Below are 144,179 nucleotides of genomic sequence, written 5' to 3'. Positions count from 1 at the left end.
AATTTTGCACGACGAGTTTTGTTATGATATCCAACAACTGTGCCAAGTATGGTTCAAATCGGTTCATAACCTGATATAGCTGCCATATCAACCGATCTTGGGTCTTGACTTCTTGAGCCTTTAGAGTGCGCAATTCTTATCGGATTGAAATGAAATTTTGCACGACGTGTTTTGTTATTATATCCAACAACTGTGCCAAGTATGGTTCAAATCGGTCCATAACCTGATATAGCTGCCATATAAATTGATCTTGGGTCTTGACTTCTTGAGCCTCTAGAGGGCGCAATTCTTATCCGAATGGAATGGAATTTCGCACGACGTGTTTTGTTATGATACCCAACAACTATGCCAAGTATGGTTTAAATCGGTCCATAACCTGATATAGCTGCCATATAAACCGATCTTGGGTCTTGACTTCTTGAGCCTCTAGAGGGCACAATTCTTATCCGATTTGAATGAATTTTTGCACGACGTGTTTTGTTATTATATCCAACAACTGTGCCAAGTATGGTTCCAATCGGTCCATAACCTGATATAGCTGCCATATAAATTGATCTTGGGTCTTGACTTCTTGAGCCTCTAGAGGGCGCAATTCTTATCCGAATGGAATGGAATTTCGCACGACGTGTTTTGTTATGATATTCAACAACTGTGCCAAGTATGGTTGAAATCGGTCCATAACCTGATATAGCTGTCATATAAACAGATCTGGGGATTTGACTTCTTGAGCTTCTAGAGGGCGCAATTCCTATCCGATTTGGCTGAAATTTTGCACGACGTATTTTATTTTTACTTTCAACAACTGTGTCAAATAAGGTTCAAATCGGTTCATAACCTGATATAGCTGTCATATAAACCGATCTTGGGTCTTGACTTCTAGAGCCTCTAGAGGGCACAATTCTTATCCAATTTCCTGAAATTTTGTACGACGGATCCTCTCTTGACCATCAACATATGTGTCTATTATGGTCTGAATCGGTCTATAGCCCGATACAGATCCCATATAAATCGTTCTCTCTATTTTACTTCGTGAGCCCCAATGGGCGCAATTCTTATACGAATTGGCTGAAATTTTACACAGGTCTCCAACATATAATTTAATTGTGATCCGAACCGGACCATATCTTGATATCGTTTTAATAGCAGAGCAACTCTTCTCTTATCTCCTTTTTTGCCTAAGAAGAGATGCCGGGAAAAGAACTCGACAAATGCGATCCATGGTGGAGGGTATATAAGATTCGGCCCGGCCGAACTTAGCACGCTTTTACTTGTTATTTCTTGCTTCTATTTCAAAACAAAACAAAACCAAAAAAAAACTTTAAAGAGTCTCAACATTTGTGGTGTGTTAAATGTATCAAGGGGCGGGCTGCAATGATAGCGATTTCGGCCTTTGCCAGGGGCCTGACCACCGATTCCGTTGTCCGATTTTGATGAAATCTCTTTATATAAAAAAGACGCGTGATTGACTGACTGACTGATCAACGCCCAGCCCAAACGGCTAAAGCTAGAGTGATGAAATTTGGCACGAATGTGGGTCTTAGGTCGTAGGTTTGCGATAAGACGGGGTTTTGTGATATGCGTACGTTTAGGTACTAAGAAGTTCTAAATGCTGATATTTTACCCAGCGCAAATGGATGGGGCTAGAATTATAATTTTTGGGCTCAAATTAAAGAGCGCCTCGAATGAAATAACATTTGGTGACAAAAGTTTCCCAAAATAGTACCGTAAGTGGAAAAATGGTACGTTTAGTACCCCAATTGGTACATTGTTTGTTAATTAAGCTACAGCTTTAAATTTTGTAATTTAGGTACACTACAGCAACTTAAATTGGGATGCTAAACAGATTTTTGACAGAATATATGTTGGCTGACTAAGTAATTTTTAACAAATCATACATTTTGGTACCAAAAAGTACGAAATAGCTTATTTAATTTTACAGTGAACAGAGAGGGGTAAAATTGAAAAAATTGCTAAAAATCATCGATGTCAAATATACAATAAGTTGTACCAAATATGAATTGTTGAAATCGTACCAGGAGTGGAATAAAAAGTACTTAAGTGCTGTTATTGGTACTATTTAGTACTTTCTTTATAGATTGAGCTACAGATCTGAAATTTGAGACACAGGCTCTTCTTGGCAGTATGTACCGGACGGATAGAAGATTTTGGTACTAAAACATTCAATATGGCACCTTCTTTACGGACTGAGCTACAACCGTGAAATTAGGGATACATGTATATCTGGGCAGCATGCAACGTATAGCTAGATGATTGTTTTGAAATTTGTACATTTAGGTTCTAAAACGTAAAAAATTATAATTTATTTACGGATTGAGCTAAAGATCTTTAAATTGCGATACAGTTACTCCTTGACAGTATTTATCATCCCACTAGAAGTTTCTTTTTTAATTCGTACATTTTGGAACCAAAATTTTCAAAATGTTCTTTCATTATCCGTAAGGATAAGACTAAAACTATTAAAATTGCGATACAGTTACACCTTGCTATTGGGTGTACCATTGTGGGCTGCGAAGCGACCGGACGTATGCTAGTATATTCATAATTTAGAGAATTTATATTAACGTAGCAATTTTTTCAAATATTTTGCATTAAAAAATTTTTTGCAAAAAATATTTTTATTTCCTAAGCTCCTACAACAAAAAAATTATTTTTTTTTATATTTTATGACCATTTAGCGAAGAAAGCTGGATTTAATGATTTTAGCATAAAATTGAACTAGCTGTAAAAAGAAGTAGGATTATTGCCATAACATTATTTTTTTAGAAACCATCAAATGCAACAAGACATTAAAGCGGATTCCAGAAATCTCACTCCAAAGAATTTTTTTTTAATTTTTTTTCGTTTGATTTTTGGGATATAAAATATTGCCGATTTTCGACAAGCTAATTTTCCCTCAAAAGATGACGGGAAAAATTGTTGTAACTGGTTTCAGTCGTCTACTTTACGCCAAGCCAAATTTCATTCTTTGCTAACTCGAGCTAGAATTTTTTTAAGGCAGCTCTTATCTTGGGTATTTTTCGTCGTTAATGTGAACCTGGGCACACGTAGCAGCAGCAAAACCTTTGCTGTTGTCTAGCGTTCGAAGCCATTAATAAAACTTCCAAAAGATATTTGCACTATGTTGGCATCAGTTCTTCACTTTTCAAAATAGCACATGTAGCTTTTTTCCATTTGAGTGTGCTCTATTCCTTCCGACAAAAACATAAAGAAATCAGCTGTTTTTGTTGTCAGTTGAATGAAAGCAACGCCAAATTAAATTGTTTTCACAAATTTATGATTTAATCTGTTTTTGCTCAAATTTTGAGTTATAATATATGAAAATAACATTCTGGTGTGATACCAAAAATGATGAGTCGTATGTTAATTGACAATTTTAACAAACATTTTCAATTACATGTGAATACACAAAGTGATATGTCATAAGAGATCTACATGCCGTGTAATAGCGCCTTAATATTACGATTCATTTTTAGTACGTTTGTATATAAATTATCTTATATTGGTTGCCCATAAAGTAATTGCGGATTTTTTAAAAGAAAGTAAATGTATTTTTAATAAAACTTAGAATGAACTTTAATCAAATATACTTTTTTACACTTTTTTTCTAAAGCTAGCTAAAAGTAACAGCTGATAACTGACAGAAGAAAGAATGAAATTACAGAGTCACAAGCTGTGAAAAAATTTGTCAACGCCGACTATATGAAAAATCCGCAATTACTTTTAGGGCAACCCAATATATAAAACTAGCTGGACAGGGCCCGATCCGCTGCGCGTTCTTTCACTCTCTTATTTTATCTGAGCTCTATACGGTCACGTCAGGAAATAAATCCTGTTTGGGGGTGCTGGTACAGCCCTTCAGATATTTCACGCCAATGTAGATATTATATTGGTGCTCTTCTCCCAAATAGCTTTCTTTGGAGCCGTATATTGCTATGGTCGGTAAATATGTCCGGTAAGGGTGTGTATTTGACGGTGAGGCGGATCCCCATATATCAGATTCGTGATCTGGTCTCAAATACCTTTCATTTGAGTACCATATTGTCATTATTGGTTTATATTCCATTTGGCTGGTGGTTTTGGAGATGGGGCGGCCCCCTAGATATCCAACCCATCTCCGAGATCTGGCGTTTTTGGAAATAGGGTAAGCGGAGGGTCCGCCCATTAAAGTTTGGATGTTAGATCTACTTCATTCTCTTGGATTTGGTGGTGGATTGGAGTAGCCCAACTCTTTGCCCCAAAAGTGGATATCAGATTCATAATCCATTCTCGAAAATCACATTGGAGCTACATATTGCTATAGTCGGTATATATGTGAAACACTTGGCCTTCAAACAGATACAGATTTGCCCCCCTTTTTGTCATGTTCCACAAATATGTCCAGTTTGAGGGGTATGCAGGGTGGGGCGGCCACCCACGTACTTACAAACAAACAACAAATTTTGCCCATGAACATTCCACTAAGGAAAAGCGGCAAACTTCTCACATATCAATAAGTGCAGTCGGATTCAAGTTTTAAGATCAATGATAAGGGGCCTCCTTTTTATAGCCTAGTCCGAACGGCGTACCGCAGTGCGACACCTCTTTGGAGAAAAGTTTTACATGGCACAGTATTTCAACAAATGTTGCCAACATTAGCCGGTACTTAGCTCTGAAAAAAACATCAGCATCGTGCTCTACTCTTAAATTTCTTTAATTTGAGCCCCAATTGTCATTGGTTTAGGGGGAGTTTATAGGTTGGCACGACCCCCAAATATTTGGCCTCAAATTTGAATATCAAATTCGTTTTCAAATACCTATTATTTATCCCCATAGTAGGCAATCATGATCGGTATGAAGGAAGTTTAGAGGCGGACCCTGAAGTAATATCAGCAGCGTGCTAGAGTACGATTTTGTTGGAGCCCCATAATGTTAAGTATTTTGATTCCTCACTTGGGATACCTCATTCTTAAAGTTCCGCAGGTCCTCCTGTGTCCATCCCAATTCAAGGGTAAAAACACTACTCTACTACCAAATACCTTTATTTCTGTCCTATTCTATCCTGATCGGCCTTCATATATGATTTCATATTACTCATATATTATTTTTAAATCGTTGTTCTTGAGAAGGATAAGGGGAAGGGGATTGTCCTCTAACACGTCCTTTCATTTGAGTACAATATATTCAGGTTCATCCTACATGACAGTTTGGCGTTGCATTTATTGTGAGGAGAGCGTCGGTCCCCCCGACGCTAAGAACTAAACGACAATTAATTTGTGTCTTTTATTGTCTACTGTCCTGCGAAACGGTAGGACGTGACCCAGATACTTGATTATTTATACCAACATTAGATTCGAAATATACTGTCATAGACTTTTCTTTTAATTGAGATAATATCCCGATCGAACTACAGGTCCTATTGAAGGGTATTTAGTGGGTGGGCTCCCAGACTCCAGACTCTGTCCTTATTGTGCATACCAGAATCGTAGTCAACTCCCAAAGACCTTTCATTCGATACCCATTTGGTGATGTTGGTCATTTATGCCCGTTTTGGGGTTGGGGAGGCCCCGTAGGCCACCTTGGACCAAATTCCTATAACAAATTCCAAATATCTTTCGTATGATATCCATATTGTCTCAATTGGTAAATATGTCCTGTTGAAGGGTTTTGGGGGGTGGGGAGGCTCCTCAGACACCAAGCAATAAATTTTTATATCAGCATTGCACTCTTCCTTCAAATAGCTTTCATTTGATATCCATATTGTCCGAATCGGTAAATTTGGCCTGCTGGGGGGTTTTGGGGCGTAGGGAGGGCCCCCAGACACGAAAAAATAAATTTTTGTATCATATTTGCACTCTACTCTTAAATACCTTTCATTTGATACCCATATTGTCCCACTCGGTACACATGTCCATTTGGGTGGGTTTTGGGATGGGGCGTCCCCCAAAGTTATTCAACGCCAAAATTTTTTATTAATTTCGTGTTTTTGGGGTACTATAAAGACGAATACAAAATTTCGCTTAAATCGGTGCACGCATCTCCGAGATCTGGCGTTTTTGGAAAATTTGGGTATGGGGAAGTGTCCGCCTCCCTTCGGATATCAAAAATGTAGCACCGGGGCCTCGAACTCTACTATCTGTGAAAATTTCATGAAAATCGGTTCAGCCGTTTTTGAGTCTATACCGAACAGACAAACAAACTAACAAATAAACAAACAAAGCACAACAGTTTCATTTTTATACCCTCCACCATAGGAAGGGGGTATACTAATTCCGTCATTCTGTTTGTAACTCCTCGAAATATTCGTCTAAGACCCCATAAAGTGTATATATTCTTGATCGTCATGACATTTTCAAGCGAACGAACCGTCCGTTTGTCGAAAGCACGCTAATTTTCGGAGGAGTAAAGCTAGCCGCTTGGAATTTTGCGCGAATATTTCTTATAGGTGTAGGTAGCTGCCATATAAACCGATCTGGGATCTTGAGCCGCTAGAGAGCACAATTCTTATCCGATTTGGCTGAAATTTTGCATGAAGTGTTTTATTATGACTTCCAACAACTGTGCTGAGTATGGTTCAAATCGGTCCATAACCTGATGTAGCTTTCATATAAACCTACCGTGGAAAGAGCTCGACAAATGCGATCCATGGTGGAGGGTATATAAGATTCGGCCCGGCCGAACTTTGCACTCTTTTACTTTTTATATAATAGATTCAATTTGTGTTTGTTTGTCGGTTTGTTTGCTTGTTCCATATAGACTCTAAAACGGCTGAACCGATTACCTTGAAATTTTCACAGATTGTGTAGGTCGGTCTGGAAGGAAACATAAGCTATATAATTTTTTATATCGGAAGGGTGCATCGATCGGGACAATATGAAACTCAAATGAAATGTATTCAAAAGTAGAGTACGAATTTCATAATAAAAGTTGGGTCCAAGTACCCAGACCCAAAACCCCTTAAAATAGATTTATTTGACGATCATAACAATATGGGACTCAAATGAAAGCTATTCGGGAGTAGATTACGAATATGGTCAGGAAGTAGGAATAGGCTTAATAATTTATTGATAACGAAAGGGGGCGGACCCTCCACCGTTACCCCAAAAACACCACTCAAAATCAAAGTGGACCGATAAGGACAATATGTGTATCAAATAAAAAATCATTTCGAAGTATAGGGGGCCACCCAGCCCCCACAAAAAAGCCCAAAATGAACATATTAACCAATTACGGATATATGGGATTCGGTTTGCTTGTTCCCCATAGACTGAAAAACGGCATAACCGATATTCTCGAAATTTTCGCATATTGTGTAGGTTGGTCTGGAAGGACACATCTTATATATAAAAATCAATTTGTGTTTGTTTGTAGGTTTGTTTGTTTGTTTGTATTTTTGCGTGTTCCTTATAGTCTCAGCAACGGCTGAACCGATTTTCTTGAAATTTTCACAGATGGTGCATAATGACCCCGTGGTGAAAATAGGTTACTACATTTTTTGATATCTAACGGGGCGCGGACCCTCCCAGTTACCCTAATTTTCAGAAACGTCAGATCTCGGAGATGGGTGGTGCGATTTAAGCGAAAATTTGTGTGCTCTCATATAGTTTCCTAAAAATCCGAATTTCGGATGGGGTACCTAGGGGGGCTGCCCCACCCTAAAAATTACCTAACACATACTTAGACCAATTACGACAATATGGGACTCAAATAAAAGGTATTTAGGATAAGAAAACGTATATGATATCCAATTGTCGGACCAAGTGCTAGGGAGACCACCCCAAGCCCCAAAACGCTCCTAAATCGGACATATTTACCGACCATGGCAATATGGGACTCAAATGAAAGGTATTTGCGAGTAGAATACGAATCTGATATCAAAATGTGGGACCACGTTTCTAGGGGTCCACCCCTTTCCCAAAGCACCCCCCAAACAGGACTTATTTACTGACCATGGGAATATGGGGCTTAAATAAAAGGTATTTGAATGTAGAATACGAATCTGATATCCAAATGTGGGACCACGTTTCTGGGGGTCCACCCCTTTCCCAAAACACCCCCCCAAACAGGACTTAATTACTGACCATAGCAATATGGGGCTCAAATGAAAAGTCTTTGGGAGTAAAGCACGACTTTGAAATCAATATTCGGGAAAAGTGTCTATGGGGCCACTGCACCTCCACAACACCACCCAAATAGTAAATATTTGCTAACTATTGCAATATAAAGCTCAAATAAGAAGGTTTTTAAAGTGGAACACTAATCCGATATAAATATTTTCAAGGCCAACTCACTAAGTGGCCAAAAACACCCCCCAAGCCGGTCATGTTTGTCGACTATGGAAATATGGAGCTCAAATTAAAGGTATGTGGGAGTAGAACACGTATCTGATATCAACATTAGGGGCCAACTGTCTAGCAATCGTCCCACTACCATAACAACCCCCAAATAGGTCATATTTGCTCACCAAGACAATTTGGGTCTTGAAGAGAGTGGAACTAAATATTCATAGTTTTTAGGGCCAATACCCCAAACCGAACATATTTGCTGACTTTTGAAATAAGGAGTTTAAATGAAATTAGAAAACGAATTTGATACCCAAGTTTGAGGGCACCAATTTTCTGGGGTCTAGCCCCTTCCCAAAATTCCCCACAAACAGCAATTTTTTACTGACCATCGCAATATGGGACTCAAATAAAGGTATTTGGGAGTAGAATACGAATTTGATATCCAAATGTAGGACCATGTATTTGGGGCATCATCCCTTTCCCAAAACACCCCCAAAGGAAAATACTTTTTCGACCGTGCCAATATGTGGCTTAAATGAAAGGTATTTGAGATTAGAAATCGAATTTGACAACCTATTTTGAGGTCATGTGTTTGGGGGACGCCTCATCTTGTAAACTCCTCTTAAGCCAGTGGCAATATGGGGTTTAAATAACCCATTTGAGAGAAGAGCAGGATGCTGATACTTTTTCAGAGCCAAGTATCTGGGGGACCACCTATCCCCCGAAAACACTACTAAATCAGACATCATGAGAATATCGGGCTGAAATGAAGTATTTTAAAAATGGAGTATACCTTACATCCAAACTTAAATTCGTAGACCAATAAAGATCATGTGGGATTCAGATAAAGGCACTTATATTGTTAAACTGCTAGTCAAGTTAGCATGATATTTCACTAAAAGATCTTTAATTGTCGAGAAAAAATATTTCAATGAAACTTTTGTTTCATATAAAGTAAAAGAAGGCGCAGCGGAGCGGGCCCGGGTCAGCTAGTAGGTTATATAATTTGTCGGTATCGGATGGGGGACAAAAACACAACCCAAAATCAAAAGTGGACCGATCGGGACAATATAGGTATCAAATGAAAGGTATTGGAGAGTAGAATACGAATATGGTATCAATATTTGAGTCTAAGTACCCATCGGAACGCCCCAACCCCAAACTCCCCCAAACAGACATATTGGATGTTCATTTCAATATGGGTCACAAATGAAAGTTATTCGGGAGTAGATTTGGAATCTGGCATACAAAATCAGATCGAAGTATATGGGTTCACGCAACCTCTCAAAAACGCAATTTGACCCATTATGACTGTATGATACTTGGCTGAACCGATTTTCTTAAAATTTTCATAGATTGTGTACGTTTGTCTGGAAGGAAACATAGGCTATATAATTTTTAGATATCTGGTGAAGTCGGACCCTCCCCCTTACCCCAAAAACGCCACCCATATCCGAAAGTGGTCCGATGGGCACAATAAGGATATCAAATATTGGGTCCAAGTACCCAGCGGGCCCCCCTAACCACGAAACTCCTCTAAACAGATATATTCGAAGTTCATATGGGACTCAAATGAAAAGAATTAGGCAGTAGATTACAAATATGGTATAAAACATTAGGTCCAAGTAATGGGAGGTCCGCCACACCCAAATACCCCCAAATGGGCATATTAGCCGACCGTGGCTATATGGGACTCAAATGAAAGGTATTAGGGAGTAGATTACGAAAATGACATTAAAATTTGCGTTCAAGTCTAGGTGGGGCTTTCCTCCTCAAGATACGTCAAATGGGTTATTTGACACATTATGACAATATGGGACTCAAATGAAAGGAATTTGAGAGTAGAAAACAAATTTGATATCCAATTTGAAGCCAAGTGTTTTGGGCTTCATTTCCATTGGGAATAAAGAACGAATTTGATATCTATTTTCAGTGTAAAGTTCCGGTGGCCGCTCAGCCCCAAAACACCCTCCAAACGGTTCATATTTACCGGTTATGGCGATATGGGGCTCAAATTAAAGTTATTCGGAAGTGCAGCACGAATTTGATACCCATATTTGAGTCGAAGTGTCTGAGGGGCCATCCCTCCCATAATGAGAACATAACCCTAGGAAAAACATTACCACTAGGAACCGAGAAGGGGCAAATTCTCACACGTCAATGGGTGCTTTCCGATTCAAGTTTAAACGCAATGATAAGGGACCTTTTTTTATAGCCGAGTCTGAACGGCATCCCGCAGTGCTACCTCTTTGTGGAAAATTTTTTTAATGACCATGCATAACATTGTACCTTGCATATTTCGCCAACATTAAGAGGGGATAAACACAGCTTTGTCCGATATTCTCGCCAGGTTTCGAACGCGTTCAGCGTCATTGGCTACAAATCTGAACCGATCAGACCCAAATTAACGAAGGATGTCCAAGGGCCTAAGACAACTTACTGTCCCGAATTTCAGCAAAATCGGATTATAAATGTGGTTTTTATGGGCCTAAGACCATAAATCGGAAGATTGGTCTATATGACAGCTATTTTCAAATCTGGACCGCTCAGGGCCAAATCAAAGAAGGATCTTAAAGGGCCTAACACAACTCACTGTCCCAAATTTTGGTAAAATCGGATAATAAATGTGGCTTTTATGGGCCTAAGAGTTTTAGATACAAACTTCTCTTGTGTAAGTTTCAAGTCTATCTGAATCTTTATTTCAAATTTTCCTTAACGCTAGCTTAATAAATAAATGTTTACAATTAGCTGATGAATTCTTCATAGTATATGTTTTCATTATGGCTCGCTATGGGTGGTCAAATGATATTTGCATTGATCTCTGTTTCTCTGTGGCTGGTTGGGGTAAATGGATTTTGTATATACAAAATCCATTTGCGACAATTTCGTTGATCATGGATTTTTGCTAATGCTGCAAAAATCCATAGTCATAATGAATTAAAATTCTGCGGACAGCGTGGGTGGCCCTGTAACTCCCCCAACGCTTGTTTCGGGCTCCGTCCTCGGAGTCGATGATAGATTTAACTTAAATCTTTTTACACTTTGATATGAAATAAGTATAATTATAATTGATATTAACAAATACAGACATGTATAATGGTAATTTGACACTTTTTGATGTTTTTCAATTTTGTTTCTATTTTGGACATTTTTTGTGTCCAATATTTCCATAGTAAGTTCTTCTTTGGTTGTATTTGTAAATGGTATAGCTTTAATAAACTCAGGGTTTAAATAATGGTGTTTAATAGTGTTTTCGACATTTGTAAAAGATTGATTTTTAAGGTATAAAGTACAATTTTTGTATTTAATCCATTTTGTTCCTTCTACAAAAATATTATGACCACAAGTAGTTTTCATTTTGGTTTTATGAAATTTCTGTATTACAATAGAGCCTGGCGTTATAATTTTTATTGTTTCTTCTGCTTTTTTCTTAATTCTAATGCAATTTTTTATTATGGATTTTGTAAAAATATCGATAATACATTCATCATTTAATTTTACAAGATTGCTTGCTTTTTCCGATTTCTCATTAAATTCGTAAACAATACCGTCTTTTAACAATATTTCTTTGTGCTTAAAACTAATTGTTTCATTTTTATCATCCAAAATTTCAAAAAGACGATATTTTTCATATTTTTCTTTTCCGTATTTAGGAATTAATAGAGTAAATATAATAATATTATGCTTATATAGTAATGACACTAAATCAATATTTTTAAATTCTTCGTCAGATTCTATCAGTTTTGTTTCTTGGTCTGTCAAAATATTTCTTGTGAGGATACCTAATCGGCTGGTCAAAATAACGTCCTCTATTGTGTCGATAAAATGAAGTAAAGAATTAATGTCATTGTGTATTTGAAAACATACTTTCAAATAGTAATAATGTTCCCTAATCTGAGTATTTAATACAAGACTTTTTATTTGGCTGGAAATATATCTTTCAATATTCAAAATATTTTTGTTTAGAATTTCTATCTGTTCCTGTAATTCCTTGTTTATTTTAATTTGTTTGTTATTTTCATTAATAAGTTCGGTATTTTCTGTATCTAAATTATGTAATGCATTATAGATTGCTTTTTCATCCTCACTGTCCATGGTTCCTGCAATAACTTTTAATGTTTTCCCTAATAAGTCAATTAATCCTCTTTTATTTCTTATTTTTGGTGTTAAAGCTTTAAGTTTTGTATCCAGTTCCCTAAAATTCCTAAGCAACGTCCTATGTATATAGTCATTTTTTGTGTCACTTGGTAGCGTTTCATTTAACATCTTAATATTAACTTCTATTTGGTTTCTAGCAACTTCTAGTTCTGTTATATTAATTATGTGTAATACTTTCATATTATACTCAATAAGCCGCACTTCATCCACTTTGATTGGTAAATAACCATTGTTGTTGTCCAAATCGATTATTTCGATATTCTCCGCATGAATTCCATATATCAAAATTATTAGTACCAACAAAGTTGTCATTGTGATCTAATAGAATATAAGATCAAGGAAGACCAATTTAGACAATTATGATAATTATTTGTTATTTAGATATATATATATATATATATATGTATAAAATTAATGCAGTAATCTTTAAAATTCGATTTTATGCTCCTGTATTGTTGCTACTAATTATTTCGTTTAACAGCATTACCCCTTCTAGTGGTTTGTTGCACTGGGAATCTTACGTTCTGTGCGTTTTGGAATTTCTTTTTCTTTTTAACATGTGTTTTATAATAAATTTGTTTTGAATTTTGGTCTTTTAAATGAGAGTCGTCAATTTTCCTTCCTTCTATTTTCCTGAATTTCTGATAATTTTTGCCTCCTCTAGTCTCTTTGATATAATTGATGCCGTCTTCTAGAATTTTTTCTCCTATCCTTGATTCATTCAGTTTATTAATTACTTGTTCCTTTTTCTTTAGCATCCTATCATATATATCCGGGTATTGAGATTCATTAATCTTCCCTTGAATAAAATCAATTGGTTTTATATTTGTTGTACTATGTATAGTATGGTTGTAGAAACCATTTATTTGAATCATCTGTTCTTCTATAGAAATGTCAATTTTGCTTTGCTTGAGAATTCTTAAATGTTCATTGATAGTATTATGTAGCCTTTCAATATCGCTATTGCTATTATGATTTAAACTTGATGTAAAGTTAATTTCAATATTCTTTTCTTTTAAGAACTCCATCATTCCATGTGATTTCATTCCGAGTTCGTTATCTGTTACAATTTTTTCAATATTTCCATAAGAGCTTAAATATCTTAAGATGCATTTCCTAAATTCGGGGTCTGATCTATTGGTAACACGAGTTATAAGTGCTACTTTACTAAATTTGTCTATCATGGTAACAAATATACTTTTATTTATGGAATAAAATACATCCATATGGATAATTTCATGTGGTCTTCTAGGGGTTTCAGATATTTTATAAGGAACTAGATCTGGATTCCTTTCGTATTTTGACAGCATACAAACTTCACAATTGTTTATAAATTCCGATACTTTCTTATACAAATATGGGTAATAATATTTATCTTTAATTTCTTTGTAGTTTTCATTGCATCCTCTATGGTTATTTTTCAAATGTTCATTAGAGATTATCTCTTCTAAATACTCCTCGTCGAGGATATCAATTAATTTCTTGAGACATCTGACAATTTTTAGATTACTATAATCTTTAAATAAGATTGATTTTAATTTATTAAATATGTCATCATCTACAAATAGTGCGTTTGTTTTTTCGTGATCAAAATGATTTTCTATAATTGTTTTCAGGAAATCATCGTCAAATTCCTTTGCCTTTATTACTTTTCTTTTGTGGTTATGTATGACTGAGTTTCTAATTGATACAGCGCCTGATATTATTTTTTGAAATATAACTTGATTGTCATAAATATTTATTGGTTTTTGCAATTCCTTAATTGAATTTAGATTTTCATTATTGTTAAAATTTTGATTTGATGATATGGTATTATTAATTTCAATTCTACTAAGACAGTCTGCCACCTTATTTAGGTGTCCTTCTTTATAGTTTATTTCATAATCATACTCTCCTATTTGAAGTCTCCACCGCATTAATTTCGAATTTGGCTCTTTTAAGTTATTTAACCATATTAGTGGTTTGTGGTCAGTAAAAAGTTTAATTTTCCTGCCATAGACATATGGCCTAAATTGTTTTAAACACCATACAATTCCAAGACATTCTTTCTCAATGGTGGAATAGTTTATTTCGTGTTCATTCAAAGTTCGAGATACGTATGCAATCGGTTTATCGTTCTGCGATAGAACTCCTCCAATAGCAACATTGCTCGCATCCGTAGTAATTTCAAAAGGTAAACTGAAGTCGGGATAAACTAATATTGGAGCATGAACCAACTTTTCCTTCAAAATGTTAAATGCATCGATGTAATTTATATCTTTTATATCTAAAATCGAGTCCTTTTTCAAGTATTTAGTCATGGGTTTAGTAATGTGTGCATAATTTTTTATGAATCTTCTATAATAGCCCGTCATTCCCAAGAATCTTTTTATTTCCTTTTCAGTTCTAGGAATTTGTAATTTTCTTATAACTTCAATTTTAGCTTGGTTCGGGGACACGCCTTCTTCATTTACTGTATGACCCAAAAATTCGACTTCTTTCCTGAAAAATTCACATTTATCTAATTGAATTTTGAGCCTTGCATTTCTTAATTTGTTAAGCACTGATTTCAAATTTTTTACATGTTCTTCTAGTCCATTGGAAAATACAATAATATCATCCATATAAACCATACACTCCCTTTTCGAAACATTTTCCCTTAAAATATTATCTACCAATCGTTGAAAAGTGCTCGGTGCATTTTTCAACCCGAATGGCATTCTATTAAATTCATAATGGCCGTTATCTACTGAAAATGCAGTTTTTTGTCTGTCCTTTTCATGGACTTCGATTTGGTGAAAACCGCTTTTGAGGTCAAGAATAGAAAAATAATTCGATTTTCCTAACTTGTCTAATATATCTGTTATATTTGGAATCGGATAATTATCCTCAATGGTTTTATCATTTAATTTTCGATAGTCAATGACTAATCTAAATTTCTTCATGCCCGATGCATCTGATTTCTTTGGTACAACCCAAACAGGACTGTTGTATGGACTACTGCTCGGTGCAATAATTCCATTACTTAACATTTCCAAAATCTGTTTTTGGATTTCATCTTTGTATATATAAGGGTACCGATAAATTTTACTTCTTATTGGTATTTCATCAGTGGTATCTATAGTATGCTTAATTTCGTGGGTAAAAGTCAATTTTCCATTATCAGAAAGTAAAACCTTAAAATCCCTAATTAGTTTCTCCAATTCTAATCTCTCCTTAGAATTAAGGTGTTCGGTTCTAATTTTCTTTAGAACTGAATCAACATCTATAATTTCGCTATTGATTTTTCCACTAATATCATTAATATTATGAATTTCCGAAATTTCTTCATACGTCAAAATCACTCCTGTATCTAAAACAATAGGTTTATTTGATTTATTATTAATCTTTACACACACTTCTCCATTTTCACATTTATAAAGACCTTCATTGAGAATTATTCCATTACCCTGCATAATATTATTAATTAATACGTCTCCATTTTCTAAAGGAAGACATATTTTACAATCTTGCTCTCCCGGTGGAATAGTTATCTTTACTTTCGTCGTTATTTTCTCAGAAAGTAATGGCAGTTTTGAACCATTTAGAAGTAAATACATCCCTTCGTAATTTATAATCGCTTTATTTTTCAATAAAATGTCGTTGCCTATTAATCCTTCAAAATTATTATTAAAATTGTAAACATAAAATTCAAACATTTGATTTGGCAAATTAAATTCCCTGAAAGCCTTCACCACGGCTTTATGTGTAACTATATGTGAATTTTTTAAAGCTAACATTTCCTTTGGTCCTTTTAATTGTACTATTTTACTTTGATGAAAAACATTTGGATTCACTAAGGAGTTTGTGGCTCCTGTATCAATCAAAAATTTGCACTTGTTAATTACTATGTAGGTGAGTTCATTGGAGCTGTCTGACAAAAATTTCCAATATCCATTGGTGTTGGTCTATCACTATCATTTATTGGCTGATTAGTTGAATCACTGCTAACGGTGTTATTTTGAAACGGGTTGTTTCGATTATTACTATCATTCTGTCTCGGAATATAATTTTGATATTGATCCTGATATCTGGTATAATTTTGATTCTGATGTTGATTTTGTCTGTGTCTTTGATTTTGATATTTATAGTTTTGATTTTTATTAAAGTTCGTATTTTGATTCACGCTTTTATTTCTATTGTCATGAGTAGAATTTGTTTCGTTTTTATTTGGAATTGGATTAGGATTATAGAAAGCATAATTCGTATCGTAAAGTATTTTCATCGCATTCTCGATATTATTTGGATTTCTACAAATTATAATGGAACGCATTGGTTCAATTAATTTGTTTTTAAATACGTCCAATGCTACCCTTTTATTAGCTGCAATGAGAGCATTGTAGCCCGCTTCGTTTTGATGTAATGATCGAGTTTTCATGTTAAGTCTTCTGAGATAAGTTATTATCTCGTCATAAAAATTCTTTGCATTAGTTTTAAATTTAACTGATCTTAATTTATCATATAACTGTTCATCTGTTAATCTATCGCCAAAGTTGTTAATAAGGGTTTCTTTTAGCTCTGTCCATCTTGTAAGGTGATTGTTTATTTCGGAAATGTCCTTAGCCGGTCCACTTAGTTTTGACTTAATTATGTCTAAAAATATTCCCTTCGACAAGTCATCATAGGTTTCTAAAATTTGCGTAATTCTGTCAACTAAGTCAATAAAGGTGTAGAGTTCGCTAAAACTACCGTTATAAACCGGTAATTTTGATAAATACTTTATAGGGTCAACCGTGACTGCGTTAAGTGCCATTTTACTATTATTTAAATTTTTTTGTCTAAATTAAAACTTTTTTCTTTGCTGATTTTTTTTTTATCAGAAACAATTTTTTTTTAGCGTAAAATTTTCACAATTTTTTTTTCACAATTTCTTAATATTCACTATTATTTTCTTATTAGTTACCATAAATTAGAGTTATCAGAAACAATTTTTTTTTTAGCGTAAATTTTTCACAATTTTTTTTTTCACAATTTCTTAATATTCAATATTATTTTCTTATTAGTTACCATAAATTAGAGCTGGTATGTTTCTCCCTCTTTCTTCCTTTATCCGTCGTATGGTTTTTCCTGCTGCCCGGACAAAACCTTTTCCTGGATTCCGAAAGTAAATCCTTTTCGAGGATTTATGTTTTCATCCTTTTTCTTCCTTTATCCGTCGTATGGTTTTTCCTGTTGCCCGGACAAAACCTTTTCCTGGATTCCGAAAGTAAATCCTTTTCGAGGATTTATGTTTTCATCCTTTTCCTGGATGGTGTTGAGTCGTGGATACCTTGTAGGATCCTACCGACTGCGCCAGTTTTAGATACAAACTTCTCTTGTGTAAGTTTCAAGTCTATCTGAATCTTTATTTCAAATTTTCCTTAACGCTAGCTTAATAAATAAATGTTTACAATTAGCTGATGAATTCTTCATAGTATATGTTTTCATTATGGCTCGCTATGGGTGGTCAAATGATATTTGCATTGATCTCTGTTTCTCTGTGGCTGGTTGGGGTAAATGGATTTTGTATATACAAAATCCATTTGCGACAATTTCGTTGATCATGGATTTTTGCTAATGCTGCAAAAATCCATAGTCATAATGAATTAAAATTCTGCGGACAGCGTGGGTGGCCCTGTAACTCCTAAGACCCTAAATCGGAGGATCGGTCTATATGCAGCTATATCCAAATCTGAACCGATCAGGGCCAAATTAACGATGAATATCGAAGGGCCTAAGACAACTCACTGTCCCGAATTTCAGCAAAATCGGATTATAAATGTGGCTTTTATGGGCCTAAGACCCTAAATCGGAAGATGGGTCTATATGACAGTAATATCCAAATCTGGACCGATCAGGGCCAAATCAAAGAAGGATGTTAAAGAGCCAAACACAACTCACTGTCCCTAATTTTGGTAAAATCGGATAATAAATGTGGCTTTTATGGGCCTAAGACCCTAAATCGGAGGATCGGTCTATATGGCAGCTATATCGAAATCTTTACCGATCTGGGCCAAATTAACGATGGAAGTCGAAGGGCCTAACACAACTCACTGTCCCAAATTTCAGCAAAATCGGATAATAAATGTGGCTTTTATGGCCCTAAATCGGCGGATCGGTCTATATGAAGATATATTCCGATATAGGCCATCTTCGAACTTCACCTGCTTATGAGCAAAAAAAAAAGAATCTGTGCAAAGTTTCAGCTATATATATACTTTATAGGGTCGGAAATGGATATTTCGATGTGTTACAAACGGAATGACAAAATGAATATACCCCCATGCTTCGGTGGTGGGTATAAAAAGGTTTCATTCACCAACGTTAACCAACTTTACTATGAACTCGCGACAATGTGCGATATCGTCTAATCTTGAGCGAAACGAGTTGAGTTTTCTATACCAGCCGTTCCCGATTGGGTCATAGAAGCTATGCTTTTCGATTATTATTGTGCATCCGGAGAGTGACAGGGCAAGGAGGTGAGCCATTCGCCGTATCCGTGGTCTCCGAGCCGATGGACAGCCATCACAATTTACTGTGGGCGAAATTGCGAATGTCATCCGTGGCGCAAAATCATCTAAGGCGTTGGGCCCCCACGGAATCTTTACATTGATGTTGAAGAATCTGGATTCATCTGGAGTTGAGTAGCTTACTACTGTTCTCAAACTGTCTTTGAACACCCTTATAGTTCCCAATGTCTGGAAAATGGGCAGAGTAATCCCGTTACTGAAGCCTGGAAAGGACTCGAATTTGGGGGAGTCGTAGAGACCCATCTCTCTTCTCTCACCAGTATCTAAGACGGTTGAGGCATTACTCCATCCACATGGATTTCGAAGACTGCATAGCACAACAACTGCTTTGCATGTCATCACCGCACACATTTGCCGTGGCTTCAATCAGCCCAGGTCATGTGATAGTACGGTCCTCGTGACACTGGACCTATCGAAGCCATTCGACACGGTCAGCAATGCCATACATTTTGAGGACATGGCCAACACGTCCTTCCAGCCAGGCCTGAAACGCTGGGTCGCGAATTATCTGTGTGCTCGCCAGTCATTTGTGGGATAGCATAGGGATAAGAAGTCGAAGCACCGTAGAGTGAAACAGGGAGTTCCGCAAGGTGGTGTGATGTCTCTGGCACTGTTTAACCTCTACCTATCCTCCATTCCACCTCCTCCAGACGGCATAGAGATCGTATCATATGCGGACGATTGTACGATCATGGCATCAGGGCCCCACCCATTGTTGACATCTGCGATAGGTTAAACGTCTACCTCAACGAACTTGCCTCATATTTCGCTGCAAGAAATCTGAAGATACCTGCCACTACAAATACGCGTGAGGTGAATACTGAGCTGACTGACAGTTCTCATGTGGACCACCTCCATTACGAGACAAAGATCCTACCAGTGCGAAGCCATAACTATTGTACATGCCGTCTAAGCAATACCTTTTGAGCTGTTATCGCAGAGACCATCCAAATCATCATCTTGTGGATAGATATCCACCGCTCAAAACCCTTAAGGTAGATCTACATGATCTAGAGCGTGAGGTTCAGCGCTACAAGAAAGAACCTCTAGATCAAGGGGCATATCAAGCAGGTCTAAACAACATTCATGCAGACACGGTAGCAGATGCGGCAATTTGCTATCGGGTGAATGTAGTCCTTGGAGAACAACCGCCTCCCATTGCACCTGAAGAATATCGACCTCATCCGGCAAACCAGAGTAGTTCTGGCTCAATTACGTTCCGCCAGATGCAGCCGCCTCAACTCAAGGATTGATGCCGACGTGCAAGATGTATGTCAGGGACCGCACGGTACACGTCACCTATTTAACTGCCCGGCCAGACCCACTCCACTCAGACCCAGATCCCTGTGGACACACCCCATCTTGGTCGCAGAATTCCTGGGTCTTGACACTCAACAAAATCAAGCAGACGAAAGATAGAACACAACAAAAAGCTGAAACAACAACCACCGAATGAACGATTTTCGGAAAATTTTCCGGAAAAAGAACGTAGCATCAGCTTTATAATTGCATTAAAGCTATGTTTGGTATTACTGAAAAGAATGGATTTAATCATCTCTGTTACCAAATCTGCCAACGGAAGTTTATTTTAAACAACATTTTAAGTCAAAACTTGTAACTGAATTAAATTTATTCAATTATACTCAAATTCGTAAACTATTTTGAACGAATATTTATTCAAATTGAAGAATATCATGTTTATATTGGGTAAATAAAAACGTTGTTTGCTATAGGATTATTAAACTTGTTGAGAAAAAACTTGGTTAAGTAAAATGACTTCCCAAACTAGGAATACCAAATTTGACTTTCGACTAATCGATTAGTTGACATTTTGGGTAAAAAAGGTCGAAAAGTCGAAATCGACATTCAAGGCTTAAAAAGTCGAATAGTTGAAAAAAGCTGCATAGACATACACGTATGACCTTGCTAATGTTGCTGCTAGGTAAGAACTGTTTCCAATTTTACGATTCATTGCTCCTTGATTTACGCTTGCATATCCAAGCGTAATTTTGGGATTACGTCATTATAATAGTTTTATGTTATGGAAGCTAAATTTGGAATAGATGGACTCCGATTTGGGGTAGACGGTCTTTTTTCATGTTTAATGTGTTTAATGGTGACGACAACAACACAATTTGGAAATTTAAAATTTTTTTAAAAATGATCTTTGATAATGCGGGATACATTATATCGAAAACAAGTAAGAGCGTGCTAAGTTCGGCCGGGCCGAATATTATATACCCTCCACCATGGATCGCATTTGTCGAGTTCTATGCGCGGTATCTCTTTTTAGGCAAACAAAGAATATTAAATAAGAACTATAATGCTATTGGGGCTATATCAAGTTATAGTCCGATTCGGTCGATAAATGACTGCTGAACATTGTAGAAATCATTGTGTTATAATTCATTCGGATAAGAATTGCGCCTTGTAGGGGCTCAAGGAGCAAAATCGGGAGAACAGTCTATATGGGAGCTGTTTCAAGCTATTGATCGATTCAGACCATATAAGACACGTATGTTGAAAGTCATGAGAGAAGCCGTTGTACAAAATTTCTGCCAAATCGGATGAGAATTGCGCCCTCTAGAGGCGCAGGTTATGTACCGATTTGCGCCATACTTAGCACAGTTATTGGAGGTCATAACAAAACACCTCATACAAAATGTCAGTCAAATCGGATAGCAATTGTAAAGTCAAGACCCAAGATCGGTTTATATGACAGCTATATCAAAACATCGACTGATTTGAACCATTTCAGTCTAAGGTAGTTAAAGGTAGTGAAACACTAGTTGAAAGTCGGGAAGGATATACAGACCATTTCAAGCTTTAATTCGTAAACAAACAAGTAACAAGTAAAAGCGTGCTAAGTTCGGCCGAGCCGAATCTTATATACCCTCCACCATGGATCGCATTTGTCGAGTTCTTTTCCCGGCATCTCTTCTTAGGCAAAAAAGGATATAAGAGAAGATTTGCTCTGCTATTAGAGCGATATCAAGATATGGTCCGGTTTGGACCACAATTAAATTATATGTTGGAGACCTGTCAGCCAATTCGAATAAGAATTGTGCCCTTTGGGGGCTCAAAAAGTAAAATAGAGAGATCGATTTATATGGGAGATGTATCGGGCTATAGACCGATTCAGACCATAATAAACACGTATGTTGATGGTCATGAGAGAATCCGTCGTACAAAATTTCAGGCAAATCGGAAAATAATTGCGACCTCCAGGGGCTCAAGAAGTCAAAATCCCAGATCGGTTTATATGGCAGCTATATCAGGTTATGAACTGATTTGAACCATACTTGGCACAGTCGTTGGATATTATAACAAAACACGTCGTGCCAAAATTCATTCAAATCGGATAAGAATTGCGCCCTCTAGAGGCTCAAGAAGTCAAGACCCAAGATCGGTTTATATGACAGCTATATCAAAACATGGACCGATATGGCCCATTTACAATACCAACCGACCTACACCAATAAGAAGTATTTTTGCAAAATTTCAAGCGGCTAGCTTTACTCCATCGGAAGTTAGCGTGCTTTCGACAGACAGACGGACGGACGGACAGACGGACGGACATGGCAAGATCGACATAAAATGTCACGACGATCACGAATACATATACTTTATGGGGTCTCAGACGAATGTTTCGAGTAGTTACAAATAGAATGACGAAATTAGTATACCCCCAATCTTATGGTGGAGGATATAAAAAGGGGTTAAATTCGGCCGGGCCGAACTTTGGAAACCTCGGTGGGTATGGCTTCCATCATAATCCGGTGCAAAATGTATAATTTATGCCCCCACAGCAGCTATTTCGAAATATGATCCGATTTGGACCAAATTCGACACGGATATTGAGTGGTTGAATAAGTACAAGTCATTGTTCAATTTTGTAGAACAAAATATTGGTCTTTTTGGAAGCCACATCCAAATATAGACCGATCTGAACCATGTACGACACGAATGTCAAAGGGCCTAACACAACTCACTGTCCCAAATTTCGGTATATATGGCAGGTATATCCAAATCTGGACCGAACTGGGCCAAATTGAAGAAGGGCCTAACACAACTTACTGTCCACAATTTTTGGTAAAATTGGACAATAAATGCACTTTTTGTGAGCCCTAGACCTTAAATCGAGAGATTGGTCTATATGGCAGGTATATCCAAATCTGGACCGATCTGGGTCATATTGAAGAAAGATGTCGAGTGGCTTAACACAACTTACTGTCCCAAAATGTTGGCGACATCGGACAATAAATACGCCATTCATGGGTTCAAAACCTTAAATCGAGATATCGGTCTATATGGCAGCTATATCCAAATCTCAACCGATCTGGGCCATATTGAAGAAGGATGTCGAAGGGCCTAAAACAACTTACTGTCCAAAATTTTGCTAAAATTGGATAATAAATACGCCTTTCATGGGTTCAAAGCGTTTTACTTTATTTTATGCTCACCATTTTTCTCCCCCTTACTCGCGACCTTTCCAGGCCTCAGTAGCAGAAGCACTCTGCCCATCTTCCAGACATCGGGTACTATAAGAGTGTTCAAAGTCAAGTTAAGGCAGTTGTAAGATACTCGACTCCAGATAGATTCAAATTCTACAGCCTCAGTGCAAAGATTCCGTACTGGCCAAACGCCTTGGATGACATTCGTAGGAGACACGTCGAATTCGACGAATGGCGCTCCTCCTAGCCTTGTCACTTTCGGGATGCTCAACAAATTGACGGTGGAACAACCTGGCGCATCTCTTCGGGTCAGTCACAGTTGGCTGAGGTCCTGTCACTCCTTCTACGGGGGTTCGATAGTGACTTAACTGTAGACGATAGCTTGCCTAAACCGGTACCTACGATACATTGCTGCAAGTGTTCCAGCCGCACCCCGCTCAAGTGGGCAAGTTATTGAGAGGAAATACCGAGACCATCCATCACTCGTTGCTGTTGCTGGAGGGAAATGTTACGTAGTTACTATAAAAATAGTGCTTCCCCAAAGATATTCCAAACATCTGTTTTGAGTGTATCAACTTTACTATTCAATTCCCAACAACCCTCCTTCCACAATGAATTAATGCCATGATTTGTTTCTCTTTTTTTTTTTGGGTTTCTTTGAGTTCTTTGTTAGTGAACCCAATTTATTTTTATTTTGCTTCTTTCTTTAATATCTTTTGCTTATTTGTCTTTTCCCATTATTTTTGTTTTTGCTTTTTTTCAAATACATTTTCCAAATATTTATTAACATTTATGTTTAAATTTGTCATTTGTTTCTGTTGTATTTCTTCTGAGATTATCGTCATTGTTTTTAGATCTATATATTCGCTTGTTTTTTGTTGGTTTCAGTTTAAATAATTAATAATAGTATAATTAATGAATAATATTAATTAACCATTTGTAATTGTATGCGATCATCACTTATGCAATAATATCAATTATTTTCATTTATCGTTTTAATGTTGCTGTTGTTGTTGTTGTTGTTGTGGTGTAGTGTAGTTGGTTTGTATTACTTGTATTGTTACAATAATAATATATTGTTGTTATACATCACAATACATAGTAGTTAATGCATGAAAATTGATAATTAACACAAAAGGAAAACTAACTGTGACAGAGACATAAAAACAAGGAAAGGATATGAAAATGGAAATGGAAAGATTTTTGTGAGGAATTTTAAGTACATAAATTGTGAAGGGGAAATGAAAGTTTATAGTCGTAATAATAGCAAAACTAGCCATCTGGATTTTGATAACAAAATGGTATCGAAGTTTCAATAACCATTGTTTGAAATATTGGGTTGCCCAAAAAGTAATTGCGGATTTTTCATATTGTCGGCGTTGACAAATTTTTTCACACCTTGTGACTCTGTAATTGCATTCTTTCTTCTGTCAGTTATCAGCTGTTACTTTTAGCTTGCTTTAAAAAAAAGTGTAAAAAAAGTATATTTGATTAAAGTTCATTCTAAGTTTTATTAAAAATGCATTTACTTTCTTTTAAAAAATTCGCAATTACTTTTTGGGCAACCCAATAGGTACTTCTGTTTTACTTCACGGTAATAACGGAGGTGTTTTTCAGTTCTAGTTCAACACTAGTCAGATGTGCTGCATCGATTTTTAGCGAAAAGTTGTACTGGATAGTTATGGTTATCATGCGAAAACAGCCGATTTGCAATTTATAATATGGTACTGTAACACTTTGGACGCCACCGTAGCGCAGAGGTCAGCATGTCCGCCTATGACGCTGAATGCCTGGGTTCAAATCCTGGCGTGAACATCAGAAAAAATGTTCAGCGGTGATTATCCCCTCCTTCTTTTTTATAAAAATGTTGTCTTTAGAAACAATTTAATGAAAATATTGTCTGAAAAAAAATTCAAAATAAAAATAATTCCGAGGCGGGTCCGAGGGAGACTAAAGTTTTGTCTTTAGAGAATGTTACTCTAAAATGTTCTCTCAGTAAAATTTCATTAACATTTGTTTAAAATGTTATCGATTCATTTGAATATAAACTTATCGTAAATTTGAATATAAACTTATCGATATTTATATCAAACTATCGAAACATCTGAATTTTATTTTTTGACACGTTTTGCAATGTTGACATGTTTTAGTAAGCTTTTTAAAAATAACATAAATATTAATAACTGTTTTTGTTTTTTGGGAAAAATCCACGACCCGTTATTTCTAAGCCGAATACGCTACCTTACATTTTATCGTCTACCTCGATAATATTTTAAATTATCGTATTTTAAGACTTTTTAATAAAATCAGCATAGAGTGAAATTTGTTATCGCATAATGTTATTAATGGGTCGATTATGGATTGTAACTCAACCGCAGTTGCGTTTGCAGGAAAAAAAACCTTGATATTAAAATTAGCATAACGTTGGAAACGTTTTGCTACTAAGAAATTCGAAAAATGTATGCAATTCAATAAAAAAAAAATTTAATTTTTATTACAAATTTGACTGTTGGCTACGCAACTAAAGTTGGGTTGCTATCCTTAATCGAGCCCTAAATGTTACCGATATTTCAAAAGTCCAACTGTTAACTGGCTTATCGGCCATTTTGTCGGATACTTTAAGGCTCGATAACATTCGATAACTTGGAGTCGCTCAATCCACCAGTTTGGTGAGAGGAAGGTTGTGGCTCAGGATGTCTCCACGGCATTTGATAGGGTCTGGCACGGTGCACTACTATCAAAGCTTGTCGCATTTGGTGTCGGTAATGGCTTCATTCGATTTATTTCGAGCTTTCTCAGAGATCGCACTATTCGAGTCGTTATAGATGGGTTCTCATCCAATGAGCCTAAATTGACCGCAGGTGTACCCCAGGGCTCTGTTCTTTCTCCTTCTCTTTTTCTTATTTTCATCAACGATCTGTTGGGTCAGACATCGAATCTGATCTACTCATTTGCGGATGACAGCAATCTCTGTCATTCGCACTTATTCGACCATTGGCCGAGTCTTCGAGAGATTGAGGACAAGAGGCGGGTTATGGATAATACACTCTGCCAGGATTTGCTGTCCATTTCTGAGTGGGGTCGAATGAATCGAGTAGATTTTAATGCACGGAAGACTCACTGCTGCTTGTTGTCACACAAACGATTCGCTGATCCATTACGATCATCTTTGTCTATCAACGGTATAGATGTTGAGCAATCACAAACTCTTGATGTTCTGGGAGTACAACTCACATGTATGGGCTGAAGCTTCAAAATCATCCCTGGAGCTACTGGACCGTGTACAGAAGGGAGTGATGGCGTTGAATGAGGACAGTGGGGTATCCAACTCTATTGCCTCCCTTCATCATCATTGCAATGTGGGTTGTTTGGCGCTGTTCTATCGGTACATTCATGGTGCGTGTTAGTCTGATATTCGTCTTTTTATTCCTGGTGTAAGGAAGTATGTCAGGGCACAATGCATTGTAGAGAGAATTCGACTTCTGGCTAATGTTTTTCCCACCCACTTTGACATCCAAAGATTTAAGACAAATATCAAAGAGCACTACACCCTTTTCCCTCCCTGCAATTCCTAATTCCTCTCGCACTGCACGCAGGTGAAATCCCCCACCCCTGCGTGTTGTTTAAAAAAAAAAAAAAGTTATAGTCCGATTCGGACCATAAATGAATGCTGAACATCGTAGAAGTCATTGTGTAATATTTCAGTTCATTCGGATAAGAATTGCGCCTTGTAGGGGCTCAAGAAGCAAAATCGGGAGATTGGTTTATATGGGAGCTGTATCAAGCTATAGATCGATTCAGACCATATTAAACACGTATGTTGAAGGTCATGAAGGAAGCCGTTGTATAAAATTTCTTCCAAATCGGATGAGAATTGCGCCCTCTAGAGTCTCAAGAAGTTAAGATCCTAGATCGATTTATATGGCAGCTATATCAATAGCACAGTTATTGGAAGTCATAACAAAACACCTCGTGCGAAATTTCAGCCAAATCGGATGAGAATTGTACAACTCACATGTCTCAAGAAGCCAAGATCCAAGATCGGTTTATATGACAGCTATACCAAATTATGAACCGATTTGAATCATATTAAACACAGTTGTTTGGAAGTGACACCAAAACACTACGTGCAAAATTTTAGTGAAATCGGACGAGAATTGCACCCTCTAGAAGCTCAAGAAGTCAAGACCCAAGATCGGTTTATATGGCAGCTATATCAAAACATGGACCGATTTGGACCATTTACAATCCCAACCGACCTACACTAATAAAAAGTATTTTTGCAAAATTTCAAGCGGCTAGCTTTACTCCTTCGAAAGAAAGCTTGCTTTGGACATACAGACGGACAGACGGACATGGCTAAATCGACTTAAAATGACATGACGATCTAGTATATATATACTTTATGGGGTCTCAGGCGCATATTTCGAGGTTTTACAAACAGAATGACGAAATTAGTATACCCCCATCCTATGGTAAAGGGTATAAAAAAAAATTTCACGACTTTTAAAACTTTTTTAAGAAAATAAAATCTGCATGAGTACAAATCATTTGTTATCGGCTGTTATCGCATAATAGTTATTTAGTGCACTTTATCGGTTGGAATTTATAAAGTGCATCCGCTCTTCAAAGTTCTCCAGTTTTACCACTTTCAACATTTATTTAAAAATTTATCGATTAATTAAATAGTTTTTTTTTAATTTGGAAAATTTTCAAAGCACTCTTTTTCATGCCATCACGTTATCGAAATGAAATTGAATAATTTAGGAACTATAACGACGATATTTAAGACTTTTGAAAAAAAAATTTGTGTAATAATTTCTTGTTTTTTTTTCTTTTTTGGGAAAAAATTGGAATTGTTGGTTGTTATACAGTCAAACGTAAAAAATATTTAATTCACAATTTTATAAAAATGCAAAAAATTGTTTTTTTTAATTTTTATAAAAGAAATGCTTTGTTCTTGCCAAAAATTGTTTGATTTTAAACTTAACTATTTATGACAATACGTGTACTTCATTACATTATTTCGTTTTTGGAGATGTTAGATGCTGTTTGTTGTTCAGGGTCATTATATTGCTTGAGTTTTGTGTACGGCTGAGGGTTATGTGGTATGGGACTCTATTTGCTATACATATTAGCAAAGTTATTTTGGTGTTTTCTTTGGATTTTAATTGGGTTTTATTAACGCATCTCAGCTTTGTAGCTTCTTTACGGCAAAACAATTATTCTTCATGTTCCAAAATAAGCGTGCTGAGTTCGGGCCGGGCCGAATCTTATATAACCTCCACCATGTATCGCATTTGTCGAGTTCTTTCCTGATAATTGAATTGAATGTTGGAGACCACAGTAGAAGTCTATGTGTAAAATTTCAGCTCAAGATGTGAAATAGGGAGATCGGTTTATATGGGAGCTGTATCAGGCTAAAGACCGATTTAGACCATATTTGACACATATGTTTGAGGTCGTGGGTGGAGCCGTTGAGCAAAATTTCAGCTAAATCGGATAATAATTACGACCTCTTGAGGCTCAAGAAGTCAAAATCCCAGTTCGGTTTATATGGCAGCTGTATTTGGTTATGGACCGATTTAAACCATATTTGGCACAGTTGTTGGAAGTCATAACAAAACACCTCATGCGAAATTTCAGCCAAATAGGATAGGAATTGCGCCCTCTAGTCGGTCAAGAAGTCAAGATTCGAGATCGGTTTATATGGCAGCCCTACCAAAACGTTTACCGATATGGCCCATTTACAATCCCAACTGACCTACACTAATAAAAAGTATTTGTGCAAAATTTCAAGCGAATAGCTTTACTCCTTCGAAAGTTAGCCTGCTTTTGACAGACAGACGGACGGACGGACATGGCTAGACCGACTTAAAATGTCATGACGATCAAGAATATATGTACATTGTGGGGACTTAAACGAATATTTAGAGGAGTTACAAAGAGAATGACGAAATTAGTATACCCCCATCTTATGGTGGAGGGTATAAAAAGGGAATTTTATTAAAACAAAATTAAGAAGGAAAGGAAACCTTTGCTTTCAGTTCTTTTTAAGTTTTCTGCATTAACAAAATCCCTCTTCTTTACAATTTTTTTTATACCCTCCACCATAGGATGGGGGGGGTATACTAATTTCGTCATTCTGTAACTACTCGAAATATTCGTCTGAGACCCCATAAAGTATATATATTCTTGATCGTCGCGACATTTTATGTCGATCTAGACATGTCCGTCCGTCCGTCCGTCTGTCTGTCGAAAGCACGCTATCTTCCGAAGGAGTAAAGCTAGCCGCTTGAAATTTTGCACAAATACTTTTTATTAGTGTAGGTCGGTTGGGATTGTAAATGGGCCATATCGGTAAACGTTTTGGTATAGCTGCCATATAAACCGATCTTGGATCTTGACTTCTTAAGCCTCTAGAGTGCGCTATTCTTATCGACGTGTTTTGTTATGATATCCAACAACTTTGCCAAGTATGGTTCAAATCGGTTCATAACCTGATATAGCTGTCATATAAATAGATCTAGGGACTTGACTTCTTGAGCTTCTAGAGGGCGCAATTCCTACCCGATTTGGCTGAAATTTTGCATGACGTATTTTATTCTTACTTTCAATAACTGTGTCAAATAAGGTTCAAATCGGTTAATAACCTGATATAGCTGCCATATAAACCGATCTGGGATTTTGAATTCTTGAGCCTCTAGAGGCCGCAATTATTATCTGATTTGCCTGAAATTTTGTATGACGGATTCTCTCATGACCATCAACATACGTGTTTATTATGGTCTGAATCGGTCTCTAGCCCGATATAGCTCCCATACAAATCTATCTCTCTATTTTACTTCTTGAGCCCCCAAAGGGCGCAATTCTTATTCGAATTGGCTGACATTTTACACAGGTCTCCAACATATAATTTAATTGTGGTTCAAACCGGACCATATCTTGATATCGCTCTAATAGTACATCAAATCTTTTCTTATATCCTTTTTTGCTTAAGAAGAGATGTCGGGAAAAGAACTCGACAAATGCGATTCATGGTGGAGGGTATATAAGATTCCGCCCGGCCGAACTTAGCACGCTTTTACGTGTTTGTTCTCTAGTAATTGTCTTGACCTCTTCTAGACTTTGTCGACTTAAAAAATTATATACTCGTATAATTAAACAATAAATAACATAGTTTAAGTGTTTGGTGCTGCTATTTAAAAAGTGTTGCAAAACGTATTTTTTTATGGTTCCTGTAAGTCCTCTGTTTGTTAAAACAGTAAAAGAAAGGAGTTCAACGCAAGTTTGAACAGTGTCAGAGAAGAGAGGTTTAAGGAGAAGATGCAGGAAATAGGTTGACATATCGCTGAGTAAGTAGAAAAATACCTCAAAAATTCTTTAAAATCAGAAGTTTTAGTTAAAATTTTATTTTGAATTTTTTGTTTCATTGTTTTGCTTCAAATATCATGCGTTTAACAATTTTCATTTACTGTTCTTAACTACTGTAGCTTTTTGTTAAGTGGGATTTCGATTTTCTTATAGGAATTGAGGATGTATATATGGGACTCCTTCGGCTTCTAAGTACTTTCTATTATGTATACATTTTTTTCTTTAAGTAAAACTTATTTTTGTTTATATATTTATTCTTTTTTTTTTTTTTTTTGCTATCTTCGTTCGGCTTTGTAAAGTTTCACCGTTTCATAACTTAAATTCCAGATGCCATACATAAAACAAACATAATGGCAGCACTTAGTAACGCCGTTACGGGCACCGTAACTATCCAAGCATATGCTATATTTCTAAACAAATGCCAATCAACACTGCCATCGCCACCGCCACCTCCAGGTTTTGATTCTTTTGGCTCCACTGTTGTTTTGTAAATTTCCTGAGTACCATTCTCCAAAGCCTGCTGATGTCCATCTTTGGCAAGTTCATCGTGAATTTTTGGCTTTGATTCCGTTTTACTTGAACTTTTGCCCTTGGAGGCTATGTGTCCCACAAATACCACTGAGCCCACCTTGCAGTGTGTAGTGGAAATCGGTATGCCAACTTTGCTGGCCAGCAGTACAGTTATAGCGGCACCAATTTCGATAGTAAAACCCCTAGAAGAAAACAAATGCTCTTAGTAAGTTAGGAAAATAAATACAGACACAGAAATACAGACTGGACCCATTGGTATATATGTACATCATAGCTGCAAAAAGCAGAAACGGCATTAAATTCATTTTAAAGGGCAGTATGCACCTTTAGCGAAATGTTCGTTACCTTAAGGAATACATTGACATATCCTAGGCGAAATTAACGATACCGAACGATGCCGAAAATTTCGCTTGCACGTACGCAGCTCAAACCAGCAAGGAAGGGCAAAAGTTGAGCGGTGCCGACTGTATAATATCCTACACCTACCCTATAATTACATTGTGGGAGCTATATCCAATTGTCAACCAATATTGATCGACCTCGGCGGATGTTTTCAGATGGGTTATTTAACAATCCGTATCAAATGTTGAGCAAATATGTTCAAACTATAATAACTACGGTTGACAAATTACAACATTATTGAAAAGTACCCAAAATCTGACGAACATATATATGGCAGCTATATCTCATTCCGAACCGATTTCGAACAAACTTCTCAGATAATGTGGTAGGTGCCGAGTAAAGCGTTGTGCAAAATTTTGGCAATATTGGTCAATAAATGTGTTTGCAGTGATTCTAGAAGTGAAAATGTGGCCCAATACTATGGAATTCACCAGTAATGTGTAGAGTCATAAGAAAATCCTTCCCGTCAAATTTCGAGAGAATCGGTTAAACAATGAGCACCTTAGGGCAATATTTCTCAAAATCGGACGAACATATATATGGGAGCTATACCTAAATCTGAACGGATTTCGAGCAATCTTCTCAGATATTGTGGCAGTCGTCGAGGAAAGCGTTTTGCAAAATTTTGGCAAGATGGGTCAATAAAAGCACTTGCTGTGACTCTAGAAGTTAAAATCGGGCGATATATATATTAGAGTTATATCTAAATTTGAACCGATTTTCATGATATTCACAAGTAATGTCGAGAACCAAGGGAAAATCCTTCTTGCCAAATTTCGAGAGAATCGATTAGCAAATGACCATTTTATTGTAATATTACTGCAAATCGGATGAACATATATATGGGAGCTATATTTAAATGTGAACCGATTTGGAGCAAACGTTACTTCAGGAAGTCGTCACGTTGTACGAATTTTAGGGAAGATTGGTTGATAAATGCGCTTGCAGTGGTTCTAGGAGAGAAAATCGAGCGATATTTATATATGAGAGCTATATCTAAATCTGAACCGATTTCTATGAAATTCACCAGTAATGTCGAGAGTCATAAGAAAATTCTTCCTGCCAAATTTCGAGACAAATTACCATTCGATTGCATTATTACTGCAAATCGTACAAACATATATATGGGAGCTATATCCAAATCTGAGCCGATTTTTTCCAATTTCAAAAGGCTTCGTCTCTAGGCCGAGAAACAAGCCTGTACCAAATTTGAAGACGATCGGATTAAAACTGCGACCTGTACTTTGTACAGAAATTAACATGAATAGACAGACAGACGGACATAGCTAAATCGGTTCCGAAAGTGATTCTGAGTCGATCGGTATATTTATCAATGGGTCTATATCTCTATTCCTTCTGGGTGTTACAAACAAATGCACCAAGTTATAATACCCTGTACCACAGTAGTGGTGTAGGGAATAATGAAGCTTGACGTAGTGGGTATTGCAGTTTTTTTTTTCTCACAGTTACAAATGAAAGTATAAGTTTTGATAGGTCTGTAGCAAGTTATTCGCAACTAAAAAATTTCAAATACAGTACAGTGAAAATCGGGTACAATTATAATTCGATGTTAGTCGCCATCATGTGTCTACATAACTATTTTCTAGTGGAGACATAAATGTCTTGGCTGCAACCGAAAATTTTGGTTGAGATGCGTAATTCACTTAACCCTATAAGTTAACTGAACCCATGGGTATATATGCACATTATTGCTGTAAAAAGCAGAAACGGTTTCTCGATACTTTCTTTGGGAAATGAAATGCCTAACATAACGAGTAGTTTTGGGTGGTTTTCATCCTTAAAGCCTAGTGCTGACATCGACTTTTTGCCCGAAAAACTATCAGACAATATTATCAGCAAGTAAGGATAGGCTAAAGTCGGGCGAAGCCCAGACATGAACCAACATAGGGGAGTGGCATGGAGAACAATTAAGGGGATTTTGTAAGTAGCACGGAATTTCTATCCCGGCCGACACGGGATAACTACGAGCACCACTCAGGCTGGACTTTGAGCTCCGACTTGTGTCGGCTACCGGGGCGCGTCCACAAGTTACGGATGGTGGAAAGCTCTGTTTTAATGCGTAATAGCTGCAAATGCGGCCGCGGGGAGTCAGTGGCACTGGCTCTTAATTAAATACTGAGTGCCAATGATACTCGAGATGACAAGGCGAGTTACTGGCGCGTTCAAATAACCAATAAGGCGGCTGGAGGCGAGCGTCGGATCTTGGAGCAAGCGGCTCGCCACAACGAGGGATACATGTGCAATCCCACAAAAACTTATGCGGTTGGGGTGCTGGCCCAGTAACCCGCCCCCGGAAAACTGTGGGAAACAAAGGATTATACGCGCTGGCGGATGTATTAGAGAAGTACAAGGCAGATATTACCGCGTTACAGGAAGTGCGTTGAACTGGGAATGGCTTCACTACAACACTAAACGATGACGAACTATACATGAATTTGGCTGTGGATTTGTGGTTAGTCGGAGACTGAAGTACCTAATCTCCAGCTTTACTCTGGTGGATGAGAAGCTAGCCATAATCCCCATAAAAGCCAAATTCTTCAACATCAGCCTTATTTGCAACCATGCCCCGACGGAAGACAAGGACAAGCAAACCAAGGATATTTTCTACTAGCGCCTAGAGAGAGAATATGACAGCTGCCCCGCCCTTGATATTAAATACGAAGATATGGAAGGAAGACATATTTAGTCCAACAGTCCGAAAGTATAGCCTCCACGTGAAAACGTCCGGTAATGGGTTGAGGCTGATGGATTTTGCCGCGGCAAATACATGGTAGTTTGTAGCACCAGATTTCAACATAAAAGTATTCACAAAGCCACATGGCTGTCACCCGATCAAAACACAAAGAACCAAATTGATCACGTTGTGATAGATGGAAGGCATTCATCCAGCGTGTTAGATGAACGATCGATACGTGGAGCGAATATCGATTCGAATCATTACCTTGTTGCAGCGAAGGTTCGCACCCTTTTGATCATAGCGTAGGAAAGTACGATCTGACACTGCACGGAAGCACGACATTGAAAAGCTGCAAACACAACAGATGGCAGCGACATACTCCACTCAACTGCTTGATGAAAGCACTCTTTGTTTCGATGATATAATGGCGCAGTGGCAAACAATTGCCCACTCCATAGAAAATGCCGCGAAATTCGTACTTGGATACCGGAAGCCTCCCCCAAGAAACCCATGGTACGACCAAGAGTGTCGAGATGTTACTGAAGCCAAGAATGCGGCATACAGAGCAACCCTGCAATCAGTAGCAACGCGCCAGATGAAGGAGAAAGGTCTATTCCGCAGAAAGAAAAAGGAAATGAAAAGACGAGAGTGTGAGCGAATTGAGATGTACAGGAGTCAGAATGAAGTCCGGAAATTCTGGCATTGGTGCAGGCACATCCTCCTCCAGAGAAAAGGAAGGAAATCGGGTAACTTACACAGATAACATGCTGAGGGTATGGAAAGGATATTTTACCCAACTGCTAGTTTCCGCGGTTGGCGGCAAAGAGGATACCTCAGAACCAATCAATGATGATGGTATTGAATGTTTACCTCCTAGTCAGAATGAGGTCCAAGTAGCAGTGACCCGACTGAAGAACAACAAGGCAGCAGGAGCCGACGGGTTACTTGCTGAAATATTTAAGTTCGGAGGCGACACGCTGATAAGGCGTATGTATCAGCTTGTCTGCGCAATCTGCATACTATGTCTCGTACAACCTCAGCATACTATGTATCGTACACAAGAAAGAAGATAAAACGGAATGTGCCAACTACAGAGGAATAAGTTTCCTCCCCATCGCATACAAGATACTATCGAGCGTACTGTGTGAAAGATTAACTCTAGAATACTAAACATTTTTTTATGTTTAGTATTCCAGGGTTAAAACCAAAAGTCAATGAAATAATTGGGTCCTATCAATGCGGCTTTAGGTCGGTAAGTCCACCCTAGACCAGATACTGCGCCAAATCCTGGAAAAGACCCGAGAAGGACAAATCAACACCTACCATCACTTAGTTGACTACAAAGCGGCTTTCGGTACCCATTTACGATTAAAAGTATTTCAAGCCATGTCTGAGTTTGGTATCCTTGCAAAATTTATAAGACTCTGCAGGATGACACTTGCTGTTACGCGTTCCTCAGTAAGAATGGGAAACCATTTAATACCAAACGATGTTTCAGACAAGGAGACAGTCTATCGTGTGATCTCCTTAATATCCTGCTGGAGAAGATTATACGAGATGCAGATGTGAATAGATATGGCACACTAATCACAAGAGAACAACACATGCTACTCGCCTATGCCGACGACATCGACATCATAGGTCGATCACACGAAGTAGTAACTCCAGCCTTTGAAAGATTCGAAAGAGAGTCAGTCAAAATGGGTCTGGCAGTAAATGGAGATAAGACGAAATGGATGGTTTCGACTCCCAAAACGCCTTGTAAAACCGAGCAGATAAAGAAAATGGAGAAAGTTGGGAACCACAACTTTGACATAGTCGGTAACCTTATCTACCTCGGCACCGCCGTAACCGAAACGAATGACACCAGTTTTGAGATAAAGCGAAGAATAATACTGGCAAACAAATGCTACTTTGGACTAAGTAAGAAGTTTAGAAACAAGGCCACCTCTCGACAAACGAAGATTACACTATACAAGGCACTGATACTACCCGTGCTGTTATATAGTTCTAAGGCATGGGTACTTGTGAAAGCAGATGGGGCAGTGCTTGGAGTATTTGAGAGAAAGATTCTTCGTAAAATATATGGACCAGTTTGCGTTAATGGAGAATATAGGCGACGCATGAACCACGAGCTGTATGACGACGATAGCATAGTTGCACGCATCAAAATACAACAGCTGCGTTGGCTAGGTCATATTGTCAGAATGGATGAAGAAGCTCCAGCAAAGAAGTCTTTTGAAAACACGCAAACCGGGAAAACCAAAAGCCCGATGGAAAGATCAAGTGGTGGGAGACACCTCGAAACTTGGTGTCAGAGATTTTAGAATGAGCGCAGAAGATCGAGGCGCTTGGAAAATAGCGTTCCAAGTGCGTTCGAATAGTGGAACGAATGTTCTGTCCGTCGGATTTCCACGGAAACCACGCTTTGTGAGCAGTAGCCACACATAATGTACACAATAAATGTAATTTCTTTTGGTGGTGTATAACAAAAATATTACAATGTTCTGGGCGGTAAATTAGTTTGAACCCTACAAGTAATCTGGACTGCAAGATATGTTCCTGTTATGTTGTAGAGTGTCAGATCGTATGCTTTACAGCTTCCGGTGGTGATTTTTAGGAGCTGTGTTTTGCTGGACTTTGTACCTACTAACTCGCGTCTATTTTTGCGAGTTAACAGAGGTATTGAATGAGTCCTCCAGGTTCGTCAGTGCGATCTCTAAGGTGGACTGGGCAGTGAATTCATTTGAATCAAACAAGACAACATGACCTACAATGTATCAAAGAACAGGACCATTTCCCAAACGACTGCTTGGAGCGATTATTTAGCCGACTTGGTGGGAGCTTAAAATGATTTTCATCCCAAAGACGGGCAAACCGAACTCCCTTCCCTAGTATTACAGGCCAATCAGTCTCATATACCTCGTCTTGGAAAATTCTTGATACGTGTGTTAGAGACCGTCACCCGTTCACTGGTATGCGGTTATCAGCATGTTTATTAAGAGTCTAATGGATGGGTCCAAGCTGGATGGGTTCGCCGGAGAAGGGGTTTTTTTAAATGTCTAGGAATTAGGGAGTCACACAGACTTCTGGCGATCATCAGGGCCTTGGAGGTAATCCTAAGTCGGGAGCAGCAGCTCCCTCAGGCTATTACAATTTATGTGGACTGTCAGGCGGCGCTAAGGGCCCTGGCTACGGGTCATGTGAAGTCGAGGCATCTCGCGAAATGCAAGCTGCTACCAAATTGTGCAGGGCTCCGGTTCTGTAAGTGCGACGCCGGTGGTAAACGCCCTCTGTGTTGGCTGTTTGGGATGGTGGATATCTACGGCGAATGCGTAGACTTGGCTTGAGCTGGCGCTGGGGTCGTTCTCCGTAACTTCCTTAAGCTGGGGAAGGGCGACCTTGAATTGTTGGTGGGAGGTCAGACCGACCTTGGTAGAAAACCATACTCTGGGTTGGAGTTTTTCACCAAGAGGCGAAAGATGGGTGTGCTGTATAGAGTAGAGCTGCGGCTTCCCCGGACCCCAAGTATTTAGGCGTAATTCTTGATTAGAGACTATGCTGGAAAAGGAATAACGAGCAAAAGGTCAAATAAGTGACTGCGCTCTACTCCTGTCGCAACTCGAAAGGAAAGAGTTGGGGGCATAGGCAGGGAACAGTACACTGGATATTTACGGTGATTGTTGTTGTTGTTGTTGTTGTTGTTGTTGTTGTTGTTGTAGCAGTTTATTGTATTCTATCTCTCGTCTGCTTGATTCTGTTGAGTGTCAAGACTCAGGAACTCTGCGACTAAGATGGGGTGCGTCCAAAGGGATCTGAGTCTGAGTCGAGTGGGTCTGGCCGGGCAGTTAAATGGGTGACGTGACATATTGCACGTCGGCATCAATCCTAGCTCTGAAGGAATTGAGGCGGCTGCATCTGCCGGAACGTAATTGAGCCAGAACTACTCTGGTTTGCCGGGGGAGATCGATTTCTTCAGGTGCAATGGGTGGCGGTCGTTCTCCAAGGACAACATTCACCCGGTAGCCGTTTACCGCATCTGCTACCGTGTCTGCAAGAATGTTGTTTAGATGTGCTTGATATGTCGCTTGATCCAGAAGTTCTCTCTTGTAGCGCTGAACCTCACGCTCTAGATCAAGTAGATCTACCTAAAGGCTTCTGGGCGGTGGATATCTATCCACAAGATGATGACTTGGATGGACTCTGCGATAGCAGCTCAAAAGGTATTGCTTAGACAGCATGTAGTTATGTCTTCGCACTGGTACGATCTTTGTCTGCTGATGGAGGTGGTCCACATGAGAACTGAGGAGACAGCCCGTCGCAGTTCGGAGGGCGGTATTCTGACAGATCTGAATATTATTCCACTGCGTGTCACAAAATTGACGAGAACACACTGGCGCTGCATAACTTACCACAGATCGGTCAATTGCTTTGTACGTAGTCAACAAGGTTTCTTTGTCTGCACCCCAAGTGCTGCCAGCAAGTGACTTGAGGACCTTGTTTCTACTTTTGACTCTATCGCAAATTGCTGTGGCATGTGGGGAGAAAGTGTAAGAGCTGTCAAATGTGACGCCAAGTATTTTGGGACACTTGATGGTCGGAATCATTTCTTCATCGACCACAGTCAGCTCAGTATTCACCTCACGCGTATTTGTCGTGAACAGTGTGGCTGAAGATTTGGTGGCGGATATCTTCAGATTTCTTGCAGCGAAATATGAGGCAAGCTCGTTGAGGTAGACGTTCAACCTATCGCAGATGTCATCAATGGGTGGGGGGCCTGATGACATGATTGTACAATCGTCCGCATAGGATACGATCTCTATGCCGTCTGGAGGGGGTGGAATGGAGGATAGGTAGAGGTTAAACAGTGCCGGAGATATCACCCCACCTTGGGGAACTCCCTGTTTCACTCTACGGTGTTTCGACTTCTAATCCCTAAATTCCACAAATGACTGGCGACCACACAGATAATTCGCGACCCATCGTTTCAGGCCTGGCTGGAGGGACGTGTTGGCGATGTCCTCAAATAATTTTGCATGGCTGACCGTGTTGAATGCCTTCGATAGGTCCAGTGCCACGAGGACCGTCCTATCACAGGGCCTGGGCTGATTAAAGCCACGGCTAATGTGTGCCGTGATGGCATGTAAAGCTGTCGTTGTGCTATGTCTTTGAAATCCATGTTGATGTTCGGCGAATGGAAATTCTTCTACGAGGCTCGGGAGGAGTAATGCCTCAAGCGTCTTGCCACTGGTGAGAGAAGGGAGATCGGTCTGTACGACTCCCCCAAACTCGGGTCTTTTCCAGGCTTCAGTAGCGGGATCACTCTGTCCATTTTCCAGACATCGGGCACTATAAGAGTGTTCAAAGACAGGTTGAGAACAGTAGTAAGGTACTCAACTCCAGGTGAATCCAGATTCTTCAACATAAATGTAGAGATTTCGTCGGGGCCCAACGCCTTGGATGATTTGGCGCCACGGATGACATTCGTAATTTCGCCCACAATAAATTGTGATGGCTGTCCATCGGCTCGGAGACCACGAATACGGCGAATGGCTTACCTCCTTGCCCTGTCACTCTCCGGATGCACAATAAATTGACGGTTGAACAACTTGCCGCATCTCTTCGGATCAGTCTCGGTTTCTTCGCCAAAAGTGACTGAGGTCCTGTCATCCCGTCTACCGGGGTTCGAGAGTGACTTAACAGTAGACCTCAGCTCGCCTAAGCCGGTGCCTAAGTTACATTGCTCCAAATGTTCCAACCGCAAACATAGTCCGACGACAAGGACGCAGAAGGCGACGACGTCAACGCTTGTGACCCGCACAGCACCTTGCAACATATCCAGTTTGACTATACTCCCGTAGTGAAGTTAGGCCAGAGCAAGAACGGAAATGTACCCACTCCATGCACCGGTTACACCTCACCGACACCGACCGATGATGGAGGCGGTTCTGGCAAACCGAACAGAACCAGGTTCCGGGGTTCTTTTCAATCCCGGCACGGTCCAGAAGCGTACGGAGAAGGCACTCCGGGATGTATCTCTCCCATGACGAAAAAAGACGAACACGAACACTGAGGCGGCAGCCCTTGCCGAACAGGAGTTCCATCGCAAAGTCCATCAATCCGCAAAGTCCAAGTTTTCATAAAACGCTGCCTACGACAAATAATTGGAATTTTCTGGCCATACCGTATTTCAAATGAAGAATTGCAAATAAGAACACTTCCCCCGTCGATGTAGAAATCCGGAAGACAAAATTAACTTGGTTGAGTCATACGCAAGGACAGCGAGGGAGGGCACGCCCGAAAAACACATGGATCCGCTGTACGAAGAGAGAGAGAGAGAGAGAGAGTTGGAATCAACCCATATATCGTCGAATCAAGCCAAGGTTTTGGCCAACGATGGAGACAGCTTGTTGATGCTTTATGTTCACACTGAACAGTTTACAATCGGTCATATTTTATTGTTATATATTTAATATACTCCAATTGTAAATGAAGGACATATATAAATATACATAAACTTGGTAACTGGTGTACTCGCCCACTCCGTGCCTTTCGCCTGCATCTTATTTCGTAGAACGTTGTTAGGTAAAGTTCCAGAAAATGAAAAACTAATTTGGGTGATTAAACCAGTGAGTGGTCTGCGTAATATAATATGCTTGGAGTTTGTACTACGACTCTACTCTTTTTACCACGCATATTTTGAGTGATGCCATGCGGCCTACATAGCTCTTTTGTTTTGAGAGTGAAAGGAAGATTCTTATGCAGAAACCCCTCTAACAAATTCTTTATATATATCCGGCATTTTCGACGATTAATTACATCCAGTGTATCAGTATAGACGCTCTTTGAATTTGCACATAAAATACTTACGTGGATGAGGTAATCCTGGTTAGATCATTGCCAATGGTCTCAATTACTCGTCGACCCCAAAGCCATAAACCTATGGAGATGCCAATGCCACCATATATTAAAATGTAAATAGGACTTTCGGCCTTTTGCATCACAGAGCCTTCACGATAAATCATATACAGAGCAATCAGGGGACCGATGGCATTACTAAAAGCAAAAGAAAAAAACAAAACAAACAAACAAAAAATTTTATTTCGATTTGAAAAAAACTCCCTTCTATATATTTTCATCACTCACCTGACATCATTGCCACCATGGGCAAAACTACCAAAAGTAGCCGTTAGGATTTGTAGAAACGAAAATAACATGGAAATTTCTTCCGTTTCCTCGTCGTTGTGCTCCGTTGTGGGATTTTTAAATTCATTTATGGCCTCCTTACTTTCAATCAAAGGAACTTTACTCGAGTTGGGCGAGAGTGTGGTGGAAATCATCATCTCCAAACTGGTGCCACTTTCGACCACTGTCAGGTTCTTTGGCGTTTCACCAACCCTATCACATTCATCTTTCGACACCAAGGAACAGGCAGTATTTTCTTTAATGGGATTATTATTATTCGCAGTAGCTGCTACATTGGCGGTTATATTTGGAAGCTCATTCGTTGGGGATGTGACTGGCAACGTCTCGTTGTGGGGTGGCGGCTTAAAACAGTCCTCCAAAGAATTCAAATTGCCCTTAGCGTTCGATTTTTGAAGACCATTTAGGCCCACATGATGACCATTGCCGTTACCGTTGCCGTTGCCGTTTCCATTACCATGTTCATCGATAAAATTCAAACTGGTTATGGTCAAATCGGTATTGTCCAAGCTAGCCTTGCCCAAGAGATCTTCGGCCTTTTTGATGATTTCCGGATTTATCTTATAGCCATCGGGCGTGGTACCGTTGGCTTTGTTACCACTCAAATTGAAGGGAGCTAATTTAAAAGTTTTCGGCGAATTGTCTGTCAACGAGACCAGCTCGGTTATCTCAGCAATTGCAGGCAGTTGTTTGCCATCGCTCACCAAACTGAGAGGACGACGATTTTTCTTAGGACTACCGGACGGTGATGATTCTGAAAAAGAAGACAGCATGAACAAAATTGTTTTCCTAGTCCAAAGGTTTCGGTATTTTGTCTACTTACCCACAGAATCCTCAAATTGAAACTTGACAGGATTCTTGGCTCTTAGCTGTTTGGCGATTTTACGTTTCTGCACAGGCACCAATATTAATTGAGTCAAAATGGCCACCAATAGACCCAAACCTAAACTTACAGTCACAGCCAACCAGGTGGGTATATTATCCATATAAAGCACTAGTTTTAAAGTAAACGATTTGAATGAGATCGTGAATAGTTGCTTTGTTTTGAATTTAGCAACTTTGTACTTACACTTCGGTCCATCCAACATAACACTGATCACATTGATGAAAAATGTGACGCCATAGAATATGGGCAACGAACGAAATCCGGCTTTAAGCGGTTCAGGTGATCTTATAATAAATTTTCTGATGGCCAGAAAGAGCAGAATGCTCACTAAACCACTTAAGACCGGCGATATAAACCACGAACCAACTATAGTACCCATGGTTGACCATTTCAAACCCTGGGTACCCCTGGCCACTAAAGAGAAGCCAATAGTTGAGCCCACTATACTATGCGTACCGGAGATTGGTAGCTTCAAAAATGTTGCCACCAACAGCCATATCGCACTGCTGGCCAATGCTGCCAAACAACCGAGCATAAGTTCATCTTCGTAGCCTTGATAGAGTTCAACTTCCAGTATGCCTTTGCGCATCGTATCCGATACCTTGTAGCCTAAAGGATGAATATAAAAAGAAAAGGGAATGCATAAAAAATAAATGCACATAGGTTACGTGAATCTGCTAACAGGAGTGATTTTTAAGGACAGTGATTACGACTGGGACCTTTACCCAGAGTAAAGTCACATACACAGAAAAAAATCGCAAAAAAGTTTTCAATTGGAAATAAAATCGGTTTCAATTAAAAAATCATTTGATTCAATCATTTTTCAAACGAATCTTGAATTTTTTTTTCTATAAAAGATGTAATTGAAACTTTTGTCTCATTTGTATAAAAAACAAGTAAAAGCGTGCTAAGTTCGGCCGGGCCGAATCTTATATACCCTCCACCATGGATCGCATTTGTCGAGTTCTTTTCCCGGCATCTCTTCTTAGGCAAAAAAAAGGGATATAAGAAAAGATTTGCTCTGCTATTAGAGCGATATTAAGATATGGTCCGTTTTGGACCACAATTAAATTATATTTATGTTGGAGACCTGTGTAAAATGTCAGCCAATTCGAATAAGAATTGCGCTCTTTGTGGGCTCAAGAAGTAAAATAGAGAGATCGATTTATATGGGAGCTGTATCGGGCTATAGACCGATTCAGACCATAATAAACACGTATGTTAATGGTCATGAGAGAATCCGTCGTACAAAATTTCAGGCAAATCGGATAAGAATTGCGACCTCTAGAGGCTCAAGAAGTCAAGATCCCAGATCGGTTTATATGGCAGCTAAATCAGGTTATGAACCGACTTGTACTTTATTTGACATAGTTGTTTAAAGTAACAATAAAAAACGTCTTGCGAAATTTCAGCCAAATCGGATAGGAATTGCGCCCTTTAGAAGCTCAAGAAGTCAAGTCCCCAGATCTGTTTATATGACAGCTATATAAGGTTATGAACCGATTTGAACCATACTTCGCACAGTTGTTGGATATCATAACAAAACACGTCGTGCAAAATTTCATTCCAATCGGATAAGAATTGCGCACTCTAGAGGCTCAAGAAGTCAAGACCCCAGATCGGTTTATATGGCAGCTATATCAGGTTATACACCGATTTGAACCATACTTGGCACAATTGTTGGATATAATAACGAAACACGTCGTGCAAAATTTCATGCCAATCGGATAAGAATTGCGCACTCTAGAGGCTTAAGAAGTCAAGACCCAAGATCGGTTTATATGGCAGCTATATCAAAACATGGACCGATATGGCCCATTTACAATACCAACCGACCTACACTAATAAGAAGTATTTGTGCAAAATTTCAAGCGGCTAGCTTTACTCCTTCGGAAGTTAGCATGCTTTCGACAGACAGACGGACGGACGGACAGACGGACGGACATGGCTAGATCGACATAAAATTTCACGACGATCAAGAATATATATACTTTATAGGGTCTCAGACGAATATTTCGAGTAGTTACAATCAGAATGACGAAATTAGTATACCCCCCATCTTATGGTGGAGGGTATAAAAAAGAATTTCTTCAATCTTTATTTTAGTTGAAAAGAAAATTTGTAATTACGAATTGGTCTTAGACCCCTAACGCCTTCTTTTATTATTTCCGTGTTTTATTTTAGGTCTTTTTAGTGCAAATAACGTTTAACCGGTTGTTATTATCTGCATGTTGTCAATAACTGCAAATTTTGCGCATAACCATTCCACTAAGGAACAGGAGCTAACTTCTCACATATCAATGAGCGCAGTCCGATTCTAGTTTAAGCTCAATGATAAATTATCTCCTTTTTATAGCAGATTCCGAACGGCGGGCCGCATTGCGACTTCTCTTTAGAGAGAAGTTTTTACATGGCATAGGACCTCATAAATGTTGCCAGCTGTAGGAGGGGAAAAGCACCGCTGAAAAATTTTTCTAATGGTCATCAAGTTCCGAGGTGTCTCGCACCACTTGATCTTTCCATGGGGCTTTTGATCTTCCCGGTGGGCGTGTACCACCGTGTTTGCCTTCAAAGGACTTCTTTGCTGGAGCTTCTTCATCCATTCTGACAATATCACCTAGCCAACGCCGCCGTTGTAGTTTGATGCGTCTAACTATGCTATCGTCCTCATACAGCTCGTGGTTCATACGACACCTATATTGTCCATTAACGCAAACTGGTCCATATATTGGGTTGCCCAAAAAGTAATTGTCGGTAATATAGTAGTAATATAGTCGGCGTTGACAAATTTTTTCAACGGCTTGTAACTCTGTAATTGCATTCTTTCTTCTGTCAGTTATCAGCTGTTACTTTTAGCTTGCTTTAGAAAAAAAAAGTGCGCGAAATTTTGTTTACATTTGTTTGTTTGGCGTCAATTTTAATATGGCTACCACATGTATTGAAAGAAATTCATTTAACAAACCGAATCAACGCTTGTGATATGCACCTTGAACGCAATGAATTCGATCCGTTTTTAAAACGAATCATAACTGGAGATGAAAAATGGATTGTTTACAACAACGTTAGTCGAAAACGATCATGGTCCAAGCATGGTGAACCAGCTCAAACCACTTCAAAGGCTGATATCCACCAAAAGAAGGTTATGCTGTCTGTTTGGTGGGATTGGAAGGGTGTGGTATATTTTGAGCTGCTTCCAAGGAACCAAACGATTAATTCGGATGTTTACTGTCAACAATTGGACAAATTGAATACAGCCATCAAGGAGAAGCGACCAGAATTGGTCAATCGTAAAGGTGTCATATTCCATCAGGACAACGCTAGACCGCACACATCTTTGGTCACTCGCCAAAAACTGAGTGAGCTTGGCTGGGAACTTTTGATGCATCCACCATATAGCCCTGACCTTGCCCCATCAGACTACCATTTATTTCGATCTTTGCAGAACTCCTTAAATGGTAAAACTTTCGGCAATGATGAGGCTATAAAATCGCACTTGGTTCAGTTTTTTGCAGATAAAGGCCAGAAGTTCTATGAGCGTGGAATACTAAATTTGCCAGGACGAGGGCAAAAGGTTATCGAACAAAGTGGCAATTATATATTTGATTAAAGTTCATTCTAAGTTTTATTAAAAATGCATTTACTTTCTTTTAAAAAATCCGCAATTACTTTTTAGGCAACCCAATATATTGCAAATTTTGACCACGAACATTCCACTAAGGAACAGGGGCAAACTTCTCACATATCAATGAGTGCAGTCCGATTGAAGGTTTTTTTTTAAGGCTCAATGATACGGGGCCTCCTTTTTATAGCCGAGACCGAACGGCGTGCCGTAATGTGACACCTCTTTGGGGAGAATCTGAACCGATTTCGAGCAAACTTCTCGAGTCGTCGAGGAAAGCGTTTTACAAAAGGTTGAGAAGATTGGTCAATAAAGAGTCACAGCAAACTCTAGAAGTTAAAATCGGGCGATGTATATATTGGGTTGCCCAAAAAGTAATTGCGGATTTTTTAAAAGAAAGTAAATGCATTTTTAATAAAACTTAGAATGAACTTTAATCAAATTTACGTTTTTTACACTTTTTTTCTAAAGCAAGCTAAAAGTAACAGCTGATAACTGACAGAAGAAAGAATGCAATTACAGAGTCACAAGCTCTGAAAAAATTTGTCAACGCCGACTACATGAAAAATCCGCAATTACTTTTTGGGCAACCCAATATATATATGGGAGCTAAATTTGAACCGATTTCTATGATATCCACCAGTATGTTGAAAGTGAAGAGAAAATCCATCCTACCAAATTTCGAGAGAATCGGTTAACATATGACCATTTGATTGCATATTTACTGCAAAGCGGGCATATTAAATACCAAATATGATCGAAATTTGGAGCAGTCTGTTTGTTTGTTTTGAACCCATAGAACGTTTGAGATATTTTTACAAGAAACAAATACTTGTATTGCGACAAATCAAACGATAGTCAAAAACGTAGCATTATTGAATGTAACTAATTTTGTTTATTATTGTAGATCCTTTAGCAACGTCGCCTACGGTAAAAGTACGTTTCTTTTGTTGTAAAACCAAAAACTCTTTAATGACAAAAGTGTTTCGACAGCCGCAAACGATTATTCGTTTACCGGACCAATAACTATTTTCTTGTTCCTCTCCAACTAGAGAAGGGGAGAGGGCGAGTATTTAAACGCATAGAACAGTGATGGATGGATGGTAAACTCGGGAATTGACAATTTTTTTAATTTTACCATAGGTTCGTCCAATGACAAAACTCATTAGAGCAACATGGAAGACCTTTAATATAATTGTGTAGTGTATCATAACATCGAAATAAATTCAATTATACTTTGGAATAGTTTATATTACCAACTTAGATCGGCTTATAACTGGTACAAATTTGAGCAGGAATTATGGCGCGCAACATTAAATGGAACTTGCCAACCTTGTCGATAAGCACAATCTAATTTAACATTAAAAAGAATGTACATATGCATAAGCATGACCTTAAATTCATGTATTAGTAAAGAAAAACTATCGAATAACACATTATATACCAAGAAGAAAATGTATTATCAGTGTAAAAAACCCCTATATTTTTGTCACAAATTCTTGCATGAATTTATCGCATAAGCCATGTACTTTTATCGTAAACAAAATTCAACGTTTTTCAGAAAAGAAGTTTACTTGGCGAAAATTGCCTCTATGTGAAACGAATTATTTTTTTGCGTGTAGTTTTGATCGCACGAATGTTTTTCATTTACTTACCAATTAAAACAGCTCCGGAAATTTCACAAACTGTTGCCAGAATACATGCTTGTCGTATGGTCAAAACGCCTGAGCCAACGCTGGTACCAAATGAGTTTGCCACATCATTGGCGCCAATGCCAAATGCCAACACAAATGCGATAATAAAACCGACAATAACAATCCAAAGGACTTCCGGTGAAAAGGGTTCCATTTTCAAAATAAGCCTTCCGGTCTTTTCAAATGCCGAATATGTTTGTTACACTAACAACAACAACAATAAACAAAGGAACCGAAGAAAGGGAAAAACTTACAGGAAAACTGCTAATCTAGAAAAGCTTGGCTTTTTCTAAAAGAGACAGAGAGCGAGAGAGAGGATGATTGCCAATAAAAAGAGTTTCAGAAACTTTGCGAGCTTTCTTTTGAATTTTTTGAATTTTGAACTTGAAAAAATTTATTTAGGTATTTTCTTTTTTTTTTTTTCTTTAAGATGCTACGAAAATGTTTCGAAAAAGAATTGAAACAAAATGAATCCTTGATAATTTGTTATTTTGTTTGGTTGGATTGAAATGTGTATTTGTGTATGTGGAGATGGTGATGGTGGTGGTGGTGGTGGCGAGAGGTGTTTTGTTGGGGTGGGGGTTTTGTATAAATATTTGTTTTCAAATATTTAAACAACCAAATTTGCGTTTAAATTTCATTTTTGCAATTCTCATGTTTGTTGGGAAAGAATTTCAAAAGAAATTAATGCCACTACATCAATACTTGAGGAATACTTGTTCCAAAGAAGAAAATATCTCGGGAGTGTTAGGACTTGTTAAGGATAAAGTGAAATATCTACCACCTTAGCTTTTTAGCAAAAAGAAGTAAATATTTTTGAAAATATAGCCTCTTTTTTGGTTGGGCGATGCAGTTGGGAATATATGTGAAAAAAATGCGCCTATACTTAGAGATGAGATGTGGGGAAAATAAATAATGATTTGCTTAGCTATACAAACAAGGATTAACAACTAATATTGGTTTTTTTTGTGGTTTTTGTTGTTTTAAATAACTAAATACACTGAACTGAAAACTCTACGCTAAAATATTATCTCAAAAGCTGACTTTTTAAGATTCTAGTTTTCCTGTTTCAACGTCGTTCGTTTTCAATTTCAACAATGATTCTTTGTTATGTTGAATAAAACGTTGTTAGGTTGTTATTTAGCTGTTGAATAAAGACACATACGATGATAAATTAGGGAGTAATTCATTCGAATTGGCTATTTAACATACCTGGCGTTTAGGAAAGCATAACTGTCCCAATGAGCTCATAAAAAGCAGTATCATGTCTGTAAAGAGATTAAAACAAATAAAAACCAATCGTTAATTGTTTGATTTTGCATACAAAAAAAAAACAGGTGTCACAAATGATAGACATTGACATATTCATTTCTATTCGGTGGTTTTTCGCAATGAGATGAGACTGTGGGGTTATTGTTTGTAAATTTAGTTGTTAAAAGCGGAAAATTTCTGTTTGTATCTGAAAATTCCCAGTCCAACTAGTTAGAACACCTTTTTAATTGTCAATCGAAAAAAATTGCACCTATTGTCATAGCACAAAATAATGAGACAATATAACAAAATTTGCTACACTCAGAAAAATAGTGCGCATAAAATAAAGTATAACACTTACTCTTATTCCAAATAAGTTAGCAAATTCTAATCTCATTTGGTTAAGTTTTGATTAAAACGAGGAAAAATTTAATGTAATTTAGTAAGTTTTACTCATCTGTAATTATTGGGAAATGGGGTGAGTTTATGGACGCAACAACCGTACGGATACGCGAGATTTTTTCTCTGTCCTTGAGCCTCTCCCTCTTGCTTACTCAGACATTGTGGTTGCTGGGGACTTTAACGTTTTACAGGACACGGGCTTGACGTTTGATATGTCTTCCTTGGGGCTTTTGCCTGTCAATTCAACAATTCCCACGCATTTTTCCGCATCCTCCAGCACGCTTCTCGATCTGTGCTTTGCTAGTGACACTTCTAAAGTCCTCCTATACGACCAACTGTCGGCCTCATTAACCATGACTTGATCTTTTTGTGTTATGAATTTGAGCTCACCAGGAGCTCGAGTGCTGTGCTTATCGACTGGGACTGATATTTCTTATGGAAACTACCGATAAACAAACTAACTTTCTACAGAGGAATATCCGTGACCTACAGGAACTTACGGTTGCACTCAAGGCCAGAGAAGTGTCCTCCAGAACGAAACCGTAGAACTTTCTCCCGGGATATTCGTTCGGCTATTCACGAGAGCGCACGTGGAGACGTTTAAACTACTCACTAAGGTAGTTCTGCCCACGAACGACTCGGTAGATTCAGCCACCTAAACTCCCCTTGGCAAGGGAAAACGCCAACATCTACCAGGCCACTCTGGAAGCATCTCATTTAAGCCAACGATTGTTGGATGACGACGGAAAGCTGTTATCACAACTCAGGCATATCGTGACAAGTTGTAGGCCATAATTGTGCTCTATTAAAATACAAAAAGTAAAACTAACATTACAAAAGCAACACTAAAAATGTTTGTAAACTTTTCTAACAACATTTATAACGTTTTTTGCTTATTTTCCCATTTTATGTTCTTTTTTCCAAAAAATAATTGTTAAATGTGTATTCAAAATAAATCAGATGAATCAAAACAGCCGTTTTCGAAAATTCGAAATTCCCTCTCCCAGATGTTTTCTCTCCCCATTCAATCAGAATAGGAGGATTTTATTCGAGGGAGAAATTAATACAGAATTGGGCTGATTAAGTTGAGTTCAATGCTTCCTATAAACCTATATTCTTCAATTTGAATAAAAACTCGTTCAAAATAGTTAACGAATTTTTTAAAATTTGAGTATAATTGAATAAATTTATTTCAATCACAAGTTTTGACTTAAAATTTTGTTAAAATAAACTTAGGTTGGCAGATTTGGTAACAGAGATGATTAAATCCATTCTTCTCAGTGATACCAAACATAGCTTTAATGCAATTTTAAAGGCGTTATTTAAACACATTGTTTGTCAGTCATACATTAATCACATGATTAAAAACTTAGAATATCGTAATACAAGAAAGTTTGATTTGTGACTTCACTTTGTATAGGATAAATAGATCCATGTTAGAGACCCCTTAATAAAATGCCCTTAGAAACCTTTATTTCTACTGACACAAATTCTTATTTAAAAAGGAAAATCCGCCTTCAACATTTTCCTATAATTACCTGGGCTGTGTTGTTAAGCATCATTCGCATGTGCCGCCAAAAAAAAATGCGTCATCAACACACACACACATACAAGCAACAGCTAAAAACCATGCAAACCATTCCCGTGACGCGCATGTTCCGCCGATAAAAAGGCATCAGAAAAACACCTACAGGTAGCAAGCAAACCATTCCCGTGACGCACAAACACATGGCGATGCTCAGTCGGATGTATGCAAACCCCAAAAGTACTACCCAAAAATAAAAGTGTAGCGATCGGGACAATATGAGATTCAAATGAAAGGTATTCAAAAGTAAAGTACGACCCAGACCCCGAAAAATAGGTTTATTTGACGATCATGACAATATGGGACTCAAATGAAAGGTATTCGGGAGTAGATTACGAATATGGTCAGGAAGTAGGAATAGGCTTTAAAATTTATTGATAACGGAAGGGGCGGACCCTCCACCGTTACCCCAAAAACATCACCCAAAATCAAAAGTGGACCGATATGAACAATATGTGTATTAAATGAAAAGTATGCGGGAGAAGATAACGAATCTGCCATACAAATTCATGTCGAAGTATAGGGGGCCACCCACCCTCACAAAAACGCCCAAAATGGGGATATTAGCCAATCCCGGATATATGGCACTCGGTTTGTTTAACCGATTTTCTCGAAATTTTCGCATATTGTGTATGTTGGTCTGGAAGGAAACATAGGTTATTTTCGGTATCGGATGGGGGACAGACCCTCCCCCTTATGCCAGAAACACAACCCAAAATCAAAAGCGGACCGATCGGGACAATATAGGTATCAAATGAAAGGTATTGGAGAGTAGAATACGAATATGGTATCAACATTTGAGTCTAAGTACCCATCGTGACGCCCCAACCCCGAAACTCCCCCATTTCAATATGGTGACGTTCATTCAATATGGGGCTCAAATGAAAGTTGTTCGGGAGTAGATTTCGAATCTGGCATACAAAATCAGATCGAAATATAGGGGGTCACGCAACCCCTCAAAAACGCCATTAGACCCATTATGACTATATGATACTTGGCTGAACCGATTTTCTTAAAATTTTCATAGATTGTGTACGTTTGTCCGGAAAGAAGCATAGGCTATATAATTTTTAGATATCGGGTGGAGGCCGATGGGCACAATAAGGGTATCAAATGAAAGGCATTGGAGACCAGAAAACGAATATGGTATTAAAATTTGTGTCTAAGTACCCAGCGGGCCCCCCAACCCCAAAACTCCTCCAAGCAGATATATTCGAAGTTCACGTCAATATGGGACTCAAATGAAAAGTATTAGGCAGTAGATTACAAATATCGCATAAAACATTAGGTCCAAATAATGGGAGGTCGGCCACCCCCAAATACCCCCAAATTGGCATATTAGTCGACCATGGCTATATGGGACTCAAATGAAACGTATTAGGGAGTAGATTACGAATATGACATTAAAATTTGCATTCAAGTCTAGGTGGGGCTTATCCTCCTAAATATTCGAAAATTTGCTAAATAATGGATCTCAATACATAGGTGATTTAGTTCATGATAATTCTATTGTACGTTCCCAACTATCCAATTTCAGTATTAATTTAAATATTGCACACTTTAATGCCCAAAGTTTCAACATATTGCCAGCGTCTACTAAACTGACAGAAATAAGAAACATTGTTCAAGATAGTTTTATTGACATTTTTGGTGTAAGCGAAACATGACTTAAAAATCATAACTCTAATGCAGTTAATATGTCTGGCTACTCTACATTTTGAAATGATCGTCCTCTTCGCAAAAGTGGTGGTGGTGTTTCGCTATTTATCTCGAAGAAACTTTCTGCTGAGGTTGTATATTCAGCTCTAAACTACGGTGTTGTGGAATGTCTGTTTGTAGAAGTGTTGGTCCGATCGACAGAAAATATTAATTTGTGTAGTCTATTTTCCAAACGGAGATTTCGAGTCCTTCGAAATCTACTACTCAAATATTGTAATCATGGGCTACTTCAATAATAATTTATTTGATGCTTCCAAGTCTTATAATGTTAGACCGGTATTCATGCGTATGGGTAAATCATCAGTGTGTAATTCTCTACCGACGCACTATGATGCATTTCATCATTCGTCTTCTGTTATAGACTATTTCCTTATATCCTGTGCTGAACGTAAACGTATTGAAGATCAATTCATTTCTCCTGAAATTTCGAAACATGCTTTCATTTATATTTCTATGAATTTTTCAGTACGGCGATATCAAGATTATTATGATTACTACGTCTACCTGAATTATGATGAGGATTTGTTGTGCGATACTATTTCCTCTGTGAATGTTTCTAACATGTATTCACTAGCAGATATTGATGTACAGTTGCGGGATTGCAACTATCCATACTGTTTTCCCTAGGAAGAGAACAAGGTTGTATAGATATGATGTAGCCTATAAAGCAGAGCTGGCAAACTATCAATTTTCGCAACATTCGATATTTTCGGTTTACATTTCAGTGTCAAGTTCTTAGTTTTTGCAAAATAAAACAAGAAAAGAAAGAGTTCGAAGGAATTTAGACAAGTTGATTGATAAAGCGTTGAGCAAGCGCCCTTAGAAAAGTTCTAAGTGAGCCGTCTGCCTGAAGGAACTCAGAGGCAAATCAGACTTTACCAGACACAAGTTCATACATACATTTGATTCTGCGGCAAATTATATTACCAGGAGGTTAACCTAAAGAACCACATTACATCGGCCCAAAAGAGGATCAATGAGTTTGCTGCAAAGAGTGTCCAAAATCCTTGCCCTCATGGAAAGTTAGTTAAGTCGGTTGCGCATGCAAGTCCACACGAGTCCGCAGTGATATATTAATGCCTATTGCAATTGCAGTTGAACCAGCATATGATAAGCCACCATCAGGACGCCTCCAAGCGTTCAAATGTGAGAAATGATCAAAATATTCTACAAAAATGTTCACCATAAAATTATACTATGGGTCTCTATTTATATCTAAACCCGAAACTTCTAAACGCCAGTAATCACTAAAATTGTAAAGTATATTTTAGGGTTAAAGTAATACTTTTTGAAAATGAATGCCAAAAACCAATAAAACTTCATTTTAGGAGGATGATGTCAAAAATGTTTCCTACCAAATTGGACTATAAGTTACTGAATAACAAAAATCCATATATATATGAAACATATCATGAAAACTTCGTTAACAATTTCGGCAAAAAATACAAAATTTTATTAAACTTTTTTTCTTGAATTTCTTCGCAATGAATTTCGAAGCAAGAAATAGTCTCCATCAAATTTCACTAGAAGTTTTAAAATAGATCATACATGTAGATAAAAACTTTTTAAGGAAATTAAAGTATAAATTTGCAAATTTCATGCAAAAATTATTTGCTGCTATTTTAGCATATGTTCGAATTTAACCAAAATCTCCTACAATATTCTCTTTAAGGGACATACTGTCAAAGGAAGAAATATCCCACATCAAATTTAACTGCGAGTCTCTATGAGAATTGAAATCTGTAAAAATTCACATAACTACCACCAATAATGTATGCATAAAAACAAGTATCTGAAATTTTGGTAAATTTCATATTTTTCTGAACTCATTGCATAGTGTCCCCAAAATCTTCACTTAAAGTGGATGATCTCAATGAAAGAAATGTTCCAAATCGACTTTCACTAGAGGTTCCCCAAGAAACGAAGTTTGTAGGTATTACATAAATTAGTAAAATATCGAACAGAGTATGGTGGTATTTACACATGCATCATTATTTTTAGTTTTTTGATACTTTTTAAAGTTTTTTAAATTTTATTAAAAAACTAATTCCCTATTGGCTCCCCAATGTCCAATGTGGTTTCAGGAGTCAGAGGAGAACATCTATGCTACAGTTGGGATTAACTAACTCCATTCGAGAAAATTTTTCTCATAATAAAAAATGACTTCTGCTAGCGTTGGATTTGGAAAAGGCTTTCGATCGCGTTGACCATTTCGTCTTGGTCAGAAAACTTCACCGGTTTTTTGGGCTCAGTCTAGATGCCTGTAAATTGTTTTGTGCATACCTTTTTGGCAGATCACAATATTTATTGTGTTTGTTTAATATTTGCCAGTTATAAGCATAGTCCCTCAGGTCTCCATTCTTAGCCCACTTCTTTTCATAATTTTTATAAATGACCTCTTTGAGTGCTTTGACAAATTTTGTTTGCTCTAACCTTATGCCGATGATGTGCAGTTGCTGTTCCGGGGCGATATTCATAACATTGATGTTTTACAGGCCAAGATTGATTTCGTAACAAGCTCGTTACATAATTGGATGTGTTCTAACAGCTTATCTGTTAATGCTTCTAAGACGTAGGCTTTACTTTTCTCTACTCATCCCGGCATTCAACTGAATTTGACTTATAATAGTGAGGACATTGACTTTGTACATAAACTGAAATGCTTGGGTGTCACCATTGATGACAAACTCTCATTTGATGTGCATATTGATAACGTAGTTTGTCAAACTAATGTTGGACTTTGCCAGCTATTAAACTGTGATCTAATGTTCCCACTTTCTTCAAAGGAGACCCTTGTACATGCTTTAAACCTTAGAGGACTTAAACTTGCAGTAAATCGGGTAGTCCATTATCTGTATTCAGTTCGTCGCTATACCCATATTTCTCCTTATGTTGAGCGATTTTTGGGATGTTCCTTCCTAAAGTTTATTGATTTCAGATGTCTGATATTTTTCCACAAAATATTCAAAACGCAATCACCCCTTTTCCTTGTAGACTCGTTTAGTTTTTGGTCGTACGCGACGAAATCAGATTATCATTCCTATGGCCAAAGGTTATGTGAACAAATCATTTCAAGTTAGAATTGCCAGATTATACAACTGTCTTCCTAATAACTTAAAAGATTTCTCGATACCAGATAACACCTATCGAAAGAGATTACTCCGTTATTTGGCAACACCTACATAACGGTAATCCTTTTTTTTAGTACTTTGGCTGTGTTAATAATTTCACTTAAGTGAATTACATATAGATAAAAACATTTACATACATTCAAATATGTTAACGTTTTTTTTTTTTTTCTTCTTTCCCGTCCTCTTTTTTATTATCTAGTTGGGAACTATAATATTTTGTCATATTACAATTTTTTTTTATTTTGTCAAATCACTTAATTTCTTCTTTTATTAAGAACCTTTTCAAATAATGATATTAAATACTTTTTGATTGTATTCAAATATAATGAGTCGTTAATTTTTGCGATCTTAGAATTTAAGTCATTGCTCTAATATATTTTGTATATCACAGAAAAAAATTTCGTCAGATTTTATTCAACAAATTTTGTTGTTAATAATTTTAAATTGTTTCAACAACAATATTTTCTGATTCAACAACAAGGTAGTTCATGTGACAAAAATACGTTATAATTTGCAACAATTTGTCGTAGTTGAAAAAATTAGCATTCAAATGAGAAATTGTTGATTTTCTTAAATTTAACAACAAAAATTTTTTAATCAACTGACACCACCATCGTTGATATGATATGAAAATTGACATGAAAAATTGCCAATTTTTTTTCCACCATTTCATTCAACTACAGTTTACGTTAAAAACCGAAAGATATTTGGGAATCATGTGAAATCAACTGCAATAATTGTTGATCCCACAATACCGATTATTAAAAAAAAAAACATAACGGTGTCCCATTTCGCAATGCGTAATATTTCAATGCATACACTCAAATACATGTATGCTTCTTTATTTGTGGTTGTTTTCAAAAATTAAGTGCATTGAAAAAACCAACAACAGCCATAGGTGATTCAACAACGACAATAGTTGAACCAACAACGGCGATAGTTGACTCGGCCACACCGATTGTTAAAAAAATAAAAAGCAACTGGTGGATGAAAACTAAGCAAAACCAAACCAGAGTTAAGAAACTATGAAAAATATGCCGTTAGCATTTGTTTTGTATTGAAGGCAAAACTGGTTTAGTTTTAATTTCTCTCCGGACATTGCAACGACAGGTCGTGTAGTGAAGTTAAAGTTTTTTTAAGCAAGTTGAAGTTGAATTTATAAATTTATATATAAAGATGGTAAGTTTTTATCAATTGTTGTGCCCAAAAAAGTATTTTAGTCATTTAAGAGTATGTCGTTCACTAGACAAGAAAGAAAGGTTTTAGTGTTCTTTTAAAACATATTATCAAAAGTTTAATCCAAAAGAGAGCTTTAGAAAGCCTTTTTATAAACATTTTGAATTAAATAGTGAGGCAACAACTACAACAATAGTCAACACTCCATGCAAAATTTCAGCCAAATCGGACAAAAATTGCGGCTTGTAAGGGCTCAAGAAGTCAAATCAGGCGATCGGTTTATATGGGAGCTATACCAGGTTATAGACCGATGTGGACCGTACTTGACACGGATGTTGGAGGTCATAACAAAACACTAAATGCAAAATTTCAGCCAAATCGGAGAAAAATTGCAGCTTCTAGGGGCTCAAGAAATCAAATCGGGAGATCGGTGTATATGGGAGCTATATCAGGTTATAGACTGATTCGAACCATAGTTGACACAGTCTTTTGAAGTCATAACAGAACACTACGTGCAAAATTTCAGCCAAATTGGACAAAAATTGCGGCTTCCATATGCTCAAGAAGTCAAATCGGGAGATCGGTTTATATGGGAACTATATCAGGTTATGGTCTGACTTCGACCGTACTTGACACTACATGCATAATTTCAGCCAAATTGCGGCTTATAAAGGCTCAGGAAATCAAATCGGGTGATCGGTTTATATGGAAGCTATACCAGGTTATAGGCTGATTTAGACCGTACTTGGCACAGTTATTGGAAGTCATAACACAACATCAATTATAAAATTTTACCCAAATCGGACAAAAATTGCGGCTTTCAGGGGCTTAAGAAATTAAACCCGGAAATGAGTTCAAATGGGAGCTATGCCAGGTTATAGACTGATTCGAACCGTAGTTGGTACAGTCGTTTGAAGTCATAACAGAACACTACGTGCAAAATTTCAGCCAAGTTGGGCAAAAATTGCGGCTTCCAGATGCTCAAGAAGTCAAATCTGGAGATCGGTTAATATGGGAGCCAGGGACGTAGCCAGAATTTTATTTTTGGGGGGTTAAGATACCTCAATTTTTTTAAATTGTGGTCGGTGATACTTGGTCATAAAGTCAGAACCGATTTATGTACCGATTGCCAACACACTATTTATAGGCCAATTGTCTTTGCGAATATCCTAGTTTTATAGTGTGTTAAGTTTCGCCGAATCAGTTTCAGTATTTTGATGACATGTTTTCATTTACGCTCAGGTTATTGTTTGTGTCGGTCTATTGGTTTTAAATGACTTTTAAATCCATAAAATTTTATGTTAAATATTGCAAAAATAAATTTTGACTAATTTTTACAAAGAACCATCTACATTCTACATAAATGATGTCGCTAATTTCCTCTTCGAACTGTATTAAAATCGATCAAAAATCCGTTTTTGATGGAAAAGATGTCCGGTAAAAATTGCATCCAACTATTGTCGAATAGGCTTACAATTTCCATCATGTCTTTATAAGTCATAAAGTTCTCCTAATTTATTGGAAATAAAATAAGAACTAGTGGTAGAACTAAAGATCAGAAACACGAATAGATTTTTACGTAATTGCAGTTGTAAACTTTTTTCGTTCTTTGCCTACTAATTGATGTTAAATGACCTAGTGGCAAACGTAAGTTTAATATAAAACTTGCTCTCATAGTAAAAGAGTCTGCTGACTAATATTATTTTAACACATTTCCTCAATTAAGTTGGATATTAAGTTCGTGTTTCATAGTGAAAATTAATATTTTTACAATTGCTTTTTTTTGATCATAGATTTTGTAGCAAAAATACTTTCCGATTTCATTCATTATTTATGATAATGTTTTAATAAAAGTGTTACGTAATGAGTAATATTTTAAAAAGTAATCGTGAAAAACTGTGAAACACGACCTTAATACCTACCTTTTTGTAAACATGCAATTTGACTCGTCGAATTTCATTAAAGATTTTCGTACATAACACATAAAAAAAAATCATAATTTGCAAAACCTTTTCATTGTACAATAAAAAGATTTTCGGTCAAACCCAACAGAACTAAAAAAGTTCTACTTGAATTTCCATCCCTTTTTATCAATTGCCTTAAAATTCTGTATTGTGAATTATGGAATTCGAAGGAAAAAAACGAAATGAATATTTTTTTTGTTTCTCTTCGGAGATTTGCTTTGGGACGCGTTTCGTAATTTGGTTGCAGTTACACATCATCCATATTAGGTGTGAAGGCTTCAAGGGCCGTACGTTGGTATGTTGTACTTATACCGAATTTATTGCGCAAACAAATCAATGATATATAAATACCACATTAACCATGCTCAATAACCCTGTCAATTAGCTGTACTTTCCACAATGCATGCGTTTTTGTGTAATGGCAGATTTTTTGCTTACACAATTACACTACTCCCATGGTATTCACATGATTCTGTGCATCTGTTAGAAGTTGTATTGAAGTTCAAACGCTAGACAACGGCAACCGCTCTTGCTGTTGCACTGGTTCAAATCCCCACCTGGCTCAACCGATTTTTTTCTTTTGAAGTTTTTTTTTGCCTGTTAGGTCGAAGATCATTAAATTTTACAATTTTTGTTTGTTTCTCCTTGAAAAAATTCGAATTGTGTTTCCGAGTCCATAAAATTTTTCATTTCATTGCTGATGTAATAATTATAATTTATAATTAAATATTTTTAATTATTTTTTGAAAAAAAAAAATCAGACTAACAAGCAATATTTTTTTTACGGATAAAATTTCAATTAAAATAATAAAACGAGAATTAAGAGAAAATTCATATAGAATTATGACTTAGAAAAATTTTTGGTAAATGTTTGTCTTTCGGAACAATTTTTATAAAAAAATTTTTGGCAAGAAAATTGTATGAAGATTTTGGCTTAAAGAGACTTTTAATAACTTTTCGTTTGAAACAATCAAAAATTAATCAAATTTATCTTTTAAAAAAATTACATCGCGATTCGGTCTTTAAATTTTATGATAATATAAAACTTTATCAAAATTGGACAACAGAATCGAGGGTCAGGCGTAATGGGTTAAACAAACATTTATTGGGGCTCGGGGCCGAAGGCCCCCCCTTAGCTACGTCCCTGATGGGAGATATACCTAAATCTGAACCGATATGGCCCATTTGCACCCAACGATCTACATCGATATTAAGTATCTGTGCAAAATTTCAAGCGGATAGCTTTACGCGTTCGACCTCTATCGTGATTTCGACAGATGGACGGACGAACATGGCTAGATCGATTCAGAGGGACGAGACGAACAAGAATATATATACTTTATGGGGTCTTAGACGAATATTTCAAAGTGTTACAAACGGAATGACTAGATTAGTATACCCCCATCCTATGGTGGTAGGTATAAAAAATCTGTAAACCGTTTAGGGGTGGAAATTTCATCAAAAATAAATGAAATATGCAACAATATTTCAAACACATTTCAATATTCCTGTTCCAATTAAGCTTGAAAAGTGTATGAATAAAATTAGTTTTATTTCCGCTCCCGAAACTTTTGAAAGCAAAAGTTTTCTTTCTGATATTCTAAATCATATGGAATCGATTAAGAATCGTAAAAATATGAAAAATTTTATTCAAGGTATGGGCCCAAAAGTCAAGAATGTACCCCCCAAAAAACTTTAATTCCCTTTTTTCTGTATGTGGACGACTTTGGAATTAAAAACCCTATTGGATCTAAAGCGAAAAAACAGAGCATTGGTAATGTCTGCTACAGTTTCCCCTACAATCCGGGAAAGTCGTCCATATGAAATACGGTATTCTTGGCTTGTTCTTTAAAGTCGAGCAATATAAAAATAAATACGGAATAAATAATAGTTTCGAACCCTTAGTAAATATTTTACGAAAATTAGAGTTCGAAGGTATTCAAATAGAAACCGAATCCAATTTTGAAACTGTGCATTTCGTTATGGGATTGATATTGGGCGATAATTTAGGCCTCAATACAATTTTAAACTTTTCGAAATCCTTTTCGACATTTTATTACTGTAGGTTTTGCTTAGTAAAAAAAAAGATGAAGCCCAAAAATGTCGTACCGAAAATAAACTGCTATTAAAAAACAGGCTAAATTATTGAGAAGCACCTAACGCAATGTCATTACCAAATAAGGGAATTTCGGCAAATTGCGTATTCAATAAAATCCCCACTTGTAGTTATGTAGGGAGTTTCAGATAATATTCAAAGAAAATTCATCTTCAAAATTCCATATTCTTACCCACTACTACCACTGTATTATAAAAAAATGTGGGCCAGTAAGAAATGTGTGGCTATTCAAATACGAAGCGAAGCATAAAAGAGTTTTAGACATACGCTCGTGTAATAACGTCTAGAAAAATATTCCAAAATCATTTTGTTTTAAACAGCAAATGCGTTTTGCAAACTTTCTCTGGAACCGCGCTTGCAAACAATATTATTTTTAAAAAACCAATTGTCGATTGCAAAGCAAAATCCTAGAAATTAATTATAGTAATGTGGCTGCTTTATATCTATCAATAAGTAAGATCTAAATATAATACGCATTATTTAGCTTTTGAAATACAACATGTAGCTTACTTGTATGATATAGTATCTTTAGACTATGTTCTAGATCCTCCAGTTGATTAAGTGATTACTAAATTGGGCAGACAATTTGCAAAGTTAAAAGTATTTTATCACAGTTATGTCTTTTCTAACGGATGTCTCATTTGATTTATCTGCTGATGAAGTCAATCTATATGATCTGCTGGATGGAAATTACAAAATTTATTTCAACAATTTCGTGGCAATGTTCTTCATTTTCTAGTTTGCAGAACTAATTAAACGCAATTTCAATTATTTTTCAGAACTAAACATTACATTAGATATTTTACAGATATTAAAAGAGAATCATATAAACAAATTATTCAACGGGTTTACTGTCGGCCAACAAGCTGTATTCGAACACAAATTACAAGCATGGAAGGGTGTAAATGATGTAAGTAAAGGAAAAGAATAGGAAAAGGTATTTGCTATAAAATGTATTAAATTGCATTACTTTTAATAAATTATCTTAAATCTAGAGCCCGAACAAGATGCCGATACGTCAATTGGACTTTTGCGAAGCACACACATAACTAGAGGGGAGTTTGACGTTTATTGGAGAAAATCTTATAATTACAGAACAAACGAAATTAAAACAATGAAATCTACTTCCGAGATCTTAAAAAAAATGGCCAGAATACGGAATGCCATCCGGCAGCGAATTGGTATGTTTTACTCTTAAGAACAATCGTTAAGTAATTCTGAATATTCATTTGATTCACAGATTTCTATTGACTTCTCCATGAAATATCCATTTTGTACTGATTTGCACATCAAATGGTCTGACAACGGCGAACAAATTTGGAATTTATTGAAATGTAAAATACCAAATCCGACAGTTTCTGCCGCATCGCAGAAGTTTAATAGTATTTCGGTAGGTAAGGCAGATTTTTTTGGCTGAATTTATATTTTTTTATACCCTCCACCATAAGATGGGGGGTATACTAATTTCGTCATTCTGTTTGTAACTACTCGAAATATTCGTCTGAGACCCCATAAAGTATATATATTCTTGATCGTCGTGAAATTTTATGTCGATCTAGCCATGTCCGTCCGTCTGTCTGTCGAAAGCACGCTAACTTCCGAAGGAGTAAAGCTAGCCGCTTGAAATTTTGCACAAATACTTCTTATTAGTGTAGGTCGGTTGGTATTGTAAATGGGCCATATCGGTCCATGTTTTGATATAGCTGCCATATAAACCGATCTTGGGTCTTGACTTCTTGAGCCTCTAGAGTGCGCAATTCTTATCCGATTGGAATGAAATTTTGCACGACGTGTTTTGTTATGATATCCAACAACTGTGCCAAGTACAGTTCAAATCGGTTCATAACCTGATATAGCTGCCATATAAACCGATCTTGGGTCTTGACTTCTTGAGCCTCTAGCGTGCGCAATTCTTATCCGATTTGAATGAATTTTTGCACGAAGTATTTCGTTATGATATTCAACAACTGTGCCAAGTATGGTTCAAATCGGTTCATAACCTGATATAGCTGCCATATAAACCGATCTTGGGTCTTGACTTCTTGAGCTTCTAGAGGGCGCAATTCCTATCCGATTTGGCTGAAATTTTGCATGACGTATTTTATTTTTACTTTCAACAACTGTGTCAAATAAGGTTCAAATCGGTTCACAACCTGATATAGCTGCCATATAAACCGATCTGGGACCTTGACTTCTTGACCCCTAGAGGTCGCAATTATTATCCGATATGCCTGAAATTTTGTACGACGGATCCTCTCATGACCATCAACAAACGTGTTTATTATGGTCTGAATCGGTCTATAGCCCGATACAGATCCCATATAAATCGTTCTCTCTATTTTATTTCGTGAGCCCCAATGGGCGCAATTCTTATACGAATTGGCTGACATTTTACCGGACCATATCTTGATATCGTTTTAATACCAGAGCAACTCTTTTCTTATATCCTTTTTTGCCTAAGAAGAGATGCCGGGAAAAGAACTCGACAAATTCGATCCATGGTGGAGGGTATATAAGATTCGGCCCGGCCGAACTTAGCACGCTTTTACTTGTTTTTATTACAGAAAGCAACATTTCCGCAGTTTTTTTTTTTGGCATCTTCAAAAACTTTTTCCACCACCATTTAGCTGTTTTAACTGAACCGAACGGCTCTAAACAAAGAAAGAAGTTTTCTATAGCTGATTCCCAGGTATATTTGGTATTAATTGGAAAAACTAAAGGCGAAGTTGACGCTTAGCTGAATGTGCTGAAATTCCAGTGTCGAAACATACAGCCATTACTTTTGGCAACTTGTTTAAACTATATTTCGTGTTTAATATCGAGTTTCCAAAACAATCTCAAATGTTCTACTCATCTATTCAAACTTTTTTCTATGAAATACCAACATCTAAAAAACTTTTTAAAGTAGAAACAATAATTGCTGAATTGTAAACTGTATATATCGAATAATTTTTGGAGAAAAGTTAACAACTGACAAGATGTAGAATACTTTTAGTTGATTTTTACATATAAAAAAAAATATATAAAATAATAATTTTAAATATTTATTTTTCTATTTTTACGAAAAAGAAAGTTATATAATTGCAACAATATAATAAACTATTTTTGTTTCCGACTCTTCGATGTAATGTTATCTACATTATAAGACACAACAAATTTACTTCTTTTGTTTATTGTTTATTCGGCTCGAGGTCATGAAAACAATTGTTAAAAAACGGATGTTATTGTTTTTGAAAATTGTTTTATTATTGAAAAATCCAATATTTCGAAAATCACCGGTTGTCTTCCTCAGGAAATTTCACTGAAATTTTTATACGTTTATATTGTACATTAATATACAAAACAAATATTTATTTTTCTCTTTTTTTTCAATAATTACAATATTCTTAACAATTTCAAACGACTTTCTTCTAACAATGTAAAACTTACACTAAAGCTCTCTCACTCTCTATTGTCTGTACTTATGTATCCAACTCCTATAAATCTGTACACAGTGGTCTGTGTCCGCCTTAAAGTTTATCCCTTTGTCAGAAGGAGTGTTATATGTAACATTTCTAACATGTATCTACGTTTGTAATTGTTTTATTGTGTCAACATTTCTACGTCCTTAAGGATTGGAATGTGTCCTGTCAAGCTGCAATGAGCGGCAAGTGCCGTCTTTTGTTCTATGAGTTTGTGAGACAGTTTTTGGTCCGATTTGTGGGCCGAAATTCGAGTTTTTAGTTTTGTACTTGTGGTGCCTACATATGCCATTGGGCATGAGTTACCCTCATTTCCATTGCATTGTTCATTGCATCTTATAAACTACACTAGGCTTATCTTCTTTATCTATTTTAGTCTTTGTCCTGCTAAAAAGATTACCTACGGTGTTGTTGCTTTTAAATGCTAATCATCATAAAAAATAATATTTTCAACAAATTTTGCTACTGGGATGGGCAAAAGAATCAACAATCAGCGTTGTTGATATGATATTTTTTTGATAGCTCAGAAAAAAAATTCAACAATTGTGATTGTTATATCAACAAACACAATTGTTATTTTTATACCCTCCACCATAAGATGGGGGGTATACTAATTTCGTCATTCTGTTTGTAACTACTCGAAATATTCGTCTGAGACCCCATAAAGTATATATATTCTTGATCGTCGTGAAATTTTAAGTCGATATAGCCATGTCCGTCCGTCTGTCCGTCCGTCCGTCCGTCCGTCCGTCCGTCCGTCTGTCTGTCGAAAGCACGCTAACTTTCGAAGGAGTAGAGCTAGCCGCTTGAAATTTTGCACAAATACTTCTTATAAGTGTAGGTCGGTTGGTATTGTAAATGGGCCATATCGGTCCATGTTTTGATATAGCTGCCATATAAACCGATCTTGGGTCTTGACTTCTTGAGCCTGTAGAGTGCGCAATTCTTACCCGATTGGAATGAAATTTTGCATGACGTGTTTTCCTATGATATCCAACAACTGTGCCAAGTATGGTTCAAATCGGTCCATAACCTGATATAGCTGCCATATAAACCGATCTTGGGTCTTGACTTCTTGAGCCTCTAGCGTGCGCAATTCTTATCCGATTGGAATGAAATCTAGCACGAAGTGTTTTGTTATGATATCCAACAACCGTGCCAAGTATGGTTCAAATCGGTCCATAACCTGATATAGCTACCATATAAACCGATCTTGGGTCTTGACTTCTTGACCCCCTAGAGGGCCCAATTCTTATCCGATTTGAATGAATTTTTGCACGAAGTATTTCGTTATGATATCCAACAACTGTGCCAAGTATGGTTCAAATCGGTTCATAACCTGATATAGCTACCATATAAACCGATCTTGGGTCTTGATTTCTTGAGCCTGTAGAGTGCGCAATTCTTATCCGATTGGAATGAAATTTTGCATGACGTGTTTTCCTATGATATTCAACAACAGTGCCAAGTATGGTTCAAATCGGTCCATAACCTGATATAGCTACCATATAAACCGATCTTGGGTTTTGACTTCTTGACCCTCTAGAGGGCGCAATTCTTATCTGATTGGAATGGAATTTCGCACGACGTGTTTTGTTATGATATCCAACAACTGTGCCAAGTATGGTTCAAATCGGTCCATAACCTGATATAGCTACCATATAAACCGATCTTGGGTCTTGACTTCTTGACCCTCTAGAGGGCACAATTCTTATCCGATTTGAACGAATTTTTGCACGAAGTATTTCGTTATGATATCCAACAACTGTGCCAAGTATAGTTCAAATCGGTTCATAACCTGATATAGCTGTCATATAAACAGATCTGGGGATTTGATTTCTTGAGCTTCTGGAGGGCGCAATTCCTATCCGATTTGGCTGAAATTTTGCATGACGTATTTTATTTTTACTTTCAACAACTGTGTCAAATAAGGTTCAAATCGGTTCATAAACTGATATAGCTGCCATATAAACCGATCTGGGATCTTGACTTCTTGACCCCTAGAGGTCGCAATTATTATCCGATATGCCTGAAATTTTGTACGATGGATCCTCTCGTGACCATCAACAAACGTGTTTATTATGGTCTGAATCGGTCTATAGCCCGATACAGATCCCATATAAATCGTTCTCTCTATTTTACTTCGTGAGTCCCAATGGGCGCAATTCTTATACGAATTGGCTGAAATTTTACACAGGTCTCCAACATATAATTTAATTGTGGTCCGAACCGGACCATATCTTGATATCGCTCCAATAGCAGAGCAAATCTTTTATTATATCCTTTTTGCCTAAGAAGAGATGCCGGGAAAAGAACTCGACAAATGCGATCCATGGTGGAGGGTATATAAGATTCGGCCCGGCCGAACTTAGCACGCTTTTACTTGTTTTTATTTTAGTTTGTTGATTCAACGACATCCATCGTTGAAAAGATCTGTATTTTTTTAACAAATCGTACTGTTATATGAACAATTGTCATGGTTAATACGTATCAAAAAAAAATCAAAAATTGAACTGGCAGAATCCACAATTTGTGTTGTTTAAAAAAATATTGTTTTGATTGTTGTATTGCCAATTCCGTTGTTGGAAGAATTCAATTAAAAAATTAATTGTATTGACATTCTTGTCATTGTTGGTTTTTGAATGAAAATATTAAAATTTAACATAAGGTGTGGTTCATTGTAACTTGTTTAAATTGGCCACTCTGTGGCTACAAGTTGCATTATATGAATAAAATGAAAAAAAAAATTAAATATTTTGCTTGTTAGTCTGAAAAACTTTTCCAAAGAATAATTAGTAATTATTAATTATTTGAATTACATCAGCAATGCAATGACAAATTTAAGGACTCGGAAACACAATTGTAAAACCCAAAAATTATCACTCAGATTAATTTCGTTGTTTTTTTTTTCTTGGAATTCCATAATTCGCAATAGATTTAGAGTATTTAAGGCAATAAAATAATTATTTCACATAAAACGATTTCGTTTTTTTTTTTTTCTTGGAATTCCATAATTCACAATAGAGTATTTAAGGCAATTGATACGGAACTCATAGTGATTAAGGGACGAAAACTCTAGTAGAAATTTATTAGGTCTGTTGGCTTTGACCATATTTGAGCACTGTGAAATATTATTTAAACAATTTAAAATGTACTTTTTGAATTTTTGTTTTTATCGAAGAAAATCTTTTTACAATGAAAAGATTTTGCGAATAATGATTTCCTTATGTGTAATGTACGAAAATCTTTAATGAAATTCGACGAGTCAAATTGAAAGTTTACAAAAAGCTGGGTTTTAATTTTTCACGATTACTTTTTTGAAAAACTATAAAAAATCACTGAAAACGAAGCACTTTCAATAAAATTTTATCATAAATAATGGAAACGCCCTAATGAATGAAATCAGAAAGTATTTTTGCTCCAAAATCGATTAGCTACAAAAGTCGCCATCTAGAGTCTTAAGAAGTCAAATCTGTTTATATGGCAGCTGTATCGGTGATATGGCAGCTGTATCGGTTTATATGGCAGCTGTATCGGCTTACAAATCAATTTTAGCTATTCTTAGCACATTTGTTATAATTGACTTATAGCAAAACACCTCATGCAAAATTTTAACCAAATGAGATAAGATTTGCACCCTCTAGGGGCTCATGAATTCAAGATCGGATACCGATGTATATCCCAGCTATTTAAAAACATGGACCGATATGGCCCATTTACAATCCCAAACGACCTACATTTAAGGAATGCTTAACTCCTTCGAAAGTTAGCGTGCTTTCCTTAATTGGTCTCTATTCCTCGCTCTTAACTCGGTTCAATTCTGATACTGTGTCCCCATCTAAGAGCCATGTCTGTTAGCCGTAAAAACCGGGCAACGACATAGGAAAAGCTCCAACGTCTCAACATATTCCCTACATGCCCTACACATGCTATCACTTGTCGCACTTATTTTGCATACTAGAGCTCGCAGTCCTTTGTGTCCCGTGATGATACCGAAAGCTACACTGATATCCTTCTTACATAATTTCAGTAATGGGCTCGTCTTCTCACGATCCGGATCTCCCCATAATATTTTCGTTGTCCTAACGACCGTTTCGCTGTTCAACAGTGTTACATGCGTTCGTCGGCCACGCCCTTAATTCAGACTCCGTCGCCCCGAAAATCTTCGGCTTAACCAAGTTTATTGATGGCAGTCCTCTGGCCTTCACTACCAAATCGTCTGCTTTTTCTTTCACCCTTACTCTGCTATGACCCGGAACCCAAACGATGCGGATTGTGCCAATTCTCCTTCTCACACTCTTAGACTGTTCTTGACCTTACTGCCCTGGCTGTTATTGCCCTGATGTCCAGTTTACTGTCCTCATAGTTATTCACACAGATTTCAGTCCCTGTGTTCTCAACGTGGACCCCCAGGCCCACCCTGTCTTCTAGTTGTGATTCATCCATGTAGTATGAACTTCCAGATGGCACTACCAGAGTTTCGTCGAACCAAGACTGTGGCGTTGGCAACAGTGCCTCGCAGTGCGATCAGAAACCTCTTCCATTTCATTTCCAGGTTTCCTATCGTCGCCTCGATTATTCCGCAATGGTGTGACTTGCTCCTATCCTTAATCCATTCTCCCATCGCCTTGGGTCTTATAGCCACAGTAGCTGCCTCACACGTTATCTGTACATCTATGGGTCGTATATATGCTAAAACAGTCTTCAGTGCTCTAATGGGCGCCCCGCCTATGACAAGGCAACATGTTCTCTGAACTTTTTGTATCATACTTTCGTTTCACTTTTCTACGTGGCAGTCCACCAAGCTCCTGAGGCGTAAGTGAGTATTGGTGCAATCACGCTCCTGGCTATGCTCCCGAATATAGACCTTTCAGTCCAGTTTCCTGTCCAAGATCACTCCCAACTATTTGATCTTGTTGGATAACGAAAGCGTTCTGTTGAGGAAACGTGATGCCTCAAATTAGATCACCTTCGTCTTCCTCGTAAACAGGCAGATATCAGACTTCTTTGGGTTAACATTCAGATCTCTAGGTCTAGCCCAACCGTATGCTATCTGCCAGACGCTTTCGGTTGGCGTCGTTGTAGCAGTGTATTGAACACTGAGGCGGCAGCCCTTGCCGATGAGGGACTCCATCGGTAAATCCGGTACGTACGCCATGGGGTCTAGATCTCTTCGGCCTTTCTGCATAGCAGATTCGGATCCTTACCCCCTAAAAGTATTATAATATCATCTGCGGGTTCAAATCCCTCCTCAGTCAGCATAATAGATTTAATGCCTTGAGACTAAGTCCGTAATACTTTATTTATGTTGGAGGAGTGACGATAAAATACCATCCTGCGACGTGTTTGTGCCATTTTCTCCCTCATCTTTATGTCATGGGACCCACAATTTGTCCACTAACGTTTCCCTTACAAATTACATTTTGACAAAATTTCCACAGAGAATGAAATTTTGACAAAATTTCCCCAGAGAATGAAATTTTGACAACATTTTTCAGAGAATTTAAATTTCCTAAAGAAATGAATTTTGACAAAATTTCAAATAGACTCAAAACGGCTGAATCGATTTTCTTGAACATTTCACAGAGGGTGCGAATGGTTCCGTGATGAAAAAAAGGTACTTCAAATTTGATATCTGAAGGGCCATATCTCGGACATGGATGCCGCGGTTCAAGAGAAATTTTCTTTGCATTCTTATAGTAACCACTAAAAATAAAAATTTGATATCCACATTTGGAGTGGGTGGCTAAGAGGAAAAAAGAACCAAAGAAACCCAAATGAAACCTTAAATCTGAGGCTCAAATGAAAATTCAAAACTTATTTAGGAGGGCAAAGGCCTGTCTACCCCAATCCAAAACCAAACCGGACATATTTACCGACCATGTCAATATGTGGCGCAAATGAAAGATACTTGGAAGTAGAGAACAAATTTTATATCCACATTCGAGGCGAAAAGTTTGCGAAGTCAAAATCGCCATGAGAATATTTCGCTTAAATAGAGGATTTTAACCCTTAAAAGTCATCCTTATTTTGTTAGCAATAATAAAAGCCGTCGCACGTCGTCGTTTTAACGAAGGATGACTGTCTAGGGTTAAGAATGGAGCATCTTACATCCGAACTAAAATGGCCGAAAACCTTCCAAGCTATATCATAGACCAACGAAGATCATATGCGTATGATTCAAATAAAAACATATAAATGTAACATCCTCTTAGTCGAGCGATATAGTGCATATACCACTTTCGGGGCATATTGTAAAAGAAGGCGCAGCGGAGCCGGCCCGGTTCAGCCAATTTCCTATAAAAATTAAATTTTGAGAAAACTTCCTATTACAATAAAATATTGACAAAGCGCAGTGGCGCGGACAGAGGAAATAAGTGGCAACAAGTAAAAGCGTGCTAAGTTCGGCCCGGCCGAATCTTATATACCCTCCACCATGGATCGCATTTGCCGAGTTCTTTTCACGGCATCTCTTCTTAGGCAAAAAGGATATAAGAAAAGATTTGCTCTGCTATTAGAGCGATATCAAGATATGGTCCGGTTTGGACGACAATTAAATTATATGTTGGAGACCTGTGTAAAATGTCAGCCAATTCGAATAAGAATTGCGCCATTTGGGGGCTCAAGAAGTTAAATAGAGAGAACGATTTATATGGGAGCTGTATCAGGCTATAGACCGACCATAATAAACACGTATGTTGATGGTCATGAGGGAATCCGTCGTACAAAATTTAAGGCAAATCGGGTAATAATTGCGACCTCTAGAGGCTCACCTACAATAATAAGAAGTATGTGTGCAAAATTTCAAGCGGCTAGCTTTACTCCTTCGAAAGTTAGCGTGCTTTCGACAGACAGACGGATGGACATGGCTAGATCGACATAAAATGTCACGACGAGCAAGAATGTATATACTGAATGGGATCTCAGACGAATATTTCGAGTAGTTACAAACAGAATGACGAAATTAGTATATTAGTATGAAAGGTATTGGAGACTAGTAAACGAATATGGTATGAAAATTTGGGTCCAAGTACCCAGCGGGTCTCCCCAACCCAGTGGGAGGTCGCTCACCTCCAAATGGGCATATTAGCCGACCATGGCTATATGGGATTCAAATGAAAAATATTTGGGAGTAGATTACGAATATGACATTAAAATTTGCGTTTAAGTCTAGTTGGTGCTTTTCTCCCTAAAGATACGTCAAATGGGTTATTTGACACATTATGACAATATGGGTCTAAAATGAAAAGTATTTGAGAGTAGAAAACGAATGTGATAGCCAATTTTGGAGCCAAGTGAACTTCATTTCCGTTGGGAATAAAGAACGAATTTGATATCTATTTTCAGTGCAAAGTGCCGGTGGCCGTCTCAGCCCTAAAACACCCTCAAATTAAAGGGATTTGCAAGTGTAGCACGAATTTGATATCCATATTTGAGTGGAACTGTCTGAGGTGTCATCCCTTCCCTTAAGAGCACTTCTCATTACCCCAATTTTTAAAAACACCAGGAACCGAGCGGGGATAACCACTGCTTTGTCCGATGTTATCGCCATGATTCAAACTCGTTCGCCGTCATAGGCTACAATGGCACGAATTAACAAAAGGGTGATTTTTTAAGAGCTATAAGAATTTTTTTTTAAAAAAAAGTACATAAAATTCAGAAGAATGCATGAAATCTTAATTTGAATCGATAGTACGGTCCATATAATTTAATGTTTGAAGATTATATCATGCAAATGTTGACCGTGACTGCGCCTCAAATGGTCCATCCGCTTAGTACAATTTTGGCATACTATTTGTGTCGGCCGGAATCTCACGAATAATGTTGTCTTCCAATGCGTCAATTGAAGCTGGCTTGTCTGTTTAGATATGAGCTTTAACATAGCCACACACAAAATATACTAAAAGCATTAAATCGCACGATCTAGGCGGCCAATTGACCTGTCCCGAACGTGAAATAAAATGTTCACCGAACTCACCTCTCAATAAGTCCATTGTTACGCGTGCTGTGTGGCATGTGGCACCGTCTTGTTGAAACCACATGTCATGCTAGTCAAGCTCTGGCATTGTGGGCAAAAAAAGTTGGATATCATCTCACCATTCACAGTTAGCATCATCTTTGAAGAAGTACGATCCAATGATGCTACCAACCCATAAACCGCACCAAACAGTGACTTTTTCTGGATGTATTGTTAGCTTTTGCAATGTGTTTGGCTGTTCTTCACTTCAAAATCGACAATTCTGCTTATTTACGTACCAAAAATGAGCATCAATGGAAGAAGTGAGCGATGAATTTTTTTAACAGAGCACGCATTTTGAAAATAAAATTCAATAATTTGACGATTCATGGTTAAATTATAGACCAAACTGAAGATTTTTGAGAGTGAAACAAAGCACGAAACATGCGTGATCTGTTGCCAAAAAGATAATAGCTAAAAATGCACCCTTTTTGAGGGTTACTGAACGATTCAAGGGAATGAGCTGAAAAAGAACCCTACCACGTTATAGAAAAACCTGTTATCTGAGAAGACATAAAAATCAACCACATTGTTACATTGTCATAATTATTTCTAATGTGCAATTGTTTGCTATTACTAAGTGAATCAAATAAGCTTCTATCCACTGAGCAAAGAACATTTATTAAAAATACAAGAGTTTTACGAACACGTGCTTAGTGTTTTACAACAACTAGATAGTAATTACAAACTTTTCCAATAAAAAAAGGTAAACTGATTATCTAGTTTATCAGAGCTTAGTCATAAGAAGAAAAAAACACAAATAAAAAGGGCGCCACAAATAGAATAAAACATGATACACCAACAGAGAATGGCTGAATTGCACAGGTCATAAATCAATTGCAAATCTTTCTCTCCTGTCAAGCACCTCACGAGCAACAAAAATCAAATACTTAATAAAAATTAAAGCACAAGACGCCAACAACAAAATGATATATCATACAACGTTTTTGGCCATATTTCTAAAGGCAAAAATATTTTGAAATTATATTTTTTTTTTGGCTTGCCTTCGCCTTCTACGAAATGGAAATGCAAAAGTCAAGAACAAATAGGCATTAATAATTTAAAATTTTTCTTTTATTTTCGTTTTGTGGTTTTTTATTGATTTCCGAGAATAAGGCATTGGCTATGGGTATTCCGCTTTCCAACATATTTTGCTGTTTTTATAAGTTGATTTTTTTTATTTTTTTTTTTTTTGTATTATTATTGTACATTGTTCTTAGCGGTTTGGCTTCGGCTCTCTGGAAAATTTATTGACGCATCATCAAATTCGAAACACACAGTACAAATCAATCAACACGTTTTTGCCCTATTGAAAAGGCAATCAGACTTTGAGTAATTCAACCACAGACCACATTGACTGAAATGTTTTGCAAAGTACTTGATTTTTATACATTTTTTTGCTTGACTCAAATGTCTTAAAATGGAAGAGATTTGAAAACAAGTAAAAGCGTGCTAAGTTCGGCCGGGCCGAATCTTATATACCCTCCACCATGGATCGCATTTGTCGAGTTCTTTTCCCGGCATCTCTTCTTAGGCAAAAAAGGATATAAATAAAGAGTTGCTCTGCTAATAAAACGATATCAAGATATGGTCCGGTTCGGACCACAATTAAGTTATATGTTGGAGACCTGTGTAAAATTTCAGCCAATTCGTATAAGAATTGCGCCCATTGGGGCTCACGAAGTAAAATAGAGAGAACGATTTATATGGGATCTGTATCGGGCTATAGACCGATTCAGACCATAATAAACACGTTTGTTGATGGTCATGAGAGGATCCGTCGTACAAAATTTCAGGCATATCGGATAATAATTGCGTCCTCTAGGGGTCAAGAAGTCAAGATCCCAGATCGGTTTATATGGCAGCTATATCAGGTTATGAACCGATTTGAACCTTATTTGACACAGTTGTTGAAAGTAAAAATAAAATACGTCATGCAAAATTTCAGCCAAATCGAATGGGAATTGCGCCCTCTAGAAGCTCAAGAAGTCAAGACCCAAGATCGGTTTATATGGCAGCAATATCAGGTTATGGACCGATTTGAATCATACTTCGCACAGTTGTTGGAAGTGCTACCAAAACACTACGTGCAAAATTTAAGCCAAATCGGACGAGAATTACGCCCTCTAGAGGCTCAAGAAGTCAAGACCCAAGATCGGTTTATATGGCAGCTATACCAGATTATGAACCGAATTTAATTATACTTAGCACAGTTGTTGGAAATGATACCAAAACATAGACCGATTTGAACCACACTTAGCACAGTTATTGGGAGTGATACCAAAACACCACGTGCAAAATTTAAGTCAAATCGGAGGAGAATTGCGCCTTTTAGAGGCTCCACCTGCAAAATTTCAGTCAAATCGGATGAGAATTGCGTCCTCTAGAGGCTCAAGTAGTCAAGACTCAAGATCGGTTTATATGGCAGCTATATCAAAACATGGACCGATTTGGCCTATTTACAATCCCAACTGACCTACAATAGCAAAAAGTATTTGTGCAAAATTTCAAGCGCCTAGCTTTACTCCTTCGAAAGTTAGCATGCTTTCGACAGACAGACGGACGGACTTAAAGTGACATGACGATCAAGAATATATATACTTTATGGGGTCTCAGACGCATATTTCGAGGTATTACAAATAGAATCACGAAATTAGTATACCCCCTCCTATGTTCGAGTGTATAACAAATAAGGAAAGGCAAAAGTCAGGCGGTGCCGACTACGCTACACCTACCCTATAAGTGGAAATTGGGAGCTGTATTTTATTCTGAACCGAATTTATTGTATTTGACTTTTTTGGAGGTTTCCAGATGGATCATAAAAAAATCCATACAAAATGTAGAGCAAATATGTCCAAAATTTTAATAAAACTACGGTTCTATATGTGCAAATAGGGCATTATGTATATGTATACGGAAATTATATCTAAATCTGAATCGAATGCTATGAAATTCATCAGTAATATCGAGATTCATAAGAAAATCCTTCGGGCCAAGTTTTGAGAGAATTGGCTAACAAATAACCACATTATTGTAGTATTGTTCAAAATCGGACGAACATATATATGAGAGCCATATTTAAATCTGAACTGATTTCGACCAAACTTCTTAGACGTGGAGGTAGTTGTCGAGGAAAGCGTTGTGAAAAATTTTGGGAAGATAGGTAAATGAATGCGCTTGTAGTGGCTCTAAACATGAAATTCGTGCGATTTATATATGGGCGCTATATCCAAATCTGAAGCGATTTCTTTAAAATCGAAAATATAATAAAGTCATAAGAAAATCCTTCCTGGCAAATTTCGATAGAATCGGTTAACAAATGACCACATTATTGCAATATTAGTCCAAATCGGACAAACATATATATGGGAGCTATATCCAAATCTGAACCAATTTTTCTAATTTCATTAGGCTTCGTATTTTGGCTAAAAAAATACCTGAGCCAAATTTGATGAAAATTGAGACCTGTACTTTGTTCACAAATTAACATGGACAGACCGATCTGAGTCGATCGGTATACTTATCAATGGGTCTAGCTCTCTTCCTTCTGGGTGTTACAAGCAAATGCACAAAGTTACAGGGTATTGTACAACAGTAGTGGTGTAGGGTATACAAAACGACAGACGGACTATCAGCATTTCTGAGTCCTACTACAAATTTTATCACAGTAGTGGTAAAAGGTACAGTTTCTGACTTCGTAACAAATTCCATATATATGTATACTTAGTTTACCAATTTCATGCTAGGACCTTAAATACTCAACTAGATTCCTTAGAAAGCACTGCCTCCAACTTTGGACGCCGTGGCGGCCGATCGCCATTATATTTCGCGTTTTGCTTATTTGCATCAAAAGGATAATAATGAAAGGTATGCGTTTCTCTTTTTGCAAAAAAAACTCCTTTATAGCATGGGACGTTCTAATGTACATCATAAAGATGATGATGATTTAACAGCAAAAAAATCCGTTGCTCTCATTTTCAAGGTTGTAAGGGTTTATTGACCCACATCTCAATCTCACCTCATCTCATCTCTAAGGTCTATAGTAACCTAGAATCTATTGCAAACTGATACGGCGAAAAATCTCCCTTACATCTAGGTTTGTCATCAACAGTTCCACTCAAATCTTTGTTCTTAACAGCTGCGATTCGCAATTCAATTTGTATTCATCTACAAATGATTAGACATTGTAAATATTCTTGAGATTCCTCCACCAATATAGAAAGGCATGATAATTTATTACAAAGTTGACCCTTATTTGAACCCCCCCCCCCCCTTCGTTTTGCTCTGTATGTGTTAGTTAAACTGTAAACGAGTGTTAATTATTTTCAATAAATATCCCGTGATAGACAGTTTGCCGTTGAATAGAATTGCACAAAAACAAATATTAGTTTTTCTTTCACTTGTTTCCGTTTTTGTGCAGCAACAAATTGTCTATAATTAATTACATCACAAAAACAAACCATTTTTGCATTGCAACAGTCAAGAGAGGCGAAGTACAATATTTGCGGGGCTCGGGTGAAATGAAAAGTGTTCGTTATTGGTGTGATTCAAAATAAACATTGCGAAGACTACAAACGCCATCAGATGAAATTCAGTTTGATGTTTATTTTGCATGTTTTTCAAAGAAAAGTTTCGTTTCGTAAATTTACCGGGAAAATGTAACGAAATTCCATGACACTTGAATGGATGGATGGATTTGTGACAGATGATAGCTAGGGTCTGGGGTGAAGGTGATAGAAGTAAAACGTAGTAGAACATGCAAACGAATGTAATTTAAAAAACAAACCCAGAGGAGCATCATCACTGTACTCTACGACAAAAAACAAAACCAAAAACAACAGTAATACTCGTACATACAAGGCGACAAAATCAATATTAATCTGTTTTGGAACGATGCAACGACGATGATGATGATGCAAAAGCTTATACCGTTGCTGAAATTGCACAGCACCACCTGCAGTGCCTCCCAACCTGGGGGGGGGGGTGTCTATGAATGAATGTTGTATGGTGGTGGGAATTGTTTTCATAAAGTATATGGTTGGGTGCATCGTCCACATACCAACTAGCTGGGTGGTAGTCAATCTGTCTGCCTGGCTAACTTAGGCAGCCAGTGCCTGCCTGTCAAGTTGCCTGACTAGTGTACGTGCGCAATGTCAAGGTCATTGTTACCCAATGTTGCGCCAAAAAAACCCCAAACACCAAACTTTAATATTCAAAAAAAAGTTGTTAAATTAACAAGGAAAACAAACACAAATATTGAATAGTCCGTCAATAGTCAATGTCAATACTAGCAGTTCCGAAACCCTTGCATAGTGGGATGAAAACTAAGGAAAAACTAACACATCGTGTGTACCTTTATTTTCCAAACAAAAAAAAAAAAGATCTCTTCGTAATGACATAAGCACTAATTAGCAAGTGAATAATAAATGAAGTATCCTGCTTCTATGCAAGGAACACATACACAAGCTAAACTTTCATACGAATGAATCAAAGTCGACCAATGCAATAAGTGGTGGTACACTGATAGAAAAAAGAATACCAAATGGTATTAATTCAATACCAGAAGAAGAAGAAGACTATTTGGAATAGTCTTGTGATTGCGGTAAAAGTTTTGTTTATCTTCGTCGCCATTATAAGTTTTTTTTTTTTTCAATTTGATAAAATATGTTTTTTTTTTTTGCGTAGAGGTGTGTTTTTACAGAAAATGTAGGAATTTATGCATCATTTATGTATTAGCGTAAGAGTGCGCTCACAAATTAAACTCAAAGTTTTGAAGTTTACTTTAAGTCGGCTGTCGTTTACGCCGCAAAAGCCGAATATTGACACAGGAAAAGTGCAAATAAAGTGAAATAAAATAAAATAAAATGAAACGAAATGACATAATATAAAATTAATTACAAAAAAAAATAAAATTAAATTAAAAATTAAAAAAAAAAAATACTGGGACGATTTGATGCAGCCTTCTTTAACACTTCTGATGTCGATGATTTGGGTGCTCGTATCACCTTACTCTTTGATTATCTTTTTGCGTTCGTGCCTGTTGTAAGAAAAAAGATTCATAATGATGGCGGTGATTGGATGAAGTGCAGGAAGATTTTGGCGGCTCAGTATCTTAGAGATTTAACCTATAGTGCATATCAAGAGCATCGTGCTCCTGAGAATTGGAGGACTTTTATTATTTATTAGGTAGTTTACATTCCAAGGGCTTTTGGCGTGTTCTTAAGGGTTCTGGTTGCTTAGGCGATGACAGTCAAGTGTATGATGGTGATGTTGATACGGTTAAAAATATGTTTGGTTCCGGTGTTCGAGCTAACCGACCTATTAATATTGATTTTGAATCATTTCCCGATATTAGAGATTCAGTTTCCTTTCGCTATGTAAATATTGATGATGTTTTGGTAGCTTAAGGAAATATTAAGGCTAAGTCCATTGGTGTTGCTGGTATTCCTATCAAGTTTCTCAAATTTTTATTTCCCTATACTTCTGGTTGGATTTTGCATTTTTTTAATTCCATTTTGACTTTTTCTGTATTCCTGATGTATGGAAAATTTCGCGTGTAGTACCAATTCCTAAGTCTTCTATTGTTAGTGGTCCTGATGATCTAAGACCTATTTCAATTATTCCAGTACTTTCCAAAGTTTTCGAACATATTCTTAAAGACCAGATAATGTTGGGTGCTGGGCATAAAATTGTTGATTTCCGATATACGTTTCGATCAGGTCACATCACGACATCTATGCTGCTTCATCTTACTGAGTGAATATGGAATGGCTTGAATAATGGGAAAGATTGTGTCCTTTTGTCTCTTGACTTGACTAAGGCATTTAATCCTATTTGCTTTGGTACTATGGGTGAGACATTAAGAGATAACTTTAACTTTTCTAGATCTGCTTGCTTGTGTGTGCGGTAGATCACAATTTGTTGATTTTAATGGTGTGCCGCAGGGATCGGTTTTAGGACCACTTCTGTTTATACTCTACATTAATGATTTTCTAAATTCCTTGGACCCAACTTGTGTGAAACCTTTCTTTTTGCAGACGATATATATCTTCTTTTTAGTGTGGATCGTGGTTTTAGCTATAGTTTGGAGACGAATATGAATGCTTCTATAGGACGAATCTTGTTATGGTCTAGTCTGAACTCGCTTTCAAAAATTAAGGCATTACAGTTTGGATCCCAAACGCATCCTGGATGTGATATTTTTGTGGATAATTCTGGAGTTAATTTTGTTGATAGGATTAAATGTTTGCGGATAGTGATTGGTAAAGACCTTAATTTCGGTTGTCATATTGACTCTTTCCATTCTCGTGTTTATGGTATTTTGCGTCGGTTATATTCGGCAGTGAAAATCAAACTTGATCACGCTCTGTTAACGCCTCAACTTTTATACGGCTTGCAGATAACGTCAGGTACGTTTGACCACATTTCAGGACATGTCAAAACCTTTTTGGGAACTTCTTTTGACCGTTTTATTAATCTACGAAATATTGTATTCTTTTACAGGGTTATAAAAAGTGTAACACCGGTAGCACTGCGTAGATACTTCAATTTTTCTCGCTCGAGTAGGAGTACTCAGATAAAATTGCCCCGTATATTTAGGTCTGTTTTCGAAAGATCATTCTGTATTCGTGTGACCAGGTGATTTAAACCCCCAATTGTCCTCCGTCCTGCATGTGTAGAGGGCAAGAGTTGCCTTGTTCGTTTTCTTATTCAATTTGATTTTCAGCAAAAATTCCAGATATTTTGCGATTTCATTCATTCATTCATCCATTCATTCTCTTTTCCCAAGGAAGCAGGTGCCACTATGGGTATCTTTCATTACCTGCTGAAAAAAAAAACTTCTTCTGTTTTAGGCGCATTTACGTTTAGACCAATTTTATACCCAATTGAGCTGAAATTTAGCACATATTCTTTTTTTTCCATAAGCAAGTTAAGCTCGATGATGGGCTATATCGGACTATATCTTGATATAGCCCCCATATAGGCCGATCTGCCGATTAAGGGTCTTAGGCCCATAAAAGCCACATTAATTATCCGATTTTGCTGAAATCTGGGACAGTGAGTTGCGTTAGGCCCTTCGACATCCTTTTTCTATTTAGTCCAGATCGGTCCTGATTTGGATATAGCTGCCATATAGACCGATCCGCCGATTTAAGGTTTTGAGCCCATAAAAAGCGCATTTATTGTCTGATGTCGCCGAAATTTGGAACATTGTGTTGTATTAGGTCCATCGACATTCTTCTTCAATATGGCTCCGATCGGTCCAGATTTGGATATAGCTGCCATAAAGACCGATCTCTTGATTTAAGGTTTTGGGCCATAAAAGGCGCATTTATTGTCCGATTTCGCCAAAATCTAGGACATTGAGTTATGTTAGGCTCCTCGACATTTTTCCGAAACTTGGCCGAAATCGGCCCAGATTTGGATGTAGCTGCCATATAGACCGATATCTCGATTTAAAGTCTTGGCCCCATAAAAGGCGCATGTATAATCCGATCCGGGACTTAAGATATGCACTTTTCACCGGATTTTGACGAAATGTGGTTTACATATATGCCGGAGGTGGTGGGTATCCAAAGTTTGGCCCGGCCGAACTTAACGCCTTTTTACTTGTTGTTATAGCAGTTCGCTGTCGTACGTAGAGCTTCTTAGGAGTATACTTGCCTATCTGATTGCCAGTACTCTCTGTCCTTACACCGATCTAAGTCATCTTACAAACCTATCTCTGAGAGATTTTCTCAAATAAATCAGCAGAACGGAACGTTTCAACCATAAGATCCTCCTGTCGGATATTTGTGAGTAGATGCGCAGCATTACTAGTTAGCACGCATACGTAGGGAGTGGCTATGGATTATTGCTCACTCGAGAGATTCTGGGTTGTGGACGTATTGCATATGCGTTTGATCCATTCCTATTCTTTCGCTCTTTATTCTCAAAGTCTGATGTGCCGATCCACCGTAGCGCTGAGGTAAGCATATCCGCCTATGACGCTAAACGGCTGGGTTTGAATCCTGAAGAGAACATCAGAAAAGTTTTCTGCGGCGGTTATCCTCTCCTTGCAACATTTGTGAGGTACTATGCCATGTAATAGCACGCCGTTCGAATCGGACACTCGTTGATATGTGAGAAGTCCCCTTATGAAATGTCCATGGGCAAATTTGCATTGCATTTGCAGAGCATCGAAAATCTTACAGGAACCGAATTTACTGAACAACCCAAAAGAGGACCAAAAGCGCGGATGTGATGATATGGTGGGAATCCATACATGGCTGCCGGACTGCCGAGACTCTCTGACCTGACACAGAACTTAAAATCACTGTTGATGATTTTAATTTCTGTGGCAGTGAACTCTAATAGATGTCACAACCGGTCAATACGCAAGAGGAGTTATGGCTCTTTAGGTGCCGGGAATCTTCTGCAATATGTGCAACAACGTATTTCAAACGAAGAATTGCAAATAAGAACAAACACTTGACGTCGATGTAGAAATCCGGAAGAGAAATTGGACTTGGCTGATCATATCTTACGCCGACCGCGCGATGATTTAGCGAGAAATGTCCTGAACTGGAACACGTAAGGAGAGCGAGGGAGAAGAAGCCCGAAAAACACATGGATCCGCTGTACGAAAAGAGAGATGGAATCAACCTTAAACAAATCAGCAGAAATTGTGAAATCAATCAAAATCGTTGGCCCACGATAGAGCTCGATGGAGAGAGCTTGTCGATGCCCTATATTCACACTGAACAGTTTAATTTTGGTCACAGTTTATGTAATATATTTAATATACTCCAACTGGAAATAAAGGAACTCTTGAACGCTGTAGTTCAATCGATCCAAAGCTGGTCGCGCCTTCTACGTCTTCAAGTTAGTTATTGATACCTTTTGTCGGTAATATTTCACTTCCTTTACTACCAACTATGTAAAAGTTAAAACACCGTCCCACAGTGGGAGAAAATCAAAAAAAAAATATTAAACAATATGCAGTGTGAGAACGGTTGGGGATATCTTTTTGAAATGGTTAGATGAGGTGTAAGCGAGATCGTGTGCAAAACGCCGGACGCCTTTTGGCAGGCTCCTAAAGTTTGTCGCTTCGGTAATTCAAGGTATTTCGGGTCGCCAAATCTTCATTTGTGATCCGATTCTTTTTTTCGTATTTGCTGGATAGTGCACAAATATACACACAATAAGTCCGCTTGTGGCGTATAGTATCTCCACTGTTTTTGGGGATATACGAGTTTTAATATTTGGTTCGATTTTCATTTTTATGCATGATTTGGATACGTGGCAAAATTTCAAAGAGATATCTCTACCCGTTCTCACACGGCACATTTTTTACTAGTTTCTTTAGATTTTTTCCCACTGTGCATCCTTTGGAGTTTCCTGGGAAATGCGATTACAGGTATTGTATCACTAGACATTGTCCATAAATTTTCCGACTTTTAAACATGTAGATCGTCATCACGATTGTTATGTTGCAACCTCGTTTCCCTGAATCATATTTGGGTGAGTTTTTATTTAAGATTAGATAAAATCTTATATATAAGGTGATTCGATAAAGAAAAATTTTTATTTCAGCATTGTGGGCAATTTTTATACCCTCCACCATAGGATGGGGGGTATACTAATTTCGTCATTCTGATTGTAACTACTCGAAATATTCGTCTGAGACCTCATAAAGTATATATATTCTTGATCGTCGTGAAATTTTATGTCGATCTAGCCATGTCCGTCCGTCTGTCTGTCGAAAGCACGCTAACTTCCGAAGGAGTAAAGCTAGCCGCTTGAAATTTTGCACAAATACTTCTTATTAGTGTAGGTCGGTTGGTATTGTAAATGGGCCATATCGGTCCATAACCTGATATAGCTGCCATATAAACCGGTCTTGGGTCTTGACTTCTTGAGCCTCTAGAGTGCGCAATTCTTATCCGATTGGAATGAAATTTTGCACGACGTGTTTTATTATGATATCCAACAACTGTGCCAAGTATGATTCAAATCGGTTGATAACCTGATATAGCTGCCATATAAACCGATCTTGGGTCTTGACTTCTTGAGCCTCTAGAGTGCGCAATTTTTATCCGATTGGAATGAAATTTTGCACTACGTGTTTTGTTATGATATCCAACAACTGTGCCAAGTATGGTTCAAATCGGTCCATAACCTGATATAGCTGCCATATAAACCGATCTTGGGTCTTGACTTCTTGAGCCTCTAGAGTGAACAATTCTTATCCGATTGGAATGAAATTTTACACGACGTGTTTTATTATGATATCCAACAACTGTGCCAAGTATGGTTCAAATCGGTCCATAACCGGATATAGCTGCCATATAAACCGATCTTGGGTCTTGACTTCTTGAGCCTCTGGAGGGCGCAATTCTTATCCAATTTGAATGAATTTTGGCACGTAGTATTTTGTTATGATATCTAACAACTGTGCCAAGTATGGTTCAAATCGGTTCAAAATCTGATATAGCTGTCATATAAACAGATCTGGGGACTTGACTTCTTGAGCTTCTAGAGGGCGCAATTCCTATCCGATTTGGCTGAAATTTTGCAAGACGTTTTTTTTTTGTTACTTTCAACAACTATGTCAAATAAGGTACAAGTCGGTTCATAACCTGATATGGCTGCCATATAAACCGATCTGGGATCTTGACTTCTTGAGCCTCTAGAGGTCGCAATTCTTATCCGATTTGCCTGAAATTTTGTACGACGTATTCTCTCATGACCATTAATATATGTGTTTATTATGGTCTGAATCGGTCTATAGCCCGATACAGCTCCCATACAAATCCATCTCTCTATTTTACTTCTTGAGGCCACAAAGGGCGCAATTCTTATTCGAATTGGCTGACATTTTACACAGGTCTCCAACATATAATTAATTTGTGGTCCAAACCGGACTATATCATGATATCGCTCTAATAGTAGAGCAAATCTACCTAAAAAGAGATGCCGGGAAAAGAACTCGACAAATGCGATCTATGGTGGAGGGTATATAAGATTCGGCCCGGCCGAACTTAGCACGCTTTTACTTGTTTATACTCACTGTAAACCGTTACTTATTTGAACACAAGCTTTAGAGCAACATACGTCGTATATGCAATATTACATAGGATCATCAAACACACAGGAAGATAAATATTCACGTTGTCACTCCTCTCAGTGAAGCGACGGAAGACACGAAAGTGAGGTGGAAGAGAAACTTCATGTCGTCTTTCCAGTCCCTAGTTTGCTTAATCTCAGTTTTACCATTCTGACGAAAGAAGTATGCTATGTATGGTGATTAAATCGACCCAAAGAGCTAATCGTCCATGACAACGCATAGAACGTGATCCTGCACATGGTGCTGACAACTGATGAACTTGAGTGTGGGATGACTTTTCTCATCGAACACTTGCTCCAGTCTAACTACAATGCCTGTCTTTTTGCGGGTATTCACGCTTGTTGAATCGGCAACATTCATTACAATTGATGCCCACAGGTTGAACTCATCTAGCACATTTTGCAGTCCTTCTGCGATTCTGCTCTCAAGGAATTAGCCGTCAAAGTGCATGCTCCACTTCTCCGTGCTTGCCAAGTAATCATTCACCCAAGTAGCTTTCTTTTAGATAGCCTTGTGGATTCTTGATTGACATGGGGTTGGGATTTAAAGCTGATGGTACACCGTTGCTGACCATTGAAACGACAGCTTTGAGCTTGTTTCATTGCATTTTCCGTTGCATCTTCAAGGAAATGGTGATCCATTCTTTGAGTAGTCTTATTTTTAAGAACCACAGCATACCCCATACCCATTATGTTGCCTCCATCAGCATCTATGACCGCACTTTCCCTGGTGCGGAGAGTTATTAAACGGGGTTATTTGGGCTAAGCCACATGTTCGACTGACTGAGTGTAAAGCTAGGCATTAGGAGAAAAGAACAATTTAAACATGTTTTTATACATTTGTTTAAATTCCACCCCACTGTGCAATGTCACGTCACCTATAACCTTATGTTAAACTATAGCAAATACTAATTTTCATTACCCAAGAAGGTTAAAAAAAAAAAAAAAAACAAAAAAAAGAGAGCAGAGGTAGAGGCAAAAGGGGCCGTAACTGAATAAAATCACACCGGGAAACATTCCGTTGTTCTACGAACATTCAACCACAAAACATTGTTCAATTTGGATCGCATGTCATTATAACAACAGCTATTAGCCTTCTCTTTTGTTGTATTGTTTGTTACGTACACATGGAATATAGGAAAACTATTTTGTTTAATTTAATATTGCGTTACATTTCCTTTTATTAGAACAAATGGTAGTTTTTCAAAAGAAATGGCAGCGGCAAATCCCCACGGAACGGAAATAACGATTCCATTGACAATGAACTTTTTTTTTGCAAATTTTATTTTTTCCCAAATGTGGTTTTGTTCTGGCTGGAAGGCAAATCACAAGAATGAGGTAATAATGATAACTCAAGCAATCATAAATTTTAAAATATTATTAAATTTTAAAATATTATTATACCAACTTCAACTTCCCAACAGGGCATTTAGCGAGGTTGTGATTAGTTGACATAGACAGTGATTAATGAACAATTTACGGCAAAGGTCAAATCTAAGCAGTTTATTTCATACGATCCTCCGACCCCTAGAACTATAAAAGGGATGTCACAAGCCAAGATGAATTTCAAAGGAAAAAAAGCTAGGCTTTAGGGTGAGTCAGTTTTTAAGGACCTTTGTTTTTTTCTACGGGAACAAAGTCGCTTCTGATAGAATCGCAGTAAAAACTTAGTAAGCGCATATCATTACCCTCAGCATTACCTATGACTTAAAAATAATGGCTTATTTATAGCAATACCTCCGGCATTATCAGTAATACAAGAAGGTAGACGGAATTTTTTAATGTTTTTGTGTTTGACCCATCAAATTGACCCGATGGAGTCTTTAATCGACAAGCGCTGACGCCTCAGTGCACGTGATTGAAAAGAACCCCGGACTCTAGTTCTGTTCGGTTTGGCAGAACCGCCCCCATCGTCGGTTGGTGTCAGTGAGGCATTTCCGATCTTGCTCTGGCCTTACGCCGCTACGGGAGTATAGTCGCACTGAATATGTTGCAAGGTATTGTGCGAACATAGACAGCAGTGCGGCACAAGCGTCGTTGTCGTCGCCTTCGGCGTCCTCGTCGTCGAAATATGTGACCCCTCCGAACTCTCTCGTGCTCTATAGGCAAAAGCACCATCCCAGCCCCAACATTGCCAAGACAGTGCCGGGAAGTGTATCAGTCTCCAAGGCAACATCGACGAGATAGTAGATTACATGAGTCGGAAGAACATATTGGTTGCAGCGATCCAGGTGACAGAGCAGACCAACACCTGCAGTTGTAGCGGATACAATGCATTGCAACATAAGGATCGGTTAAGGGGTGGAGGTGGGGGATTGACCTTCGTGATACACCATTCCTTGCGTATAGACTCATCTCGCCTGTGCCTGGCTCCAGTAAAGTCCGATGCTGTCGAGGAAGAGTTTATCAACGTGTACATACAGCCGGTTGGTTATTGTGTCTCAGATAATGATCAAGTTGACAGGCTACACGTTTTGCACGATGAATGACGATGCCCACACTAGGAGCAGCCCACTAGGGCTGACTGTAAGGTCGATGGTGAAATGATTCCGACTATCAAGTGTCCCAAAATACTTGGCGTCACATTTGACAACTCAACAATTTGCAATAAAGACAAAAGTAGAAACAAGGTCCTCAAGTCACTTACCGGCAGCACTTGGTTACAGACAAGGAAACATTGTTGACCACGTACAAAGCAATTGGCCAGTCTGTGGTAAGTTATGCAGCGCCAGTGTGGTCTCGTCAGCTCTGTGACACGCGGTGGAATAATATTCAGATCTGTCACAAAACCGCCCTCCTAAGTGCGACGAGCTATCTCCTCTGCTCTCAAGTGGACCACCTCCATCAGGAGGCATAGATCCTACCAGTGCGAAGACATAACTACATGCTGTCTAAGCAATACCTTTTGGGCTGTTATCACAGATACCATCCAAATCATCATCTTGTGGATAGATATCTACATGATCTAGAGCGTGAGGTTCAGCGCTACAAGAGATCAAGATCAAGCGGCATATCAAGCGGGTCTAAACAATATTCATGCAGACACGGTTAATAGCTACCGGGTGAATGTATTCCTTGGAGAACGACAGCCTCCCTTTGCGCCTGAAGAAATTGACGTCCCCCGCAAACCAGAGTAAATCTGGCTTAATTACGTTCCGGCAGATGCAGAGCAAGGATTGTATGTCCCGACCAGACCCACTCTACTCAGACCCATATCCCTCTGGCCGCACCCCATCTTAGTCGCAGAGTTACTGAATCTTGACACTCAAGAAAATCAAGCAGACGAAAAATAGAACATAACAAACTGCTACAACAACAATTGCCGGACGAGTGTCTGGTCTTTCAAGCGAAGTTCTGTGACCTACTAGACGGAAGGGAGTTTAATATGGGAAGGCAGTCATAAATGAGAAGGGGGGTAGTCATAAATGGCACTCACACGAAGCAGCCACTCGGGTTGGTGCTGATATTTGCTCCCTCGGGGGATATATATACGTAAGGCAGATATCACAATCGTAATCTACGACAAATTATACGACAGTCACAAACAGGCTGTGCATGATATCAAGGTTGGCAGACGTAACGGTTTTACGTAATTTTTACGATTTTTTGTCCAAAATTTTTCACGTTGACGCTTGACCATTTTCGATTCGAATCGCTTTATAAGTTGACAATTCTTTTTCGGGATTTATTTGTACTGAAATTGACCTCAAATTAGAGAATAAAAAATAAAAAAGAATAAAAAGAATTATCGTTTACCACCGACTTTGTACGACAAATTCGCATTATTGCCCTCTTTTAATGTAAAGGGCGGTTTAATTCAAGGGCCAATGTTGTGTTGCTCATTTGTGAATCTCTCTACCATTAAAATTGAGTTAGTCTGAAATTGATAAATGTCACGATCACGCACGCACGATCAAGTGATTGGATTTGGATCTCACTCATGAATCACGTGATTCACGCGTGGCACAACAACTCATGACTCACAATTAGGTTGATTTAGACTAATTTAAGAGAGTAACGTTTTGTGACGATTTTGTTTTCAATTTTGACGTTTTTTTGCGAAAAACACCTGGCAGCACTGATGATAAGCGCTAGGCCGTCGCGCATGGCAATCCCTGATAATTACTGTAGAAGTTGGCTAGATAAGTATGAGACGACTTTGTGCTCATGTTCAGGTCTATTGGGAAACAGGCCCTCCATCTTGGGAAGCAGTTTTTCTCCAATCTAGGTCGCCTTGCAAAATTATCTCTGAGACGAATAGTCAAATGCATCGACTAGATGGAATGGCACGACAGGATCCTCCACTTGTACATTTGCATGAGTTCTGAAAGTGCGAAGGTGATGGTAAATTGGTAATCTATTCGTGGCTGCCGGATTTTCAGGACTTTCTGATCTGTTATCGAACGGAAAAAGACGGATAAACTGCTTGGTTTCAAAAAACGAGAACTCCAACAGAAATCACAACTGGGGAAGCTGTTCCTCTCAGGTCTAGCTCATCTTCCACATGTATCTTTGAGAGGTTTCCTCAACGTATCTCTGAGAGGTTTCCTCGCTCGATAAGATCCTCCACTCTGGCATTCAGTGTGGACGCGCAGAATTACTGGTAGGCACTCACACGGGGTGGACCCTTATTTGGGTCAAGATCATTGAATCTCCGGAGATGCTCATACATGAGGGCGTACTCGTATTGGATATGTGTTCGCTCTTTTCCTATTCTCCTTCTTCATAAATAGATCTGATCTGGAGATCGCATATTTCTTTCTTTCAAAACCCACCACCGAAGGTTCTGGTATTATCAATAAAATAAGCAAATTTTGCTGAAAATAATGAAATTTTTTAAATTCTGGAGGACTTAAACTTTTCTAGGGGGTGCTTAGCCCACCCCCAGAAGCCGTTCTAGGCTTATGGCTGTCACATATACCCATCTCCCGATTAAAGGCGGATTTATTACCCGATTTCGCTGAATTTGGACCGTACCCTTTATGGTCCAGGTTGGTTTATATTTCGATGTAGCTGTCATAGATACCGATATTCCGATCCGTCCATGGACCCATAAAAGGCGCATTTAATAACAGATTTTACTGAAATTTAGCAAAGTGAGCTGAGTTAGGCTCTTCAACATCCGTGCACTATATGTTCCAGATCAGTCTACATTTGCATATAGCTGTATACCCATCTCCCGATTTAAAGTCTAGGAGTCATTGAAAGCAGATTTATTACCCAATATCGCTGAATTGGTTTATAATGAGTTGTATTAGACCCCTACGCATCCTGAATATGGCGTAGATAGGAGTATATTTGGATATAGATAGCCACCATATAGATCAATCTCCAGTTTTGTGGTCAAGTACAGTGAATTGTTGTTAGACCCCTCGTAGTCCCTGGCGAGTTTGGCCCAGATCGAATCATATTTGGATATAGCCGCTAAGGTTTCATAAATGGTGCATTTTTCACCGGAATTGATGTATATAGGGTCTCACACCTTTAAGGGTTTATACCCATTATACCTAACACAGAATTACTATAGCGCTACACAGACTGGAACTTTGGGCTTCTATCTGTGTGGTGTTTACCATAGCCGAGAGAAGCTCCAGCTCTTTGCACCTTTGGACCGGAACAAGATAGCTCGTCTATTGAGCTGAACGAGGATCGCTACCTTCACATACAAATGTGGTTAAAACAACATATCCATTATTTTTCTATTTCTCCTTTTTTAATACTGTGGTTAAAACTGTAAACTACGGAAAATATACTACACTTAATATTGGTCCAAGCCGATTACTGGCTTACTTGTATTTCCATTCTGGCATGGGGCGGATTAATATCTGCACCCTCTTTTCAACCTAATATTGGTCCAAAAACAAAAGTTTGTTGTTAAAAGCCAGAAGCTCAATTTTCATTTTAGACCCCTGGTTTGTTGGGTTAAACTTCTTAGAATCTCGTTTCAAGATCTGAAATGTGGACTCGCTATGCTCGTGGGCAAAGGAAAAACATATAGCAGCACACGGTGTAAACAACCTCGTGTGGCTTCGTTTGGCTGCCTCTATTTCAAATTGTGTTCCTCCGTATGAGTTGCGAAACACTCTTCTTGAATATTATTGGGCAATCCATTGCGTGTGCGGAAGTTTTGGCGACTCTTTGCGACGACTGTTACGAAACTCATTGCGTTATAATCGCCCAGAAGATTTGTTTATAAATCGCTTGAGGTAACTTTTCGCGATTGCTATTATTTTCACACGTGTTGCGTTTAGGACTTGTATTGAATTATGTTATTCGATGTTTTGTTTTCAGTGGACAACTTTCACATCACCAAACACAATTCTACCTTGGCTTATATGACGATTGCTAAGTACCAATCGTCATATAAGCCAAGTGACGAATATCTTATATATAAAAATCAATTTGTGTTTGTTTGTTTGTTTGTGTGTTCCTTATAGACTCAGAAACGGCTGAACCGATTTTCTTGAAATTTTCACAGATGGTGCATAATGATCCCGTGGTGAAAATAGGGTACTACATTTTTGATATCTGAAGGGGGGGCGGACCCTCCCCCTTACCCTAATTTTCAGAAACGCCAGATCTCGGAGATGGATGGTGCGATTTAAGCGAAATTTTGTGTGCTGTCATATTTATTTTTTTTTTTATTTATTTCATTTCATGCAATGCGAAGCCATCAGACCTATAAATAATCACATTATGCATAAGACGTACTTTTTCTAACATAAGTTAAAAAAATACTCAATTAGTACCCTAAAAATAAAAATTTGGTGTCCAAATTTCGGATAGGGTACCTAGGGGGGCCGCCCCACCCTAAAACCTACCAAACATATATTTACACCAATCACGGCAATATGGGACTCAAATGAAAGGTATTTAGGATAAGAAAACGTATCTGATATCCATTTGTGGAACCACGTGCTAGAGAGACCACCCCAAGCCCCAAAACACCCCTAAATCGGACATATTTACCGACTATGGCAATATTGGACTCAAATGAAAGGTATTTGCGAGTAGAATACGAATCTGATATCCAAATGTGGGACCACGTTTCTGGGGGTCCACCCTTTCCCCAAAACACCCCCAAACAGGACTTATTTACTGACCATGGGAAAATGGGGCTTAAATAAAAGGTATTTGAGTGCAGAATTAGAATCTGATATCCAAATATGAGACCAAGTGTTTGGGGGGCCGCCTCTCCCCAAAAACCTCTCCCAAAGGGGACACATTTACGACCATAGCCACATAGGGCTCAAATGAAAGGTATTTGGGAGTAAAGCACAAATCTGATATCAATATTCGGGAAAAGTGTCCCCATAGACTCTTTTCCCCACCACACCCCAAAACACCCCTAAATCGGACATATACCGACTATGGCAGTATGGGACTCAAATGAAAGGTATTTACGAGTAGAATACGATATCCAAATGTGGGACCACGTTTCTGGGGGTCCACCCCTTCCCCAAAACACCCCCCAAACAGGACTTATTTAGTGCCCATGGGAATATGGGTCTTAAATATTGGGTTGCCCAAAAGGTAATTGCGGATTTTTTAAAAGAAAGTAAATGCATTTTTAATAAAACTTAGAATGAACTTTAATCAAATATATAATTGCCATTTTGTTCGATAACCTTTTGCCCTCGTCCTGGCAAATTTAGTATTCCACGCTCATAGAACTTCTGGCCTTTATCTGCAAAAAACTGAACCAAGTGCGATTTTATAGCCTCATCATTTCCGAAAGTTTTACCATTTAAGAAGTTCTGCAAAGATCGAAATAAATGGTAGTCTGATGGTGCAAGGTCAGGGCTATATGGTGGATACATCAAAAGTTCCCAGCCAAGCTCACTCAGTTTTTGGCGAGTGACCAAAGATGTGTGCGGTCTAGCGTTGTCCTGGTGGAATATGACACCTTTACGATTGACCAATTCTGGTCGCTTCTCCTTGATGGCTGTATTCAATTTGTCCAATTGTTGACAGTAAACATCCGAATTAATCGTTTGGTTCCTTGGAAGCAGCTCAAAATATACCACACCCTTCCAATCCCACCAAACAGACAGCATAACTTTCTTTTGGTGGATATCAGCCTTTGAAGTGGTTTGAGCTGGTTCACCATGCTTGGACCATGATCGTTTTCGACTAACGTTGTTGTAAACAATCCATTTTTCCATCCATCTCCAGTTATGATTCGTTTTAAAAACGGATCGAATTCATTGCGTTTAAGGTGCATATCACAAGCGTTGATTCGGTTTGTTAAATGAATTTCTTTCAATACATGTGGTACCCAAATATCAAGCTTTTTCACCAGTCCAAGACTTTTTATGTGATAATGAACGGTTGATTTTGGTATATTTAACTTCTCTCCTATCTCACGCTCAGTTACATGACGATCCAATTCGATTAATGCTTTGATTTGGTCATCATCAACTTCATTTGGCCGACCTGAACGTGGCTCATCTTTAAGTGAAAAATCTTCAGAACGGAATTTGCGAAACCAATTTTGATACTGTCTTCCTTTAAGGCTTCATCACCATACACATCTCGTAACTTTTTAGCAACCTGCTCCGCGTTTTTTCCTTTACGGAAATAATAAAGTAAAATATGACGAAAATACACCTTTGCGGGCTCCATATTAAAATTGACGCCAAACAAACAAATGTAAACAAAATTTCGCGCACTTTTTTTCTAAAGCAAGGTAACAGTAACAGCTGATAACTGACAGAAGAAAGAATGCAATTACAGAGTCACAAGCCGGTGGACGTCCCACCACCATAACAACCCCCAAATAGGACTTATTTGTTCACCAAGACAATTTGGGTCTTCAAGACAGTGGAACTAAATATTCATAGTTTTGAGGGCCAATACTCCAAACCGGACATATTTAGTGACTATTGCAATAAAAAGTTTGAATGAGATTAGAAAACGAATTTGATATCCAATTTTGAGGGCAATGGCAATATGGGGTTCAAATAAATGATATATATTGTAGATATATAAGAATAGAGCACGTTGCTGATATATTTACCGGGTTTAGTGTTTGGGGGACCAACCCAATCCCCAAAACACCCCTAAATCGGGCATATTTACCGACCATGTCAATGTGGAGCTTAAATGAAAGCAATTGGGTGGTAGAGCAAGAATTGATACCCATTTTCGGGACCAATTTTCTGGGGGTCTACCCCTTTCCCAAAATACCCCACAAACAGCAATTTTTTACTGACCATCGCAATATGAGGCTCAAATAATGGTATTTGGGAGTAGAATACGAATTTGATATCCAAATGTAGGACTATGTATTTAGGGCATCACCGCTTTCCCAAAACACCCCCAAAGGGAAAAAATTTTTCAACCATGCCAATATGTGGCTCAAATGAAAGGTATTTGAGATTAGAAAACGAATTTGATAACCTATTTTGTGGTCATGTGTTTGGGGGACGCCTCATCCTGTAAACTCCTCTTAAGCCAATGGCAATGTAGGGTTTAGATAAATGGTATTTGAGAGAAGAGCACGATGCTGATATTTTTTCAAGGACAAGTATCTGGGGGACCACCTCTCCCCCGAAAACACCACTAAATCAGAAATCATGAGAATATCGGGCTGAAATGAAGTATTTTAAGAATGGAGTACACCTTACATCCAAACTTAAATTCGTAGACCAATAAAGAACATGTGGGATTCAGATAAAGGCACTTATATTATTAAACTGTTAGTCAAGTTTGCATGGTATTTCATTAAAAGATCTTTAATTGTCGAAAATAAATATTCCAAGGAAACTTGTGTTCCATATAAAGTAAAAGAAGGCGCAGCGCAGCGGGGCCGGGTCAGCTAGAATTTAATAAATATTAAAAAAAAACACGTATATGTTACTCGTCCAGGCGATTAGAGCTCAACTCTTCTAGAAGAGTATTATATTTATCTTCCGAAACAGTCATATGTTTCTCGTCCACACGATTTTTGCGCAATTCTTAGATCTTCTAAGACTCTTCTGACTTACTCGTTAGCAACTCATATAGAAGATTCCCCGTAAACTCTTCCAGAACATTCATCATCAGGACACAGCTCTTCACGGCGGGAGAATCGTCTACGACTCTTAGACGAGCTCGTCCACGATCATAACTTTCATCATAAAGATTCACGGAAGGTTAGATTATTTGGCGACCAAACATTTTTGAAGGGTTTCCAATTTTCCTTTTTAAATATCTCGGTTAAAACAGTGAACTACGGAAAAAATACCACACTCAATTAAAATCAAAACCCCATTAACTGCGTTTTCTCTATAGTAGTAATGTCCTTGAATTTAACGAATATAATTGACAATGTTAACAACATAAAATCTCAAATTAGCTGATTGCTGTACAAATGCCACACATTAAGCAACTGGAAGAGGGCAGATGTTTTGCAAGGGGTTGCTAATGTTGGCGTGAGCAACACAACAATTCTTCAACATTTCCTTTTGTTAAGAGTTTCTTTGGGTCCTTTTGCCATGCTTTCCACTCAAGTATACTACATAGTACGTACACGCATACATATGCACGTATGTCCCTGCAAACATATTTGGCCGCCAAATAATCTTCCGCTAATCTTCTAGATGAAGGTTACGATTCCCCCCTCTAGAGCACTTGTGTCCTCAAGACAACGCTTCTGGAAGAGTGATCCGCGAATCTTGTATATGAGTTGGTAATGAAAAAGAGTTTGGGAAGTTCAATGAATCGCGCAAGAATCGTGTGGACGAGTAATAAATTAGTGTTTTCGAAGATTGATACTACTCGCCTGGACGAGTAACAAATAAGTGTTTTGTAATATATGTATATTAAATATTATTCTGTAAGAATTGCACGTTATTCGCTAGGAAGATCTAAAAATGCATTAGTTCATTCGTCATCAACTTCGAAAAAACTTTAAAAAATGTTAGGTTAACTTGTCATATTCGTCATACTAAGTACCAATCGTCATATAAGCCAAGTGAGAATTCTGTTTGATGTTGTGAAAGTTGTCCACTCAAAACAAAACATCGGATCACATAATTCAATACAAGTTCTAAACGCATTACGTGTGAAAATAAAATCAATCGCGAAAGGTTCACTCAGATGATTTATAAACAAATCTTCCGGACGATTAAAATGAAATGAGTTGTAAGAGAATCGTCGCGAAGAGTTGCTTTAACTTCCGCACACGCAATGGATTGTCCAATGATATCCCAGAAGAATGTTTCGAGTGTGGTTTTATTTATCGCGGGGACGAACGTTCTTCCAAAATTATGAAAAATGTTTGCAAGGGTGTATTCAGTGACACCGAATGTAGTGGCACCTTTAGTTTTTGGTGCCTATTGTCTTATTTTTTCTAATTTTATTAATGAACAACCGGTGTGATTGAACACGAGCATTTCAATGTTTTACGTATTTGTAAGATATAGACCGACAACAACACAATGATGAATGAAGAACGAAAGAGCATATGAGACCGGTAAATAAACATTAACGCAGCGGTCAGTTAGCTGTCCATCGTTGGTGGAGGTGGGAAAAAGGAAGCCAGCCAACGTGCGAAAGCGCGCTAAAAACGTCGCCGCAAAATGAAAATGATTTAATTTGAAAAGATAGAAACCACAATTTTTATACCCTCCACCATAGGATGGGGGGTATACTAATTTCGTCATTCTGTTTGTAACTACTCGAAATATTCGTCTGAGACCCCATAAAGTATATATATATTCTTGATCGTCGCGACATTTTATGTCGATCTAGCCATGTCCGTCCGTCTGTCTGTCGAAAGCACGCTAACTTCCGAAGGAGTAAAGCTAGCCGCTTGAAATTTTGCACAATTACTTCTTATAAGTGTAGGTCGGTTGGTATTGTAAATGGGCCAATTGGGTCCATGTTTTGATATATCTGCCATATAAACCGATCTTGGGTCTTGTCTTCTTGAGCCTCTAGAGTGCGCAATTCTTATCCGATTTGAATGAAATTTTGCACGACGTGTTCTGTTATGATATCCAACAACTTTGCCAAGTATGGTTCAAATCGGCTCATAATCCGATATAGCTGTCATATAAACAGATCTGGGGATTTGACTTCTTGAGCTTCTAGAGGGCGCAATTCCTATCCGTTCGCTGAAATTTTGCATGACGTATTTTATTTTTACTTCATAACCTGATATAGCTGCCATATAGATCTTGATTTCTTGAGCCTCTTGAGGTCGCAATTATTATCCGATTTGCCTGAAATTTTGTACGACGGCTTCTCTCATGACCATCAACATGCGTATTTATTATGGTCTAAATCGGTCTATAGCCCAATCCAGCTCCCATATAAATCGATCTCTCTATTTTACTTCTTGAGCCCCCAAAGGGCGCAATTCTTATTCGAATTGGCTGACATTTTACACAGGTCTCCAACATATAATTTAATTGTGATCCAAGCCGGACCATATCTTGATATCGCTTTAATAGCAGAGCAAATCTTTTCTTACAGCGGTCAAAAAAAGTATTCATCATTAGCAAAATTGATAATAAATTCACTTATTTTGGGTAATTGAAGAAAATTTAAAGTAAACAAATAATGCAGTTTTATGCAATAGTTTATTTTTCGTAATATGTTTTAAAATAAATTCAAAAAATAAATTTAATTAGCGCAAAAAATGCAATTTTATATAATAACACCAAAAACAGAACAAAAAATGTATTCATCATTGATGTGCTATCATCAAAGTCAAATTCAAATATTATTTGGGAATCCCCCTTTTCTGTTTTATTTAGTAAAGGAGGCTTTGCCCTTGACAGCAAATATTTAATTTAATTGAAAATATAGTTTTTGTCAAAATGGGTCGTAAGCAAAACGAGGTTTCTGATGAGGTAAAAGTTTTGATAATAAAACACCACAGGAATGGTTTAACTCAAAAAACTATCAGTGAAATATTAAATAGACCACGATCTACTATACAATCCATCATCAGAAAGTGGACAGAAACGAAAACTGTTGACAATAAACCAAGATCTGGTCGACCAAAAGCACTTTCAGTTGGAGATGTGCGTTGGCTAGTGCGGCAAGTTCAGAAAACTCCGAAGACAAATGCGACCATTCTTCGTAAAAACACTATGGAATATTTAGGGAAGGAAGTTACTACACAAACAATTCGAAATACACTCAAAAGGCATAGTTACAGAGGAAGAACTGCACGTAAGAAGCCCTTTATAAATAAAATAAACCGAGTGAAAAGGCTAAACTTCGCAAAAATGTATGTAAAACAGCCCGAATCATTTTGGAAAACAGTCATTTTTGCAGACGAGAGCAAGTTTAATCTTTTTGGGTGCGATGGAAAGGTCATAGTGTACAGAAAACCAAATACAGAGCTTGAAGAACGAAACACAGTTGCTACTGTAAAACATGGTGGAGGTGGTTTAATGGTTTGGGGGTGTATGGCGGCTTCAGGAGCGGGAAATCTTGAAATTATTAATGGAGTAATGGATCATAAGTATTACATTGACATTTTAAAGAGGAATTTAAAAGATAGTGCTGTAAAACTTGGGCTTGGTAATAACTTTCAATATTATCAAGATAATGACCCCAAACATTCTGCTTTAAATACCAAGATGTGGATGCTGTATAACTGCCCCAAAGTCATTAAAACTCCTCCTCAAAGTCCCGACTTGAACCCAATTGAACATCTTTGGGAACATCTCGAACGCAAATTGAGAACGCGCAATTTTTCGAGCAAGAGTCAAATGCAACAGGTGATAATGGAGGAATGGACTAATATAGACCAAAATATAACCGCTAAATTAGTCCAATCGATGTCAAACCGTTTAAAAGAAGTTATAAGACGCGGTGGTCGAATAACAAAGTATTAATTTTTTTAAATTATGTTATTTATTTTTTTGTTTTTTTGCAATGATGAATACTTTTTTTGTTTAATTTTTTGTGTTCAGCTGTAAAATGGCCCTTTTTGTTCCAATAAATACTATTTTTTTCTTTAAAAACAATGAAATTGTGTACATATGTATCACACAAGCACTACTGCATCATTAGTTTAATATGTTTTTATTCCAATTGTCTTTTGTAGACTTATTAAAAAAACATTGAATGATGAATACTTTTTTTGACCGCTGTATATCCTTTTTTGCCTAAGAAGAGATGCCGGGAAAAGAACTCGACAAATGCGATCCATGGTGGAGGGTAAATTAGATTCGGCCCAGCCGAACTTAGCACACTTTTACTTGTTTCTCCTGTTATTGTTGTTAGATATTTGCTATTTAAAACATATGCTGTTCACATTATTCATTAGTCCAGTCAGACAGACTAATGTGTTATCATCGGACGCACTGTGTGTCAGAGATGGGATATTTGAGTTTGAAAGAGATCCGAAACAACATAGCTAAACAAAGTGCGAGAATTCTCGTACCAGATGAACGACAATTAGTTGAACCGGTCGTCCCCAGCTTGCTAGAGTACGGAACATTTGTAGGAATCAGATTCCCATAGACATTTTCGTCCATTGTGATACCATAGGAAAAGGAGATAAAAAATGCCTGTCATTCTAGTTCCTACCGTTGATTTAAAAAGCATCCAGATTGATTTAAAAAGCATATTCACATCCGCAAATTCAGATATGTCCTAAAAGAAATGTGAACCTAAAGTGGAACTCCTTCTGCTTGCCTGTGCAAGAGACACACATAACAGATTTTCTTTAGTCTTCCCTTCCTCCGCATCCTTGTAGCTTCTGCAGAAGTCGTTACTTGCAACCTTCAGTCTGTTAGCATGTTTTCCGATAAGACAGTGACCTGTCATGACGGACATAATGACTTAGACGTGTGTTCCAGACAACAACAGCATAGCGCAACACCTCTTCAAGTCTAGATTCGGCCACATATTTTTGGAGTTTTTAACTGCTCAGCCATCTCGTTGAGAGATCTGTCACAGTCGAGGGCGGTTTTTGAATTCAGAAATATGTTCCCCAGAAATTAAATGGATGGCTGGCTGAGAAGATATCTATGCCAATCGTCGTTATGAAACTATATCTTAGTCATTCCACCACTTCTTTAATTGCAAGGATCTCCGCTTGATACACACTACAGTGGTCGGTTAACCTTATCGATATGACCAGTCCTTATTCTTCATAGCCCACACGGTCGTCTAGTTTGGAACTATTCGCATAAAAGTCTATGTAACTTCTATTGTAGGGATCACAAGTTGGGAAGAAAAGTCGACTTTTAGACTTTCCGACTTTTACCAAAATAGCAAAAGTCGATTCTCCGACTTATTGTTGCAAAAAAATCCACTTTTCGACTTTTGCAAAAAGTAGACGTTTCGACTTTTTGTCAAAAATCCCAAAGTTTTCTAAATAATTTTCCATTTCCTATAAGTCCTCGTAGACTTTTGCCTGTGCAAAAACCTCTATTTGTACGATTCGTCCATGGACTGGAATATAATTTTACCATTCCAAAAAAAAATCGATTTCAAAATTATAGACTAACATCTCTGTGCAGCTTTTTTTCTCTGTTCAGATTTTTTTTTTCTCTGTGCAACTTTTTTTCTCTGTACAGCTTTCTTTTCGACTATTCGAATTCGAAATCGATTATTCGACTTTTTCATTATTAAAAGTCAACTTCGACTTTTTCACACAAAAACTCGACTAATCGATATTGTAGTTCCAATCGGTTCTATCAAGAATAGTGGTATAGTTCTTTCTATTAAAAAACGCTTTTTACATTTCTAGTTATTGCTTTTTACCTTTTTTGTAAAATTCAGATTTTTGATGTTGCTTTTTGTACTGCTTTGAAATACATTTACATAAATTTTCCCACAAACATTCTATTAAGGAAAAGGAGATATTGTCTGTAGCTGCCGCATGGCCAAAAAGAAAGCTCCCTTAGTCACATAGCAGTGGTTGCAACAATTTGTCTAACCACAATGTCCAGAGGCATTAGGTGTAGCACTAAATGTAGTGCATCAGATGTCGTCGGTGCGGCTGTAAAGCACAAACAAGCCGTCCTTTGGATTCGGCTAAGTATTATTTCGAAGCGCCGTCCACCAGACCACAACACCATTAGCATTATATGTCTGACAACTGCAGTATATACCCAGTGCAGGATACGCCGCTTAAAATGTTTGAGAAGTTCAATTTCCTGTATTTTGCGCTTTCAGCAAATGGACAATTTTCTCCTCCCAAGGAAACAGTTGCTAATTTTCAGCGAAATCGGGGACTAAATTTGCCTTATACCTTAATTCGGAAGATCGGTCTACAGGAGGGCTATATTAAGATATAGACTGATCTGAACGATATACGGCACAGATACGGATCTTTACACATAGGGTTGTGCCAAATTTGAGCGATATCGGGTAATAAATACGGCTTTTATATGCCTAAAGCCCTAAATCGGTAGATCGGTATAAATTTGAACGTTGAAGATCCTTAAGTTACAATTAGAGGAAAACGGATTTAAAGGGCACGTTTACATACAGAAAAGTACTTCAAAACCTAACCGTTAACTTATTAAAGATTCTAAACTTATCTAGTTTGCCTCGCTCATATTGCATAAACAATACATATTTCAGAAATGCACTCAAAATTCGTTTCTTTACACCAAATTATGCCTAAATACAAATTTTAATCAAAATCGGCTCATAAACAACAAGTAAAAAGGCGCTAATTTCGGCCGGGCTGAACTTTGGATAGCCACCACCTCGGGTCTATATGTAAACCACCTTTCATCAAAATCCGGTAAAAATTGCATACCTTATGTCCCATAGCAGTTATATCGAAATATGTTCCGATTTGGACCAAATACTAATAAGAACAAGTCATTGTTCAATTGTGTATAACAAAATATTGGTCTCTTTAGTAGATATATCTAAAAATAAACCGATCTGAACCATATACAACATGGATGTCGAAAAGCCTAACATAAGTCAATGTGTCAAATTTCAGTTAAATCTGATTATAAATGCGCCTTTTTTGGGGCCAAGACTTTAAATCGAGATATCGGTCTATATGGCAGCTATATGCAAATCTATCTACATATATGTGAAGGGGCTTAACTTAACTCTCTGAACCAAAATTAAGCAACATTGGAAAATAAATGCGCCTTTTATGGGCCCAAAACATTAAATCGAGAGATCGGTCTATATGGCAGCTATATCCAAATCTGGACCGATCTGAGCCAAATTGACGGAGGATGTCGAAGGGCCTAACACAACTCACTGTCCTAAATTGCGGCGACATCGGACAATAAATGCGCTTTTTATGGGCCCAAAACCTAAAACCGAGAGATCGGTCTATATGGCAACTATATCCAAATCTGGACCGATCTGTGCTATAATGCAGAAGTATGTCAAGGGGCTTAACTTAACTCACTGTCCCAAATTTCGGCGACATTGGACAATAAATGCGCCTTTTATGGGCTTAAGACCCTAAATCGGAGGATCGGTCTATATGACAGCTATATCCAAATCTGGACCGATTGACGAAGGATGTCAAAGAGCCTAACGCAACTTATTGTCCCAAATTTCAGCAAAATCGGATAGTAAATGTGGCTTTTATGTGCATAAGACCCTAAATCGGAGGATCGGTCTACATGGGAGCTATATCCAAATCTGGACCGATCTGAGCCAAATTGGCGAAGGATGTCGAAGGACCTAACACAACTCACTGTCCCAAATTTCAGCAAAATTGGATAATAAATATGGCTTTAATGGCCTAAGACCCTAAATCGGCGGATCGGTCTATATGGGGGCTATATCAAGATATAGTCCGATATAGCCCATCTTCGAACTTAACCTGCTTATGGACAAAAAAGAATCTGTGCAAAGTTTTAGCTCAATACCTCTATTTTTGAAGACTGTAGCGTGATTTCAACAGACAGACGGACAGACGGACGGACATATCTAGATCGTCTTAGATTTTTACGCTGATCAAGAATATATATATACTTTATAGGGTCGGAAATGGATATTTCGATGTGTTGCAAACGGAATGACAAAATTAAAAAGCCCCCTCAATGTCAAGTAATGCTTTCGTTGACAGTGAGAAAACCCTATATGTAGGCGACTAGGTCGTGAAATGCTGTTTCTGTAGACTTGGCGATCTCCAGAATTCTTTGCCTAAAGGATGACAGACTAATTGGACGAAAATCTTTTGCCTTCGTGTGGTACGGTTTCCCTGCTTTCGGAATGACCAAGCAAAGTATATCTCCCCAAGCCAAAGAGCCAAGCTATCGGACACAGCTTGTAATTCAACCGGTGATTCGACTTAAAGGAGTCGAAACTTTTTATCGTGCAAAAGCTTTCAGACTCGGGCACAATTTCCCCAATAACCTCTGACGAATGCATACCAGTGACAACCTCTTTTTGCGCCACGTTGTCCGTTGGAGAGGTTCCCGCGAAATGTGTATCAACAAGTAACAGGTTTCGAGGATCTTCTTAGCTCAGAAGCCTCAAGGAGCTGCAGAATTCACCAAGGATTTGTTATGAGACTTTCTCAGATCGCCTTGAGGTTTTCGCCCTGTTGAAAAGTCTTTTGCAGCCCAACTGGTTCTCGAGTGGCGGTCGCTGTTTTCAACTTGGCTTGGTTCTAGGACACGTTGACAAATGCGAGTCATTCAGGACCTTCGTGATGCGCTTGACCATTATGTCTATGTCCTCCACACTTTCCACTCCCTTATCTGGTATTGAAGGCATAGTCGTGCAAAATGTGTGCCGAAATTTATCCCAATCTGCCTTTTATGCTGTTTAGCCGAGGGACCACTTCTGCAGTATTTTCTCCAAGGCTGAAACTTATATAACGATGATAAGAGAAGCTGGTCTTCCAACACTTCCCAGTCGCATATCCGCTATCGCTTATATCCTCCGATACAAAGGCAACATCTAGTGCCTGCTGCCTGTTTCTGGTAATAAAGGCAGGTCAATTTCCTCTATACAAATCATCAGATTGACACTTATAATATATTCGATAAGTAGTTCAGATCAGTATTTTGAGATGTTACTAACGGAATGATGAGGTTATAATCCTATGGTTGAAGGTGTAATTGTTTATACCCACCACTAAAGGATGTGTCATTTCGTTTGTAAAGCCTGGAAATATTGATATGTGACCCAAAAATATATATATTTTTTATCGTCTTAATATTCTAAAGGCCAAAACAGAATGAGCGAGTTGAGCTTTGGTTTTGAGCGTCGCGTTACAAAAATGCAACTCTGTCCACAAATTCCACAAAAGCAAAACGAAAAAGTTAAAAATTTTTCAACTTTGGCGCATGAAAGCGAGTGTAATTCTGTGTTGCCACACGGGAAGCAGTGTTTTTGGTCGTCAAAGTTAAAAAATGTTTTTATATTTGCGAGTGGCTTTTTAACATTTGTTTGCAGAGTTGCATTTTTCAACACGACGCTCCTCAACGCGCTCATTCTGTTTAGGCCTTAAGTCTAATAAGTCTAACATGTGTGTCCGACTGCGGAAATCACGTTGGTGGTCGAACGAACAAAAATATCCCCTAGAAATTTTTATACAGATTTTTCTTATTGATGAAGGTTGTTGGAGATTGCAATTTAAATACTTTTCACATATAGTGTGTTCCTTGGATTTGATAATTTTTGAGCCTCTAGAAACCTCAACTTTAGCTGATGGGCTGAATTTTTGTATGTAAAGCCTAGTGCTGACTTCGACTTTTCGCCCGAATGACTGTCAAAATGCATTATAAACAAAAATGGTGACGAAGAAAATGCGAACACATTCCGTAGAAGTGGCACTGAGTCCTATGCGTAAAATAGTAGCGACGTTTCGCTGCGTTACTATAAATTTCGCTTCAATTAATTGGTAATGTAATTAAATGCTCACGAAATGGGCACCAATCAACTCTGCTTCAATGGTGTTGTCTTTTTATGTGTTGCTGTTTGACTTTTGTTTGTGTTCTGGCAAAAAGTAAAGTCGTCGGATTTCGCAATAATTTAATTGGCATTTTCGCTTCAAATGAAGAATGAACAAAAATTAACTAGGCTTAAAATTAAAATACATACACTTAACCAAATTTGTAATTCAAAACAGCAAAAATGTTTGCTAAAACAGCAGCTTTTGTCTGCTGAAAATGGAAAAGATGACATTACTGCTGCTGTTTCAGCAAACATAGGGCTGCTGTATTTGCAAACATTTCTTAATGCTTTTCAACTAACAAAATCTGCAGTTTTGAATATACAAGTCTGCTGAAAAAAATTGTATGATATTGTACTTATTATGAGTGCCTGTTACTTAATTTGATTACTTTAGGCATTTTTTTTTTACTTTTTTAGAAATTCTTTTGGAAGAGATCGTTTTAATTTGTGGAATTTTATTATAAAGAAGCTACCTGATCCATCCATTGGTATACATTTCGAAATGTGGCTGAGCTAGCTCACATATTTTGTTATTCATCTACTAATGTGCACATGACTGCCATGGCCTTTAGTATCAAAATTCAAAGAAAAAAGGTTATGGAAAGTAATCATCCAACCAAATTTGTTATTCAAAATAGCAGAAATGTTTGCTAAAACAGCAGTTTTTATCTGCTGAAAATGGGATAGCAGACGTTACTGCTGTTTCAGCAAACATAGAGCTACTGTATTAGCAAACATTTCTTACTGCTACTTTGAATACAACAAGTCTGCTGAAAAATATTTTTATGCTACTTTTTATGGTTGCCTGTTATTTGTTTTGATTACTTTTGGGGATTTTTTGGAATTTTTTGAGAAACTTTGTTGAAAGAGATCATTTTAATTTGTGGAATATTACTTTAAAGAAGCTACCCGCTACCCTATCTATCCATTGGTCTATGTGGTTGTGTGTTGTATCTAAATTTAAAAAAAAAAAGATTATGCAAAGTATACTTTCAGTGGTCATTATATACATCCATTGAGAAACAAATTTACATGTGTTTTATTTTTTCTGCTAACATCCCATTCATAATTAAGCAGCAGTCATTTTCAGCAAACAACAGACTTTTCAGCGGTAAGCCTGCTGCTCTGAAATTGCAGTACTACTTCTATAATAGCAGAACTACTGCCACAATAGCAGCAAAATTAACTACTAAAATTCAGCAGACAATGTTAGCTTTTTCAGCAAACGTTTTGCTATGAGTGCACATTCAGTGGTGATTATAAACATCCACTAAGACACACATTTACATATGTGTTCTATTTTTATACTAATTTCGTCATTCTGTTTGTAACACCTCGAAATGTGCGTCTGAGACCCCATAAAGTATATATATTCTTGATTGTCGTGACATTTTAAGTCGATCTAGGCATGTCCGTCCGTCTTTCTGTCGAAAGTACGCTAACTTTCGAAGGAGTAAAGCTGGCTATTAGTGCAGGTCGGTTGGAATTGTAAATGGGCCAAATTGGTCCATGTTTTGATATAGCTGCCATATAAACCTATCTTGGGTCTTGACTTCTTGAGCCTTCTCATCCGATTTGACTGAAATTTTGCACCAAGTGCTTTGGTATCACTTCCAACAACTGTGTTAAGTATGATTCAAATCGGTTCATAATCTGGTATAGCTGTCATACAATCCGATCTAGGATCTTGACTTCTACAGCCAATGGCAGCGCGCAATTCTCATCCGATTTGACTGAAATTTTGCATGTGGTGTTTGGTTATGTCTTCCAATAACCGTGCTTAGTATCGCGTAAATCGGAAGATAACCTGATATAGCTGCCATATAAACCGATCTGAGATCTTGACTTCTTAAGCCTTTAGAGGGCGCAATTCTCATCCAATTTAGCAGAAATTTCGTACAACGGCTTCTCTCATGACCTTCAACATACGTGTCTAATATGGTCTGAATATATCAATAGCTTGATACAGCTCCCATATAAACCTATCTCCCGATTTTGCTTCTTGAGCCCCTACAAGGCGCAATTCTTATCCAAATGAACTATAACACAATGACTTCTACAATGTTCAGCAGTCATTTATCGACCGAATCGGACTATAACTTGATATAGCTCCAATAGTATAACAGTTCTTATTCAATATTATTTGTTTGCCTAAAAAGAGATACCGCGCATAGAACTCGACAAATGCGATCCATGGTGGAGGGTATACAATATAAGATTCGGCCGGTCCGAACTTACCACGCTCTTACTTGTTTCTCCTAGCATCCCCTTCATAATTGAGCAGCAGTCATTTTCAGCATGCAACAGACTTTAAGCCTGCTACTCTGAAACTACAGTACTACTGCTGTAGAACTACTGCTACAATGCTGAATATTAGCAAAATTAACTGCTCATATTCAACAGGCGGTATTTGCATTTTTAATAAACTTTTTTCTATGAGTATATACATAAATACTTATTAACCGGAGTTCTTAAATTTCCAGATGCCTTAATTTTTATGCGATTTAGTTGATTTAGTTTATTTTCTTACCAACAAACAAAATGACGTAAAAGGCCTCATAAACATAGATGAAAACGTAAACAAAGAATGTGTGCGAAGAGATCAAGTTGACATCCTAAATGGCAAGTAGTGTCAAAAATCAAGTATCGGCTCATTGCTTTCCACAACCTTTTTAAGTGAATTCAGTCGGTATATGTATAAAGTCCCCATAAGAGTTGGCCCTCCTTTAGGTATAGACCCTCCTTTAAGAGTTGACCCTCCTTCAAGAAAAATCATTACATGATTTGATTTCTTCAAGCTAATCCACACATAAGCTGAGTTAATATGCGAATTTTTTTGCAGAATCAATGATGATGATTTAACATGCTTTTTAAGGTCCGTTGCTAGGGCCAAAGGGTTTCGATATTTCCCATTTATCAAAAATTCTTTTTTCTCTCACACCTTAACAAAAGAAGCAAAAATATACAGCTCCTTTTAAAAAATATATCCCTTTGTCTTATTTCCGCAATCTTTACATTTTGTGCAAACTATAGTAATTAACACTTTCCGTCTCCGTCACATCGTCATCATCACCGCACCTAACAAAATCCCATTTCTCGCCCTGTCACACACTTTGTCTCTCATTCCGCTCTCGTCTTCTCGTGATACTATCTCTTACACAGGGCTGCCGGATTTGCTGATTTTTCGGCATTTTGTCGATTTTTTGGTTCAAAAAAACCTAGGTGCCAATTTTTGCCCTTCAAAATTCCAATTTTTCAACAAAGGGAAAAACTGATATTTTTCGTTTTAATATTTAAACTTCCATTTGTCAATATATCGAAATATCGGTTATTGTTGTTGCGGCAGCAGTGCAAACGTCGTAAAACTCGAAGACAACATAATCAAGTCTTTCCGTCTGCCTGTTAAAATCATGTTACAATATTTAAAAATAAAGATATTGAGCTGAAACTTAGATACAGAGAGTTATAGTAAAACCGTCTAGAGTTTTTAAACTAATATATGGCATATTTTTTGCCCGATTTCGCCTAACTTTGAAAGATCGGATTGTATTAAATCCCCCCTACATCCGTGTCGCAGACCGACCTTCCAATTGAAGGTCGCAGAAGGCGTATTTTGTATTGTATTGGCGAAAATGCAGCTTTATTTCTTCAAAACGTTAAGTAACCTGGCAGCCCTGCTCTTACTTCAGGCTGGCCCATTCACATTTGGCAATGAAAACAATAACAACAACAACAACAACAACAAAGTTCAACTGGAAAGAAATATAACTTGGAATCAGGCGATAAACTCGTGCTTCGAAATAATGTCGGGGGTAGAACGAACACACATGTGCGTCGCTGGCTTTGTGCTCTAAATGGGTTGCTCATAATAAGTTATAAAAGTTTGCATTTGTTATTTATACGATATGATGTAGGTATTAAGCTTCGACAACGGTCGTCATCGTCGATATATACATGTGCTATTAAAAAAGACGCTGACGAAGCACTTTCTTTAATAGACTGGCACGTTTTTGGTTAGTATTTAAAATTAGCAACAACACGTTTCCCCACAGCCACCGACAAGACAGGGCTCTGCGGCATCAGCGTCGCTGTTATCGACAACAGAAATATTTTTTACTAGCAGCTGACAGACACAAAACAAAATACCCGATTTTCAATGAATGAATCAAATAAGGCAGCTAGCTACAGCATGTATGACGCTGAGCATGTTTAAAAACTACTGTAGGTACAGTTATCGTATGAAATTAAAACGATATCGAAATATTTGCAGATAATCGAATATAAGGGCTTGCCATTTTGCACATCGCTGTAAACACAAATTCCAGCTGCGATGCCATATATTTGAGCTGCATTGTTGGCACAAGTTGCAAACTATACAAGCGTCAATAGATATTTGGCACACTTCAAAAGTTGACACCAGCACTCTTTCAGGGTGCAGAGAGGGGGTATGTGTAACTCTGTTTATTATCTATTTCAATGCTAATGATCATTTTTCATACCAATAACACAGATAAGTACTTATATTTTGGTAATTAATTTATTTTCTTTGTATTTTTTTTTATAAATACATCGTTATCAGCCCTAGCTTCCTTCCTAGCGCAATGACAATCAATCAATGATTTGTTATTGTATTATTCTTTTTAAATAATTCCATATGCTTGAAATGTTGAGAAATATTACACTCGTGTATTCTCCCCCTTTGTGTTATGCCAAACTAAGACTAGGGTTAGTCCGCACCCTTTTTTTCAATTACATCGATATGAGTCAATGGCAGTCACACTGCCCATTCATTGTGCAAACTGTACCTAAGCTAGAAAGAAGTTCGATAAGAAATGTTCTTGTGGGCAAATAATGATACCCTTGTAACAATTTTATTCAATTCTATAACACAAATGGAAAGGGAAGCATTTACAGAGAAATGAAGTGGCCTTTAGTTAGTTTTAAAGGGATGGAGATAACTAGTAAAATGGGAAACTTTGGGAATGCACCAAGGATTTCGCTAAAAATTAAGACAAATAAGTTCAGTTTATGTGTGAATAATTTTAAAGTAACCAAATCAGTCAGCGAAAGACTGGCCCAGGAAAACTATAAGCCCCACACGGGTTGGAACTTTGAGCTCCGCAAACAGCGACCGCCATGGTAGACCCCAGAACTGGTTCGTCTAAGGAAGGGCTGCAGAAGACTCTTGAACAGGACGAAAGCCACAAGGGCACCGCACGACTGAGACGTCTATAAAGCTGAACTAGAAAAATGCAAGGGCGAACTAAGAAAGGCTCAGAATAAGACGTGGAGGGAATTCTGCAGCTCCATGGAGTACACGTCTGAGGCCTCTAGGCAAAGGAAGATCCTATCCTCAAAACCTATTACAGTACGATATATTCAAAAGTCAGAGAATGTATGGACAATGTCTGTTAATACACATTTCCAGGAAAACTCTCCAACGGACAACGTGGCGCCAGAGGACGTTGTCACTAACATGCATTCGTCTGAGGTTGCTGGGGAAATTATGTTTTGACTTCTTTAAATCGTCAGACCTTGATGATATATCACCGGTGAAATTACAAGCTGTGTCCGATAGACTAGCTTGGGAGACAAACTCTGCTTGTATCAGCATGTCGTATATACCTGTTCAATGGAAAGACACAAAGGTCGTTTCCATTCCGAAAGCAGGAATACCGTACCATACGGGGGAGAGAGATTTTCGTCTTATTTGTTTATCATCGCTTATGCTGAAGACATTAGAGAGGTTGATAGAAACATATCTTATGGCAGGTTGCATGCACTGGGTATATACTGCAGTTTTCGGACCTATAATACTGTATGGTGTTGTAGTCTGGTGGACAGCGCTTCAAAAGTTTACCTACCGTTCAATACTCAGCCGGATTCAAAGGATGACTTGTTGTCCATTATAGCCATACTAGGTTCCAAACTAGACAACCAAGTGGGCATTGAGGTGGACTCTCAAGAACTAGGACTGGTTATATCAAGAAGGTTACCCGACCACTGTAGTGTGTAACAAGCGGAGATCCTTGCAATTAAAGCAGTGGTGGAATAACTAAGATATAATGTCATAACGACGATTGACATAAATATCTTCTCAGGCAGCCATTTATTCTGGGGAACATATTTCTGTATTCAAAAACTTCCCTCGAATGTAACAGATCTCTCAACGAGATGGCTAGACAGTTCAAAATTCACCTGTTCTGGGATTCCAGCCACAGAGATATCCCAGGGAATTGAAGAGCAGGCGAGTTTGTGCGACTAGGAATTACCTTGCCCATTCCAGGCGAACTGGAATCTATGGGAATGTCTCTAACGATATGTAAGCTACGTCTTCAGGATCAGGATAGATCGGCACCGAATGACAGTGTAACAAAGTGCGAGTTGGGAACACTCCAAATTCATGTACTACAATCTTGACTTGAAGAGGTCTGCCGCTTTGCTTTCGCTGACTAACACCGACGTCTCGGACATTGTGTTCGTCATGCCAAGTCACTGTCTGATTGGAAAACTTGCTAACAGACTGAATGCTGCAAGTAACGAAAAAGAAGAGAAATAGGAAACTATAGACCATCTGCTGTGAGTGTGTCCCTCTACTCTGGCTTCTCATTTCTATGATTGGTTTTTTAAAGCGATCTGTATGGTCCCACAGTAGTTATGGTATCACAATAGGCGAAAACGTCTAAGTGAGTCTGATGGTAGACTGTCACATAAATCTAACCTAACCTTACATGAATCGCTATGCTGAGAGCCTTGTCCCAAAGCTTTGAACAATAAGCACACGATGGTGAGCAGGCAGCGAACAAACTGGTAGGAGCATTGTTGAATAGCTATAAAGGGCTATGAAATGGCCTTTTTCTGCCCCGAAAAATGCGAGAACTTTTCATACATTTTTTGGCAGAGAGTACAAACTAAATTGCTATAATTTACGATGAAGAAAAATAGTTAAACACAAATAAATACTTAATTATTCATTGTTGGTATGTTTGTAATTTGTTTCAGCTATATTTTTACAATAACATCACATTAGTGACAAATTAAATCAATTTTAACAAAACATCACAAATTTCGTCAACGTTTGAGTGCTGATTTTTGTTTAGTATTTAGGGGTGGGTTTCAAACAACTCGTATGCCGGACTTTAAGAAAGCAAATTAACAATTTTCATCCAAAATAAAAGAAATAAGAGTTTATGGCTTGTTACTCAGAAAAACCCAGCCTTAAACCCCGTTTACACTGCTCTTTAAACCCGGATTTAATGGCTCGATCATCTGTTTTCCTTTTATAAAATCAGCTGACGAGAGCCTTAAATCCGGATTTAATGAGCAGTGTAAACGGGGTTTTAAAAGAATATTTAAAGGTTGATTTATTCAAAATAAGATATGGAAATATTGCTCTGCAAAGTGCACTTTAATCTCATGTCAGCCAATAAAGCGTTCGCCGTTACTGATTTGTTGTGCAGAAGCACCGTCATCGAAAAATTAAGTGTTAATACATTATTTTTTTATGGTTTCTATTTGTCCAAAGCAAACAACAACAACAAATAGTATAAATTATAAAAAAGAATCAACAATTTTAGCGGCGCGAAACTATGGCAGCGTCGTACGCGTTGTCTATGTGTGCGCGACATTGAACAAAGCTCTCCAAAAAATCATAATCTCTCAATAATCAAAAAAAAAACATGTTTTAATTTTTCGAAGGGGAATTCGAAAATTTGCTTTTCCCCACTTTCGCAGAACACCTAATTAGTGTGGGTCGTTTGGCCATATAAACCGACCTTGGATCTTGATTTCTTGTGCCTTTAGAGGGCGCAATTCTTATACGATTTGGCTGAAATTTTGCATTAAGTGTTCGAATCTTTACTTCTTGAGCCTCTATAGGGCGCAATTCGGCTGAAATTTAGCATGAAGTGTTTTCTTTTGACTTCCAGCAAGTATGCTAAGTATGGCCCAAATCAGTTCATAACGTAATACATAGTTGACACATAAAGCAATCTTTATACTTGAATTCTTGAGCCACTAGAGGGCGCAATTACCACCCGATTTGGCTAACTCTTCGCATCAGCCTTAATACAACCTTGCCTCATTCTATCATAAATTGGTATCGGTGCCAGGCAGTATTAACCCCTCTTCAGTCTTCCCTGAGCATCTACATACATGTATGTATATTCAAAACGGAAGTCTATTCGTATTTGTCCTTCTTCAACAGGTTAGCATGTCTGCCTATGACGCTGAACGCTTGGGTTCGAATCCTGGCAAGACCATCAGAAAAAAATTTCAACGGTGGTTTTCCCCTCCCAATGCTGGCGACATTTGTGAGGTACTATGCCATGTAAAACTTCTCTCCACAGAGGTGTCGCACTGCGGCTCGCCGTTCGGACTCGGCTATAAAAAGGAGGTCCCTTATCATTGAGCTTAAACTTGAATCGGACTGCACTCATTGATATGTGAGAAGTTTGCCCCTGTTCCTTAGTGGAATGTTCATGGGCAAAATTTGCAATTTTACAACATACATTGACAGTTCTATTTTAAGAATCTCATATACCTACTCTGCTTTTAAGAATCACATCTACTAGAGCCATAGATGCTAGGTTATAATATTACTTCATCCATTCTGAAAAATCTCTGAAGGCTGTATTATAATATTAACCTCCAAAAACTTTCAATTGTTCGCGGCTGTACAACTTCAAGCGATTTTTCTTTGAGCTGCTCTGCCCAAGGTATTGTGCCATAAATGTGTATTTATTCTCCAATTTCGCATTGTTATGAATGACCAATAAAAGGGAAATGCCGATAAAACGTTTAAACCTAAAGCTTCAAGATGTCAATGAAAAAACAAAAACATTGTGTTTGTATATGTCACGGAGGTCCTTCTTATGGTGACACCAATACACAAGACGAATGTGGTTTTGCGCAAAACGTGGGTAATACAGGGTGCCACAGAGAAACATACTTATATGTAAAAACTCCCGAGCGGTGAGTTGGGCAGGGAGATGGTCAGTTTATGCGCAATGGTGGTCGCCATTAACCCGATGTAATTTCCATGACTGCATGAAGAACAAGTATTGTACAATCGTGCTAAGTTCGGCCGGCCCGAATCTTATATGCCCTTCATGACGATCACGAATATATATGCTTTATGGGGTCTTAGACGCATATTTTCTTGTACAAACAGAATGACGAAATTAGTATACCCCATTATATGGTGGAGGGTATAAAAAATGACACATTGTATTCTCAAATAAAAATAAGTAAGTTTCATTGGCGAACCCTGTATTTCAATAGGAATGCCTCGTTTCGCCGCTACCGTACGAAACAATAAGAAACAACAAACACACAAAAACAAATAGCATAAAGGGTATGTCAAAATAACGATATTGCAGAGTAGAGGCGAAGTAGCAGAGAGCAAATGTATATGAACCCTTAACTGGGCAAAGAGAGAGAGAGACAAATTTGAGAGCGGTTATTTCAAAAAGAGCTGAGTTCAGTTCAAAACAAACAGGACAAGGAAATTAAAACAAATGTTTGCTGGTATGTGATATGCAGCATAGTGTTTAAACGACAACGTAAATACGGCTATGGTGAAATACCTACATTTATTTCCAAATTGATTCAATATTGAGTCAGCTAAACTATGATGACTCTTTATTCTACCATGATTATTGCCACAAACAGTGAGTGTTAAGAGGTAAGAGTGTACAAAAAAATAATTTAGTAGTAGTAGTAGTAGTATTCTTTATTAATTTCATTAATGTTTTCATATAAATATAGCAATATAAACATAGCATTCTAAAAGAATAAATTGAGTATATATTTTCTTGGCATTGACCTTCGGTCGTCTGTCCATTATTAAAATATAGTGTATATACTAGAGATTTACGAGTTTGTTTTTCCTTTCTTTTATATATTAAATTCAGACAATAACTGGTTTCTATATAACATACAAGTTTTTAGATAACTGGCTAAACTTTTCCAGTGTATAACATTTCCATTGAGAATATTTATTAAATCAGATTCATTAATTATGGGCATTTGGAAGAACATTAATCGGAATTCTTTGAGAGCTGGGCATCGACCCAGGAAATGTTGAATGTTTTCTATTTCAACTGTATTACACATTGAACATATTGGATTTGAATTTGTTTGGAACCTGTTGGAATTTAATGAAAACATCCCACTTCGAGCTTTTAATATCCACATCAGTTCGTCCTGCATCAAGGGTTCGACAAAGTATAATCCCCCAAAAGTAGGTTGGAGCTTACTGTAGAAGCGGTGTGTATTATTTGCGTTTGAAAGTGCATCATTTGTTTTTGTTGCACGTATGTTTTGGAGGAGATTTTGAATGTTTTGTAACCAACATTGTTTTGACAGATTTGGCGTGAAAGCTTCTGTACTATTTTGCAGAGTTAAAGAATTTATATGCGTTTTCCAAAATATTTCGTGTCTCATCACTTTTTTGGCTAGTATTTTAGGTAGCCTATCATCTTTGTAATCATACAAAATTCTCGTTATATAGTTAAGATGGTTGTTCAAAGTGTATATATGCCCGTTTTCGACACCAGTCTCTAACATCATTATGTACGTTGGAGTAAAACTTGGCATTTTTAATACCTTCTTTAAAAAATATAGTGTCAGTTGGTCAACTTCATCAAAGTGAGAAAACCCCCATATTTGTGATCCATATGATTGTATAGACCTACTAATGGCCAAGAAGAGTTTCCATTTTGTTTTTATGGACACATTAGGTTTTGATAAGAAACAATTCCAAGTGGTGTTGATGCTATTTTTGGCTAATTGATTTCTCTCCTGTATTTGTTTCCGGAGTGAGAGTTTAGGTGTAAATGTCAACCCCAGGTAAGAATATTCCGATGTAATTGAGATCTCTGTTCCATTATACAGCCACTTTTCCTTACTCGAAAGCTTTCCTCCCTTCCGAAATACCATTATTTTTGATTTCTCCATGTTAACCTCCATGTTCCATATTTTGCAATATTCCTCCAGTTTTTGTATCATACGCTGCATCACGTCTATTTCGTCAGCTAGGATGACGATATCATCGGCATACATCAGAAGTCGAATATTTTGATCATCCACTGTGGTACCACCACCAATGTATTCATGTAGGTCATTGAGGTACAAAGCAAATAGGAGAGGAGATAATAAGCAGCCCTGTTTAACACCTGTGGTTGTATTAAAATCACTGGAGAGTTCCTGGCCTGTCCATACAGAAAAATTAGTTTCTTCATATATTTTTTCAATAAAGTTAACTATTTTTGTTGATACTCCTATGGTATGAAGTTTGTATATCATGGCTTTTCGAGATACTCGGTCAAACGCAGCTTTAAAATCTACGAAGAAAGCATAGGTTTTTTTGTTTTTGTGCCAGTTTAAGTGTATTATTGAGGATAAGTTGAACAAATTATCAACGGTAGAGTAATTTTTACGAAATCCAGCTTGATATTCATTTATTTTTCCATGTTTTTCTGACCAATTAGCCAGTCGATCTTTGACAATACCCATCATCACTTTTGGTAAGCAATTCATGAATGATATTCCACGGTAGTTATTGGGAAGAGTTTTGTCACCTTTTTTAAATATTGGGTAAATAATGCTTCTAACGAACGACTTGTCTACTTCTCCTTTTTCGAAAATAACGTTGCAAGTACATGTTATTTCTTGTAGCAGTTCATCAGTTGCGTATTTATAAAATTCGTATGGCACACGATCTTCTCCTGGTGCTTTATTTAGCTTTGCTTTGCCTAAGGCCTTTTTAACTTCCATCAAACATATTTCCCTATCCAAGTCATCATCTCTCCAGTGTATATAGGCGTAATGAATATCTGGAAAATTTTTTGTGTGGGTTAGCAGTTGTTGGAAATAATTCTTTAAGTCCTCCGTTTTCACGGGTATGCTACCACACCTTTCTTCGTTTCTCAGCTCCCTAACGATCTTCCACCAATCATGAGAATCTTTCACCTCGTCTATCTTTCTTTCCAATCTGTTATTATATTGGGCTTTGGCATTTTCACAAATTTCTTTATACCGTTTGTTAAAGTATACATACTTTTCTCTATTTTCACGACTAGCGTACTTTCTAAATTTATCCAAATATTCAAAAGATTTTTTCCTTGCGTTAAAACATGTAACGTTGAACCATTTTTCACGACCTGAAAATGTCATTGTTGTCGTAGCTATAGATCGATGTGCTTCTTGTATTATTTCCGCTATTTCGGAGAATGAATAAGGGGAGAGTTGTCTGCGCGTTGTAAGGATTTTGTTTATTTCATTCTGGTATTCAAAATATTTGCGATTATCCCAGTTAAGCTTTGGTAACAGTGTATTGAGTTTTTCCGGTATATTTTCACTTCTATATATCATCGATAAAATTATTGGCATGTGATCTGACCAGATTTTATTCCCAACTGTAAATCTGTGTACTCTCGTCAAAAGTTCTTGTGAGATCGCACATATATCATTGACCGACGTTCCAACTGTACTTACAAAGGTGAATTCTCCAATTTCATCGCCATTTGTCATTCCATTTGCAATTACCAGCCCGTGGTCATAACAAAGCTTCAAGAAGTCTCTTCCTCTTGAATTTATTTCCGCATCTTTTGATCTCCTTTCCTCAAGACCAGCATGAAATGTCTCCTTAAAAATTTCATCGATGTTTTTTTGCAATGATCCAATTCTCACGTTCAAGTCGCCAATTATTATGGGATTTTCAATGCTACATTCCCTGAGTATAGAGTCGATTTTTAAGAATTCTTCTTTCCAAGTTTGTAATCTCATGTACATTGGTATGATGTTAAATTTTAAGCCATTAATAATAATCTTTATTACGTTTATTCCTTGTTCAGTTGTATGTGTATGTTGAACCCCAAACTTTTTCAGATCCTTCCTTATTCCGATTAAACAACCACCAATTCCTCTTCCAAACCGTGAATTTCTTGCAGCATAGTGCCAAACTAATTCAAAATCGCCAAAGTATTTACTAAATTTTTCACATTTATCCGCGCAAATATGAGTTTCCAAGAGAAAAAATATATCAAAACTGTTTATATACTTAAAAAAGTCTACGTATAGCATTTTGTTTTCTAGCCCATGTACATTATATGACAAAATATTTAAAAAACGATCCTCAGTTACAGTTTGGCTTTTATCTACATTGCTTATACTTAGTTTTTTTGATTAATTTTGCTTAATAAGTTATTATAGCTAAGATCTAATGCACTAAACTTATCGCCATATAAATCTTTTAGTTCCGCGTCAGCTTTGTTCTTTCCACACATTAACTCTCCGGTCCTTGACCATGACATCCATTTTGTCCCAATCTTTATGGAGTCATTTCTTACAAAAACTTTGTGTGTTTTGTCGATTCCAAGTATTTCAGTCTTCAGTTGGAATAAGACCTTTTTGTTTTGCTGCCTTCTTTCACTCAAATCTTTTTCGATTATAATATTAGTACCGGCTAATTTGTTGGTATTTTTAAGTACTTGTCTCACCATTTCTTCGTCTTGCATTTCTACGATCGTATTTATTTTATTTCTTGATGAGTATATAGCCCGGGCTGATATTACTTTAACATCAGCTAGCTTTAATGTGTTTTTAAAAAAATATTCTACGGATCGTTTTGGGGAACCTTTCATCATAATACCTTTGACAAATAGATTTTTACGTTTACTCTGCTCTACTAAACGGAGAATCTGTTCTTGGCCTTTTTCTTTGTCTGCTTTCAATTCAGCAATTTCTGATCGCATGGCATCGTTTTCAGCTTTAAGCTCTTTGAATTTGTCATCGATATCAGCTATGTGATTCTTAATTTCAGCAATATCACTTTTCGTTGCTACATTTTGCAGCTTATTCTCCATTACAGCTTCCATTGACAGTTGCATCATTTTCATTAACTCTGACAATTGTACATTTCCAACTAGTTTCTGCGATTCAGTCGAATTTACATCTTCCGGAGAAGTATCAACTAGCATTCTTTTGGCCGAGTGAGACATTTGAACAGAATCTGTTTTAACGGGCGTTTGAGACATTTTTAAATGTAATCTTAGTTGGCAATGCTATATTTCTGTTGTTACTTGGCAACTCTGTTTTTTAGTACACTCAGCTGATGTTTTTTTGAGTTTAAGTGGCAACACTGTCAACATCCAACCAGTATTGTGTTTGACAGAGAACAGCTGATTTTTGTTGTAAATAATAGATTTGAGTGAAAAGTGCAATGTGTCTTTCCAGTGTAATTTGCGAATATAAAATTTTAAATAGTGAAAAATATAATTTGACACTTTTAACAAATTGTTGTTTTTGTATTCTGTCAACTACTCCAAGTATCCACCCAAAAAGGCACTGGTATATTTGTTTGTATATATTTGCCTGGATATGTCTCTTTCTCTACGTCTGACATTTGATGACCCCCCATTTCAATCAGATGTTTGGCGCCTTCCCTGCTGTTTATGGTAGAAACAAAAAAAACACAGACGTCACCCGTAACCCCTCTTTTTTCCTTCTTAAACAACATCGTTGTTGCTGCAGTCACCCATTTTGCCCACCATGTTACCCACACTCCCAATGCCCAGATCTCCATTCATATATTTACACACGTTTATATATCGCACATCTACATATATGTACATATGTATGTGGGGAAGAGAAGAAAAACAGTTTTATTGATTTTTATCCAAAAACGTCTTGTTTTAAAGAATCACATTTTTAAATGTTAGCTGTCTACGGTTTACTGACTGACGTATGAACACAAGGGTGCAGGATTGCCAGAAAATAATAGCGTAACTACTGGATGTTCCGCAAAACTTTCCCGGACAAAGAATCATTTGATTTGAAAAGTGCAATCAACAAGTCTGTCGGTCATTCACTTTCTCTATTCTTTTCACAAACATAGAATGATAACGTTAATAACCATTAAAGGCTCTATTACACGGCATGTATGTAGTTGTCTTATGACATGTCAAATTTAGCACATGTTGAGTTGTACTTGTCGTGTGATACAAACGAAACTAACATGTGAAAATCTCCTTTTAAAATAGCACATGTAATTTTTTTCGATTAGAGCGTGCTCTATTTATTCAGACAAAAACATAAAGAAATCAGCTGTTTTTGTTGTCAGTCGAATGAAAGCAACCCCTAATTAAATTGTTTTCACAAATTTATGATTTAATCAGCTTTCTCACAACTTTAACAATTATTACGCATAAAAAATCAGATTTTGCTCAAATTTTTAGGTTATGTCATACGAAAATAACATGATAGCAAAAATGATGAATCGTATGTAAATTAACAATTTTGATAAACATTTTCAATTACATGTGTATACAAAAAGTGGCATATCCTAAGACGTCTACATCTACAGACCGCATCACGGGACCCAAAGATTTTAGGAATTTTACAAGATATACAAACTGCTTGGTCAGCAGCACCATTTTAACCAATTCCTCTTTTTGTTCCTTCGTAAATAGAAAATTAATTTGCAAATTACTACGAAATTACACTCAATTATGTTGAAAAAGTTTATGAAATATATAAATAAAAATTTTCTGTATCTTTTGGCACCATTTATAGCAAGTTTAAAGGCCTATTTCAAGGCGTATTTATCAGGTGGCCGCATCAACCCAGCTAAGAGAATTGGATATGTCAATTCATTTTTAAATTCGCCGTACAAAAAAAAAACTTCAAAATATATTTTTTATAAATTATGTTTGCTGCTGTTATGGTTTTTAAACATTGGTTATATACTGGCACGCGTCTAACAATTTCAGACACTAGCAGCTTCATTCAAGGAACTAAGGTCCATTGTGACGCCCCCGAAAACGAATTACCTAGGATTGGTGAATAGTACCAACTTGATCTTTCGGGGGTTTACGTGAAGCCCATTGGCCAATTTTGGCCGCAATCAGCAACGACCAACATCAATAAGAAGTCTGGGTGCAATTTCAAGCGGATATCTTTATTGGTTTAACCGCTAACTTGATTTCGACAGACGGAGGAACGGACATGGCTAGATCGACTTAGAATGTCAAAATATATATTAATATATTATTTATAGGTTCGCAAATCAGTATTTCGAGGTGTTGTATACGGAATAACTGTCTAGATAAATCTTGAATTAGCCGCTATGTAAACTAATCTCCCGATTTAGGGTCTTAGGTTCAGAAAAACCCGATTTATATCCCAATTTTGATGAAATTTGGCACAGCGAGTTGTATTATTATGATATTCGTATGGAAAATATTCTAGATCGGACTATATTTGGATACAGCTGCCAATATACGCGTATATAGGCCTCATCTATCACAAACTTTTTTTCAATTAAAAATTTGACTGAAAATAAAAATGTTTTCATTTAAAGATTTAATTGAAAATAAAAATGTTTTCAATTAAAAAATTAATTTAATCAATAATTTTTTAATTGAATCTGGATTTTTTTTTCAATTACGATCGTGATTGATATTTAAAAAATTAATTGATCCAATCATTTTTATACCCGCTACCGAAGGATTGGGGAATATTCATTTTGTCATTCCGTTTGCAACACATCGAAATATCCATTACTGACACTATAAAGTATATATATTCTTGATCAGCGTAAAAATCTAAGACGATCTAGCCATGTTCGTCCGTACGTTTGTCTGTTGAAATCGCGCACAATTTCTTTTTTGTTTATAGGCAGGTTAGGTTCGAAAATGAGCTTTATCCGACTATATCTTGATATATCCCCCATATAGACCGGCCTGCCGAGTTAAGGTCTTAGGCTCATTTAAGCCACATTTATTATCCGATTTCGCTGAAATTTGGGAGAGCCAGTTGTGTAAGACATTCTTTTTCAATACGGCCCAGATATGGATATATCTGTCATATAGACCGTGCATTTGTTGTCCGATTTCATTGAAATTTGATATAGAGAGTATTGTTAGTATCCTTGACATATCTGTGTAAAACGACCCAGATTTGGATATAGCTGCCATATAGACCAATCTCTTGATTGTAGGTCTTGGGTCCATAAAAGCATTTACTGTCCGATTTCGCTGAAATTTGAGACTCTTTTATAATTCGGGAAACAATATCTTCCGTAGTATTTTTGTTTCCAAACACAAACCTCAAGTTCGTGTTCCAGGAGTTTTACATACACATGTGAACAATGTTGCATCGAAATCGAGGGTACGCGCTATACAGCGCGTTTTAATTGGATCAATTAAAAAGTTTATTGAAAACTTCAACTATTCGTTTAATTGGATCAGTTAAAAAATGAGGCGTAGCGTCATTTCGCCCAAAACGACAAATATCATATCGCCCAAAACGATGTCACAAAGCCCTAAAAGAATGACAGAAAGGCCACATAAATGTCACAAAATCCTAATTTTGGATTTGGATGTTGTGACATTTTAAGATTCCAATAGCCAAAAGTAGTCCATTGAACTTGTTGGGCTTAATGACACTTTCTTAAAAATAAAGTTTGTTTCAAAATTCAGAAAATGGCTCAACATCCAAAAAATATTCACCGAATTTAGGAATGCAAAAGGCATTTTTATATAGAAAATTTTTGACTTTAGTTTCCTGTTGGACCTATAAGAGAGGAGAAAATCTTAGGCCCGGCCGAAGGCCCTTTAATTTCCCCTCTTTGGAGTGCAAAAGGCATTATTTAAAAAAATTTTCACTTGTATTATACTGTTGGACCTATTAGAGAAGAGAAAATCGCAAGCCCGGCCGAAGGGCCTGTTAATTTCCCCCTCTTTCGAATGCACAGAACATTTTTATTTATAAAAATGTTGCTGCTGGACCTATGGACGAGGGGATAGCTTTAAACCCTGCTATAGCACCCGTTCTCTCTTCTACGGCCCCTAGAAACTTAAATTTGTGCCTGATTTTCAGAAACTTAGTATGTAAAAAACACACATACATATGTCTTCACCTGAGTTAATTTGTGGAAATTTTTTGCAGAATCCAGGGTGGTGGATACCCATAATTCGGCCCGGCCGATGTTTACTTGTTTATATATAACTTAACCAAGGAGAAAAAAGTATACCCCCTATGAAATTTCGGTTCCAAAAATACACAATTGGGACGCTATGTGAATGCGACCGATATTAATTGTAGTCCAATACTCCCAAAGAGCGAGCAAATTTTAAGATTTTGGTAAATCAGAGCTGCAAAGGTCGAATTAACCCATTTTAGACAGGTGTTGCGTTTTCCCATCGGTGACTTGGCGAACATTCACATGTGTGTATTGATTGTATGTTACTACAATAACTTATATTGTAAAAAACAATTTTTAGGGATTGCTTTGACTCTACAGTATAATACAGATATAATAAATTTTTAAAAAGTTTCCTGTGGTATTTTAATAACAATTTTTCGTAAAATAAAAAAAATTCAAAAAATATCACATAATATTAATTTTAGTACATTTCGAAATATTTTCAATTTTATTTTTGATATTAAATATAGTACCTGTCCTATCTTTTTTTCCAGCCCCGATTTCTTGGGAAATATACTACATAAAAACACCGAGTGTACCTTTTATTTATCTTTACATGTAAGTTTCATAGCGATTGCACCACAAGAAGGGTAGTGGTCTAAAATGGGTTAAGGATTTTTTTTTTTTTTGAAAATGGGATCGAAATGTGCCACTTGGATTTTGAGATTTGATGTGAAGTTATTGTATTTGCATTAATAACAACATCTGGGTACTCCGCTTATCTTATTTTTAAACAATCCAGCATGAAATGGATGCTCGAATGTTGGTGTAAGACACAATACAGTACATATCGATATTCTTGATCGTCATGATGTCTTAAGTAGTCCAAGGCTGTCTAGATCCGTCTGTCAGTAGAAATCAAGATAACCAAATGTTGCGATTATCGATAGTTTGCCAGCTTTACTTTTTACCGTGTAGTACTAACTGCTCGAAATTTTAAACAAATGCTTCGTGTTGATGTTGAACAGTTGATGACCCAAATCGTCCCATATTTAGATAGGATTCAAGTAAGTCGATCTTCAAACTTGACTTTGGGGGTGTTTTAGGACAAATGATTCGTAATTTGGGCACAAGATGTAAGAAGTCAACTGTAGTTCTAAGATTCATGCAAATTTTACTTAAAAAGTACTCTGAAACACTTACAATTAATACGCTAGCATCAACATAATTTCACGAGGGCTCAACTTTCGCGAAAACAAGTTATAAAGAAGTAACTAATGCTCAAGGAACTCAGCCCACTAATTAAAGCACAGGATTTTTTTGATTTGTTACTAATTTTGATGGAAGGAGAAACGAATTTGCTTTTTATTTGAAATTTTGCAACCAGAAAAACCAAAGATCAATGTGATAGGAATTATTTCATTTTTAAAAACACAAAAAAAAAATTAATTTTTTGGTTGTACAGTAAGCTATGTTAAACTTCTACACATTCTCCCTGAATATCGCGCAGATAGAATCACATTTGGATATAGCTGCTATATGTGTCTATCGATCTTCCAATTAACGATATAAAACCCATACAAGAACCCATCTTTACCTTATTTCACGGGAATTTATAACAGTGAATTGCAGCGATTTGGTTCAGAACAGATCATACTTCGATTTAATTAGTTCATAAATGAAGCTCGGATTGTGATGAAATGTTGTTTATATAAATACTCGAACAATTCATCCAAAGTACGGCACTGATGGACTTAATGCCTTTTGGCATGTTTTAATTAAACAGTTTTAGAATTAGGCATACATTCGGTGTTCGTCATTTAGATATTTTATACATACTCGACGATGAACAATAGGAATCTCACGCAGGATGGGCAAATGAAGATCAGCATATGTAGTACTAGCATACCCTCCGTCGCTTCGCTACCACTAATGCCACACTCAATGTTAAGGTGTAACTGTATTCCAATTTTAAGAGCTTTTGCCTGTTCCGTAAAATTAAATTCGTATTTTGAATTTCAAAAAAAATATAATCTCAAGGTATACATACCTGTATTCCGAACATCAGAGCTCTAGCTATAGTACCATTTCGTGTGTTTTAGTACCTAAATATACGAATTTCAAAAAATTCTTCTAGTCGCCCGGTATATTCTCCCAAGGCACATCTGTATCCCAATTTTAGAAGCTCTATCTCAATCCGTAAAGAAGAGTACTATTTTGAATGCACTAAGTATCTTTGCATGAGCCGGTAACGCCCGACCTCCCTCCACTCGATACTGCTGATTGTCCGCGACTACCATTGCAGCTACTCCGTTTGGAGCATTCCACTATGCGCAACGTGTGGAAGCGCCCGGTAGCTCGCAGCTAAGCTTCTCGTGACACCAATGAACACCACAGATCGTACCTCAATGTTTCAGCCTGTGTGTTGCTCACAGCTATCCCGTACCGGGGTTCCAATATAATGGTTTTAACTAGTGTTTCCTACAGTTTTAACACAAATTAAATACAGTTTTTGCCAATCTCAATAAATAATGGATAGCTTTTTAAGGAGAAATACTTTAAAAGAAGCAAAGGCAGAAACTTACTGTGACGGGTCTTAATCTTCAACATTTTTACATAAAAATTACTGGAAAAATGTTTCTAAATTCAATGAAGAGCTCGTACAACGCAAATGATTACAAGTTTTCCACTAACCAACTCTATCGGTGGATACAAAACTTATATTTTGGCTTTTTATTAGGATCTGAAGTTCTCTTGCAGAAATACTTGTATGGAGAGCTTAAACCAAAAAGAAAAGATTTTTCTGTGTCATTAATTATCCTCTAAATACAAGCTATGCCTTTTAAATGCATAGCCTTGGTCAACAACGGTGCAACTGATACCTATTATCCAACAATTAGTTGCTTTCGTTGACGCTCGTGAAAATGAATCGTTATTGAACACACCCTCATTTATATAAAAATTTTGGTCCAATTTTGGTCCAAAACCCCGATTTGATATATGGCTTTAAAATCTTATAGTACGTCAAGTAAAATGGTTATAGAACTTTGCATGCTCATAATGCATTAGTCGAATTTTAGGATTATTTTCATCAATATGAGAAGGTGTTGCTTTTGTTTTGCACGACACTGCATGTGTAACAGTTTGGGATCCGGAGAATTTTCCCATTCTCTTCATCTCAATACGAGTGATAATTAAAAAAAACCAGAAAGGAAGGCAAAATTTTTTTAGGCAAAATTGGCCAATAAATGCGCTTCCAATGGCTCTTGGAGTGAAAATCAGGCGATATACATGTATGGCAGCTATATCTTAATCTGAACCAACTTCTTTGAAATTCACCAGAAATGTCGAGAGTCAAAAGAAAATCCTTCCTGCCAAATTTTGAGAGAATCGGTTAACGAATGAGCACTTTATTGCATTATTTTTTAAAATCGGACGACCATATATATATATGGGAGCTACATGTTGGCAATATTGATCAATAAATCCGCTTTCAGTGGCTCTTGGAGTGAAAATCGGGCGATATACATATATGGCGCTTTTATCTAAATCTAGACCGATTTCTATGAAATTCACCAGTAGTATTAAAAGTCATAAGAAAATATCTCCTGCCTAATTTCGAGAGAATCGCTTAACAAATGACAATTTTACTGCAAATCGGACGTACATTTATATGGGAGCTATATCCAAATCTGAACCGATTTTTTCCAATTTCAATTTCCGGATGAAAATTGCGACCTCTACTTCATACACAAATTAACACGGACAGACAGACAGACGGACATAGCTAAATCGAACCAGAAAGGGATTCTGCAGTCTATCGGTATAATTATCAATGGGTCTACCTTTCTTCCTTCTGGGTGCTACAAACAAATGCACTAAGTTATAATACCCTGTACCACAGAGACAGCAGTTCACAATTATGCCATAACATCTGGCAATCGTAATTGGGGATGATATTTTGGCATGCCTGTCTGCTGCCTGTACTTGTACAGCACAGCACAGCACAGCCCTGAATGCCGACACCTATTCATATGGTGAAAGCAATTATTTAACAATTTCCACACCAAATAATTTGTGTTATGTTAAACGCGGCAATGAATACCAGCCAATGTTCCCTTGAACCATAAAATGCTAAACCGTGAATAAAGAATATTGGAGAACTACTTGATGGTGACTGATTAAGTAATAATTTAAGGATACGAAAGTAATATCATGACGACCGCTACAATTTTAGCATGCGTTGGCGTTGCCATTGTCACTGTTTTAGTGGTGGAAGTGGAAATAAAGGGCGCCTCCCTTCACATCCCAACACCCCATGGAAATTCTTGATATTGTTGTTGTTTTTTTACATATCTTTTTTTCTGGCCACTTCAAACTTTAGAGGATACTAAATTATCCTTATCCTCAAAGACCAAGTATGTATTTTTTCTTGGAACTTTACCAAAGAACCACTGACCGCCTCTCGGGCTCTTTGCACACACACAGTTCTTTCACGAATTTTCGTTTCTTTTTTCTTCAATTCACTTAAAAACTATTACTCACTTGTTTCACTGAAGTAAAGAAAAACTTTTTAAGTTTTCTCGACGTTTTCTGATATTCTCGCACAAATAAAAATCGCAATCGTTTTCAACAAATTCAATTGTTTTAAGTTATTTTTTGTTGCAAATTATAATTTTCTGCTGTTAACACATTAACCAATTGATTTTCGTTTCTCCTTCTTAAATAGAATAGATTGTAGTTTAGTATTTTATATCCTATTTTTTGTATGGATGGTTGTAGATAGGTTTGATGGTTTGAAGAGAGAGCACGCACACGTTGCGGCACTGGCACTCTATCGAAATGAATTGAACTTACAACAATACCGACTGACTGACTGACTGGCATGGTAATATTCTGAAAACGATTCTCTGATTGGCTATTGCTTGCATTAGAGATGGAAAATACGTACTATGGTACTTTTTATTTGAGTTAAACTAGCCTATGAATTTGACCAAAGGACTTTTCTAATACTAAATTGGCGCAAAAACGGTTTAGGGAGGAAATTTCAAATGAAACTCAGAGTGAAAACCCCAAAGATGCAATTTAGCAAGAAATGGTTTTCTGCCAAACTATTGTATTTTTGGCGCCTACACGGTTTAGTAAGTGGAAAGACTAGTAAGGAAATTTCAAATGAAACTCAAATTGCCTAGACCACTATCGTTTTATCAGTGGATTCGTTCGCTTATTTACCGAAACGATTTCGATAAATTGGCTACAAAATGCTATTGGTCATTATTGGCCAAGGCAGCAAAACACCGAAATTGTTGACAATTAACTCGTAACTCATCACAGTACCTTTTTAGTACAATTGTTAAATCTTTCATCACTGGATTGCATGCAGCTTTGCGAGTGTGTTTGTGTATGAGTTTAGAACTCTGCTGCTCTCTTTGCCAATTCGCGCATAAAGTGGAGAGAAATGAAGAGAGAACAAACACAAAGAGGATTGAAATAACAGAAAAATTTTTGTGCTCTCAAAATTTGGCAGCAAATGTCAAGCTTATAGGTGTCGGTAATTATTTTATTTTTCTTCAAAGTAAGCAGCTCTGCCGCAAAATTAAAGAAGAAAAAACACAAATTTACAGTAAAAAGAAAAGATATAAAAAAAGATACATATATGCCGAAATCCTACATGCGTGCATTACGCCATCACAAGAAAAGAAAAAATGCATATTTAGAAAATGCAAACGACGCAAACTGCATGCCATTGGGAGCAGAATTCTGCTTGCGGCATGTTAGATAATTCTCATACATTTTGTTTTTTGTCCATGAACATTCCACTAAGGACCAGGGCAAACTTCTCACATAACAGTGAGTGCAGTCCGATTCGAGCTTAAGCTGAGTATTCTGTTCAATTTTTCAGGCGGAATGCTGTCAAACTTTAACTTGTCAAAATTTAAAAAAAACGTCGGCGAAACGTTGGCTAAAATAGGCGGAAAAGTAGTACTCTGTTTTTAGTGAGGAAAATTGAAAAAAAAGAAATTGGCAACACTTAAAACCATTGCCGGCATCATTTTTTTATGTGTTATTGGTTTCAATGGTTCGTGTTTATTTATTTGCGAAAGAATAAATTAAGTAGAGAAAACAATGAGTGCAGAAAAAAAAACGTGTTTTGGTATGGAAACAAAAACATTCAATTGCTGTCAAATTCCGCTCGCGGAACCGCGCGCCTATTCCGAAAGCAGAATAGAATATCAACCCTTAAGCTCAATGATAAGGGGCCTCTTTTTTAAAGCCGAGCCCGAACGTCGTGCAGCAAAGCGAACCTCTTTGGGGAGAAGTTTTTACATGGCATCGTACCTCACAAATGTTGCCAGCAGTGAAAACTTTTTTCCGATGGTTTCGCCGGGATTCGAACCCAAGCGTTCAGCGTCATAGACGGACATGCTAACCTCTGCGCTACGGTGACCTCCAAAGATAATTCTCATAAATCAACATTCACAAGCGCTACTAACCAGTCTATGTGCAAAGTTCAAATTCTTAATCTACATATAATTTGTCTATGCGAATACGCTTAGCGTCAGGACTGCCCGATTAATTTTTGACGATTTTTTTTATTCAAATTTGCAAAGTGCAGATTTTCTGATTTCAAAAATGCCGATTTTTTCAAAATTTGAAAAATTAATTTTTTATAAGCAAAACATTTGTTTGGGATATATTCATTTTGTTATTCTGTTTCCAATAAATCGAAATATCCATTTCCAACCTTTCGATGTACGTATATAAATTTGTGATTGTCGTTAAATTCTAAAGCAACTTGGTCATATCCGCTCGTGTGCCTGTTGAAGCTGGAAAACAGTCACACCGGTCTTCACAAAACTTAAGGCCTGGTTATGCTCTAGTAAAAATACCGTAAATGTAGGAAAACGTGTCAGCTGTTTTGTTTTGCTTTATGAAAACGCATGCAAACGATAACCGAACGTTTGTTGACCGTAAACGGAAAGTAGAATTCAATAAAAAAAAACTACACTTCCCGTTTTCGTGTTATGTGATAAAATTTGAAGTTTGAAGAAACTTCACAACCAAAAACAAGTAAAAGCGTGCTAAGTTCGGCCGGGCCGAATCTTATATACCCTCCACCATGGATCGCATTTGTCGAGTTCTTTTCCCGGCATCTCTTCTTAGGCAAAAAAGGATATAAGAAAAGAGTTGCTCTGCTATTAAAACGATATCAAGATATGGTCCGGTTCGGACCACAATTAAATTATATGTTGGAGACCTGTGTAAAATTTCAGCCAATTCGTATAAGAATTGCGCCCATTGGGGCTCACGAAGTAAAATAGAGAGAACGATTTATATGGGATCTGTATCGGGCTATAGACCGATTCAGACCATAATAAACACGTTTGTTGATGGTCATGAGAGTATCCGTCGTACAAAATTTCAGGCATATCGGTAAGGATAATTGCGACTTCTAGGGGTCAAGAAGTCAAGATCCCAGATCGGTTTATATGGCAGCTATATCAGGTTATGAACCGATTTGAACCTTATTTGACACAGTTGTTGAAAGTAAAAATAAAATACGTCATGCAAAATTTCAGCCAAATCGGATAGGAATTGCGCCCTCTAAAAGCTCAAGAAGTCAAATAACCAGATCTGTTTATATGACAGCTATATCAGGTTATGGACCGATTTCAACCATACTTGGCACAGTTGTTGGATATCATAACGAAATACTTGGTGCCAAAAATTCATTCCAATCGGATAAGAATTGCGCACTCTAGAGGCTCAAGAAGTCAAGACCCAAGATCGGTTTATATGGCAGCTATATCAGGTTATGGACCGATTTCAACCATACTTGGCACAGTTGTTGGATATCATAACGAAATACTTGGTGCCAAAAATTCATTCCAATCGGATAAGAATTGCGCCCTCTAGAGGCTCAAGAAGTCAAGACCCAAGATCGGTTTATATGGCAGCTATATCAGGTTATGAACCGATTTGAACCATACTTGGCACAGTTGTTGAATATAATAACAAAACACGTCGTGCAAAATTTCATTTCAATCGGATAAGAATTGCGCACTCTAGAGGCTCAAGAAGTCAAGGCCTAAGATCGGTTTATATGGCAGCTATATCAGGTTATGGATCGATTTGAACCATACTTGGCACAGTTGTTGGATATCATAAAAAAACACGCCGTACAAAATTTCATTCGAATCGGATAAGAATTGCGCACTCTAGAGGCTCAAGAAGTCAAGACCCAAGATCGGTTTATATGGCAGCTATATCAAAACATGGACCGATATGGCCCATTTACAATACCAACCGACCTACACTAATAAGAAGTATTTGTGCAAAATTTCAAGCGGCTAGCTTTACTCCTTCGGAAGTTAGCGTGCTTTCGACAGACAGACGGACGGACATGGCTAGATCGACATAAAATGTCACGACGATCAAGAATATATATACTTTATGGGGCTTAGACGAATATTTCGAGTAGTTACAAACAGAATGACGAAATTAGTATACCCCCCATCTTATGGTGGAGGGTATAATGAATGTTTAGAAAACTGCTATACTCCTATTCTATTTTTCTGTGGCATTTATGACAATTTATTGTTAATAATAAAGGTTAATTGAAAGATTGGACGAAAGGAAACCTGGAAGGAAGGGAAGAGGTTTCCGATCGGATACCTGAGATGAACCTTGAAGCCGAGTGCGAGGCACTGCTGCCAGAGGCACAGTCTTGGATTGACGGAACCCTAGTATTGCCATCTGGAAGATCATGTTACACGGATGGATCAAAGCTAGAGGACAGAGTGGGCCCAGGGACTGAAATCTGTTTTAGACTGCCTGACCATAGTACGGTCCTGCAGGCGGAGATCCGGGGGATCACGGAATGCTTGAAGTGGTGTGGTGCTAACGCGAGGACGTCGAATGTTAACATCTTTACCGACAGTAAAATTGCCATAAGAGCAATAACAACCAGAACGGTAAGGTCACGAACAGTCTTGCAGTGTAAGGAGATTAACGCCTTCCCTGAGGATGGCAAAATACGCATCGTTTGGGTGCCGGGGAAATGAAATGGCAAACGATTTGGCGGTGAATTCCGAGTTAAGGGAGTGGGCGACTCATGCGTATGCAGCATTGTGGAACAGCGAAACGGTCGGTAGGACAGCGAAAATCCTATGGGGGGATCCCGATCGTGAGAAGACGAGGCTATTACTGAATGGAAGCAAGAAGGTCAGTGTAGCTGTTGGTATCATAACGGGACACATAGGACTACGAGCTCACTCACTCGGTGCGGCAAGTGATAGCATGTGTAGGGCGTGCGGGGAAGATGATGAGACGTTGGAGCATTTCCTTTGTTAATGCCCGGCTTTCGCGTCCAACAGATACCGGCACTTGGGTGGAGATACAATATCAGACATGAACCAAAACAATTAAGAATTTTTTAAGTAGCACGTAATCCCTAACTTAAAAATTTTTTTTAGAGGTTACTTTATAGTTTTTAGAGCGATAACAAGCCGATTGCTGGCTTAGGTGTATGTCCATAGTGGCATGGGGCGGATTAATATCTGCACCCTTTTTTCAACCTAACCTAACCTTACCTAAAGGTTAATTGGGTAGTCCACCATGAAAAGGTAACCAGTCTGATCTGTTGTGAAAAAAAGTGAGACATATGTGATAACAAGAAATTACAAGAGAGAGAAGGGGTAAGCGCGGTATCGCTGTCGTATCGCTGTCGTATCCGCTAATTCATGTTATCAATATGTCGTGAAACTGAGGTCTGTTCAGGGATTCCACACACTCCTACGTGCACTTCGACCTCACTGTACTAGAGCCTGCGGCCTAGTCCCTTCCCAGAATTTCTTTTGCGTCTATCTCCCTGAAATGTTGTGTGTGTCACAGTATAATCCCAATCCAGTCTCTGTCTCCAGTGTCCAGAAGTGAAACTTGGTCGTATTCTGTCACCACTCGCGGCTCAGGGCGGTGACCGTCGGCCCGTCTCCTCGTTGTTAAATGCCCTCTCAATATTCGAGAAGGCCGCCATTGCGTACTCCTTCAGTTAGGGAGATGTCTCAACTTCAAACATCACTGCGTGAAGAGCCGTCTTCTCTGGCCTGCCCTTGAGTTATGCCAGAAGTTCTTCGACGTCAGATCTCTCTCACCTCTCTTTTTTTTTTGTTAAAAAATTGTTTTGTTTGAAATGTTATATGCCACGTTTGGTAATAAGCATAATTGCCTCTTTACATTTACGATACATTTGTTCTACATTTACAAGAGCATAACCAGGCCTTTAATGTAGCTTTGAAGTAGATTCATTTAACAAATTTCCTTTATAAAACTGTCAAAAACCTATCTTAAGGCTCTATTACACGGCACGTAGTTGTTTTATGACATGTCAAATTTAGCACACGTTGAGTTGTACATGTCGTGTGATACAAAAACGAAGCTAATATATGAAAATCACTTTTTAAAATAGCACATGCGATTTTTTTCGATTAGATCATGCTCTATTCCTTCTGACAAAAACAAAAATATATCAGATGTTTTTGTTGCCAGTATAGGTTTTTGTAGGTATAGTGAATACGGCCATCAGTCTTTAAAAATGAAGAAACTGAGCTGAAACTTGTTACAGATATTATGCCATAGGCAAGTTTAAGCTTCTATTACACGATCAGATATGTCATATGAGCTGCCACTCCCTGTATTCATAAAACTTGTCTTATGTAAGTCATATACGTATTGAGCTCGCTCTTATCGGCATGTATTCTCAAATGTATTGTACTTTTTTTATATACATGTGTCTTCATGTATATTCGATGACATAAAAGATCGATTTAATCGAAAAGGTTGCATATTTATTCCAAAATCCATTTGTCATATTCAATTTTTGGTACATGTCGTACGATGTCTACAACTTTCAGAGTTGCTATTTTTGAAATTACATATCTGATTGTGCAATGGCAGCTTAAGTTCGAAAATGTGCTATATCTGGGTTAGCACTCATATATCTGGGTTAGCACTCATTTTAATCGATTTTCCGATTTAACTTTTTCAGCTCAGTGTAGTCGTATTTCACCTGATTTGGCTAAAAATTGGTACCAACACTGATAGAAAATTACGGTACTTTGCCAATACCGCCTGTTTTTATTTTACTCGCGTATTTGGCAAAGCTTTTAAATACCATTTGGTATAAATTCATTTCCAGACAAAGGAGGCTATTAAGAATTGATGGCGTCACATTGTATTCTTGTCATCGCACCAAACGTTTTTTGAGCTTTGTACTTAAAATATTGATGCCATTATAAAATATTTGTTAAACCTATAAATAAAATGTTTTAATACAATTTGAGCACGTAAAAACCTGCTCAAATACTTGAAAGCGGTGAAAATGGAAATAGAAAATCAAAAACATTATTGTCTTTTGTGTGGAAAACGATGCTGTGTTGATTTATTCATGTGAAAACCACTTCTGGGAATCAATGGATATGGAATCAATTGTTGAATACAAAGAATTGAGGTTGGTCATGGTGTAACATTACCTTACTATCATTACATTACTATCAAAATATAATTATATTGAAGTTATTTTCAATGGTACTAAACCAATAACGGTCTGGTCCTAAAATCAATAACAGATTGGTATTATAACCAATGCCAGTTCGGTAATAAGGCTAGCACCAATCGGTACTAATCATTTTATGTTTCATCCATACCATCCGGTATAGTTCTCTTTAAAAATTCTGATGATTCTGCAGGAATGTTTGATTGGCTGAAGAACTCGTGAGGTAATCCTACACACATAGAAGGTCAGCTGGCGAAGCTTGTAGATCTTCTTTAAAAGCCATTCTTAAACCAAGCATTACCGTGGGAAATATTTCAACTATGACATAATTACCAGGTAGTGTACCGTAAACAGCTGAGTAACATTTTTTCTCGCTAAGTGCACTATCTGCCAACGAGTTTTGGTTGTGTGTGTGTATTATAGTTAAGAACCATACACACACAAACAATGAAAAATGGCGCTTACTAGTAACATACACAAAATCAGAGCACTAATCACTGATTTTGACAGAATTATTTATTTTATTTAATGAATACCTACACAACAAGATTAAATCTTATAGTTATAGTGCAGGATTATAAGACAGTCATATATCATTCTTAAGAAAGAATAAAACAATTTTTAAAGGAATACACATTTTCGAATATTATTATAGAAAATAAACTTTAGAATTTTGTAAAATAGTTAAAAAAAAAAACTTTAGAATAGGTTAGAAAATAATATTGTTAAAAAAAATTTAATTTTAAAGCATCTAATTTAGAAGAAAAATGGAAAGTTTTTTTTTAATTGATGTTTTGGATATTGTGAGGAAAAGTATTCCGAAGACGTATGGTACTCGTATAAAATTGCCACTCAAATACTAAGTTCCTTCTTCTAAATGGGACGAGTTTTCTTCCCCTTCTAGATCGGGCAAATATTAATTTGTCATAGAGGTATTTAGGTGGTTGCTTCCAAATGATTTTAAGTAAGAATAGCAGAGATCTAACTCTAAGTAGATTATCGAAGCTACAGACATAAAGGGAAGTAGCCAAGTTAGAAACATGTTGAGTCCTTCTCATACCATAGACATACCTAATAATGCTGTTGAATACTATTGTACATTTAATTTTCGTTGGCTTAGCGAATCGCAGTTTGAAAAAAGTTCACACCCATAGATCAGACCAGGAATTAGAAATGTCTTGGCTAACAGAATTCGAATTTCAATTGGTGTATAAAGGTCGGCACTATATTCGGTTTTCGCGTTGAAACTCCATATAAAAAAACGGAAAAATTTGCCGAAATGTGTTCGTTTCGTCAAAACCTGTTTTTTCATCTAGGGAAATTTACATTTCGGGACGCCCATTGAGAGCACAGTCGCTGTGCAACAAGTTATTTTCTTACGCAAAATAAACGCGATCGTCAAACTTCTAATTATAATTGAGTGTTTGTTAGCGTTAGTGGTGTTGCTCACATGTACTTACTCTAGGTGGAAAAAAATAAGTGTTTGTAGATGCATAAGTAAGTATTTTTCAAATATAAATAAATATACTCGAAAGAAAAATTAATATTTCTTTCATAACAAGCAACTCAATCAATATGTACGAAATAAAAAGATTTGTGAAATAATAGGTTGTGCTTATGGTCTGCAATTACAACAACTATATTTGGATAACAGTGAAAGGCTTTTGGAAAGATGCGCTTATTTATAACAGTGAATATACTACAAAATCTATGTATAGTTATAAATAAATGCTGAATTTGTCTCTTTTTAATTTGTTTTGTGTTTCATTATTTATTAATTACGGAGGGGTGGGATTTGGTTGAAAATACAACAACATACATACATAAATTTCAGTATGACCCAAACACTCACATTTGTGTGTACACATGCACGTAAGCAGCTGATAAATTGTTTGATGCCATATTAATTTTTATATGTAAATGGCAACATTTTGGCCAAAAAAACCCAAAAAGAATCAAATGTGGTAACCTTGTCAAACCAACGAAAGAACGGTTTTAGGAAATTTTTCCACAAAAAAGAACGTAGTACCAGCCTTAAGAATGTGTTATCCACAGTGCAAGCAGCTTTGCATATGTTTGCCCGGCTACAGCATTTAAATGATTTGACAAAGTTAAAGAATTGTTAAAAAATTACACCTAAATACTTGGCACTAGACACAATATCAATTTTCTGTTGATTTATAGTGACATCCAGGTCTCGCAAACTAAATCTTTTATTTTCGTGAATAACAATCACTTTCGGTTTCTGGGGGTTCAGAAATAAATCATTTGCTGTAGCCCACTTATAAACATGGGACAGGTCCTCGTTGAGTTTTGCAACGCATTCACTAGTATTATTAGCAGAGCCGCTAAGGAATAACTTAACGCCATCAGCATACATAAGGATTTGGCTATGGACCAGCTGGGAAGGAAGATCGTTTGCGTAAAGCGAAAAAAGGAGCGGACCAATTATTGACCCTTGTGGAACTCCCTGGGGCACCAGAATTGGCTCTGATATTGAATCACCTACGTACACTGACTGTTGCCAATTATTAAGATATGTATGATTGAACCAATTTAATAGAAGTATCGCTAAAATTGAAAAATCTTCTGAACTTCATATATAAATTATGATGATCAACCGAGCCTAAAGTCTTTTATACGATTGCCGTGGCACAGTTACATTTGATAAGTAATTGATTCGCTTTGGCATTTCATGGACCTAAGCAATCGATTTAATTTTTTGTTCTGTGATTCTTTAGATTCTGTCACCATTGGTCTGCCTCGTGTTGCATCTTGCTCTGCTGGAGCACTTGCCATTTTTGCTTCGGGCGAGCTTTTCCTTGGCAATTACGATTTGGGAAGAAGTTGAATGACCGGCTATTCGCTGCAATTTTTGCACGTTTTGGAGCGCGTCGGTGTGAATTCTATAGAAAGGCATACTCGCCGAAGACTTGCCATCAAGTTGATGCTGTAGATGCCGGTGGCCACCAAGTGATTCCTGCAATTTGTATTCCTCAACCTGTTGCTTCTGTTGTAGCGGTCTGTATTACACAAATTGTTGTTGCTGTTGTTGTCACTTGTTGAGTGGGTTGTCGATTTCCACGCCAGACGATTTGTGGCGGTATACTCTGGTGGTTGCGAAAACTCATCAAGTTTAAATTCTGTCCTGCCTTCAGAGAAGAAATTTCGTCGCAGCGAATTCAAATACATTCATCTATATATCAATTTAATATTCTCGACACAAGATCGATCGATTTTAGATAGAAAATTCAGTCATCTCAAGAAACCCCTCACTTAGGGATATTAGTTGCTACCCAAAACTCTAGTGTTTCTGCAATTTCTTATGCGTTTCGTCACCTACTGTACATACAAGAGACTATTACTGGTTTCTTTTTGTGGATACATATCCGTGCATGTATATATGTATGTGTATTACAGTACAGCCTACATTTTAGGATACACAAGGCATGCACGTTTGTGCATTAAAAGACAAATACCAAATAACCAACCATTTAATTAAAGTTTTAAGATCTCGTACATCACCTCTCCAATTAATCAATAACTGTTGCCTTCTTATAAGCGCCGGTAAAAGAAAATACCTGAATTTTTTTATAACACTGTCTAATAAATTACTCTGGAATATTTTGGAACTGACCCGGTTTCTGCGATGTATTGCGAGTAGTCGTCATACGGGTAATGTAGAGCGAAATAAAAAGCCATGGTATTCTAGGTGGCCCTCTTTATGCGGTACAAGGGATTTCGCTACCGAAGGGGCTTATTGGGTGGGATAATAATGGGATTCACCGACACCTGAACCCTACAAAAACTTTCTCTCATCATAGTACCATGTTGTTTTACGTTAAAACATAGTAAACGAATTAGTGGTACGATTTAAGTTTAAGTTGTGTTGGATCGGTTTGAACTCGTGATTGCCAAGGACGCCACGCGGACTGCGCTAGGCCGGAAGACAAATTAACGTACCACGAACGGCTTTCATGGGGTTGAACAATGTCTTCGGACGAAGATGGCATGGCCATCCACTGCCAGCTACAAATACCCGAGAAGTCTCATAACAAGAATGGCGCCCAACGTAGCAGCGATTTTGGTTCAACGCCAATAGGACGTTGGCCAGATGTCTTATCAAGCAAGTTCAAGTTTCGTATGTCTAGAGTGGAAGTTGTTTATGACTACCGTCCATTGCGATGAAACATGAGTTGTTTGTGTGATTTTATTCTGGCGACTATTATTATCCTTCATATCTTGGCACTAGTTACATAACTAGTTGCAATTGTATAGAAGATAATTTAGTCATTTCTTTTTCTATGATATTATTTTACCGAGTCTTGAGGGAGCTTTTTATGTGTACCTCAATCACGTCGGTAATATTGGAAAGTATACAATATTTTATTTTTGATTTGGTATAGTGATGAGTTTAAAAGAAAGGTTTATGCATTATCATGGCTTTGAAAAGTTTCGTCTCTCATTACTACATGCTTTATCTGATACCTGGTTGAATTCTGACTCTACGACAGAACTGGGATTTTTTTATATACTTGATTATCTTAGTTTTTTTGCGTTGGAGTTCACGATACCATATTTGCGGGATTTTCCATAGGTCGAATGCAGGTTCTCGATCTAGGGCATCCCAGATTCGTGTCCTACATTTCGAGTGTACATTTTTTTCTCTGAGTATACGATTTCGTTTACTATCAGTACTCGGTAGGAGTTGCTGCTGATGTATTTATTGATTTTGATTGTGACCAAACTAAAGGATCTTGTGGGATCCACGAACTTTCGGAAACGACTATTTACACTGATTTGAATTTGATTTACCATCGAGGAAAGGTCATTGTTACTTCTACTCGCTTTATACCTTCACCTATACACCTTCAATTTTCTTGTGGTAGATTCGAAGCAGATTCTTCTTGTCGATAATTTGGGCATCTGTATCTTTGGTGGTCGATTGGTATTGCAGAGTCCGGCCTGCCGGGTTTTTCTGGGCCAACTGGGCCTCAGGACAATCGTACTTCAGGGAACGATTCTCTCCAGAATGTAGGCGAGATACGGGAATTAGGGTCGGCGGGTCAGGCCACCGAATCCGGTTGGGAACTGTGGCGGACAGGCATCCTCCGCAGAGGAGGTTCATCAGGAAAATTCTATTCCGCAACTGCTTTACAGTCCACTTACTGTTAATGGCAATAGGAATGGTACTAGGGAAGGCCTAAATAGTACAGGCGTTTTCGAGGTGATGGAAGCAGCTGTTTCCCAGGCACAGGTATCCATGCTGTAGTACCAGCCTTAAGAATGTGTTATCCACAGTGCAAGCAGCTTTGCATATGTTTGCCCGGCTACAGCATTTAAATGATTTGACAAAGTTAAAGAATTGTTAAAAAATTACACCTAAATACTTGGCACTAGACACAATATCAATTTTCTGTTGATTTATAGTGACATCCAGGTCTCGCAAACTAAATCTTTTATTTTCGTGAATAACAATCACTTTCGGTTTCTGGGGGTTCAGAAATAAATCATTTGCTGTAGCCCACTTATAAACATGGGACAGGTCCTCGTTGAGTTTTGCAACGCATTCACTAGTATTATTAGCAGAGCCGCTAAGGAATAACTTAACGCCATCAGCATACATAAGGATTTGGCTATGGACCAGCTGGGAAGGAAGATCGTTTGCGTAAAGCGAAAAAAGGAGCGGACCAATTATTGACCCTTGTGGAACTCCCTGGGGCACCAGAATTGGCTCTGATATTGAATCACCTACGTACACTGACTGTTGCCAATTATTAAGATATGTATGATTGAACCAATTTAATAGAAGTATCGCTAAAATTGAAAAATCTTCTGAACTTCATATATAAATTATGATGATCAACCGAGCCTAAAGTCTTTTATACGATTGCCGTGGCACAGTTACATTTGATAAGTAATTGATTCGCTTTGGCATTTCATGGACCTAAGCAATCGATTTAATTTTTTGTTCTGTGATTCTTTAGATTCTGTCACCATTGGTCTGCCTCGTGTTGCATCTTGCTCTGCTGGAGCACTTGCCATTTTTGCTTCGGGCGAGCTTTTCCTTGGCAATTACGATTTGGGAAGAAGTTGAATGACCGGCTATTCGCTGCAATTTTTGCACGTTTTGGAGCGCGTCGGTGTGAATTCTATAGAAAGGCATACTCGCCGAAGACTTGCCATCAAGTTGATGCTGTAGATGCCGGTGGCCACCAAGTGATTCCTGCAATTTGTATTCCTCAACCTGTTGCTTCTGTTGTAGCGGTCTGTATTACACAAATTGTTGTTGCTGTTGTTGTCACTTGTTGAGTGGGTTGTCGATTTCCACGCCAGACGATTTGTGGCGGTATACTCTGGTGGTTGCGAAAACTCATCAAGTTTAAATTCTGTCCTGCCTTCAGAGAAGAAATTTCGTCGCAGCGAATTCAAATACATTCATCTATATATCAATTTAATATTCTCGACACAAGATCGATCGATTTTAGATAGAAAATTCAGTCATCTCAAGAAACCCCTCACTTAGGGATATTAGTTGCTACCCAAAACTCTAGTGTTTCTGCAATTTCTTATGCGTTTCGTCACTTACTGTACATACAAGAGACTATTACTGGTTTCTTTTTGTGGATACATATCCGTGCATGTATATATGTATGTGTATTACAGTACAGCCTACATTTTAGGATACACAAGGCATGCACGTTTGTGCATTAAAAGACAAATACCAAATAACCAACCATTTAATTAAAGTTTTAAGATCTCGTACATCACCTCTCCAATTAATCAATAACTGTTGCCTACTTATAAGCGCCGGTAAAAGAAAATACCTGAATTTTTTTATAACACTGTCTAATAAATTACTCTGGAATATTTTGGAACTGACCCGGTTTCTGCGATGTATTGCGAGTAGTCGTCATACGGGTAATGTAGAGCGAAATAAAAAGCCATGGTATTCTAGGTGGCCCTCTTTATGCGGTACAAGGGATTTCGCTACCGAAGGGGCTTATTGGGTGGGATAATAATGGGATTCACCGACACCTGAACCCTACAAAAACTTTCTCTCATCATAGTACCATGTTGTTTTACGTTAAAACATAGTAAACGAATTAGTGGTACGATTTAAGTTTAAGTTGTGTTGGATCGGTTTGAACTCGTGATTGCCAAGGACGCCACGCGGACTGCGCTAGGCCGGAAGACAAATTAACGTACCACGAACGGCTTTCATGGGGTTGAACAATGTCTTCGGACGAAGATGGCATGGCCATCCACTGCCAGCTACAAATACCCGAGAAGTCTCATAACAAGAATGGCGCCCAACGTAGCAGCGATTTTGGTTCAACGCCAATAGGACGTTGGCCAGATGTCTTATCAAGCAAGTTCAAGTTTCGTATGTCTAGAGTGGAAGTTGTTTATGACTACCGTCCATTGCGATGAAACATGAGTTGTTTGTGTGATTTTATTCTGGCGACTATTATTATCCTTCATATCTTGGCACTAGTTACATAACTAGTTGCAATTGTATAGAAGATAATTTAGTCATTTCTTTTTCTATGATATTATTTTACCGAGTCTTGAGGGAGCTTTTTATGTGTACCTCAATCACGTCGGTAATATTGGAAAGTATACAATATTTTATTTTTGATTTGGTATAGTGATGAGTTTAAAAGAAAGGTTTATGCATTATCATGGCTTTGAAAAGTTTCGTCTCTCATTACTACATGCTTTATCTGATACCTGGTTGAATTCTGACTCTACGACAGAACTGGGATTTTTTTATATACTTGATTATCTTAGTTTTTTTGCGTTGGAGTTCACGATACCATATTTGCGGGATTTTCCATAGGTCGAATGCAGGTTCTCGATCTAGGGCATCCCAGATTCGTGTCCTACATTTCGAGTGTACATTTTTTTCTCTGAGTATACGATTTCGTTTACTATCAGTACTCGGTAGGAGTTGCTGCTGATGTATTTATTGATTTTGATTGTGACCAAACTAAAGGATCTTGTGGGATCCACGAACTTTCGGAAACGACTATTTACACTGATTTGAATTTGATTTACCATCGAGGAAAGGTCATTGTTACTTCTACTCGCTTTATACCTTCACCTATACACCTTCAATTTTCTTGTGGTAGATTCGAAGCAGATTCTTCTTGTCGATAATTTGGGCATCTGTATCTTTGGTGGTCGATTGGTATTGCAGAGTCCGGCCTGCCGGGTTTTTCTGGGCCAACTGGGCCTCAGGACAATCGTACTTCAGGGAACGATTCTCTCCAGAATGTAGGCGAGATACGGGAATTAGGGTCGGCGGGTCAGGCCACCGAATCCGGTTGGGAACTGTGGCGGACAGGCATCCTCCGCAGAGGAGGTTCATCAGGAAAATTCTATTCCGCAACTGCTTTACAGTCCACTTACTGTTAATGGCAATAGGAATGGTACTAGGGAAGGCCTAAATAGTACAGGCGTTTTCGAGGTGATGGAAGCAGCTGTTTCCCAGGCACAGGTATCCATGCTGCAGTGGTTCGTAGTGAGATGAAGGTGACTATTGCTGAGGCAGTGAAACGTAGTCTTTCCAATTCTGCTATAACTTCCGACAATGCCGCGAATACCTCTGGAGGTATTAATTGGCCACGTGATATGCCACCAAATAGGGACTCGGCGAATCAGGATCGGCACAGGGCGACTGATCATTCGGTTCCGAATCGTACCACTAACAATTATTAATCCTTTACGGGAAACGTCAAGACCTACAGCACGAAGTACCCATTCATTGGAAAATGGGGTCTTCGATTCGACGCTAACGTGACATACATCCCTAGTAGCTTTGGCCTTCAGAAAAAATGGAATACCTGCGCTTAGCACAATTTTCTATTGCTGTTACTCGGTTAGTCGAAGGTTTCGAGCCATCGCCGTTGATGATATATCCAAAAAAACTGAACTTCAGATTGGCCAAAACAGCATTTTCTAACAATCATTGTAAGTCCATGATGTCGTAAATGATGAAATACCTCCAGCAAATGAGTCTCATGCTCCTCAATTGATAATGACATGACAATTATATCGTCTTTGTAGCAATAAACATGGTCAAGGCCCCTTAAAACCAAATCCATAAATCTTTGAAATATCTGGGTGGCATTTGGCAAACCAAATGGCATACATAAAAATTCAATCAGACAGCTATTTTCTGCATTTGCCCTTCGGTAATATGCTCTACCAAGATCAAGTGTAGTAAAGACGGACTAACCATGTAATCTCTCTGAAAAGTCGTTGATATTGGCTATGGGATATCGGGCAGGTACAGTCTGGGAATTCAGCTTCCGGTAAACACCACATGCGTGCCAACCACCATTTTTCTTTGATACCATGTGAATTGGGCTGGCCCATGGGCTTTTTGAGGGAAGACATATTCCATTACCCCATAAGAATCCAATTTCTGTCTCTGCTGCTGCAATATTCTTGCCAGAAATTCGACGTGGGCGACTTACAACGGGTTGACCAGTTGTCTCGATGTTGTGGACGACAATGGGCTCAATAGCAGTCTTACGAGTCTATGTCGTATTTGCTATATCAATGAATTCATCAATAAATTTTTAAAGTTGTAATGTCATATATTTGATTTTGTTTCTTCTTATTGGTAAAGACATATTTCTATGGTCAGTACATCATTTGTCCAGTCCGTCACTTCCAAGAAGACATCATCACCGGGATACAGTAAGCTTTAAAGCGTAATATTTCAGTTTTGGTGAGTATTATACCTCAGAAACGTGAATAGAAAAAGTAAATGAACAGATCATCATATACGTATACCCATAAAGTCTATCGCGCAAGACATTTGTCACCAATAAGGGTACATGAGTAGGCATACCCCAACCCCACTCTCTAATATTTCTGTACTCGATGTTCGATTATATCTTCGTATAAATACATATGTACATACTCAGTTTGCAACAAAGCTGGCAATATAGATGGCACTATCGATATTTTATTTTTTGTCTGAATATCGATTGATACTATCGGTAGAGTTAAATTTTTTGCAAAATTGAACAAAAATAAGCGACTTGACACTGAATTTATCCTATTAGATAAATTG

At 37.6% G+C, this 144,179-nt stretch overlaps 1 protein-coding gene and 1 long non-coding RNA gene across 2 annotated transcripts; one reads left to right on the top strand and one right to left on the bottom strand.

The window, feature by feature from the left end:
- Positions 1-30,800: 30,800 nt before the first annotated feature.
- LOC106090280 (sodium-dependent phosphate transporter 2) lies at positions 30,801-127,208 on the bottom strand. Its single transcript, XM_059369896.1, has 8 exons — positions 127,081-127,208; positions 49,041-49,096; positions 47,790-48,972; positions 42,699-43,124; positions 42,453-42,623; positions 41,573-42,383; positions 41,297-41,482; positions 30,801-31,508 (listed from the first exon to the last, which is right to left on the bottom strand). The coding sequence occupies exons 3-8, from the start codon at positions 47,980-47,982 to the stop codon at positions 31,112-31,114; spliced, it is 2,184 nt and encodes a 727-aa protein (XP_059225879.1). The 5' UTR covers positions 47,983-48,972; positions 49,041-49,096; positions 127,081-127,208; the 3' UTR covers positions 30,801-31,111.
- LOC106090277 (uncharacterized) lies at positions 62,041-64,040 on the top strand. Its single transcript, XR_001221783.2, has 4 exons — positions 62,041-62,082; positions 62,168-62,353; positions 62,413-62,562; positions 63,737-64,040. It is a non-coding gene; the product is annotated as an uncharacterized LOC106090277 (long non-coding RNA).
- Positions 127,209-144,179: the final 16,971 nt, after the last annotated feature.

The sequence above is a fragment of the Stomoxys calcitrans genome, chromosome 1, assembly GCF_963082655.1.
Source record: "Stomoxys calcitrans chromosome 1, idStoCalc2.1, whole genome shotgun sequence".
Lineage (NCBI taxonomy): Eukaryota > Metazoa > Arthropoda > Insecta > Diptera > Muscidae > Stomoxys > Stomoxys calcitrans.
The sequence above is the reverse complement of the archived record's forward strand: the minus strand, read 5'-3'. Positions and strand labels throughout refer to the sequence as shown.

What these genes read in the sequence shown, in the direction of transcription:
- LOC106090280 (XM_059369896.1), bottom strand. Translation starts at nt 47,982, where the DNA reads ATGGAACCCTTTTCACCGGAAGTCCTTTGGATTGTTATTGTCGGTTTT. An exon ending in TATGTTGGATGGACCGAAGT is followed by an intron (nt 42,624 to 42,698) that starts GTAAGTACAAAG and finishes CTTTAAAACTAG; the next exon opens with TGCTTTATATGGATAATATA. An exon ending in ACCAGGATTACCTCATCCAC is followed by an intron (nt 31,509 to 41,296) that starts GTAAGTATTTTA and finishes GTTTTCTTCTAG; the next exon opens with GGGTTTTACTATCGAAATTG.